This window comes from Bufo bufo, chromosome 2, assembly GCF_905171765.1.
Source record: "Bufo bufo chromosome 2, aBufBuf1.1, whole genome shotgun sequence".
NCBI classification, from domain to species: domain Eukaryota; kingdom Metazoa; phylum Chordata; class Amphibia; order Anura; family Bufonidae; genus Bufo; species Bufo bufo.
In genome coordinates, this window is record NC_053390.1 from 111,847,134 (window position 1) to 111,991,312 (window position 144,179).

General features: G+C 45.0%; 1 protein-coding gene across 2 annotated transcripts; it reads left to right on the top strand.

The window, feature by feature from the left end:
* The first annotated feature begins 1,509 nt into the window (after positions 1 to 1,509).
* CERT1 (ceramide transporter 1) lies at positions 1,510 to 75,267 on the top strand. Of its 2 annotated transcripts, XM_040421426.1 has the most exons (18): positions 1,510 to 1,781; positions 10,042 to 10,176; positions 20,456 to 20,572; positions 48,787 to 48,894; positions 49,029 to 49,167; positions 51,822 to 51,911; positions 52,231 to 52,388; positions 62,298 to 62,390; positions 63,916 to 63,999; positions 66,746 to 66,838; positions 67,152 to 67,211; positions 68,197 to 68,292; positions 68,404 to 68,536; positions 68,633 to 68,703; positions 69,840 to 69,968; positions 70,710 to 70,836; positions 70,979 to 71,117; positions 73,134 to 75,267. In XM_040421426.1, the coding sequence occupies exons 1-17, from the start codon at positions 1,686 to 1,688 to the stop codon at positions 71,104 to 71,106; spliced, it is 1,857 nt and encodes a 618-aa protein (XP_040277360.1). In that variant the 5' UTR covers positions 1,510 to 1,685; the 3' UTR covers positions 71,107 to 71,117; positions 73,134 to 75,267. The 2 variants fall into 2 exon arrangements, with proteins under 2 accessions (XP_040277360.1, XP_040277361.1); XM_040421427.1 differs by lacking the exon at positions 67,152 to 67,211.
* The last annotated feature ends 68,912 nt before the right edge of the window (positions 75,268 to 144,179 follow it).

Genomic DNA, 144,179 nt, shown 5'->3' on the forward strand with positions numbered 1-144,179 from the left:
ACTCTGTATGCCTTCCGTTTCCGTATTTCTGTTCAAAGATAGAACATGTCCTATTATTGTCCTCATAACGGACAAGGATAGTACTGTTCAGGGGCCAGCTGTTCCGTAAAAAACGGAACGCACACGGAAGTCACATGGTCGTGTGCAAGAGGCCTTAATGACATGAAGGGGAGGACCATTTAAAAATAAAAAAAGAAATTGAGGATAACCCCTTTAAGCCCTAGCAGTGCAAGGGATATCAAAGACCAGCATAAAGCCTCATTCACATTTCTGTGTCAGTGTCACGTCTGTGATAAAAAGCATACGTGTTTCATCCGTGAAGCTGTCTGTGAAGGATCCATGGTTGGTCCGCAGCACCTGGGGGGGCAGCAGAAGGGCCATGGGGAATGAGCACTTTCATTGTGGCAAAGGGGTTCGGTTAAAGGGAGTCTGTCATCAAAGTTTCACCTTTTTAACCCTTCCCATAGCTTTCTAGCAGCCTTACAGTTAATAAAAACATTACCTTCAGCATCAATCCTGGACTTATAAAACCGGCAAAAAACAACTTAGTAGCATATGGAAATGAGGGCTCGCAAGTGCCCAGGGGCGGCGTTACCCTCGTAGGTGCCCAGCTAGCTCAGCCTTATCATCGCTTCCCCCCGCCCATTCTTTTCCTCTGACCGCCTATCTACTTACTTCTTGTTTCGCGAGATCCCGCGCCTGCGCACTCAGTCCGTTGGCCGGCGCATGTGCACTGCGATGCCCATTCCTTGTACGGCGTCACAGTAATTAATGCGCATGCGCCGATGGACCGCCTCCTTTGTGGTGTTTTAGCGCCGTTAGCCGGCGCATGCGCATTAATTACTGTGATGCGCCGGCCGACGGACTGAGTGCGCAGGCGCGGGATCTCAGCGAAACAAGAAGTAAGTAGATGGGCGGTCAGAGGGAAAGAATGGGCGGGGGGAAGCGACGATAAGGCTGAGCTAGCTGGGCACCTACGAGGGTAACGCCGCCCCTGGGCACTTGCGAGCCCTCATTTGCATATGCTACTAAGTTGTTTTTTGCCGGTTTTATAAGTCCAGGATTGCTCATAAAGGTAACGTTTTTATTAACTGTAAGGCTGCTAGAAAGCCATGGGAAGGGTTAAAAAGGTGAAACTTTGATGACAGACTCCCTTTAAGAAATTGGCATGGACTGGGTCCCCCTTTCAGTTTTCACCTCAGGCAGCAGAAAGACTAGGTGCACCACTGTCAGCATGTACACTTTATTATAACTTATAAAGTCTAACTTATTCCAATCCTAAACAAGACCAGCGTCGTAACGATGACGTCACAGAGTCATGGTCGGGCTACAACGTTCTTCCTAGAACGCGGCTTCTCTGACGTCACACTGAGGGGGCGGGCTCTTGCAGACGGGGCTGTTAGGCTGTCACTCGAGCAGCGTTTGGTTGGAGCGAAGTTTAGAAAAAAAAAAAAGGGGGAGGGGTTGAGTCGGAACCTGTGTGTTCCCCGGCCACGCCTTTCCACAGAGGCGTGACGTCAGCTGGAGAATATGGCGGCGCTTGGATGTCGGTAGTTTGCTGCTCGAATCTGTCGCATGTTTATTTACGTCCGGATCTGTTCAGAGAAGGCTCGCCCCGGAGCGGCTGACAGGAAGCTCCGTGCAGCGTCGTCACCAGGGAAGTACGAAGGTTTGAGCGGCCGCTCATGTCGGATAATCAGAGCTGGAACTCCTCAGGATCCGAGGAAGACCTGGAGACCGAGTCCGGGCCGCCGGTGGAGCTGTGTGGGGTCCTCTCTAAGGTGGGTGCTCCGCTCCTGTAGGTCTGTGCTGGGATTTCCTCTCTTGTCGGTTCGATCGTATCCCACCGATCTTGATCGCATGACCTTTAACAAGGCGGATCCGTGCTCTCAGTGAACTGTCCCTTTAAGTACCATCAGTGTTATCCACCCACCCCTCCATCATCCTGGGGTAGGTCCCATCAGGGTGGCAGTACTTACCTCTCCCACCCATGTAGAGGGATTTATTACCCCTGTGACACTGGCTGACCCCCACTTTCCGGTATCCTCCCAGTCTCCCTCTACTTACCTATAGCTTTTAGTGGTAAGTGCCCGTCTGTCTCCAGAACTACAGCCCCCATCACGCCTGTGGCCGCTGCACCCCCCTGACTTATAGGGCGAGATGCTGACCATGGAGATCCATTCTTATAGGGTGGGTCATACCATGATTCCTGTTGATGTTCAGGACATGTTGGGAGTTGTAGTTTTTGAAAGAGCTACAGGTTAGAAAATTTCGGAAAGCTGGGATGTAGTCCTGTGTTGACGTCTTAACCCCGTTTCTCTTGGTTGCTAGGGGCAGCCATGGTGATGTGGTTGTTAGGCAGTGCATCCCTAGCAACCAAACGGAGAAGTAGTGCTGATGTTACACATCTATGTGGCTCTTAGTAAGGGTCCCCCGCCCCTCCTCCGGTGTCGGCCACTTTCCACATTCTCCAATGATTTGTGGCTTATTGATTGACATTCTTGTGTGTTTGCTTCATTCCGGTTTCCTTCTGTGTACGTGTACTGGAATTTGCACTTGCTAGTTTATCGGGAGGGGGGAGGGGGCAGGATCAGTCGTGTCCCTTTAAACCTCCACGGCAGATCAATGACACGTGACACTATGGTGGGTGTATACGATATATATTCGCGGTTGCTTCTTGTGGATCCGCGGGGAGTGAAGCAGCTCTTGTGTTCTCTCTCCAGTCGCCTGACGGTGCTCTCTCCCCATGACTTGCATTGAGCCAAAGTAGCTGCTGTCAGACGCTTCTCATCTCCCCAAAAACAAGAGGGTCGCGCATGTTGAAATCAAACCTGCCTGATCCTAATCTCCACTGCCACCCGCCTTCGGGAGACCACCGTACACATTGGATGGTCGGTCAGAACTGTTGCAAATCCGGCAGGTTCAGTCAATACTTGTACATCCAGTAATGTCTTGCCGGCTTAAAGGGGTTACTCACCGTCTACCGTTGAGTTAAAGGGGTTGTCCGAGATTATTAAAATCCTGCAAAAAAAAAAAACATACTCCTCTTTCTCCTGCACCATCTACTGCTGAGGGCAGTGATTGGCTGCAGCAGTGACATTTCATACTCTTGTCCGGCACATCGCCAATCGCAGACGGTGCTGCAGAAAGGGGTGAGGTTTAGGCTATTTTGTTTGTCCAAGGATTTTAAGTATCAACCCCTTTAAAAGCTGAAGTGTGCTGCCTCGGCATCGGCTGTGTCCAGGAAACCCCTTAGGCCAGGTTCTCGCATTGAGTATTTATTCCGGAATTTCAGCAGAAATTCTACCTGAAAGTGGAATAAATGGTTAAGTGAATTAATGGGGATTTTTAATTAATTCCGTTCAAACACAACTTTAAAAATCCCCTGCGGATGCTAGGAGTGCTGCCGGGGTACAGATCCACAGCTTACACTGTCGGTTGCAGCAGTGATGCAGATTTTCAGTGCGGATGCAGTTCCTTGCCACGCGTGAAATCCACGGATCATTTGGTAATGAAATCCACAGGGTGATTTTAACACTTTTTGTGACCTCCCCCTTTAATGGGTTGTTCGATGCCAGAAAAACGTACTAATATTTTTTAATTCTTTGAACTGTACGGACGGTCTGATGTCAGGGGGGAGGGGCGTTCTCTTCTGTGTAGTAAGGTCACAGCTTATAGAAGAAGCTCCACTTCTGCGACCACATGGACGTGGACCTTCTGTGCAGTTTTTAACATGCAAGTATATTAGTGACTTCATTTATTTTACATTTGAAAAAAATGGTAGCAAGCTTTTAGCTAGTGTCAGAGCACCCCTTTAATGTACAGCGGTCTGAGTTCTGTGCAGAGGAGGGTATTAGTGTCGAGACACCATGCATTCGGATCAGGCATTGAGGTCATTTTCTATGGCTATTAAAACATAGACCTTTGGTGTTCTAATGTTCCTCTGTTATTCCTGCTACGACTTTATGAAAGAATCACCAGCTGGGTGTTACCAGGGGGGGGCATGTCAGTGGTGCCAGTGTCGGACTGTGTTGGGACATACCTCTTTATCATGGGAATGGTAACACCCAGTTGGCCATTTATTCATAAGTTTCTTGGAGGAATAATAGAGGGACGGCATGGTACAGAATTATACAAAATTCTCTCCAGAATTGTCGTTTTAGTGGGAATACAAGTATTCACTAAAACAGATGTGACTCTTTAAATTTCACATGGATTTTAGTGTGTACTTCACGTCAAAATCTCTGCAAATCCACGTTCTGTTGTTTCCAATGGGAAGCTGTGCTGTCATTCAAGGGTGTGTCCGCAGGATGTCAGTTTGACCACTCACTTCTGTCGGGCCGTGCACACATTTTGTTTGGATCCGTAAACTGCAGAACATTGCAGATGACGAGTCCGTTTCTTTGATGGGAATGAGAAAAATGTTGGTGCCCACGGAAGGTGCCCGTGTTCTGCAGATCTGTGGTTTGTGGACCAAAAGCTGGACGCGGACTCGTGCACACAGTGGTGTCGTTTATGCAGATTTTTGTGCCGTACTTGCTGCGTTTCTGCACGGAATTGCATGTGTTACTTGCGGCTTTTGAAGTGTGTTTGCGCCAGATCTCGCCTGACAATCCGCGCAGACTATGGACATGCCGCAGATTTCAAAATCCGCACCTGCAGGTGAAAAATGTTTTACACCGTGTACATGCGATTTTGAAATTCTCATCTGCTGTATTACGCAGCTGGAAAATCCGTGCATCGGATATACCCCTCTCAGATACATTCACACGACCGTATCTGTTTTGTAGTCGGCTCGCACTTTTTACGGGCCACATTATCAAAATGGCTATTCTTGTCCGCAGAACGGACGGGAATAGGACATCTCCTGTAATTTGCAACACAAATGAGATCCGTGTGCCGTCTGCCTATTTTGCGTCTCTATAAAGAGTGCGGATCGGACGCGGACCTAAAATACGGTAGTGTGAATGAGGCCTAATGCTGCAGGTTTCACCCAGTACAATAACCACGGCAAAGCCGCGCGTCCTGCCTCATTTTCCGCACCGTCTCCAGTGGACGGAGCAGCAGATGTCTGCAGCTCCTCTCCCCGCGCGCCCTGCCCTGTGATAGTAAGAGGATGTTGTGGTGCCGCCCTCCTCCTCCTACATTTGGAAATAATCAGATGTCCTAATAGAAGTGTTTGGAATTTCTCAAGTCCCCTTGGGTGTGTCTGTAATGTAAGGAGGATCGCAGCTCTGAGGTTATGTGCAGGCCGGGGACGGTGACTATCAGGAGCCTCGTGTTTGGATCTGCAGCTGGCGCTGTGAGGGGCACAGACAATGTTTGTGAATGGAGGCAGTGCCCGGATTATGCCAGGCTGTTTCTGTGACCTTTGCACAGCGGGTGGAATAAATAATTGACGGCGTTAATTCTCCTTTTGGCTTGGGGTGGTGTGAGAGTTGGATTACAGGGAGTGATATCCAGCGGAGCGTCTGACGTGAGGACCACCAGGATGTGGTCACTTCCTTCCTTGCTGCTGTCAGCTAATGCCTTTTACCCGGTCACTCAGGCCATCGCAGCGTAAATGTTGATGGCGCCTCTTCTCAGTTAAGGTGCACATTGAGGTCCTCGCAGCCATAGCATAGTTCAGGTTTTTCTACTTTAAGGTCCCTAAGGGCTCATGCACACGACCTTATGGTCCGAGACATATTGCTCGCTCGCGGACCATATATGTCCCGGAGCGGCATACATCGTGCGCAAGGGAGCGCACAGCATCATAGGTTACTACTATGATACTGTGCGCATCGGGCCGCCCGCCGGACCATTGTCCCGCACTCATATGATATTATGGGTGCGGGACAATAGCTCCGCAGGCAGACCGATGCGCACAGCATCATAGTAGTAACCTATGATGCTGCGCGCTCCTGTGGCTAACCTCCGGCACTCCAGCTACGGTAAAAACTACTACTCCCCAGATGTACACTTGCTTGTCTGTTTTCAGAACTCCATAGAAATGAATGGAGCATGCTGGGAGTTGTAGTTTCACCACGGCTGGAATGCCAGAGGTTAGCCATCACTGCCCTAAGGTCTTGTGCACACGACCATATGTATCTTGCGGTCCTCAAATTGTGGATGCCGTCCGTGTTGCCTCCACTTTTTTCAGTGGATCCGTGGTCTACATTTTGCGACCAAGTGAAGGACATGTTTTATCTGTTTGCAGAAGGGGCGTACGGAGGCAGGTCCTCCATGTGCTTTCTGCAAAATGGTAGAACATTTTTGCAGAATCCAGACCACCGACCCATTGACTTACAGACTGTGTCCATATTGTGGAGGCCTTAAAAGGGCATCTGTCAGCAGATTTGTACCTATGCCACTGGTTGACATGTGCACTTGGCAGCTGAAGGCATCTGTGTTGGTCCCGTCTTCATATGTGTCAACATTGCTGAGAAAAATTATAATATATGCAAATGAGCCTCTAGGAGCAACGGGGGCGTTCCCATTACACCTAGAGGCTCTGACAGGACCAGGTGTGCTGATGATATCCTACGTAGTCCTGTCAATCAAAGTGCAGGGGGCGCGGCAGTTGCAGAGAGAGCAGAGCCCCTAGGTGTAACGGCAACGCCCCCGTTGATCCTAGAGGCTCATTTGCATATATTAAAACCATTGTTTCTCTGAGCAATGCGGGCACATAGAAACATAGGAGCAACACGGATGCCTTCGGTCTCGGACCACATGTAACAGGTCAGCCAGTTTCTTAGGTACAGATCTGCTGACAGATGTCCTTTAGGCTTATTTCTACCGCAGTTCAGTTTACTGTCGCGATCCTCATGACAGGACTCCTTGCTGATCAGTACCGTCCTAAGGACATCTTTTGAAGTTTCTTGAGCTTTCGTGTGTGTGCGCAGGAGGCCACGTTCATGAGATTTGTCTGCATATCTTGTTCGTCCATGGGGACAGCCCGCGGAAATGGTTTTCAGACAGGTTGCCTTATAATCCGCCCAGTCCTGTTTCCATGAAATCATTACCCATTTCCTTCTCCCTAGAAACCTACTCAGCCGGTGGACGTGGTTGTAGGAAGACATCTGGCAGCCAGAAGTGTGTGTGTGCAATATGCCATTCCTTAATTATTCCTCCTGGAAATGTATAAATGGACATCTGGTGTTAGGAGGGCTGACAGGTCCTCTGTGGGGTACCGTCTCACCTGTACGGTGCGGATTTTTGAAGCAGCAGTTCTTTGTGTGGATTTTTATTTGGGTTTCCTACTTTGCAGTGCGGAGCGTAACATCTAGTGGAAATCCGCATACAGCTTTAAATGCAGATTCTGCACGGAAGTAGATTTTTTTTCCCCCAGCGGATTTAACCCCTTCAGTGTGTTTGATGCTATTTCTTCAGCTATGTCTGGAAGTAGCCTGGCGATTGTTCTCTGATGTCAGGCGTCTGAAGGGTTGGATTACAACTTGCCTGATCCTATGGTATCCTCTTAGGCTGATTAGACAGCCCCGATCCTGCTTGTTCATCAGGTGATTGGCGACAGTATTACACGGCAAGATCATCGCTATCATTTCCGCATGCTGCACGAGGGGCGGAGCTGTTCAGTGCCAGTGCTACTGCAGAACAGCTGATTGGCTGAGCTGCGGGTGTCCGACCCCGCCCCCACCCAAATCAGATAGTGATTGCCTATTCTGAGGATCGGCCATTGCTTTTAAAGGAGTGGGAAACCCCTTTTAATGGTGTATTCGGGTTAGATGAAGTTATCCCCGATGTGCTAAATAGGGAATAGCTTACTAATCAGTGGGGCACGGTCTGCAGGGACCTCCAACAAAGCTGGGAATAGGAGTCCCCCGCCCTGATGGACGGGCAGGTTGACTGTGCGCCCTGTCACTCCATTCATTCCCTGGGGGATAGCAGAGTGGGGAGAGGAAGGTTGTGAGCCTTAAGTATCAGTACCTGGTCCTTCGGCCGACGGGCACCGGTATATGGGCACCTTTCCTGTATGTCTCTCCCTCACCTGAGTGAAGTAACGGGCATACTCAGCAGTGCGGACATGTATGCTTGTCAGCCATAGAACCGCATGTCTGGGCGTACATTGGTCATATAGTGGCTCTGTGGAAGGAGATGCCTCCTTTCTGGCTCCACGTGCCTAGTGTGTTTAGGCCAGGAGCCAACTATCAGCGAATAACTCATAGACTGGCATCCCCTGCACGTCCTGGCCGAGCGCTAATGCCAAGTTAATTTAGAAACAAGAAAAACCTGTTAGAGGTGTTTTCCGAGATTTTGATAACCTGTCGTCAGGATAGGTCTTCAGTATCAAATCAGTGGGGGTCTGACACCCACAGCCGCAGCCTCCTCGCAGTTTACTTAGCTCAGCGGACATCTATTGTATAGCAGCTCAGCCCCATTGACTGAATGAGACTGAGCTTCGTTCTGGTCCCTGTGATTGATGACCGTGACGTCACTGGCCTAGAAAGAGGCAGAGCACCACGGCCTAGAAAGAGGCAGAGCACCACAGCCTCTTCACTGCTGACCTTCTTAGAGGGTGCCCGGGAATTGGTCCCCCACCAATCCGATATTGATGACCTATCCTGAGGGATATCTATTCAGTATCCAAATCTAGCTAAACCCCTTTAATTCCCTTGTGCCCATGTAAGCTATTGTAACTATTATTCCATGCCCTTCCTGCCCACATGGTCATGGAATGGGCAGGAGGGAATAAGCCGCTGTGAGACACCTGGCGATCGGACATGTTGAGATTAAACCTGTCCCACTAAAGGCCGTCCACAGCTCCTATTGGGAGTTGTCGCGAGATGTTTCGGGGCAGCAGTAATGGTGGTCATACCTCTTTCTGACTCTTTCCTCTCTGCACCCTCACTTTTGGAAGATATCAGTAGACTTGGTCCAGGAATTGCTCGTCTGGTCCCTGTCTGCACATTTGCCCCCTTCCTGTGTACCGCGTCCTAGCCCTCACGTGGTGGTCTGTACATGATAGCTTGCTGAATAGCATAGAAGTATGACTGGATCTCTTGGGTAATTCTCCTCTAGTGTCCCTCCCTGACCTGTCAGGAAGTGGATTGTTCGTAGAAATTTGTCTACGTGTCACCAGCGGTGTGAACATGTCTTCATTGGAGGGTAATCCTCAGGAGAAGCCACCATTTTTGAATGGGGATTCACTGGGACTTGGGCCTCTTTCACACGTGCGTGTCTGTGATGACATCTATGACCAGATGGTCAGTGGTTCATCCGTGAAGGATCCGTGTTTTGTCCGTGTGTCCATTGTTTTTTTTTTTTTTTTTTTATTATTCTACCCTCCCTCTGTGTGTTATCCATGTTCCACATTGGCTGCTAGGCCAAAGCATCTCCTACCAATGGTTTGTGAACATCACTGACAGAACATGAATGCCATCTGTGTTGTGTCACTGGTTTTCACAGACCCATAGGCTTCAACGAGCGCCACGGACCTGATTAGTGCAATTCTCCGTCGTTTTCCACTGATCCATTAAAATCAGTGGAGGACACGCACAGCACGCATCCGTGATTCACTGACGTGTGACGGAAACCTTACATGTTTCTGCACTTATACTGGGCAATATCGAGTGCCTGGTGGCAGAGCAAACTAGCTATATTCTTTATGACCCTTTTCCTTCCATAGCGTGGTGGACAGCATCTTATAGCCTCCACTGCCATCTTGACGTTGGTCAAGAAGCATTAGTCTGAGACCCTTCCTACACGGGTATGCACAGGGGCAGCGGATACAACCGGAGGAACCGGGAATGGAGAGGAGTGGAGCATCGAAATTGATCTTTAACATGCCTAGGAGTTTCCAATATGGTCATGATACCAGTTTAATGCAATGTCACGCCATCCTATGAAAAAGTATATATTTTTTGTAAAATGGGAACCTACAGAGGAATAGCCAACGAATTTCATCCATCGGAGGCATACATCCTGGTCTACTAGTAAAAAAATAAATAGATCCATGTGTTATATATAATTTATGAGCATGGTTATTGGCTTTGGGGTCTTGGTCCTGAAATATTTAACATTTTTGTCATTTTATTTTTCTAGTGGACCAACTACATACACGGCTGGCAGGATCGATGGGTGATCCTGAAAAATAACACCCTGAGCTACTACAAGTCGGAGGATGAGACGGAGTATGGATGCAGGGGCTCCATCTGCCTCAGCAAGGCGGTCATCACGGTAAGCCTTACGTCCAGTCTCTGTGTGTAGATCTTCTGAGGATCAGCCATGGACTGTAGGAAGCCCTGTCCTTTGTTCTCAAGGGACATAAGGTGCTGCCCGAGGTGTCTGCCGCCAGTGACTCCAGGGTGTGGAGTCGGTCAGGCAGAGCTCCCACTCCTTCAGTAAATGGCGCATAGGTTACTGTAGTAAAGGGATCAGTATGGAAGTCCCAGACGCCATTTCGTCTCTTTCCATAGGGGTCATGGGGACATGGTAAGAACCTCTGGAGTAACCTTTTTTCCCAGGTCCGTTTCATTGATATATTAAATGGAAGAGAAGTAAATCTCTGCCTTTATAAAAGGAGTTAATAACGCGGTCTGTTTGTTCTAGAGTTTTGTCTTTGTCTCTTTGTTCTTTTTCAAGACCATTTCAGTAAAGCAAATAATGTCCTCCCCCTTGAGCCGCCTCGGCACCATTCTCAAGGTCTGGGTTTTTCATTCACCATTGTATTCCCTGCTATCTCCTCATCAGCGCCTTGTCTGACTGCTGACATCCAGTGATGTCTCTGTGGAGGCAGACGACCCGCCCGCAGCGGCTCAGCTCCTCCGCCCTCAGGACAACGGTGCTGTTCACACTAATGCAGGGGCGTTATGTGCACCCAAATTGCCATTCACAAATCTACACTCATTGAGGCTATTTAAGGGATTGACTGACTTCAGCAAATGGCATTTATCATGCAGACAAAGTTAAAGGGGTTTTCCGGGAGTATTTTACTTTTTGACCTATCCTCGTGATCATGATGGGTCATCAGTATCTGATCGGTGGAGACCCAACACCCCGGACCCCTTTGAGCGTCACGGCTTTCTCCATGCTCATGAAGTGCTGCACCATACGAAGTGTCGCAGCTGCACTTGGTATTGCGCTCAGCCTCATTCACTTCTATGAGGCTGAGCTGTGCTTAGGCCACGTGGCAGATGAACGTGACGTCACTGGCCTAGGAAAAGCTGAGAGAAGGCTGTGGCACTCGCAGGAACTCCGGTGCCTTCACTTCAGCTGATTGGCGGGGCTCCGCCACCCCACCATCACCACCACCACCACCATAGGATAGGTCGTCAGTTAAAAACACTTGGGAAAACCCCTTTAATACCAGGCACTTTCTGATGTATTGTGATTGTCCCTCTTGCCACCTTTGCTGGCTGGATTTATTTTTTTCATCACATCATACGTTGCTTGTATCCAGGGGTTACGTCCACCCTGTAATCCAGCAGCGGTGGTCGTGCTTACGCACTATAGGAAAAAGCATTGGCCTCCCTTGTGGCTGGGACCGTGGGACTGTGCATAGACCAGGACTTTTTCCTATAGTGTGCAAGCATGGCCACCACAGCTGGGTCTACAGCGAGGGCAAGGGGGACAGTGGGGAAAATATAGTTACCTGGACCTCTTATCTCCAGTACTACACTTGTATTACTGCAGGTAAGTCTGATTGTTTTGACAGCAGATTTGTACCTAAGAAACTGGCTGACCTCTTACATGTGCGCTTGGCAGCTGAAGGCATCTGTGTTGGTCCCATGTTCATATGTGCCCGCATTGCTGAGGAAAATGATGTTTTAATATATGCAAATGAGTCTCTAGGAGCAATGGGGGCGTTGCCATTACACCTAGTCTGTGAATCACCCCAAGAATGAGCAAACTCTTATTTATAAAGTCTCCTAAATCATCATTTCTGGGCAACAGCTGCTTCTGTGCAGAAACAATGAATCTCTATGGGGATGCGCGATTACTCGTCGCCTCCTGTGGTGAGCAGGCAATTATCGGGAACTAACCGCTTGTTCGTTGTTCCTGATCTTTGCCTGCTCGGTCAGCCTCTGTAAAGGGGCCTTTAGACACCTCTATACATTTTTCTAGGCTCAAATAGAACCTGATATAGAACCTTGCAAAAATAATAGAACATGCTTTATCCTTGTCCTTTTTGCGGGCAAGAATAGTCATTTGTAACATAGGGCGGAATGTGCCGTATTGCAAAACTTGGGATGCACACGGGCGGTATCCATGTTTTGCAGACTGAAAAACTGATACGTTCGTGTGACTGGACTAGTGTTGAGCGAACTTGTGTTTTAAGTTCGGCATCTAAAGTTCTGGATTCCGCTACCATGGACCATAACGGAATTTAGAATCCAGAACGGGATACTTCGATAACCCGAACTTTAGATGCCGAACTTAAATCACAAGTTCGCTCAACACTAGACTGGACTCTTGCACTGTAGATGGCTGTCGGACAAACACTAGTTCAGCTGACTTCTATTCCTCCACACACATGCATGCTCGGCTACATATGGGTTCTCAATATGGCTATAATCCGCTGTGATACTCTTTTGGCTGCAACATATCTTCCTTGAAAACAAAGGACATGTTGAAATCCAACTGCCCCACCCTTCATTCCCTCAACATCTGTTTCCAGAGGAGCGTGAACACCCCCTGACCGACTAGATGGTTAACCTGGCCCACCAAAATCAACATTTGGCCGTTTATCTAATGTGTCCGGCCACTTGGGCTGCTGTGTTTATTAGCAGATTGGGGTAGGGCGGAGCGCTCGCCCAGGGGACTGTCCTCATGCAGGAGAACACTCGGCTGTTTAGAAGGCCATGCGAAAAGAATTATTTGGATTGTGGAGCGCGTGTCACATGAGGAGCAGCTGACTTTAATCACAACTGGATTTCCTCTTGCATAATGTAGATAAGACATGTACGGCTTCTCATTCACTTGTGAAATTCTTTGCATTTCTAGAGTAGTTCAGTGTTTTGGCTCGGCATTGTCTTCGGGCTTTGGGTAATGCTACAATGGAGCACTTGTGTTACTATTGTATGGCTTCCTGCATGTTCTGGACCAGCTGTCAACCTGTACGCCATACAGATATGCACCGCACTGGGCACAGACCATGTCTACACAGGGAATGCTATCAATCACTGATACCTCCCCCGTATACAACTATGAGTGACTGACAGGTATCTCTGATAGTATTCTCTCTGTGTAAGTGTGTATACAGAGATACCTGTACACAGGGAGGTGTTATCAGTGATAGTATTCTCTGTGTAAGTGTGTATACAGAGATACCTGTCAGTCACTGATAGCTGTACACAGGGAGGTGTTATCAGTGATAGTATTCTCTGTGTAAGTGTGTATACAGAGATACCTGTCAGTCACTGATAGCTGTACACAGGGAGGTGTTATCAGTGATAGTATTCTCTGTGTAAGTGTGTATACAGAGATACCTGTCAGTCACTGATAGCTGTACACTGGGGAGGTTCTATCAGTGATAGTATTCTCTGTGTAAGTGTGTATACAGAGATACCTGTCAGTCACTGATAGCTGTACACAGGGGAGGTGCCCCCATCTAATCGGCATGGAAACCTCTGCAGAAGGGTCATGCCGCTTTTATTTTTCTATGCCAAGGATCTGACAACATTGGGAGACCAACGGAAAAAGGAAACCCACCATTTGCCCTAATTGGGGGGTCATACATTAATTTCTGTTGATACATGAGGCCCATGGTGGAGCTGCGGAGAACTGTGTACATCTCTGTGCTTGTAAATGAGTCCTTTATAGAAAGGTTCAGTTGCATGATTGTCATGTGGTGGAGACAGTCAGCAAGTACATTACATCGAAGTGTAGTAGATGAGATGCCCCCCCCCCCCCCCTTCCATTTCAATGTTCAACGGACAACCTCTGTTTTCCCCCCCCCCCCCCACAGTTTCATAAAATCCCCTCCCCCAAAAAAAAAATCCCACACAACTGACACTGACCTAATAGACCTCAAGGGTGCTAGTTTTTACATTTTTGCTAATAGTTGCTGGTGTTTTGCTTGAAAAATAAGATTTTGGTGGCTTTGTATTCTGCAGCACATAATGTTGGCTCCTCATGACGTTTTCTTGGCTGAGGTAAAACGAAACCTGAAGATATTTCACTAGTTCTTCTGAGCCTACGTGGGTGTAATGGAGGAACGTTTGACTGTATGGTACATGATGCCGTAATATACCAGACCCATAGGGGGCGATTTATCAAAACTGGTGTACAGGAAAACGGACTCGGATTCCACCTTTCATTTTCCAAAGGAGCTGTGAAAAATGAAAGGAGGAATCTGATTGGTTGCTATGGGCAACACAGCCAGTTGTCCTTTACACCAGTTTTAATGTAGTCTTTTACCTGTGTGTAGATTTTATTGATGTTGATGAGGGCGCTCATTCCTTCCTAAGATCCGCGGTGTCGCATCCATGGACGGGGGGAGAGCCACAGGCGTCTGGAGGCAGTAAGGCACAGAATGGCCGCCTGACCAACCATTGAGACGATTTTATCAAACGCCGGATGTTCCTGCATCCAGTTTCTTCTAATCTCTTCTCCTCAGCTTTAGTCGCTGCATAAATTAGGCCATGCATGACATTGGTGCATTCTCCATGGTCGTCTCCTTCCCTTTATGTCTTTTTTCTTCAGGAAATGTTTGCCATTTTACAGCGTGAAGCAGGTTTTAATGCCCAGTGTCAGATCCCTGTCCTAAGAGATATATATATCTGATAGCTTTATTCCAAAACTATATAATACTAAATTTATATTACGGTCTCTGCGGTCAAACCTACGACATGAAGGCCGACCACTATGAACTTCTGCTTAAAGGGGTTGTCTGCGTTAAGACAAGCACCTAGTTGATGAGCTTTTTGACGTCTGCATCTTTTGAGGGCTTAAAGGGGTCGTCTCACTTCAGCAAGTGGCATTTGTCATGTAGAGGCACTTACTAATGTATTGTGACTGTCCATATTGCTTCCTTCGCTGGCTAGATTCGTTTTTCCATCAAATTATACACTGCTCGTTTCCATGGTTACGTCTAGAGATGAGCAAAGCGACTTCGGATGCCACATCCGAAGTCTCTTTGCTAAAAAAAATTGTTATAATACTGTACGGAGATTGCAGGGTGGTCGTAACTGGAGATGAGCGCTAAATTTTTTTTATACTGTACAGAGATTGGTCTCCGTTAGAATGTATGGGCTCAGATGAGCCAAAGTAAGTTGAAGTCACGTGCGACTTCGTTGAATAACGTCTGTAATTGATTATTACAGTGAAAAACCTTGGAGCCGAACTTTTCATTTGGTTCCAAGGTACCACTCAGAACCGAAGCCGAGTTCTGTTCTAAGCTTTGAAGTGGTTTTTAGCTTTAATAATTAATTACTGAAGTTATTCAACGAAGTCGCACGCGATTTCGTGAATAACTTACTTTGGCTCATCGGAGCCCATACAGTCTAATACTGAACGGAGACGAATCTCTGTACAGTATTAGAACACACATTTTAGAGCTCATCTCTAGATACGACCACCCTGCAATCCAGCAGCGGTGGTCGTGCTTGCACACTATGGTGGCCGGGACCTGTGATGGCTCAAATAGGCTAGTGTTTTTTTTTGTTTTTTTTTCCTATAGTGTGCAAATACGGCCACCACTGCTGGTTTGCAGAGTGGTTGTTACCATGGAAACGAGCAGCATATAATTTGATGGAAAAATGTATCCAGCCAGAAAAGGAGACAATATGGACAATCACAATAAATTAGTAACTGCCTTGTATTAACTTCATCTACATAATAAATGCCATTTACTGAAGTGAGACAACCCCTTTAAGTGCGCTGTTTTAGGTGGCACATTCCCTCATGTAAACGGGCATTTTGGTGCCCACTGCGTCACATACAGTGACGTCGGGCGCCAGTCAGCTTGATATTGTTGATGGCTGGAGATGGACCCGGGGATGTGTGTGTAGTAAAGCCCCATCCATTAGCATTGGACCAGAATCCATCTGGTCATGGTGGCTCACTGTAACTTGTACTCTTCCCAGGACATTGATTTTGTGGACTGTGGTGGCCGGGGCTGGTACCGTACATCTATATACCCTTATACTATCCTGTTACTCTCTGCCGTACACTATCTGAGCCCCTCCATGCCCCTGGCAGCCGCAGTGCTTGAGGGTGGACACCCTTAGGAACTGAGGGAATGGATCTCCGCACGTGTTCTTAGTTTTGGGATATTCCTGCTCCTCTACAATATCTGTCTACAGCGGGTAAGTTCTTCATCTGTCAAGACCTCGTTGCTGACATGGCAGCCTGGAAAATTCCATGCACGGCGTGTACGTGGCACGGCTAAATATTAAACAGGTTTTTGAATAGGTGACACATGGCTGATGTTTGCTGGATGTCTCGGCTCGTCTTTTTGCTTGAAGATGGCGATCTTGTAGTGAAGGGCCTCCTATAGCGTGTCCAGATAGAAGCCACATTGCTGAGAGATCCCAGAAGAATAAAAGCTGTTAACCAGTCATGTGAGGAGCTGCTGACAGTAGAAAGTCCTTCCTTCTTCTCTCACTGACTCCTTAAGAAGGGCACTTAGTTTAAAGAGGAGCTGTCACATCTCCCGACATCTCGGTTTTAGTAACTGCTTGCATCCCCTATGTACTAACAATTTCCTATAACTGTGATGTGCCATACCTTTATTATTCCTGCTAGAAGTTATGAATGAAATGCTAGCAGTTTGCAATCAGGGTCCAGATTGGGGTATGGCTACTTTTACACCTGCGTTAGGTGCGGATCCGTCTGGTATCTGCACAGACGGATCCGCACCTATAATGCAAACGATTGTATCCGTTCAGAACGGATCCGTTTGCATTACCATGATAATGCAAACTGATCCGTTTTGACTTACATTGAAAGTCAATGGGAGGCAGATCCGTTTTCAATTGCACCATATTGTGTCAGTGAAAACGGATCCGTCCCCATTGACTCACATTGTAAGTCAGGACGGATCCGTTTGGTGTCCGCCTCCAGAGCGGAATGGAGCCTGAACGGAGGCAAACTGATGCATTCTGAACGGATCCTTATTTATTTAGAATGCATTGGGGCTAAACTGATCCGTTTTGGGCCGCTTGGGAGAGCCCTGAACGGATCTCGCAAACGGAAAGCCAAAACGCCAGTGTGAAAGTAGCCTAACTTCTAGTAGGAATAATAGAGGATTGACACCACATAGTGTCATAAGAATAGATGCTCCAGAATTATTACATGGCGAATGCAGTAGTTACTAAGAAGCCAAGATTAGAGCAGGTTCTGTTCCTCTGCCCCGAGCACTAGAGCGTATTCTTCAGTATTGATCTGCGGTCCTGTCGAGCGGAGCCATGGATAATGAAAGAAAATGTACTCGCAGATCGCTGACAACCGGAAAATGTTGTTAGGGCCGGAGAGGAGAGGTGTCACCGTGTAATACATCAGCTGTTTGCTATTTCCTATCATTTTCCTTTAAATTTTTTATTTTTTTTTCTTATGACCTCAGCTATTTCCACCCCAGTGAAGGAGCTATGTGATATGGTAGGGCACCGCTGTTAGCGTAAAAGTGTGCGTCGTACCGGTATCTATCCGTAGAAATTCTCCTGCATTGCTAATTGACAGCAGTTTTAATGTTGTGGCGTTCCTCTTCATATAACGCTGCAACTACCGATGTCGGGCCTCCAAAAGCTTGTCACCATGCCCAGGTTAGGACTTCAAAGAAAGGCTCCATGTCGGCTTTGTCAACAGCGCAGCCCTGCCAGCCGGGCCCTTCTGCATAGCGCTGATTGAATTTTTAGGTAAGGGCAGAATAAACCACACTCCTTTACTGATCAATTTTCTTGGTCTTCTTCAAATGTGGTTTTGTTAAGAGTTAATTTACACGGTGCAAGCAAATTGTGGTCTATCGTTGCGAATGCTGTGGGATTTTTGCAGACCCGAATTAAACGGCAGCATTTTGCCAGGATTTTTTGACTGCAGTGTATGAATAGACCCCAGCAGTCTATAAGAATTGTTTTAAAGGGTATCCACACGTTCAGGATTCATGTGCGGAGAATCCACACTGAAATCTGCATGTGTTCGCAGGCAAACCTGTGCGGAAAATCCGGTCAGGAAAAATAAAATAAATTAAATTGACATGCTGCGAATCTTTAAATCCGCACCGCAGGTCAAAATCCGCGCTGAAAAAATCCACATCGAGTGCATTGAGAATTTCAAATTCTCATAGAATACAGTGTACATGACCTACGGTGTGGATTTTCCGCACGCAAATCCGCGTGGAAAATTTGCACGCAATCCTGATCGTGTGCATTTAGCCTTAGGGTGCATGCACACGGTGCTTATTATGCGCAGATTTTCATGTGGCAGCATAATACAGCACCAGCTAAGTAGATAAGATGTTTAAAATTTCATCTACACGGTGCAGAACTTTTCCTTCCGGAAATCGACCCGCTATGCGGATTTTGACATCTGGAGAACAGTTAGATCTGGAGAAAATCCACGCCAAAATCTGCAACACATATATTTTGTGGAAATGCAGCTGTTCCATGTGTCCGTACCCGTAGGACAGGCCATTAATGTGTGGTCGGTGGGACTCTCTCCATCAGACGGGAAGGGCCATGTTGGGTATTACATACCTCCCAACTCTGTAAACGAACAAAGAGGGACACATTGTGCGCCGCGCTTCGCGGTGAATTTTTTCAGTACTAGGCCAAGCCTCTAACTCTGCCCAAAACATAACTATACATATGCCCACGTTGTACCTCCTTCACAGGATTATGCCTGGCTGTGCCCCCAGTAATATGCCCAGTTATGTGCCCCCCCCCCCCCCCCCCCCACAGAATGTAAACACATAAACACCAGACCACATACTGACCTGGTTCCTAGCGCTAGTCTGTGAAGGAGGCGGAGCTAAGGCTAACTGAGGCTGCCGGCTCTCCACAGACCAGAGGTGTGGAGAGCCGGCAGGGGGGAGGAATGATGAAGCAGGGAGCCGATGCCGGCGACAGCTCTCTGCTTCCTATGGATGCAGTGACAGCTGCCAGAAAGCGGGACATACCCCCCCCCCTACCAGGACAGCCACTGAAATCTGGGACTGTCCCGCCGGATCCAGGACGGTTGGGAGGTATAGCTCAGTAGGTGCCGCGTCCTCTTCACCAGTGTAACAGACAGCACTATGTTCTTCGGTACGAGCGACTAGCCAGGGTTGTTACTACATTGTGGGAAATGTTTTTGAGCTGTAATGTGTAATTTTGCTGCCTTACTATCCCACATATAAAACTGAATAATGCTGGTTGTGGTGAGTGAGATCTTGTATGTAATCATTTACATGTCTCAGCCGACGGCAGCAGGGCCCCCTGCGCTATTGGAATAAAGTACAGCTGTCTTCAGTGGAAGCCCTGTCTAAGGAAATGATTAGGGCATATAAACACCCCGCAGTTAAAGGGGTTCTACGGGAATGATTTAAAATGGCCGCCAGCAACCTGCCCTAGAAAGTGAGCATGTCTGGTTGCCTAGGGAGGTGAGTGTCCGGAGCCTCACTACACACTGCTCTTCTGTACAGTAGATGGTATTGATGTGATCCTGCCTATGATATGCCATCATGGCTGAGCAGCCTGACAGGAGAACTCGCCAATGTATAGTATATGCAAGCGCCAGAGCGTAGGGTGTAGTGAGGCCCCACATCCGCACCTCCGGGCAGCACTGCAAGTGAAGGCAACCGGTTCTGTTCACATTTTAGGATATGTTGCCGCAGGAAATTTTTCAATTATTACAGGAGAACCCCCTTAAGGTGTAGTTAAAAGTAATTACATTGGGGAATAAAAACTTTGGTGGTTTTTACAGGTGGAATATTTTTAAAGGGATATTCTAGTTCTAAGAAGTTAACCCCTATCTACACGATAGTGTCAACACTATTGGATTGGTGGGGATCTGATTGCTAGGACCCCCTCCTATCACAGGAATGGGGGCCCCATACCCTGAAATGAATGGGGTGGTAGGTCAAGCATGCATGGTGCCACTCCTCTGGAGATAGCAGAGTACTAGCACTTGTTTCCGGCAGTCCCACAGATAATGGAGTGGCTTGGTGCATGCTTGGCCTGCCGTTCTATTCATTCATATATAGGACCCTCATTCTTGTGATCAGGTGAAGGAGTCATTGAAGGGGCACCAAAATCATCCAAAAGGGGTTTGCCATCCAGAAATAATTTATCTGTATGGGGACGAGTGGCTGCTGCAGCGGCATAGGCGATTACTGCATGTAAATGAACCTCTCGCCTCCACTCTCCATCAGGGAATTATTGGGATTGAATGGTTGGTTGCTGATTAGTAGTCGGGTCAGTCGGCCTGTGTAAAGAGGCCTTAACTGTGGTACAGAACCCTTCCATTGTTAACAGATCAGTTGCTGATGAAGGTGAATTCTGCCTTATTTACAGCTTTTTCTTCACATTTTGTTTTCCAGCCCCATGAATTTGACGAGTGCCGATTTGATATCAGTGTTAATGACAGTGTGTGGTACCTGCGCGCCCAGGATCCGGACCACAGACAGCGCTGGATAGACTCCATTGAGCTGCACAAGGTAAATCTAATACATTACAGAGAATTGGTCACCTCAGAGTTTGGACTAGTCCAGATCATTATTTTTTATTTTCCTACTGCCCCCCATTCCCCTGCTGTCTTCGCTCAGAGCTGCACTGAAATACATTGTCAGGACTGCTGTGCATGCGCACATGAGTCCTCTCCATTATGTTAGAACTGCACAGCAGTCCTGACTGTGTATTTCAGTACAGATTTGGCAGTAGGAAAATTAAAATCTGGACTCCTAATCTGCGGTTCTATGTATTATTGTAAGTAAAAGTCGGGGTGACAGATTCGTTTTAAAGGGGTTTTGCCATCTCAGACAATGGGGGCATATCGCTAGGATATGCCCCCATTGTCTGATTGGTGCGGGTCCCACCTCTGGAACCCGCACCTACAATGAGAACTGAGCGGGGAAATAAACGGAGGGCGCATGCGCAGCCTCCCTCCATTCATTTCTATGGGGCCACCGAAAATAGCCGAGCTCAGCTGTTTCCGTCTGCCCCATAGAAATGAATAAGAGCAGGGGCCACGTGTGCATGGTGCGCTCCCATTCACTTCTATGGGAGCAGCGCTTGGTGTTGGACGGACCCCAGGAAATCCAGGCTCTTCCAGCCACAGCTCTCCCCGCTCCGTTCTTGCTGTAGGTGCAGGTCCCAGAGGGGGACCCAATTGTATGTCCCCATTGTATGTGATGGGAATACCCCTTTTAAGTGTATATTACACATGAAATTTTAGAGCCTTCCTGATGTGCCAAAGTAGACTTTATACATTCCTACTTTATTACCAATGCTCTTATCTACTTTTTAATGATTGCCAGAATCACCTGTAGTTGGCCAACATGAAAGGTAGGCCGGTCAGTATAGACAACCAGTTATCATTTCTAGCTTACAGGTGAGGACAGGAGGGTGTCTTCTGCGCTCTTGGGCACAGCCAGGGTCTGTGCCAAGATGGAAATTTAAAAACGGTTCTTCTAAGCTGAGCTTTAATGTTATCTAAATCATTCTCATATTTCAGAATCTAAATCAGGACGTGGACCCTCCTTTTTAACAAATTTTGGCTAGCTCAAAAAGCTGCTCATGTAAAGCTGGTAACAGACACAAGTGGCTGCTCATTGGACACATGTTCTGGCTGTGACGGGGGCGAGCCTCCTTAGCGTCATCTGCGATACTAGGGAGGCTTGTGCCCGTCACAGCCTGCTATTGTCAAGGCTGAGAAAGGCTGAACGGGCCGAAACACGTCCTGGAAAACTATGATTTATTGGCTGTAATAAAGAACACACCGCGTTGAATGATATACGCCTGCTGGGATTACTTGCACACTTAGTATTTATAATACAGCCCCATTAATGGCCAGTGATCAGGGGGATTAATGGTGAATATGGCCATGTACATCTATGGTCAACTTAAAGGGGTTTACCCAACTCAACACTTGTAGCCTATCTTTGGGATCTACCACAAATCTCAAATAGGACCCCCAAGGTGAAGGAGAGCACAAATTGCGGATGTACGGAACTTGGCTATCTTAAGAGGTCCCATGTTCGTGAGTGATGAGAAAGCAGGACAAGCTCCGCTCGGCTATTTCCGGTGGTCCCCCAGCTGTGAATGGAGAGGTGACCATGCTTGTGCTGCTTACTCACCGCTCGCTCCTCTCATGTGCTCTCCTTCAGTCTAGTTCTAGAGATAGGTCTTGGCCTGCTCCTGTTTGATATTTGTGGCATATCCTAGCAATATGCCACAAATGTTGTGGTGGAAAAGCCCCTTTTAATGTTTTCAAACCTCCGACCCCCTATTAAAAACAGTTTATAACATAAAAGTAGAATCCCTGGTATTGTCTACAGGACCTGCACGCTCCCCTGTGTTTTACGTCATAGCGGAAATCTTGTTGGCGGCTCCTCTACATGGGGCCGTATTTGTGTGTCTGGTTTTCTGTGTAGAATTGCTATGAAAGCAAGCATGGGCCCTGAAAGGCTTGACCTGTTGACTACAGAAACATAGGATCGACACATGGTTTTTGTCCAGTATTGTACGTGACGGCATAGTAAACTCTACAGAAGATGAATAGGATTTTGGTGTTCGCTAATGACGGCCGTTGTCAGGCATGAAGAAGAGCGGCCGCGGTCTCCTGCGAATGGCTGGCGCCGCCGTGAATGGTCACGTAGTAGATGCAAGATGTTTGACAAGACAATCCCTGATTTCTTCTCCTCTGAAGACAACATGGGATCGTGTAAACCGGTGTCTAAAAGAGCAGTCTTGGGCTCTGTGCCCAAGGCTCTGCAAACTGGATGAGCAGGATAGTCTGGTGGGGAATAGATAGATGAGAAGAAACTCGTGTTGTAAGGAAAGAAGTTGCTTCTTCCGAGAATGCGACTGCCATTTAGAAGGGTTCGGCGCTTGTCATTCAACTATCCCAGAAAGCATACTTGTTGCCCACAGAGACCAGGACACAGTCGTATCGAGGATGCAAATTCTGGGTCCTAAGGGTAACCCTGCTTTGCGGATTTAGGACACGAGTTTGTTTGAAGTGTTAAGAAGGATATGTTCACATATCCGGGCAAAAAAAACGTTGTGTGCAATGGGTTTTTGTCCGGCCTAAACCCGGCATTTGTGCCGGAAAGCTGCTGGATCAGCGCCGGACCTTATGGCGATCCGACAGTGAAGTAGAGGATCCTGAGAGATCCGGCAGGCAGAGATGTGATCGAGGCCTTGGGTACTTTCTAGCACAGGTTGGCAATAAAACTCTGATTGGCACTTGTTGGAAAGGCCTTTACACAGGTGTTACTGCGATCACTCATCTCCCATACTTTGTCTTTCTGTGTACATGGAGAGATGTGGTGCGAATTTTCAGTTGCTCACTTGTCGAGCTATTAAGGCTACTTTCACACTAGCGTTGTTTTAATCCGGCGTTCAATTCCGACACCGGAACTGCCCGCCGGATCCGGAAAAACGTGTGAAAACGGATTACATTTGAATCCTGATCAGGATTTTGATCACAATGAAAAAATGCATTGGAAAAAACGGATCCGCCATTTATGGACTTTAACTTTTTTTTCACATTTTTCGGGCTTAACATGCAAAAGCCGGATCCGTTTTGACTGAACACACAGTGCCAGATCCGGCGTTAATGCAAGTCAATGGGAAAAAGGCCTGATCCGGCGTTCAGGCTTTTTGGCCGGAGGTAAAAATACTGCATGCTACGTTTTTCTGAAAAGCCTGATCAGTCAAAAAGACTGAACTGAAGACATCCTGATGCATCCTGAAGGACTGACTCTCCATTCAGAATGCATGGGGATAAAACTGATCAGTTCTTTTCCGGATTTGAGCCCCTAGGACGGAACTCAGCGCCGGAAAAGAAAAACGCTAGTGTGAAAGTAGCCTTAAATGGTTATCCAAGATCATTAAAAATGAATGTTCTCTGCGGCGCTGGTCCGCTTCTCCTGCCGTGGTTTGTTTATAAGCAGCAGTGGTGACCTGCCAGGATACAGCGTGTGACCACTGCAGCCAATCGCTGTTCCCAGAGGTTGGCTGCAGCAGTGACATGTCATATACCTCCACATCACCGACACAAGACTGGCAGGTATACTGGACCAGCGCCGCAGAGAACTTTTTTATTATATTTTAACGCATTCTTGCAACAACCCCCTTTACCAATAGACAGTGAAAAACCAATAGGTTTGTAATGAATGACTTGAATATAAGGTGCGACTTTCAGGGCCCCACGGTTCTAGCTGTTACCACAGGCAACTTCTCAACCACATCGTGGCTGCATCAACGTGGCAGTAAGCTAGCGTTGGGCAACCCTTTATTCTTACTCTGTATGAAAGGTTTGAAGACTTCAGTGATTGATATATTACTGCTGGGACCCCCCCCCCCCCAACTCCTTCTTTCCCCATCAACATAGAATTGGTAGAAACTTTAAATGTTATTGGGAAAGCCCTTTTGTCTCCTATAGGATAAAGGGGGTCTGACCACTGGACATTCCTCCCTCCCCCTTAATCGTTGTAAACGGAAGGTCCCGGAGTGGCTCTATGGAACGGAGATGGAGCAGCCCTGAGCATGTGTGACCACCAAACGGCAATGCTCAGCCCCCCTCTCAGGCAGTTCCATAGAAGTGAATGGAGCGGGGATCACACATGCACCCCCTACCTCTGTTCTCATAGGGGTGTGGTTAATGGGAAAACTCTTAATGGAAAACCAAATATATCCACATCCCCTCATAGAAAAGGAGGACGTAATGCAGTTATGAGTGTCTAGAAAATGCTCTCCATATGGAATCTGATAGGAGTGCCCCAAAATTGTATTTGTCTTTCTTTGTGAATCCAACAGAAAAAAACACGTCCTTAGGCCTCATTCACACACCGTATGTATTCTGCAGTCTTCAAAATGCGGTTGATGTCTTGTGTTGCATCATTTATTATTATTTTTATTTTTAAATTTTTTTGTGTACCCACCTACCCATTGACTTCAATCGCTCCATGGTATAGGACAATGTTCTATATTTTTTGCGGAACGGGCACGTGGAAAGAACGCAGATGTTCTGTGTGCATTCTGTCATCGTCTGTCCATTTTGCCAAAAAAAGAGTATAATGTCCGTAAAATGAGGACCAGAAAATAAATTGCGGACGGCACGTGGACGGCCCCTGCATTTTGAGGATCTGTGATTTGTCGTATGGTCATGTGCATGAGGCCTTATGGTTGCTGAAGTCTGAGGCTGTAAACAGCTTGTAGCAGGGCTGTAGTATGCCTGTGTGCAGTGAGACCTCAAGCTGTACGCTGCATGTGTGTGTAGTCGCGTAGCACGGGCCGACCTGCCCATCCGAAGTGATACACGAGGCTCTGTGCCGTCCCTGTGGCTTGTCCTATCGCTTACAGGAAGTCCTTCTCTGTGTCCCGCCATGTCCTTCATTGGTCTTTTATTCCAAACAAACACACAGGAATTATCGATCTGCAATCTGCAGCGTCCTCCTGCGTCGCACACAAGCAGATTTCTGTAATGGAACAAATGCTTTCTAAAATGTCAGCAATCAATACACCTCAGATCTGTGATGGCACAGAGTCGCCGGCGATAACTACAAGTGTCGTGTTAGACCGTTCATTACAAGCATACACCGCACGTTCCGTTGTACCAGAAGCGCAGTGCACTGAGCCCAGCCATTATTTTCTTGGGGTTTCCTGCCGTGTCAGTATGATGAGGGCAGAGTACACCGGGCAGGCTGCAGCTTGTCCACCATCTAACCACAGGCAGATTTACATCCAACGTCAAAATCTTGATGGACAAAGTGCGATGTCTGTGTGCGCGGCTGACCTTTGGTATTGTGCAGCGGTGTTATATTGCTGCTGCTGCTATATTACTAATATGCTTGGTTCAATTTTTGTAGATGGCACACTGACCGTTCATCTCAATGGGGCCAAGCGCACATCAGTATTTTTGGCGGATCCGTGTGGTCGTTTTTTAACTATGAGAGCAGGTCCTATTCTTGTCTGTATTTCAGATAGAATATTCCTTTCTATTGGGAGGAGTGAGAAAAATACAGATGCATCGGGGAAGGTAACCATTTTTGTGGACCAATATATGACCCTGAACTTGTGCATGAGGCCTTAGTCGCTGACCTATCCCACTGTAGTAGGCATATTGTGGGATAGGTCGCCCATAAGCTCCCATTGTAATAAGAAAAAAATGAATACTGTTCATTTTCCTTTATTCTAGAATTATCATTATATAGATAAGGCACAGTACGCTTTTTTTTTTTTTTGTTTGTGTGCGGTTATACCAGTCTGATGGAGTCCGACATGCTAAGTGTGCTTCGAACCAACGTGATGGCGACTGGACCTATAGTTATTCTGTTCAGAAATTAAAAAATGATTGTCTGGATGAGTTGGTATGCCACAGTGCCCTGACTGGTTAGACACGAACAGTGTGAAAGTTGTAAAATTGATGTAAATGACTTTTTTTTAAGGCAATTTGCTTTACTGTTAAATAATGTGCTTTTGTTTATTTTGTACCCTTGTTGTTTCAGGTTGTGAGTGCATTTACAGGAGTAGTCTTATCGATTTAACATTCTGCTAATCTCTCTAATCTGTATAATCCGCTACAGACACTAAATCCCCACCAGCCAGTTCTGCTGAGGATAGCTATTTACAGGTTTAGTGAGATTCAACAGTACGAGCCTAGTTGTAACGGCCAGAACACATCAGCAGAACGTTTACATGCAAACAAATAAGATGGAAACCTCCTATAAGGGTCCGACCACGCAGCGCAGACAACGTGTACTAAGAACCATGCACAGGGTTATAAGGCTACGAGAACATGGCGCACACGACGGTGTACTGTAAACCATGCACCGGGTTTATAAGGCTACGAGAACATGGCGCACACGACGTGTACTGAGAACCATGCACAGGGTTATAAGGCTACGAGAACATGGCGCACACGACGTGGTTACTGAGAACCATGCACAGGGTTATGAGGCTACGAGAACATGGCGCACACGACGTGTACTGTAAACCATGCACAGGGTTATGAGGCTACGAGAACATGGCACAGACGACGTGTACTGTAAACCATGCAGCGGGTTATAAGGCTACGAGAACATGCGCACACGACGTGTACTGAGAACCATGCACAGGGTTATAAGGCTACTGAGAACATGGCACAGACGACGTGTACTGTAAACCAGTGCAGCGGGTTATAAGGCTACGAGAACATGGCGCACACGACGTGTACTGTAAACCATGCACAGGGTTATGAGGCTACGAGATCATGGCACAGACGACGTGGTACTGTAAACCATGCAGCGGTATAAGGCTACGAGAACATGGCGCACACGACGTGTACTGTAAACCATGCACAGGGTTATGAGGCTACGAGAACATGGCACAGAGCGACTGTACTGGTAAACCATGCACCGGGTTATAAGGGACCCAACCACGGCGGTGCAGTTTAACGTGTTGAGAACCATGCAGCATCATTCTGTTACCTCGTTAGACAGTGTGATTATATAATTGCCACAGGGTAACCAGCACAACAGCATGGCTATTATCAATGTGCACTAAACAATCTTGTGTTTAATGAGTTACAAGGACCCGTCACCTCTCCTGACATGTCTGGTTTTAGTAACTATGTGCGCTCCCCATGTAATAACAATCCTGGAGCATCTGTTCCCCCTTTATTTTGGGTTCTGCAGTAGGTTATATGGGTCACATTAATACTGGGTGGCATCTCCTGTTGCTCTGATACAGGCTGCCACTCTTGGTGGGGGGTAATTGTCATACAGATGCTGAGATATCCCTACTGTGATGTGTCCTTCTAAGCTCTATCATCTTGGACCCGTAGTTCAACCAAGGTGGTTGTAGGCTGTTGTACATGGGAGATCCATTGCCCCCTGAAGTCCATGACATTCTTGATGGGGGAGAGATGTGGAGATCTAGCTGGCCATGGGACTGTTAATACCCTGAAGAGCATGTTGTGTAGACGGGCAGTGTGTGGTGGACATTACCTTGTTTGAACATCGATGGGCTTCTGATTCCAAGAAAAGCCAGTAGGACAGGTTCCACAATGTCCTAGACATACTGAAGTCTGGTCAGTGGTTACCCCCATCAATACCAGACAGAAATGGTTGCTTGTGACACCTGGGGTTTGGTCCTCTGTTTCTCTGCCCTATACATGATGGCAGTAGGCCCCATTTCTACCAAGGCAGAACTTACTACCTGGCAATGATGAGTGGTCAGTGGCAAGTGAGGAAATGGACCGAATCATTCTAGTACCTGCTTAAGTAGGTGTTTGCAGAACGGGCTACTGCAGAACCAATTTGTGATGCCAATGGCGGTCCTTTGAGATGCAGCATCCCTTCTTAAATGGCTATCTGGTGTGCATCCTGTCTTAGAGGACCTTTCACCGGTCTGGACGTTCTCATATAAATAGCTGGATGTGTATGGGCATACTGAAGTCATGTTACAGCACTTATTTATTTTTTCTATGTGCCGCTCTGTTAGCCTGCTAGGCCCTTTTCACTGGCCAAGAATCCTCCAGATAATCGCTCACAAGCGTTCATAGGAAATGCCGTCAGGGATTATCTGCCAGAGTAAAGGTGGTGCTGATTATCAGTGAACAGTGCGGAAGCTTGTTCATCGGGTAATCACATCTTTTGTGGCGATCACCTAAATTGTTTGCTGGCAGGAGGTCGTTCCTTCTAAATTAGCGCTGCTGCAGGGCAACAATTCTGTATGGGGACGAGCAACGGCATTAGTGATCCCTCCTCCCCCTACTGAGGAGGAGATCCCTGCATGCGTAATGCAGCAGTCTCCTCTCACTGACTAGCAGGGAACGCCTGCTTCCCGACTATCGTCTGCTAAGTTGTCCTGTGTAAAGGGACCTTAAATGGAACCTGTCATCAACTTTATGCTGTCCATACTAACGGCAGAATAAAGTAGAGACAGGTGAGTGGATTTCAGCGGTCTGTCATTTATAAGTTACAAGAAAGTGGTTGCCGAGAACCAACATCACAATCCTTGCAGACTGGTCCTGGAAAAGAGTCCCGGCCACCTGAGAAGAGTCCTGGTTATTCATGAATTCCTGCTCTCCTGCCCACCTGCTGATGACTGACAGGCTTCTACCTAGTTTTCTCCCTTTCTCTCTAGGAGAGAACTGCCGATCATCAGCAGATGGGTGAGAGAGCAGGAGATTAGGAATAACCAGGACTCTTCTCAGGTAGATGTGACTCTTCTCAAGGTCTGGGCTGCAATGATTATGATGCTGGTTCTCGGTAACCACTTACTTTTAGCTCATGACTGACAGTCTTCTACCTAGTTGTCTCTCTTTCTCTCTAGGAGAGAACTGCCAATCATCAGCGGATGGGTGAGAGAGCAGGAGATTAGGAATAATCATGACTCTTCTCAAGTAGATGTGACTCTTTTCCAGGTCCGGGCTGCAATGATTATGATGCTGGTTCTCGGTAACCACTTACTTTTAGCTCATGACTGACACACCGCTGAAATCAGCATTTCTGTCACTATTTAATGCTGCCCTCAGTGAGGTCAGTGAAAAGTTTGACAGGTTCCCTTTAAAGGGTTTCTGTCATCAGAAAAATTATGTAGCTGGCCGATATTAGCGATGTGCTAATGACAGCATTACATAACTGTGTGACTTATATCTGCCTGCCTGCCTGCCGCCGTTCTCTGAAAATAAAGACTTTTATAATATGCAAATGAGCCTCTAGGTGCTAGTGGGGCGTTGTTGCAGCGCCTAGAGGCTCCTCTCACCCTTGTAAAGGTGATTGACATCCTCGGTCTCCTCCGTGCCCCGCAAATCCCGCGCCTGCTGCCGTCTTTCACTCACTGCGCCTAATACTAAAATCGACGGCACAGGCGCGGGATTTGTGGGGCACGGAGGAGACCGAGGATGTCAATCACTGGTACAAGGGCGTGCCAAACGGTGAGAGGATGGAGCCTCTAGGTGCTGCAGCATCGCCCCACTAGCACCTAGAGGCTCATTTGCATATGATAAGTCATTATTTAGTGCGAACGGCGGCAGGCAGGGAGATATAAGTCACACAGTTATGTAATGCTGTCATTAGCACATTGCTAATGTCAGCCAGCTACATAAGGATTTTTCTGATGACAGAAACCCTTTTAAGGTTTTGGTCATTTGTAGTCCTTATCCGGCTGCTGTCGGTGCATTTGACAACAGGACAATGTTATGTCAGTGATACGATAGGACTGAGAGTCTGATATATATGACAGCGCAAGGTCTCCCCATCTATAATGGTGCTCACCCCAAAACACTCAGTGTAATCCCAGCGCACCCACTGGTGTGTAATTGAGTCAAGCACAATACTATGCTGAGGGGGAGACCTAGGCCCCCCCCCCCCCCCTCCTTTCTCCCACGAAGTTGCTGTAGGATTCCCCATGCTGATGAGTTAACCACATTCCTGTGTCACTAGTCAGATCTTTCCTCGTCCTCCATTCATTGTTCTTGGTCTTTATTCCGCGTGTGACTAATGCAGGGTGTAAAGAAGGAGCAGCGGCTTCCTGTAATCCGGCCAGGACACCATTTCTGCTGAACATGTGCCTCTGAGTCAGAGGTTACTCAATGTACACATGCTGCAGTAATTGTGCAAGTGACACCAGGCCAGCGTTCAGTGGCGTAATGAGAAGCTCTAGTGCCCGTTTGAGCAGTGTTTTAAAAATAAAAAAAATAGAAATAAAGATGCATACATTTTTATACCACCCATATACACACCCAGTGGGACCTGTGAACGGGGCTGTACTTAACAGTCACCTATAATTGGTTCCGGGTCCATGTTTTTACGTCTGGTCCCCACATGTAAGCTTTGAGCCTGGACAGGGACACGTGTGCCGCTGTAGCCAATGGCTACCCTCAGTGACATCCCCCTAAGCAGCACGTGACCCAGCAGTGATGTGCGGCTTGGGGACAAGTCGCTGCCGATTCCAGACACTGGCTGCAGCAGCGCAAGTAGCCCTGTCTGTGCCAGGACTTTACATGTAGGGACCGGAAGACCGCCAGGGAACCAGAGCTGAGTGGTGGGGAGCAGATCAGCCTGGTACCTTTCACAGGTCCCACTGGGTGGGGCAAATAAAAAAGTGGACAACCCCTTAAAGACAGAGTGACTGTGTTGCATTCACTCAGCATTTGCATCGGGAAGCTTTTGGCATATATGTTACACAGGCCCCCATCACCTGACCCAATGTATGCTGCCTGTGGGTGCCACGTGCCACGATATGCTTATACAGTGGCATCTGTCTGAAGTCTAGATCCAGAAATCTGCACCCTAAGGTCACGTGCACACATGCACAATAGGTGTGGTTTTTATATGCGGATTCCCATGTGGAAAAACCACAGCGCAGTATAGTACCAGCAACGTGCGGGAGATTACACAAATCTTATGTACGCTTAGCGGATTGTTTCCTGCATTGCGGTTTTCAAATTTAATAGTATGTCAATTATGTTTGCGGTTTTAGCTGCGGATTTCACCCTTTTTCAATGTACGGTATCAAATCCACACCAAAAACTTCTGTTAGACATTACGGATTTTGGTGCGGATACGGTGCAGAAACGCACAGAAAGTCATGCAGACCTTATCTGCGTTCACCCGCACTCAAGTGCAGGGACCTAATACTAAGGACCATTCTAGAACGGGTATGTGCTCCAATCCGCCGTACATGTAACCTACTTTTATAATCTAAAATTCTACGACTATTGAGCCACCATCCTGCTTATCAAGGTTCAAAGCCATCTATATCTACAGCATTTGGCGCAGTAGATGCCAGGAGAGGAGACGCTGATTCACACGTTATCTGGGTCAGACGCAAGCATTAGTGAGAAACCCCAGGCGTTAGTTTCTGTACCACATATATTACCAGTCTCCAGCTCGTGCGTCATCCTTCCATCTGACTGTAGTTCTAAATCCGCTTTCCTCCTGAACGTCTTATCCTGACTGACTTCCTTCTCCAAGATAGACGCTATAATACCCGAGCGCTAATGACCAGACCTGCTAACATGTCATTTCCCAGATGAGTCATACGTGACGGAAAGTCAGCAGGTGACTGCACGGCATACAGTAAAATTAATTTAACATTTTGACAGTCTGCCACTTGTGTCCAAGCACAGGGCTGATTTGATGGAGCACCCACTGATATTGGAAGCATCCCCTGATCCTAGTTGTCTAAGGCTAATTCCACACGAGCATGTTCAGACTGTGAGGCCCCTGTGACACGAACAAACAGCATTCTAATGATTTATAATGCTGTGTGTTCCTGCTAGGTCTCGGATCTGATGAACTGTACTCTCGTAATGCAGTCAGCGTAGTTCACAGACTATATATACTCCTGTTAAATTAGCCTAAGGGTACGGCCAACATGGGGAGAATTTAAATACTATTGCAGGTTTTCTGCTTTGGAATCCACCGCAAAATCTACAGATTCCTTGTGGATTTCTGCCATGAAATGGACGTCCTGCATTGCAAAGGGTGAAAATTTGCAGCCTAAGGCCTCCTGCACACGAACGTATTTTTTTGCGGTCCGCAAAAACGGGTCCCGTTTTTCCGTGATCCGTGACCGTTTTTTCGTCCGTGGGTCTTCCTTGATTTTTGGAGGATCCACGGACATGAAAAAAAAGTCGTTTTGGTGTCCGTCTGGCCGTGCGGAGCCAAACGGATCCGTCCTGAATTACAATGCAAGTCAATGGGGACGGATCCGTTTGACGTTGACACAATATGGTGCCATTTCAAACGGATCCGTCCCCCATTGACTTTCAATGTAAAGTCAGGAGTCCCTTTTATACCATCGGATCGGAGTTTTCTCCAATCCGATGGTATATTTTAACTTGAAGCGTCCCCATCACCATGGGAACGCCCCTATGTTAGAATATACTGTCGGATATGAGTTAGATCGTGAAACCTCATTTCCGACAGTATATTCTAACACAGAGGCGTTCCCATGGTGATGGGACGCTTCTAGTTTAGTATATACTACAAACTGTGTACATGACTGCCCCCTGCTGCTAGCAGCATCCGATCTCTCACAGGGGGCCGTGATCAGCACAATTAACCCCGCAAGTGCCGCACCTGAAGGGGTTAATTGTACTATCATATCCCCCTGCTAAGAGATCAGGGCTGCCAGGCAGCAGGGGCAGAACCCCCCCCCCCCCCCCCCCCCCTCCCCAGTTTTGAATATCTATTGTATAAATCGTTGGTGGCACAGTGTGCGCCCCCCACGCCCCCCCCCCCCCCTCTATAGCATTAACAACATTGGTGGCCAGTGTGCGGCCTCCCATCTCCCCCCCCCCCCCCCGATCATTGGTGGCAGCGGGTCACTAGCAAAGATTCATACTTACCTGGGATCTGCGATGTTCGTGTCCGGCCGGGAGCTCCTCTACTGGTAAGTGACAGTTCATTTAGCAATGCGCCGCACAGACCTGAGGCTGTCACTTACCAGTAGGTGGAGCTCCCGGCCGGACACGAACATCGCAGCAGCAGCCAGCAGCAGGTAAGTATGAATCTTCTACTATTGTACTATTGCTAAGTAACCATGGCAATCAGGACTGTAGTAGCGTCCCGGTTGCCATGGTTACCGATCGGAGCCCCAGCGATTAAACTGGGACTCCGATCGGAACTCCGCTGCCACCAATGATGATGGGGGGGGGGGGGGGGGGAGATGGGAGGCCGCACACTGGCCACCAATGTTGTTAATGCTATAGAGGGAGGGGGGGGCCGATGGGGGGCGCACACTGTGCCACCAACGAATTATTACAATAGAGGGAGGGAGGTAGGGGCGCACACTGTGCCACCAACGAATAATTACAATAGAGGGGGGGGGGCCGCACTGGCTGCCTGGCAGCCCTGATCTCTTACAGGGGGGTATGATAGTACAATTAACCCTTTCAGGTGCCGCACCATGGGAACGCTTCTGTGTTAGAATATACTGTCGGTTCTGAGTTTTCACGAAGTGAAAACTCGCTTTGAAAAAGCGTATGCAGACGGATCTCGGATCCGTCTGTATAAAAGTAACCTACGGATCACGGACACGGATGCCAATCTTGTGTCATCCGTGTTCTTTCACGACCCATTGACTTGATGGGTCTGTGAACCGTTGGCGTGAAAAAAATAGGACAGGTCTTATTTTTTTCACGGCCATGAAACACGGATCACGGATGCGGCTGCAAAACGGTGCATTTTCCGTTTTTTCCACGGACCCATTGAAAGTCAATGGGTCCGCGAAAAAACGGAAAACGGCACAACGGCCACGGGTGCACACAACGGTCGTGTGCAGGAGGCCTAAATCGGCATGCTGTGGATTTATAATCTGTACCCCTCGTCAATTTAAATCGTGATTTTTATTTTATTATTTTGCAGTATGTGGATGAGACTTGAAAAACAGACTTTCTGCATGTGATTTTGCGGGGCTAAATGCTCAGCATGTCTGCCACATGTGAACATACCCTACTTTTTCAATGATGAGTGTAGTGTTGGCAAAGTGAAGGGACCTGCCTTTCTTCTAGAGTTGACCACCTTACAGACATGCTTCGTTCTTGAAGGAACAGTTTGGCTGCTATAGCACTAGTTAGGCCCCCTTCACACGACTGTATGTTTGCTCCGCAGCTGATCCGCATATTTTGTGGAACAGATGCGGACCCATTCATTTCAATGGGTCCACCAAAAATGTGGAAAGCCCACTGTGTGCCGTCCTCATCCATATGTCCGTTCTGCAAAACACATACTGTCGTGTGAGTGCGCCCTTAGGCGTAGAATATGTACTCTCTGAGAAATAGGAGTCTCCCAAAAAGAGAGAGAGACCTTCTGGAAGATCCTGGGTTTCTTCTGGGTTCATTGGTGGTGCCTGCACAAGGAGGGGTGCGGCGCATGCAGGCACCAGTACACACCTCCTCTTGTGCACGTCTGCAGTCCCTTTGCCAATTGCTTGACAACCTCCCTAGGTTGGGACAATGTGGTATGTACTGGTGTGTTCAAGTGACCTGACCAAAATTTTAAGAGGCATGGACATATGTTTGAAATTTTTCTGTGGTACGTAAACTAGATCAAGTGTTAAAAATGCCACTCTTGATCTAGTGTCCGGTGGCGTGCCCCAGAATCCGAACTCTACACCAGCATAGCTTTCTGGTAGTAATAGCGTAAGTAATGTTTAATATAATACTACAGGTTATAGTTACTAGAGAGGGGTCGTTGATCCAGGGAGTTATCTGATTGTCTGATTGGAGTCGGGAAGGAATTATTTTTTTTTCCCTTAAAGGGAGGAAAATTGGTTTCTACCTCACAGGGGTATTTTTGCCTTCCTCTGGATCAGCTTGCAGGATAACAGGCTGAACTGGATGGACAGCCTTATAAACTATGTTAATGGGTTGGGTTGCGTATGGCCTTGATAGGTCTCCTCCATTGTCCTCCTGAAGCTATGCATGTTGGTTCTCTACCCTGAGGCCACTTTCACACACTCAGTAATTTGTCCTTTGGTCCATATTCTTCATTAGTATTTATAACCCAAAAGCAGGAGAAGGGTCTGAAGCACAGTAAAGGCCCAAATCTCTCCACTATACTTTTCTCTGTAGGCTCAGCAGCTGGTTTTGGCTTATAAATACTGACCGTGTAAACGGGGCCTAAGTGACATTTTACTTTTCACATCAGATCTGACCTATCTGATCCCAGCAGATGTTTTAAGATAAGCCGCTAATGAAAATCATGAGATGTTAGAGAGCATTTACAAAGTGCTATAGAAAAAGTAAGCGAGCCTTGTACATGTCTGTGCGGCGATGATGCAAGTCACGGGGAAACGGGTGTGTAACAGCTGGTCTCCGGCAGTCACCTGGGAGCCGATACTAGAGCCGCCTGTTTGTGCCGCTGCCGTGCATCTGTCTTCAGCACGTGCCGTGCTAAGGTACAAGCACACAGCAGTGTAGTTGACGCAGATTTTCTTTGGGTTTCCACACAAAACCACTCCAAAATCCGCGAGCGTTACATGCAGAATTTGTTGTTGCGTTTTTTTTTTTTGTTTTTTTTTAAATAATTGCTCCAGATTTTGCCCTGGCGAAAGCTGGACTGAAAGTCTGCACCGTTGACATTCTGCGGATTTCAAAGTCCACCACAAATCCATTTTTGCACAAAAAATGTTCACACAAAGAAATTATAATTTGAAATGATCATTGTCTTATGCTGCGGGTTTTCTGCGTGTAACGTGCACCGTGAGCGTATAGACAGGAATCGAGGTGGAAGGAAAAAAGCGACAACAAATGGGATGGAAGTTTACATGGGAATGCTCCATCTTGGCTGCTGCAGGCAGATGTAACTTTGTAGGGGGAAAAATGCAGTTTGGACACTTGTGTTTACGAGTCAACTTTTTTGTCGATAGAGAAGTGGCATAATACACATAATCCAGTCCATTAAAAGGGTTAGCTCATGACAATAACCCCTGTCCATAAATACTATTAGAGCACATGGACATCATAGAGGGGTCCTGATCGAGATGCAGCCCTCTACATGCCAGGGCTGAGAGCCATCTCATCATTTCCATGCGTTACATGGATGACCATTTAAAGGGCATCTGTCAGCAGATTTGTACCTATGGCACTGTCTGACCTGTTACATGTGTGCTTCGTAGCTGAAGGCATCTGTGTTGGTCCCATGTTCCTATGTCTCCGCATTGTTGAGAAAAATGATGTTCTAATATATGCAAATGAGCCTCTAGGAGCAACGGGGGCGTTGCTATTACACCTAGAGGCTCTGCTCTTTCTGCAATTGCCGCACCCTTTGCACTTTGAGTCATAGGGAGTGGAAATGTCATCCCATTTGGCCCTGTCAATCAAAGTGGAGAGGGTGCGGCAGTTAGAGAGATCAGAGCCTCTAGGTGTAACGGCAACGCCCCCGTTGCTCCTAGAGGCTCATTTGCATAGATTAAAACATCATTTTTCTCAGTAATGCGGGCACATATGAACATGGGACCAACACAGATGCCTTCAGCTGCCAAGCGCACATGTAACAGGTCAGACAGTGTCATAGGTACAGATCTGCTGACACGGCCCCTCTTAGTAATACCAGCAAATATAGAGGTTTGCTTTTAGGCTTCCCTTCATCTTAAAAGGGTTAAATCGGCGGTTTGCTCTGTGCACTGCTGTGAGATCGCACATTTGCAGTGGTTCCCTCTCCGCATTGACTTGAATGACAGCCGTAGCATTAGGAAGAGAAATGGTTGCAGAACATTTTCAAGAACTGCTGTGAATTTGTAATTGGACATTGTGCTGTACTGCACATAACATAGTATACTGTACTTTTATTTATTTTACACACTTGTATAGCGCTGACATATTCCGCAGCGCTTTATAGACATTAGCATCAGGCTGTGCCCAATGGGGCTCACAATCTAAGGTCCCTATCAGTATGTCTTTGAGGAATCCGGAGGAAACCCATACAAACTCCCAGCAGATGTTATCCTTGGTCGGATTAGAGCCCAGCACTTCCAGCCACCGTGTTGCCCTACTACAGATGTTGTACACTCTGCTGCACAGTACATGAGGCCTTGTGATGTACAGTGCTGTCATCTTAAAGGTAATCTCCCGTAGAAGGAACGTTTTAGGGTCGAAGACTTGGCATACGACGGAACGTAGCGCAGCTTTTCTGACCGATTCTGTATGACAGAAAACCTCCACCCACTTCTATGGCTACCTTACAAATGAGCCCCCAAATTACTGTGAAACCTTTTGACAGCCGAGTTGCTTTTCTCTCGACCTCATCATTCATAGACCATTACGAACGATCATTTGTGCATTTGATTCTTCATCGTCTCCCCCCCATTTTTCTCATACATGTTTATGAGGGGGATGTGTTGCTGACATGCCAATTTGTTCCGCACACATAAAGGATGTGAGGTACAACAAACAAGCGCTCTGGTCACCTTTACAGTCAGCGGTGATCATGACCGATCGCTCTGCCGATCATCATCCAGGGCTCACGGCCCGTTGCCCATCCTAATGAGATAACTATGTACAGGTCTTGGGGCTGCGCCTTTAGTAGTATTTTCGTGGAGATTGCAACTTAAGCCTCATGCACACAACCGTATTTTGCATCCACTGATAGCACACGGGCCCCTCCAATTCCGAGGGCCCACAATAGAAATAAAATGCTGTCTCGTCCATATGTCCCTTCTGCAAATTATACATGTCCTATTGTCCGTATTGCTGACGAGGCTAGTGACTTCTAGTATTGGAAGTGATTGGAGTCCCTGTGGAAGGTATTAGTATTTTACGGATTTGCGGTTTGTAGACTGCAATACGGACACGGTCGTGTGCTTGAGACCTTAGGCCATTTGGATCTCCAAGCCGGTGGTAGTCTTATCAGCATTTCCAAGTGACCACTACAGTAAAGAAACTTATTCTCGACTTTTCACCCTTGGGCATTTATTCAGTGGCAAGATATACGTGGCATTGTTCCCTGGGTAACCATGGCATCAGATCTGGTTGGCAGCGTTGTTTGGGCTATGGCAGCGTCTGCGGACTTGTCAGTTGCTCATAGCAGCATTTTCCAGTTCCGCTCTGATATCCGATTACAGGATCCGTGGCGTATTGTTGTACGCAGCATGTGTAGTTATCATCTACCTGGCGGCAACAGTAACCACAAGCTGTCGCGTCTCCATCACTTGTTTGTGTCTTCAGTTTTCATCGGTTGGAAACAAGAAGGGGCACTTGTACTGGGAGTGAAGTTTTATTATACTGCTCCTTGTATCGGAGGAAGTCGCTAATGTTTGCGCGGTGTCAGGTGTTACCTTTGGGCTTTGACCGCTAGTAACCTTCACTGTATGTCTTTTGGGTTTGTCAGCAGCGCCCTCTAGTGTTGCACGGTGTGTACTGCTGCTCGTTTTATGTTTCTAGGAATCGTACATAATTAATCTGCTCTTAGTTGATTTACTAGGCTCTTCCATAAAAATGAGGCTGCCTGCTGCACTGGAGACCACAGCTGACAAGGGGTAGATGGCGGCTGCGTTCTTATTGTTGGTCATTATTTGAATATTTTGATGCAATCTGTTTGGTGAGGAGGCTTGTGTATGGCGGTTTCCACTGTCTGCACCCGTGTAATGTGCTTCCCCCACAGAATGTAGCTGATCACCGGGGATCTCTTTCCATTTAAAGGGTTTTTACCACCAGAAATACTGTTATGTAGCTGACTGATATAGCCATGCGCTAATGTCAGCACTACATAAGTGTTTTTTTTACCTTTCTCCCTGCAGCAGTTTTTGTAAAAAAAAAAAAAAAAAAGCACTTTTACAGTATGCTAATGAGCCTCTAGGTGCTATGTGGGCGTAAAATCAGCACCTAGAGGCTCCGTCCACTCACCCTTTATCCCGCCCAGGTCCCCTGTTCTGCCCGCCCAGCTCCTCTTGATTGATGCCACGGTCCACCGCATCGTTGACGAAATCCTGCGCCGTTCACTTCTGTCTTCGGCGCAGTGAGTGAAGGCCGCTCTCCTGATGCCGGCTTCCTCACTGTGACGTAGTCGGCGCAGGCGCAGTGAGGAATCCGGCACCAGGAGCGCATCATTCACTCACTGCGCCGAATACAGAAGTGAACGGCGCAGGCGCGGGATTTCGTCAACGATGCGGTGGACCGTGGCATCAATCAAGCGGGGCGGGCAGAACAGGGGACCGGGGTGGGATAAAGGGTGAGTGGAGCCTCTAGGTGCTGATTTTACGCCCACATAGCACCTAGAGGCTCATTAGCATATTGTAAAAGTGCTTTTTTTTTTACAAAAACGGCTGCAGGGAGAAAGGTTAGAAACATGCTGTTATGTAGTGCTGACATTAGCGCATCGCTAGATCAGTCAGCTACATAACAGTATTTCTGGTGGTAGAAGCCCTTTAAAATCTGAGGCACACGGAAGTACAGTTCACGTGGTCACCCAAGTTATAATATGAATAGCTTCTGTGACGACCACTATGGAAAACTGTTAGAGTCCCAAAATGTCATCCCCCAAAAATAAAAGCAAAAAAAATGTGTTTTTTAACTACTACTCCCACCCTGCCGAACGCGTGAAGAACTCCTATTTACCTGCTCCCCTCCGCTCAGTTCCGTCTTTGTGGGTCCCTGGCCGTGTTCTGCAGTCTTCTGGTCCCTGCATGTAAACTTATGGCATGGACGGGGGTCATGTGCGCCGCTGCCGTCAATGATTGTCCTCAGCACTGACATGTCCCCAAGCAGCAGGGGATGCAAGACCACCGAAGGGAGATCAACTGAGAGCCAGAATGGAGTAGTGGGGAGCAAGTAATCCCCTTCACAGGTCCAGCATGAGAACGGAATGCATTTCGGAGCTTTCCGTTCTGTTCAGTTACGTTTTGTTCCCATTGATAATGAATGGGGACAAAACAGAAGTGTTTGTTTCCGGTATTGAGGCCCGAAGACGGATCTCAATACCGGAAAGTATTAACGCTAGTGTGAAAGTAGCCTTAATGAGGCTTTCCCGTAATACAGACTGATCCCCTATCCTGTGGACAAGGAATAAGTGTCCCTGGGGCCACCACCAATCACAGGAATGTGGGTCCGATGTCGCCATATCAAGCATGCGAGTCGGCCGCCCCACCCTCTGTTCATTTGGGGCACCTGGGACCCCCGTTCTCAGGATTGCTGGGCGTCCATGTGGTTGGACCCCCACAGATCAGATACTTATTCCTTCTCCTGTTTACAGGGGATACATTTGAATTGTAGGAAAACCCCTTTTAATCCATAGGAGTGGTAAGTCACAATTACTCCAAAATGCCAGTCCTTTCTTCCTCGGGCAATCATTGAGACAAAGACTATATACATTGCAGATGATAAATCCGCATTCCATATGTATATTCTGTGCGGAAGGTCTAATAATATTTGTCATATGGCTTTACATATTGCATAGCTATGTCAGCAGGTTCTGGGTGTAGACTGACCTGAGAATGTGTGGTGTGGTGGGCCGCTTCTCCACATCTGTTATTCCTGGGTGGGTTTTATGCACTGACTGCCAAGAACAGCACAGATGCTGCAGCATATTGCTTTCAGTAGCATGCAGAGCGTCGCTGACTGTGCCGAGGGTGTCCAGCCACAAATCCCGAATCTTCACATTGCAAGCAGCTGCTCAAGCGTCTGGTCACAGACGTCGAGGGGAATGTCTGTCCAATGACCTGTTCTAATACACAGTCCCGTTCTCTACTTGTTGAAGGGGATGTCCTAGATTTTGACATGGATGGCTTAGTCTAGTTTCACACCTGCGGCTTTCCTCCCCAGCAGGCTGTTCCGAAATAAAATGCAGGTAATCGGCTGGACAAAAACCTTTGCGTGCAGCGTTTTTTGCCCAGCCAATTTGTGACCTATTTTCCAGGTAATGGCTGGATCCCGTTATAGTCAATGGGAGCCGGTGGGCAGACAGCAGTAGTATCCAACAATGCCGGATCCAGAGAACACTGCCAAAACAGCCTGCCGGAGCCTCTGCCGCAGGTGTCAAACTAGCCGAATCCTCAGGATAGGTCATCAGTATCGGATCAGCGGAAGTCCGACTCCTGGCACCCGCTGCCTGTTTGTAGGCCTGTGACCTCTCGTTCGTTGGTCACATTCAAGTGAATAGGGTTGAGCTGCAATGCCAAGCACAGCCACTATCCAGTGTCTGGCGCTGTGCATATTCAGCTGCGACTTGATATTTTAGGGCACTGTGATTGGTAGCTGCCGATCTAAAATTGATGAGCTGTCCTGAGAATAGGTCATCGGTGTTAAACACCCGGAAAACCCATTCTATAAAATATTCAAGCTGACCCGCAATAGCTGCAGGATCGATTTTAAATAGAATTCAAGTGCCCGGCTACTACACAAATTTATTTAAATTTATTTTTTGTTTTCTTCCATAAAAGGCGCCCATGTCCACTTTTTTTTGTTTGTTTGCTTTTGCATTTTTTTTACACATGAAGTTGCCATACATTTTTCAATATCCCCCTAATAACCTCAATTTTGAAGGAGGATCTCCACAGAAACGTCAAATACTTTATATTGCTCTGTCCTGCCATGGGGGGATCCTATCTGGTCTTATGGCTTCCTCTGACCGTTCTGTCTATACCTCATGTGTTCCCTGTAGAAGCTGCTTGCACTAACGGTCCATATTCTGTCTGTACCTATTGACCTGAAGCCATCTATAAGCCATCAGTCCATTAGTGGAGGCCTCAGCGCAGTAATGTGAAGAAGCACAGGCAGCCACACAAGCAATGTTACTTTTTTCATGCAGCCCTTTTGCAAAATGGTGGCCTGAAATTGTTTCTGGAAATAGAAAATAGTCATATGCTTCATTTAAAGGGGTTTCTCAGTGGAATACTTAGTTTTGTTTTCTAAAAATTATCGTTACTCACCGAAACCTGACTTTTTGCTTCAAGCTTGGCACAGACCATGGCTTGGGTTGCCCTCGCAGCCAATTACTTGTCGGCAGCACAAGCCATATCTTTTGTCTCGAAATGTATAAATAAATTGCAATAGATTGCCAAAATCAATGTAAATAAATCGGAGACAATGTCAGTCCCGCTTACTGAAGCAGTTTTTTGACTGTGTGACTTGCCCCTCCTCGATGTCCTATTTAGGGTTCTTTTTGACACCACAAATACAGGGCCTATATGGGGCAAATTTTCCCTCCTGCTCTCCTTCAGAGCTGACCTCAAAAATGGGACTCTCCAGTGCTGTCCTGGATTGGTAGGATCCTAATGATTAGGATGATGGTATTACCGCGGCTGATCTACCTATTCTGTTCCTTGCCGGTACCAGTCCCCATAATGGAATTCCACAAATTACACCAAAACGTCTCCCATTTAACTATCCAGGTAAACGCCCCAGAATTAAACTAGCAGTGATGTTTTTGAACAGGCAATAGGGAGGCGTCTGGGTTACCCAACTTTATTACTACAACTCCTACTGTTTAAAGTGATGCCTGGGATCCCGCTGTAGGTCAGGCTAGAGTCAACTGGGTGGCGCTGGTGTTGTCTACGGACCGCGTTCCTGAAGATCTTAAGTCCAGATCCCGTCTAACCTTCTACTCCATCCAAGTTCGCTTTAAGCATAAATTGCAGTCGAGTTGTTCATTCCCCCTCCCCGACTCCCTTGCTAGAAAATCCCTCCTTCCCTCCAGGTGTACAGCCCATATCCTCTTCCTGGTGGATAACTCGTAAAATGTCCGGCTTACACGACTTCTTACATGATGGTAGACTTGTGACCGCAGCCCAGATTAAGGAAAAACTTTCACCGCTATTGAAGAACAGTTTTAGATTGGCTCAGATACTCTCCTTCTGGACAGCTAAGTTAACAGGGATTTCGGATCTTTCTTAAGGGGATATTAGACAGGCAGATTTTATGCCCACCGGTCACTAACTAGCGATCATCTGGCAGTCTAATACTACCGCCAAAAGATCAGGATTTGCCGGCAGCAGATCGTGATGTCTAATGACTATCTGCCGCCGGCAAACCACTGTAGGCAAGAGAGCCGTTTGCTCCGGCCAGTGAGTAAGAGAGCCGTTTGCTCCGGCCAGTGGGTAAGAGAGCCGTCTGCTCCTGCCAGTGGGTAAGAGAGCCGTCTGCTCCTGCCAGTGGGTAAGAGAGCCGTCTGCTCCGGCCAGTGGGTAAGAGAGCCGTCTGCTCCGGCCAGTGGGTAAGAGAGCCGTCTGCTCCGGCCAGTGGGTAAGAGAGCCGTCTGCTCCGGCCAGTGGGTAAGAGAGCCGTCTGCTCCGGCCAGTGGGTAAGAGAGCCGTCTGCTCCGGCCAGTGGGTAAGAGAGCCGTCTGCTCCGGCCAGTGGGTAAGAGAGCCGTCTGCTCCGGCCAGTGGGTAAGAGAGCCGTCTGCTCCGGCCAGTGGGTAAGAGAGCCGTCTGCTCCGGCCAGTGGGTAAGAGAGCCGTCTGCTCCGGCCAGTGGGTAAGAGAGCCGTCTGCTCCGGCCAGTGGGTGAGCTAGAGCTCATTTTTGTATCGGACATCTTGTAGTGTCATGTATTTTTTTACATGCATTTACCAGTGTTTTTAGAGTTGTTTTAGAGAAGCCAAAAATCGACATATTCAGAACAGCCAAAACATCATAAAACAAAACTCCTACAGCCCTCATTACCTACAGCTGATCTGTCTGAATTCTGGCATAATTTGCTCCATTTTGCCGTTGTTTGGCACATCTCACTTTAGACCTATTTACGAAGATGTGCCATTTTGCCCATTATTCTGTTGGAAAGTAAGCCAAACAATAATGGGTACAAAGTTAGTCAGAAGTGTCTGCACCAAATGTATCATCCAGCCTGAGCCTCTGTGGTATATCCGGTGCCTCCATTGCATAGGTGATAGATATTGGGCCGTAGGGGGTTGTGACCGCAACAATTCTAGAGCATCTCTTCTTATGTAGTCATTCCTTTATTATTCCCACTAGAAGGGAGGAATGCAGTGCAATAAAGGTCACCTGTTACCAGTAGGGTGTGTTTCTGACAGTGGGAGCACTGATTGGATAGTGTCACACTGTGCTGGGACACCACCTCAACTGGAAACGCCCATCTGGACCTTTTATTGCTGACTGCTGCCAATTCATTCATCACCTCTAGTAGGAATAATAGAGGAATGGCACGACATAGTCATAAGAATAGAGGCTGCAGAATCGTTGTTCCATGGGGAATGCGAGTAGTTACCAAAACAGACATGTCACGATCCCTTTTCTTCCCATGCTAATTATACAGCTTAAAATGCATTTCCCGTTAGTTACGTAGGGCTGTCATATTCCGTGGCGGTGTATAGACTCCTCATCATCCGTGGCGTAAATAAATATCGATTGGGTTGATGTCCCACGCGATGACGCTGGAGAAAATGCAGTTCAAGTTTGAGTGGATTTTCCCATGAGCCTCCCCAGTCATTAGCACCATTAACCCTTTCAGCTCGCTGAGTAAGCAAACCCTGCGTGTGTCGCTGGTGTCCTCTGACTGCACGCCGGTAAAGCCCAGACCTCCTTCCTTGGCCGGCATCATAAGAGGTTGGGTGGGGCCTAAGCGCATCCTCTCCTCTTCCTCCTCTGTCTGGAGACACTATTGGGGAAAAAGCAGCAATCACATGGAACCTGCGCGGAGGTGGAAGGAGCTGGAGAAGGTGACGCAGCGCGGCAGGGTTTAGGCCGGTAACCAGAATTGCAGGACTGTGTTGACATTAGGCAGTGGCCAGGTAACTGCTGGCAGCACTCCAGCTCTGTCACACACCAGTAGTTCTGACCTTCCGTACGTCTTGGCTCTGATGGGGTTAATGTGCTGGGCGGTTGGGTCGGCCATTGCTCTGATGCTTTCTATCGATCCTCTCATTTATCAGAGTGCTTTTCTAAAAGGCATAGAGAATGGTCGGCTTGCTAACCGTCAGTGTAGATGGCGTGCTGCTGCGGCTAGGCGGCTGCTCTCCTCCTTTTATTCATTTTATAAGATTCTTTTTTTACTTTTTACTATTTTGTGTGTTATGTCTTTGTGCTGCTGCTACTGGTCCCAGAACCCTGTATGTGTAATTGTGGTTGTGCTGGTTGATGGCCACCTTTGCTTGCCGTGGTTTCTTGTTCTTTTCTAGTCTCCTAGCTTTGTCATTACTATTACATGCAACATGGCAAATTTTAGTTCATGCGTTACAAAATGAATCTTATAGATCATACATGGAAGGTGGTTATAGAGAGACCGTGGAAAAGGTCACTAGTATTTTCGGAGGAATTAATTATCAATCTAATTTCACTATGGGATCTGTCAAAGAAACCACCTTTCTTTATACTGAAGGTCTTCTCTGTGGTAATATTAGGCATCTTACCAGAATAATAATTATTATTATTTAAGGGGTTGTCTCCGGTCTTGTAGAGTTAGTTCATACGAGGCACTTACTAATGTATTGTGATTGTCCATGTTGCCCCCTTTGCTGACTGGATTCATTTTTCCATCACATTATACACTGCTCATATCCAGGGTTTATGACCACCCTGTAATCCAGCCGCAGTGGACGTGCTTGCACAATATAGAAAAAGGCTCCGGCCTCTCTAATGGCTGGCACCCCGAGAGTGCTCCTACTCTGGCGCATTTTCCTCTAGTGTGCAAGTACGACCACCAGGGCGGTCGCAACCATGGGATCGAGCGGCGTATAATGCAATGGAAAAATGAATCAAACCAGCAAAGGAGGCAATATGGACAATACATTAGTAAGTGCCTTGTAGTAACTTCCTCTACATGATAAATGCCATTTGCTTATATAGCGCTGACATATTCCACAGCCTTTTACAGACACTATCCTCATTCACTGTCCCCAGTGGAGCTCACAATCTAGATTCCATGTCTTTGGAGTTTGGTAGGAATCGGAAATACCCAGAGGAAACGCACGCAAACACGAGGAGAACATACGAACTCAGTGCCCATGTTTAAGGATTTGAACCCAGGCCCCTTAACAAGTCCACAGAGCTAACCACGTGCTGCCAGCTGAAAATCTGGAGTCTCTCTTCCCTTTGGCTAAAGGCCCCTTTACACTGCCCGATAATTGATGAATGAGCGAAACGCTCTTTGCTGGTGCTGTCACGTAAAGTAACATTATTGTACAGCGATCATTGTTTGTGGCTGATTAGGTGGCACGCTCTGCTGCCATCAAGTAATGATTCTGTATGGGGGACGAGCTATGTCACTAGCCACTGCTCCTCCCCATACTGTGGAGGAGATCCCTTCATGTAGTTGCAGCGGTCTCCTTCACTAACAGGCAAGCGATTGCCAGGATGGAACGCTTTCTTCCCGACAATCGCCTGCTCCATCGGGCAATATAAAGGGGCGCCTAGTCCATAGAAGTGACAGGGAAACTGATGATAAAACCAGTCCTATCTGTGGGGTCAGTTTTGTGTCCCGCGTGTCCCCAGGCCAGGCTGGATAAAATATCTTTCTGTAGATTTCGGGTTATTGGTCACTGGATGGTAATGGCTCCTCACTGCTTAGCCTCAGGTGTCACACGAATGCTGTAAGATTGTAAAGAATGCAGACCTGAGACCGTCCGCAAATGGTGAGGACAGAAGAGGTGACCTCTGCGGTACTTACCTCCGCTTCCTATAATAGAAGTGACATCAGCCGCATGCAGATGACGGCTCTGTCCTCTCCTCAGTACTATTTTATGACTGACTGCGTCTCTCAGGTTTCAGTCTAGTTGCCATTATGTGGCTTTTATGTCTTTGCCTCTCTTCTATAAAGAGCTTATATTGTTACATCGGGCTTTATTTAAAGGGGTTATCCCAAGAATAATGTATAAAGGGATAATCGGACTAATGAAGCTTGAACACATGGATCCAGAGTTCTCCCCATGTATTTCTCTGCTAGGTTGTCTTCAGGCTGACGGCTCAGGAGGAGTGGGGGGCATGTTCCTTATGGGGCGTGCCCCTTCTACTGCAGCTTTCTCCTGTAACTGTCACAGCTTCTAACTAGTTAAGACTGGTGACAATTGAAGGATGGAGCCGAGCATGTGCGACAACCTCAGCTTAGATAGAGAAATAAGGAAATGGGTGGCGCTATACAGATACATTTTATTGAATAATTCAATAGTTATAATTTTTTCTACTCCTGACATTCCTGTTTTAATAGCTTCATGCATTCCCCATGTAATAACAATTCTGGAACATCTATTATGTCTGTATGTTGTGCCATTGATTTATTATTTCTACTAGAAGTTATGAATGAATTGCTAGCAGTCTGTAGTAAGGGTACAGAGGGGAGGTAACCAGGTGGGGGTGTGTACCTGACAATGGCAGCACTGATTGGATTTGGATAGAGTGAGTCCCTGCAGGTAACCCCCCCCCCCCAACTGGTTACCTCCCCTCTGTACCCTTACTACAGACTGCTAGCCATTCATTCATAACTTCTAGCAGGGATAATAAAGGAATGGCACAACATACAGACATGAGAATAGATGCTCCAGAATTGTTACTACATGGGGAATGCATGTAGCAATTAAAACGGACATGTCAGAAGCGGTGACAGGTCCTCTTTAAATACATGCAGTTACAAAAGTATGCAGATCCAAGTTGGCAAAATTAAAAATTATTAGGGGTTAAACTAATTCTCATGCAGTTGGGGTTATTTCTTGCGTTTTCCAACTGAAATGAGGGAAAGACTATCGGGGAGATTTATCAAACTGATGTAAAGTAGAACTGGCTTAGGCTACTTTCACACTAGCGTTAATATTTTCTGATATTGAGATCTGTCATAGGGTCTCGATACCGGAAAAAAAAAAACGCTTCAGTTTTGTCCCCATTCATTGTCAATGGGAACAAAATGCATTCTGTTCCGTTCTCATACCGGAGAGCATGCTGATATGACTAGTGTTGAGCGAACTGTTTTCAAGTTCGGCGTACAAGGTTCGGGTTATCTTAGAATTCCATTATGGATTCCGCCATAACTTATGGCCCGTGGTAGCGGAATCCATAACAGAATTCTAAGATAATCCAAACCTTGTGCGCTGAACTTGAAAACACAAGTTCGCTCAACACTGTATATGACCCCAGGGAGGCCTGGTTTGGTGATCATTTTCTGTACTGTCTGTTGCAAAGGTTGGAAGAATTTGTGCAAGTCCACCATTATTGAAGGAGCCCTTCAGTAGGCCCTCATCTCTGAGGTTCAGTCCACCATTGCTGTGCTTCACTCTGGTTTTGGCACCTGGAGGTTCTGTGCATCCATTAAACCATCTTTGTTTTTCTGTTTTTCAGTCTGAATCCGGCTATGGATCTGAATCTAGCTTACGAAGGCATGGCTCAATGGTGTCCCTGGTTTCTGGAGCGAGCAGTTATTCTGCTACTTCGACCTCGTCGTTTAAGGTTCGCTCTTCCAGCTTATGAATTTTAATGACTCCCTTTCATCGTGACAGTATTGGCATTAAGATCTTCTCTTTCTATCCATACTTTTTTTTTATATGTGCCACCGTTAACACTTTGCTTTCCTTCTTCAATAGAAAGGACACAGCCTTCGAGAAAAACTTGCCGAAATGGAGACTTTCCGTGACATCTTGTGTCGACAGGTTGACACGCTTCAAAAATACTTTGATGCCTGTGCTGATGCGGTCTGCAAAGACGACCTTGATCGGGACAGAGGTATGGTTAAGGCCAGTTGCACACAGTCGTTTACCGATACGACCGGCTGTTTCGGCCGGGAACAGTCTGCCGGATCCAGCATTGCTGAATTATAGATAGTGGGGCCCGGAAGTGATCGAGCCGCCATCCAGCAACTATGCTGAGAGATGGCCAGACAAATACCGCTGCGTGGGTTTTTGTCCTGCCGATTCCCGGCTTCTATGCCAGAAGGCTGTGCTGGCAGTGTGAAAGAGGCCTAATTCTGAATATTTCCTTGTAATTCCACCTGGTCACACACTGACATGTGGCAGCCATTGATTGTTCTTATTGAGCAGGTCAGTACTTCCATGTAAGCTGCAGCAGTGTGTCCACACCTTGAAAATATAGAGGGCAAGCAACAAGGTTGTTCTACAGCAGAGAGAAAATCTGACCTCTTCTGAAAAATCTGTGAAAGCCGAGGCTGATCTTCAAGTTTCTGCTACGGGTCTGAACACTGGGGAGACCTATTGATCAGTGTGTGGCCACCTGCCGCGGTGTCTTCTCTGGCTCCACCATGGAAGCCAAGATAAGGTTGGAAGCTTCTTATTTCAGCACGCTGAGAAAAGAAGCTCCAATCACTGCTTCCCACTGAAAGCAGAGGAGGCAGATTTGAGATGCTCATCCATGCCGATTCCAACACCGTTTTCACTTCGGAATCATCACCGAAAACCCAGCGTGAACGATCCCTTAATTAATTTTTGATGTTATTGATGCTTTCCACTCGGCGCTAGCTGTAGGTTGATGGATGTCCTGTAAGATATCTCCTGTTGCTGAAGACCCCCTCCCCGCCCATAACAATGTATTCATGCTGTGTGTGAATAATCATACCATACAATGACTAATTCGAAGCACCAAGTAACAATCCTATACAGAGATCTGAGCACCACCTAGTGCTGGAGGCCACACTACTAAATACCACCTTACAACGCTTAAAGGGGTTATCCAAGACTAAGCTGTTTTAACATTTCAAAAGAATGAGATCTGCACACCCCCTAATGGTGGGTGCTCATAGAGGACACGAGTCAATCCGTTAGAGAGGAAGATCTATGGCACACCAAAGGATTCTTTTTCAAACTATGCTTTTAATACATATTTGTGCAATTACATCATTTTGTGTTTAATTTCCATCCAGAACATGTAACAATATATGGGGCCATCAAAAGAAGTCCCAACGTTTCGGTCAATAATGACCCTTGCCAATGGCCCATGTCAGGAGCGGGCTTGTCTGGATGAGGCATCCCGCATCCCGAGCCCTCTCCTGACACGGGCCATTGGCAAGGGTCATTATTGACCGAAACGTTGGGACTTCTTTTGATGGCCCCATATATTGTTACATGTTCTGGATGGAAATTAAACACAAAATGATGTAATTGCACAAATATGTATTAAAGCATCGTTTGAAAAAGAATCCTTTGGTGTGCCATAGATCTTCCTCTCTATAAGCTGTTTTAACACACGGTGGGGTTCATAATAAATTGGTCCGCGTCACTGTATTCTGGCTGAATCACTCAATGGCCACCTTGGCGTCAGGTGACCGCTTTGGCCAGTGACCTGTCACCTGTACGGCATGTGACCCAGTGATGTACTGCCTGGGTGATGTTGATTACCAGAGAAACAGGACCTGCAGATGTGCCATGGAGCGGTGCAGCAAGATTCCCACAGCGGGCCGAGGTCTGTTAAAGTGTAGATTTGGATAACCCCTTTAATACAGTGAGCAAACAGTACATGACGTAATCCAATAACACTACTGTAAAATGACTTAAAGGGAGACTGTCCCCATGAAAATACAATGCCGTATAACATGCAGGCAGCACTGATATATAGTTTTTTTTGGAGGAAAAAAAATTCTTAACTTGTGTCTAGTTTAAATCCTGGCTCATTCTGGGCTTTGAAGTCAAGGAGTCGGTCCGATCAGTGATTGACAGCCCTCTTTATTCACAGTTATGGAGGTAGCTGTCAATCACTGATAGGACCGCCTCCCTGACATCAAGGCCCAGAATGAGCAGGGATTTAAACAAACTAAATCCATAATTTTATGGGATGAAATTCAGAAAAACTTGTATCCGTCTGCTCAGCACCTCCTGCTCTATAACATGCATGTTATACTGCATTGTATTTTCATAGGGACAGTTTCCCTTTAATACGGCTGATACGTAATATTGGTAATGTCCGCGGGCCATGGGTGCCTGGTCTTCAGCACGTGTGGCACACGGCGCAGGTTGTACACCCTGTAGGCCGGACTCTTTATCCCCATATCATGCTCAATAAAACCTACATTGCATACAGAAGACCAGATCACATCCAGAGGTTTCTGTTGGGATCTACGATATCCTCTGACTATGAGACGGTGTCCGTTACATCTTCTAGTACGATATATATGGTACATTTCCTTCCATCACGGCCTGGGAGGGACGGCGCTGTCTATCCTCCTGGCAGTGCTAGTCTCGTAGAGCACAAGGGCTGCCTGTGACGGTCAGTAAGCTGAGCAGAATGACATGCCTGTTTGCTGGTGTTTTCTCTCCTATTGTCTTGCATACAGTGTTCCCTGCTGTTCCCCAGCAGTTTTCGTCACCTGTGTGCCAGTATCAACCTGACGGCCTGCAGATCCTTAACATCATTTGTTTCTTCTGGTTTAGTTGTTGAAGACGAAGACGACGATTTCCTTCCAAACCACGCGGATGGAGAGTACAATCACAATCACAGCAGCAATGGCACCAAGGAGAAATGTAAGCGTTTTGCTTGTTTTTACAGTTGCGGCTTCTCCTCTCCGTACTTGTATATGTAATAATGGGTACTGGAAGGAGACGTGACGTTGTGGTCTCTTGTAATCTACGCCTCCTCTGTTAATGTGTCCTCCAGTTACTAAAAGCACCACCACTACTACTCCCATCCCATATAGTCAATTATCAGAACAGGAAGCAATTTCTCGAGGCAGAATCCTCCAATATATATGTGAAGCTCCACCTGATACGCATCTAGCGTTTATCATTTTCAGACTTTGCTCGTCTTCCCGAGTGATATGTAACTGTTTGCCTTCCATTTTAGTGTTTCCACATGTAGCCACAAAAGGCATAAACGGCATCGATTTTAAAGGGGAAGCAATTACTTTCAAGGCAACGACGGCAGGAATCCTGGCCACCCTGTCACACTGCATTGACCTGATGGTAAAGAGGGAGGACAGCTGGCAGAAGAGGCTTGATAAGGTAATGGTGATCTGTATTGCTGTGATGTCTGGACATCAGGATTATGTAGTGTAGGGTCTGTTCATCATGGTCAAATGGCAGTTTTTGCTGTGATTTGCACAAGGCTTTGCTTGTTTTCCTCAGTTTGTGGCAAAAGACCACAATGTTACCCCAGAAGTGAGTAGACCTTTAAAGTTATCCCCTATCCACAAGTAACTGGTGTGCTGATCTGACCACAGGCTAAACGTGCCTTGATGCTCCATTCATTCTCTATGGGACTTTCAGAAACCGCTGAGCGCTGTACTCTATGTCCAGCAGTTGCAACTTTCATATTTGGCAAAACCCCTTTAAGTGAAGAGCATAAAATTAAGGGTGTTTTCTAACGCTTAAATATTGATTATCTATCCTCCGGATAGAACATCAGTATCAGATCGGTGGGGATGTGACTCCTGGCAACCCCACTAATCAGCTGTTTTAAGGGGCTGTGGCGCTTGGACAAGCAGTGCGACTTCTTCCTCATAATGTATTGAGCTCTGCACCATGCACAGCATAGTGGCTGTGCTTGGCATTGCAGCCCGGTCTCATTCATTTCAATTGGACAGCTGCAGAAAGGTCTTGGGAACATAACGTGATACTAAATGCTGAGGAAGAGACTGCAGCCTTCGCTCAAGTACCAGGCCCCTTCAAACAGCGTGTGGGTGCTGGGAATCAGGTCACCTCTAATCTGATATTGATGAATAGGTCATCAATATTTGAAACGGGTTGTCCGTGTGTTTAATACTGAGGACCGATCCTGAAGTTAGGATAGGTTATTAGTATGTGATTGGTGAGGTGCAACTCCTGGCACCTCCTCCAATCAGATGTTAGTAATGGCTGCAGCACTCTGACGAGCACCATGGCCTACTCGCAGCTTACCAGGCACAGCTCCATCCATTGGACAGTAACTGTGCTTGGTGTTTTAGCTCAGCCCCATTCGTTTGAATGGGACTGAGCTGTGCCTAGGCCATGTGGCCAAAGAATGTGCCGTCGCTGGCCAAGGAAGAGGCTGCAGCGCACATCGGAGCACCACGGTCTCCTCAAACATCTGATCAGTGGGGGTGTCGGGAGTTGTGCCCTCGCTGATTAGATATTGATGACTTATACTGATGACCTATCCTCAGGATAGAACACTCGGGACAACCCCATTAAAGGGGTTTTCTGGAAATCCTATTGACGTCCTGTCTTCTGGATCTAAATATTAGGTTGTTAAGCCTCATTCACACGTCAGTGATTTGGTCAGTGATTTCCATCAGTGATTGTGAGCCAAAACCAGGACTGGAGCCTCCACAGACATAAGGTATAAGGGAAATATCTGCACCTGTTCTGCGTTTAGAGACGCACCTGGTTTTGGCTCAAAACACTGATGGAAATCACTGACCGAACACTGACGTGTGAATAAGGCCTTAAACTGAATTTACAGTAATGGAAAGTTGTATATTTTGACTTGTGTAATTAGTATTTTCATGACACTGCAGTATGGATCCATTGCATCATGGAGTCATTTGCTTTTAAGCAACCACAATTTCAGAAAAACGCGTTAATATACGAGGCTTTGCATTTTTTTTTGTTCACATATCCAGTAAAAAGGTTCTTGCTATAATATCTTTGTGAAGACAATAATGGGAGGCCATTAACTTAATTGGTAAATGTACAGACGTTCTATATGAACATGGCAATAATTGCAAGTAATCCGCAGTGCGGATTACTGAACCCGGTGGGATTTTTACGTTTAGCGGTAGCACTAGTACAGCTTGCCGTAGTTTTTAGCTGTTGCTCAGTGTGCGTCTCCTCACTTCTGGATGAGCATGAGGAAGGAAACCATTATATAATATATAGACCTCCTCTTTGAGAAGAGCCCTCATAATCTTTACCAGATACTCAATTCCTTTTCACTCTGTGTTTGGCCTTAGTCATTGAGAGCACCACGCCCTTAAAGGGAATCTGTCATCACAATCTTCGACTATTCTTTGCTGGGATACTTGAGTACTGTACAAAAGGAGTCCAGATATGAATTTTTAGCTTCTTACCTCTCACTTTTCCCCATGCGATCAGCACTCAAAGCTGCAATGAAATACATTGTCAGGACTCCCGTGCATGCACACAGGACTACTCTCCATTACATTGGCGCAGCAGCAGTCCTGACAATATATTTCAGCAAAGCTTTGAATGCTGACCGTGTGGAAACTGGTGGCAGAAGGAAAATAAAAAATGGTGATCTGGACTCATTATCTGAAGCCTTACTCCCGTATTACTGCATAGTCCAGAATCGTGTTGACAGATTCCCTTTACGAAAACGGCATTCATTTAGAATAGTTATTGCAAAGGTCTCACTTTAAGGGGTTGTCCAAGATAATTAAAAATCTCGGAGAAACCTACAACAGCTTAAAGTAATGTTAAAAAATTGTATATTGGGCGGCAGGGCCAGCAGCCGTGGCTCATTATGGCCACCTGAAGAACAGTAGACCACTGGCCAAACCCCACTGCCCACAAGAAGTGTGCCCTCATCACATTTACGCCGTGGGCGGGTAGGGATTCGCGCTGGGAGTTGATGAGAAGGAGGAACTTGTGTGCCACAAGAGAAGCACGAGCGTCGGCCAGACAACGCGCCCACAGGCACTGCAAGGTACAGGGAAGAAACGAGAGTCGGAGGGCAAACTATCCGGTGGGTAGAGAAGAACCCGAACATACTCGCGAGCCATGGCAATTTCCCACCAGTTGGCCATTTCGGCGGCTCCCCTGCAGAAAAAGGAGGAGGGGGTAGGGAGCTCTGCTGGCTGCAAGAGTCTATAACAGAGATTCCAACAAAACCTCCCTGCACAGCACAATTCGGCCATAAGTTCCAGACCTCAGCCACTGGAGGCACTAATTCATACTATATTTTTGCAGTTTGCCTATATGTGCAAACCACTGGGGCATATAAGAGAGATAAAGTAGCATCTCGGACTGTACACTAGATTATCAGCTGCAGTCTCACTACAAGAGGATTCAAATAGTACGACGCAGAGCACTTAAATTAACCCCATGCACTGTATTTTGATCAACACCCTGATACGACAATGGGGCCACAAAAAGCACAAAGCACCGCAGAAAAACTGCGAGAATATGCTAGACAGCCAGAGGAAGCTACGCAGCTCACCTTTGCTTCAGCGTAATATTAATACCAGAGCAAGTACTGTATCCGACATTCTACCTAATACAACATCTTTAGAGGGGAATACTGAAGAACTCACTCTCAAGCAAGTATCCACCCAAGTATCCACCCAAGTTTTAGAAGCCATCACTGCATGTAAGACATCCCTTACAGGGAAATTAGAGGAGGTCAAGATTGATTTGGGACTACTGCACCAAGACCGGCATAATCTGCGAGAGAGGGTTCAACATGCTGAAGAACGTATCTCCCGTATAGAAGATACCACTGCCACTGTTCCTAGAGCGGAGACCTGGAAGCAGAAAGAAGATGACCTAGAAAACAGGCTCTGCAAAAATAACATCAGAATCATTGGCTTTCCTGAACGAGCAGAGTCGCTCACCGGACGAATTCATTGAAAAATGTATGAACAAACTTTTCCTGGATGCAAACTTCTCCCAGGCATATGCGGTGGAACGGGCCCACATAGTCCCTGCAAGACCACCCCCGGCGGGGGCTCCACCTCGCCCCATGCTGGCAAGATTCCTCAACTGCAAAGACAGGGACAAGATTCTGGCTCTAGCTAGAAGGCGGCAAGAAATCAAATTCGACAATACTAGAGTCTACATATTTCCGCATTTCTCCAAAGAACTGCAGAAACTATGCACCACTTTTATGGATGTCAAGAGACGACAGAGAGGCCAACATCCCTTACTCTATGGGCTATCCTGCAAGACTCAGAGTAGTGGACTGAGACAGAGCGGTCTTCTTAACTTCCCCTGGAGAGGCCGCTGAATGGCTGAACCTACGACGCAGATCTCCAAGACGCTGAACAGACCAGCAAATTTCAGGGACTGATTACATGAGGATTCTACTAGACTGGTTTGGCTTAGTTGAAATGTGATAGAATTATCCAGTTGCAGCTTCTTGTTAATGCATAGATTCCATTTAGAGGACGATAAAGGGGGTTTTAATATAGACCTGCATGTACTAAAATGACTACATCATAACTGTGGTCACGGCCTACATGCTTCTGCCAACCTTCATCGCAGGGAGAGGCATCCCAGTACAACTAGCCTTCAGTCTGGATTAAGACACAGGTCCAGACATATTTCTAGTTGCCAACACACAAAGTTAAGAAAGTTCTATAGGTTTACTAGGTTGGAAAACTATTATGGTAGCGCCGTTAGCTACAGTTTTTATGTTGCAATACTGTTCTAATATACACTCACTGCATCCTTCTTCACTCCCGAGTCTATATTTACACCGGGATTCCGTGGCTGAACTAAAAATCTTATCATGGAATGTTAGGTTACACCTCAAAAAAGATCCATGGTTCTAGCTTTTATTAGGAATCACAGCCGACAAATCTTGTGCCTCCAAGAGACCCATCTTACAGCCAGCACCTCCTTGAGTTCAATGGGCCGCACATTCCCACCACACCTTCATCTAGAGGAGTGTCTCTCCTGGTGCACAAACAACTTTGCTGGGAGGTAAAAGACCTAGTCACAGATTCAGAAGGCAGATATGTCTTTGATCACTCTTATTGACAATGTACAGTACACGTTATTAGGCTTTTATAATCTTCCCCCTGGCTCTGTGCAAGTGCTACACCTAGCAGCAACCTTTGCAGCTATGTACCCACATGCCAGGATAATTTGCATGGGAGACTTAAATATGATGTTGGACCCCTCTTGGGATCAATTTTCAGGGGTAGCAGACCCGAGGAGTGTGGGGAGTCCCTCGAAACTTAGTCGATTCCTGACTGAATTTAGATGGGCAGACCTTTGGAGAGTTCAGCATCCCAGAGACAGGGAATACTCCTGTCATAGCAGGAGCCACAACTCCCTAACTCGAATTGACTACTTATTGGGCAACGGGTTAGTAATACTAAACCTGCGATCCATAATATATCTTCCTAGGGGAATATTTGATCGCTCGCCGATATTGGGTACTCTGATTCGTAGCTGTTCTGGCTGAATCTTATGGCCTCGGCAGACGGGACTGTTTCTCATCTGACTGAGTTTCTGGAAATACATGGAGATGAACCTAACTTGATTCTAGTGTGGCATCTCCTATATTAAAAAAGATACTAAACGCTCGGAGTCAGTTTGAATTGCAGTGCACCACTCTGGAGCAGCAATATATTAGACACCTGACCGATTCCAACAGGACTGCTTGGCTACAGGCGGGTAGACAATACTTAGCTATCCTTAAAGATAAAGCGGATAGGAAACTGTTCTTCATGAAACAGACAGCGTTTGAGTTGGGAAATCAGTCAGCCAAACTACTAGAGCAATTAATTAAGCATGACTTGCCTTCTTCAACAATTTTGACAATCTGAGACTATTATTAATACCTTTACACAATTCTACGGGATCTATATAGATCCAGCATAACAGTATCTGAATCAGAGATAGGTACAACCCTCCCTACACTCGCCACACTGCAAAGTGCTCAGTCAGACCAGCCAATTTCCTTGGGAGAAGTAAAACAGGCCATGGCAGATTTTAATAATGGGAAGTCTCCAGTACCAGACGGGCTCCACAAAGAAGTATATGCTAAATATGCAGAGATGTTGGCTCCACAACTGCTAACCACCCTTCACTCGGCATTGGAGCTGAAACGTCTGTCAGACTCCTTTTATGGAAGCCACCATAATACTGTTACTTAAGCCTGATAAAGAACTCCTAGAATGCAGTTCCTGTAGGCCTATAGCCCTATTAAACGTGGATTACAAAATCTTAACCAGAATCTTGGCCAGTCGCCTTAATTGGGTGATCCTTTCTCGGATTCACCAGGATCAGACGGGCTTTATGCCCGGAAAGTCCACTACGGAGAATATCAGACGGGTGCAGGTGGTTACACAGGTGGGCTATTCCTCAAATGCAGATTGGACCCTAGCTGTGCTGGATGCCGCCAAGGCATTAGATTCCATCGAATGGGCTTATCTGATTAGCTGTTTGCGGGGATTTGGGTTTGGCCCAAAGTTCCTCAGATGGATTGGTATGCTATACAGTAGTCCGGTAAGCAGACTACTGATAAATGGGGAGTTATCAGAAAACTACCCTCCATAAAGGGACAAGACAAGGCTGCCCTTTGTCACCGCTTGAGGTGTAGCACGAACATAACAGGGGTGAGTCTGGGAGAAAGAGAGGTCCGTATAGGATTATACGCGGACGATATGGTTTTATATCTGTCCTCGCCTGACACATCCATCCACAACGCGATGGCTTTGATAGATGAATTCGGAGAGTTCTCAGGCTTAAGAATAAACTGGGAGAAATCGGTATACATGCCACTGGGTAGGGCAGATTGGACTGGTTCCTCCCACGTAGAACGGCTAAAAGTGGTAGACACATTTAAATATCTGGGAATAAATATTAGTAAAAGACACACCCAGGCCATGTCACTTAATATCTCCCCTCTTACTAACCATATAAGAAACAAGTTTCAAAGTTGGAAGAGTCTGCCTATTAAGGTGGCAGGGCGTATTAACCTCATCAAAATGATTATACTTCCGAAAGGTCCTTTATGCCTTTCAACACTCGGAGGTGCAGGTACCCAAATCAGTATTTAAAGAAATAGACTCCTTGTCTAGGGTTTTTATTTGGGGCAGATCTCAAGCCTAACTTATATATACTATTTAGCAGGTCAACTAAGACTCATTAAATCCTGGTATATGAACGAGGAGCTTCCCACTTCAGAATACTTTTTAAAGAGGCATCTGCAATGCTACACATTATGGTCGATTCTGGAGATGCCTCCCAAGTTCCAGAAACCATTACTTCCATTGCACAAATTGGCTCAAACGACATGGAAGGAGGCTAAATCAGTATCACAATTTACAGAGGTTGTCTTGGACGCCCCTCTATGGGCCAACCAATCATTACCGCAGGTGGTCATGGGGGCGGACGGGTGGCAGTTGGCAGGATTCAGAACTCTGGGAGACATATATGATCAAGGGATGTTGATGTCCTTCGAGGCACTCTCTCAGAAATACAATATTCCCCGCACGCTTTTCTTCTCATACTTACAACTTAGATCGGCCATACAGAGTACATTCTCGACTGGCAACTATACGATCTCTACGTTTCCCCTCATAGGGGTCGTAAGAACCCAAGGACCCAGAAGACTAGTGTCAGTAATTTTACTCGCATTTAGTACAATCAAAGGTCAGTGCCAATCCCCTTACTGTAATAGACAAATGGAAAAGATTGATACCCACACTTACAGAAGAATCAGCTACAGATTTATTAGAATCCCATTTACCAGTATCACCAGCAATCAACAAAATAATTCAATTATATATTATTCATCAGACATATCTTACACCGACTAGATTATATAGAATGGGAAGGGCATCATCCACAGCATGTCCACGGTGTGGGGACCTGGAGGTGGACTTTTGGCACTTTATGTGGAGATGCAGCCCGATAGATTCTGGAAGGAGGTGACCACTTTCTTATCTGATCTGTTGCCGGTTCTGGTGGCCTGTACTCCTGAGGTTTGCCTGTTGGGAATTCTGGGTGAGGATAACTGGGGTCATTATATTACAACATTCTTAAGGGAATCGCTCTTTATGGCATGTAAATGTATCGCGCTGAGATGGTATACACCGAGCTAACACAAATAAATCAGATGTTACCGTATATGGTGCTGGTATACAAACATCGCAATAAACCTCAAAAATTTGACAAGGTCTGGGCAGTGTGGTGTGATTCACCTCATACTCCTATACTCTGTCCCGAGACTAAGGCAGGCTTTATTAACTGCCCGAGGAACCACGGCTCAACCGGTGTAGTGGGGTACCTAAGAAAAGTACAACACAAACTCAGCTTGGACAAAGAGAAATGGCCATTGTTATATAGATTGTTTGAAAGTCTTGATGACAATGGAAAATAATTCATTATTGGTATTTTGAATTGTATCAGAAATGTATGTAATGGATGTCAATTTACATAGGTCAATAAAAGAGTTAAAAAAAAAATATATATATATATATTCATATATTCACCCCTTACTTCAGCTACGTCCTCTGCGTTGCTCCTCCAGTACTCCTGCTATTTACAAGCAGCAGCGATATGCCAGGATATGTCTCCACTTATGATCTCCTGCCCTAGTTGGCGTGGAGAGATGCTGCGGCACGCTGTGATGCACTGAGAGGTTTGTACACTTTCATGGGCATGAGGTTTTAAGTGGAAGTACACTTTATTTGTTCTATATTGGTCTTCATTTGTCCTATACATGGGCACGGTACTCTGCAGTAGTGTTGAGCGTGAGTATTCTAATCTCAAATTTTAATTGTGAATATCGCCACTTTGAGAATTCGCGAATATTTAGAATATAGTGCTATATTCTAATCGCAAATTTATCACGAATATCGACACTTGGCAACATCCCTAGCAACCAATAGTAAAGTTGCCTATAGGAGTAGTGTTGATCGCAAATTTTCGTATGGCAAATTTTCCAATTGCTGATTTTCGCAATCAAGAAAATAATGACTGGAGATCTCAAATTCGCGAATATATGACGAATATTCACCCAAATATTAGCGGAATATCGTGAATTTAAATATTGCCCCTGCCGCTCATTGCTGAATTTTTATCGCGAATACTGGCACTTCGAAAATTGGCGAATATCTAGAATATAGTGCTATATATTCGTAATCGCAAATATTATAGATTTTTTTTTCATCAGTACCCATGATCCATCACTGCTTCTTACTTGTGGGCCAATGAGAAGGCTGCAATATCTTTGAATTTAGGAGTAGTGTTGAATGCGACTTTTCGTATTGCAATTTCTTGATTTTATTTTTTTAATCGCAAATTTTTATCACGAATTTTCTGATTGCCGATTTTCACAATCAAGAAAATAATGACTGGAGATCTCGAATTTGCAAATTTATGGCGAATATTCGCCCAAGAATTCGCGAAATATCGCAAATTTTAATATTGCCCATGCCGCTCATCACTACCCTGCAGTATAGGGGATGAAGACTGATGCAGGCGAGGCACCATGGACTCCTATGCTCACACGTTCTTCATGTCCTGTAGAAATGCCCAATCCTTTGCAAAACGGACAAGAATAGGACACGTTCTGTCTTTTTTGCAAGACTGCAGAACACATACATTGAAAAGAATGGGTCCGCATCCAATCTACAGACCAAATATATTGTCGTATAGGGCCTTAATCATAGAAACTGACATCTGTCAGTAGATTTGTACCTATGAAAATGACTGGCTTGTTGCATGTGCTTTTGGCAGCTGAGGGCATCTGTGTTGGTCCCATATTCATATGTACCCACATTGCTGAGAAAAATGATGTTTTGAGATATATATATATATATATATATATATATATATATATATATATATATATATATATATATATACACAAATGAACCTCTAGGAGAAACAGGGGTGTTGCCGTTGCAGAGAGAGCAGAGCCTCTAGGTGTAACTGCTGTTCTGTTGGTGCTTTGACAGGGCCAGGCGTTATAATGTTATCACAGCCTGTTCCTGTTAATCAAAGTGCAGAGCCTCTAGGTGTAACGGTAACTTCCCCCGTTGCTCCTAGAGGCTCATTTGCATATATTAAAATGTCATTTTTATCGGAAATGCGGGCACATATGAGCATAGGACCAACATGTGCAGCAGATCAGCCAGTTTTCAGTTTCAGAAGTACAAATCTGCTGACGGATGCCCTTTAAGCTGAATAGAAAACAAGATTGTTAATATGCAACTCTAAATCTGCTTATTTTAGGAGGTCGAGAAGAGGAGACGAGTAGAAGAAGCCTATAAGAATGCGATGACGGAGTTAAAGAAAAAATCCCACTTTGGTGGACCTGACTATGAAGTATGTTTACTGCACTCTTCCCCAGTCTGCTTGTACTAATCATAGTGACTGGTGGCAGAAGACGACCACATGGTCCCTCTAGTCTGCCCTTATATTATTGCCTTAATGTATTATCATCTTAGACAGGTTTACAGTCACTGACTGTAGATTTCCCAACCACATCTGCTGGAAGCTTTTTCCAAGCATCTATTACACTTCCAGGGAAATATTTCTGAGCTGTCCCCCAGCTAATTTCTCATTGTTCCCCCTTGTTCTCATCTACGGAAACACTTTGCTCCTCCCCTTTATTTAAACATTTGACATACTAAAGAGAGCTGTGGGTCCTCTAAGCCACCAACATGCATATATCAAAACTGACCGTTGTTGCGTTAATTTAAAGAACATCTAAATTTACCATAAATGAGTCCAGGACTCCTCTCCTATAACTCCGGTCACATGTGTGTTGCACCATGGAGGGTACACCTTGCTTTACTGGGCATGTACTGCACGTTGGTACGTGTGAAGTGAAGCAAGAAGTACTGCCCTCAGCTTCACCAGTGCAATGCAAATGTACTTGGAGCTGCTGGAAACGAGTCCAGGACTCCTCTGCTGATCTGTATGTTCTTTAACAACTCATCAGTGATTTATTATACGCAGCTTTGAAACACTAAACCGGACACGCCGGTGGTCTAGTGGCCCCCAAACCTACTGACATGTTCCCTTTAAAGATTTTGATCATGTCCCTTCATCTTCTTTCCTTAAAAGACTTATTTAGCAAGTTCTCGGCACATATATTTTATTTTATTATTTTTGTCAGCAGAAATTTTCCTTATTTCACTAAATTGCCACTTACTGAAGTAAAGACTTGGGATAGGAGGAGATAGAAAGCTTTAGTCTATTGCTCTCTCCTGGACACGCATGGTGCATCTCCTCTCCCATGTCAACATTGCGTCAGACTGTTTGAGGGGTCTTTCAGTGGGTGCAGTCTAAAGGCACGGCCACGCAGATTTTTGGACGAGGATTTGAGGCAGACCTGCCTGCAGGATTTTGTACCACAGCCAGAAGTGGATTTGAAAGGAATTGGAGATATAAAGTAAGGGCATACCCTTCTCCTTCCTGGTGGATACACTTCTGGCTTAGCTAAAACTCCTGCCAGCAAAACCTCAAAACCCAAATAATTCTGTGTGGCCGTACCCCAAGACGGAGGGGCTGTACAAATCTGTAATATGAGTTGTGTAGTGTGTACACCTGTATTCGTATGTGACGGATTTGCTGCAGAAACTTTAACATTTGACTATCAAGACTTGCAAAAATGTTTTTGCTTACCATCAAAAAAAACAAACATTCTGATGAATAGGATTGATTTTCAGAGTAGTCTGCGAGAAAACTGCTGCATGTGAATATACCCTTACAACAATCAATTGAATTGCAAGGTTATGATGCATGTGAAATATGTTGTGAAACAATCCTATAGCATCGGTGGGATTTCTGGAAAATACATGTACAGTTTGTGCTCAGAAGATAATAATCTCTTATACCATGACAGGAGGGACCGAACAGCTTGATTAACGAAGAAGAATTCTTTGATGCAGTTGAAGCTGCTTTGGACCGACAGGACAAAATTGAACAGGTACCTCTAATGCTGAGTGTCTCACCTAAGAAGCCATGTGGTATGGGAAGGGGATCAGGAAATTAGCCAAGAGTAAGATTATTATTAATAATAATAATAATAATAATAATACAGGGCTCCAGATGGCGACCAAAATGGTCCCCAATGCGACTTAGAATTGCAAAATGGCGACAAGACTTTGTAGTCTTGTCGCCATTTGCGCCTAGAGCCTCCGCTGCTCTGCCGCTTTAAGAAGAACGGCATTTCATACAGAAGGCAGGCGGCAATCCAATAACAGAGCTCCGCACAGTATAGAGCTCTGTTATTAGAGAGGAGGCTGCTGATTGGTCAGGATCAGTGTGCTGCTGTACCATTGGATGCTCCTCTCACACCCCCATTCTCCCGCGCTGAACACAGCAGCAGCTTCAGAGTCATGAAGACAGGGAGCCGCTCCATAGAACAGAGGTTAGCTTGAGAAGCGGTCACAGTCACCCCTGCTCTGCCGCTGATAAAGGCTAATCCTTATCGTCTTTACAACCCTGATAACACTCAGTGCTCCGTGTGAGCTCCCTGCCTGGGCTCACAAACATTCTTAATAAGGGAATAAAAGGGTTAATAGGAGCCGCTGGTCAAGACACTAAAAAGCCAGTGAACCATATCTCTTTCAATAGTCCTTGCTTAGTAGGAGGAGAGGTTATCTCCTGGAGGTTATCTCCTCCTCCTAAGACTTTTGAAAGACATATGGTTCACTGGCTTTTTAGTGTCTTGACCAGCGCGGGGCTCCTATTAACCCTTTACATACTTAACATTAGCAAGTGGTGAGATGACTGATGATCACCTCACCACTTGCTAATGGCTGCTGCTGCCCAGTATTCCCCCCGCCTACCTACCTACCTACCTTTCTCTGCACATCTCCTATTTTATGCTAAAGTGGGGGGGAACCTTTTCTGGTGTGAGCCTGATAAGTGTGATTGTGACCAGTTCCATCAGTTGGCGCACGTGCAGCGGTATGAGGGAGCACTCTGCCATTTGTACAGCCTACGATGCGGAGATGCCACCACGCTGGGGAGGCTCAGGTGTGGCTGGCAGTGAAGGTGTTAAGGCTGCCGGTCGTTAAAGTAACGTTAGGCTGATATAAGGGGCAGCCGCGCAGCCCACCTGCTCCTTGCAGGACTCTGATCATGCACCCTCCCTATCCGCCCTTCCCAAACTATGGGCCCACTTACCGGCTACAGCCCCCCTACTACAAACCCAAGGGGCCCTACTGGAAGCCTCCCTACAAGGGGGCCCATGAAGTCTGCCCTTCTCTTTAACTGCCTGGATAACTACCGGATATGGGCTCAGCTGTAGGCCTTGCTCAGCCAGCTGGGGCCGGAGCTGGGGCTGAGCCGCTCTTACACAAAAGTAGGGGTTCAGGTGAACCCCAGAGTGGACGCGTCTGTTCAGTGTTCACTGGGGCCCCGTACGCTGAAGAGCCGCAAGGGATGGGCCCTACTGTGCCATGCCACACCTGGGCAGCATGCCGGACTGCGTAACGTCACCCCAGTCCGCTTTCCCCGCACTGTAGCCAGACAAGTCTTTTATTTTTTATTATAATTATATGTATTTTACATTTGGCGACTAAAAAATTCATTTGGCTCCTAAATTTTTCAGATTAGGAGCCAATGGCTGCTTGAGATTTTTTTTTTGTCTGGAGCCCTGTAATAATTAATAATATTTTTATTTTTTTAACATTGCTAAAGAAATGTTTTCACACAAAGCATTAGAATAGGAGACGAGCGAATTTCATATTTTGAAATTCGTTCACGCTTCGTTTACTGGTAAAATGTGAATTGCATTATGGATTCCGTTACCACGGACCATAATGCAATTCTATGACGGAATACCTTTTAGAGGCATTCCGTTATAATAAAGTCTATGGCCTGCATAACGGATCCGTCCCATTTCCTTTATGCAGGAGAGGACTCCTCTGCATAACGGAAACGGGACGGATCTGTTTTGCAGCCCATAGACTTCTATTATAACGGAATGCCTCTAAAGACATTCCGTCATAGAATTGCATTATGGTCCATAACGCAATTCTTCTTTTACCACCAAACGAAGCGTGAACGAATTTCATAACCTGCAATTCACTCATCTCTAATTAGAACCCATAAACTATACTATATGTTCTCTAGGGGGAAAAGAGTCGTTTTCTAAATGGAGACGGATGTAAGTGGCTACCTGAGATTGAATATAAGGATTAGGTGCTGGAGTAGAGACGAGGGGCAGACACACGACTAAGTGTTTTGCAGTCCGAAAACTCTGGATCTGCAAAACACGGATATAGGCAGTGTGCACGGCGGATCACGATGCAGACACATTGACTTCAGTGGGTCTGTAGTCATCATGCTGCGGCAAAGTATAGGTTTATGTCTCATCTTTTCTACAGCAGTCTCGTGGATGCAGAGGCACATGGAAGCTATTCTGTGTGCTTCTGCATCCATGTGGCCACGCCTCAAACGATGGGACATGTCCTATACTTTGCCGCAACATGAGGGCTACAGACCCATTGAAGTCAGTGGGTCTGCGGTGGGCACACAGCTGGGATCTGTGGTTTGCGGACTTCAAAACACGGTCATGTGAATGTACCCTAAATTACACCATAGTGAGACACAGATCGCTTTTTTTTTTTTGCCTTTGAGCCAACCACAAAGATCAAAAAGTTCTAACATAAATGCGGTCGTTTATCAAGTGCAAATGTCAATCATAACGCTTTCCCTTCTAGTGTCAGACAGAAAAGACGAGATCTCACTTATCTTCATCTTTACCAACCAGTGATGCATTAATTGCTGTGGAAAATCACAGATTTGTTCGAGCGGTAAGTCCTATAAAAGTGCCCGTTATTTTCTGTACTGACTGCGTATGTACATGTAGAGGTGACTTATCTAGGTTCTGTTGGATTTACATTGGGTAAACTATTGTGGCCTGCTGCACTATTTTAATGAAATAAAAAAAAATAAACTGATTAATTAGAACCGGTAACAGATTAGGGGATCTGTTGCCGATTGGATCAGACGTGTCCGCCTAGTGCATCCATTTTGACAATTTGTACAGTTGATATAATGTATTAGTTATATTCTGTTGGACCCAACCTCACTTTTTATCACCTATTTTATTTTTATCTGTAATAGTCCCCCAGCCGTTCAAATGACCCAGTCAGTGCTTCTGATGAGCACAGATTTGGCAGCCAGGTACTGTATGCTTGCACAAGCGGACCATATGTTGCATGTGCGGTTTTTTTTTTTGTTTTTTTTTTAACCCCTTTAAGTTTCCATACACTATACTATGCAGGATCTACTAACATTGAAATCCTATGCGGTTTTCTAGACCTATGGCCAGAGTTGTCAGACAGAAGCTTACTCCACTCACCCTTTTGAGAACACATGCACACGTTGCGGAGCCAAACATGCTTGTGTATTGTGGTTTGGGACGGATGAGCCAAATGAATGTTTGAACAAGAGCTTTAATGTGTTATGACTACTTTTTCTTAGGCATCATGCACACAATGTATTTTGGATCTGTGTCCGATCCTCATTTTTTGACCCATTCGTCTTTGTGAACCCACAAAAAAAAAAAACGTACACGGATGTCAAAATGCGGACCACAGACCCATGGGTCTTCAAAAAAAAAAAAAAAGACGCACTGACCTCATCCTTGTATTGCGGACCACAAAATGGATATTGTTGTGTGCATGAGGCCTTATGCACAGATGATGTTTCTAAAGCTTAAAGGGGTTGTACCACTAATAATGTATCTCACCCAACCGATATCGTTGTTATATCACTTTCCCCAAATACCACCATTGAACGAAAAGTTATTCACCTGCCATTGCACCCTGTGGCAAATCCGTTTTGATATTCAGTTGCTGAAGGTTACGTCCTGCATTGAAGCCTTGTCATTGTTAAGAATAAGGGGAGTGTTTAATGTCACATGATCTGCTGATGTCAGGACACAGGATGGCACAGCAGACACAAGGCAAACCAGGAAGTAGGATTCAAGCATGGGGGATAAGAGAGAGCTGCAAATGAGGTCAATTAAAATAAATAAATAATCAAGAAGGAATGGGAGCTAGACTAATTGATACAACCCCTTTAAATGCACAGTGTTGTTAGTTTCTTGTGGAAGCATAGCAATGTTCTAAAATCTGACCGCAGTGCTTTCTGTTTTTTATTGTAGGTGGATGAGATGGTAGATAACCATATGACCTACTCACTCCAAGATGTGGGTGGAGATGCCAACTGGCAGCTTGTAGTAGAAGAAGGAGAAATGAAGGTAAAGGAATAATTTGCCCTTTGCTTGTCTCTTCAGTATATCGAGACCGGCATAAGATAAATGCCTATACTGCCTCCACATGCTGGTGTATGACACATATGATCTTTTCAGGTTTATAGAAGGGAAGTGGAAGAAAACGGCATCGTTCTTGACCCCCTGAAGGCTACTCATTCTGTGAAAGGAGTCACGGGACATGAGGTGTGCCAGCACTTTTGGAATGTTGACGTACGCAACGACTGGGAGAGTAAGCTTTTTCTAGTGCCCAATTATGCGAGTATGATGTTTGCATTTTTTTTTCCTTTTGATTTTGCTCACTTGTGTTTTTCTTATGTCTCAACAGCAACTATTGAAAACTTCCACGTTGTTGAAAAACTATCTCCAAGTTCAATCATTGTATACCAGACGCACAAGGTATGTCCTTCCATTTCTGTGCAAGTGAGGGTCTGTTCACATAATGTTTAGAGCCTAGGATATGCTGAAGTATACATCTGAAGGAAGGCAGCACTGCATCCCACTGTGTAAGCACACAATGGGATGTAGTCCATAAGCTCCCTTTGTAAAAAAAAAAAAAGTGTACATCACCTTCTAGAGTGGTTTAAAAAAAATATATATACTGGCCCAAAGGGACACTCTGGATCTAAATGTGATGTGAACAAAGCCTTAAAGGGGTTATCCGAGTTATATAAATGTATGCTAAGAGCTATTTTATTATACTATATTAAACACTTTTCTAAATCACTTACTTTATTGATTTTGCCCTGTTTCGCCGCTGACGATTTGGGTCATGTGACCCCCGACGTCATCAACTCTGCTCAGGCGCTGACGTCTCGTTTACAAGCTTCTCCCTGCTTGAGGGAGTGGCCCGGCTCGGTAATCGAGACGTCAGAGCCTTCGGTGCCCGCCCCTCTCTCGCTCTCCTCACACAGCCTCGGCAATCGTAAGCGATCACGCATGCGCGATCCTTACCAGAGCCGTGGTGATTGCTTCGGAAGCAGCGTATGTGTCTGGCTCCTTCCCTCACTTCCTTGGGCCAGTTTACCCGTTCCCCTCCCACATCTGGGGATCGTTATTAGAGCCCAGGCCCCCTCAACAAGTCCACATTACACTCCTAATACCACCCCCAGGACACAAAAAGTAAATAATTGTCCATCATATAGATATAGCTATATCTGTATCTAAGCTATATCTGTATCTATATATAATATAGCTTAGATACACATAATTTAAAAAAAATTGTTATAAAAATGTGACCGGAGGATCTGTCTGTGTGAGCTAGGAGATGATCATGTGACTGTTTTTTCAATGCAATGTATAAGTAAGTCCTGATGAGTTTTGAGGTTTTAATTTTTTCCCCATAACTTAGATAACCCCTTTAAAGGGGTTTCCAAGGGTACTATATTAATGGCCTATCCTCTGAAGGTTTACTTGTCCCTTTAAGAGCCTGCTTAACCCACAGTCCGATGAGCGGGCTAATGATGCTTGGGCCATAGCCTCTGTTCGTTACTTGGGGTTTCTGCGTTGTTTGACTGTTTTGTGGTTGGTTACAGAGAGTGTGGCCAGCTTCTCAGCGCGACGTCTTGTATTTATCTGCAATCCGTGTGATACCAGCTGCTAGTGAGAATGAAACGGACACTTGGATTGTGTGCAACTTTTCAGTGGACCATGACAATGCTCCTGTAAGTATATTATTTCTCTGGATGTAGTTTATACTAAGCCTATAGCATTTAGGCTCTGTTCACACTAGCTTTAGGGTTTACTGTCATAAAGGCGCTCTAAATCTGAAATACTCATGAGCAATGGACTGTTTTTCCAGAAGAACTGTAATTACTTACATTACACACAGAGGAAATCTGTCACCAGGGGTTGTCCAAATTAAATAAAAACTCAGGGAGCCTCTGTAAGTGGTGCAAAATAACATCCAGCCCTGCGTTCCGATTCTCCCGTCCGCTGATGGCATCTTCCTGGTTGCAGCAGTGATGTTCAGTGTACACAGGTCACTGTGCAGCCATCACTGGCCTCAGCAGTATACCGGATGTCACAGCTGCAGAGAAAGGGTTTTGCTTCTTTTGTTATTTTAGACTGTTTATATGAAAACTCAGGCAGCCACTGAAAAGTGTTTGGGGCTCTCAATTATCTCGTAAATTGAGCCGGCAAAGTGAAGGAGGGTACACCGCGCATACGCTGCCACTCTCCAGCGTTGGCTCGGCTATTTCCATTGGCCTGCTAGAAATATATGGGAGCCCACCTTGCTTTCGCAGCCATCAGTTCCATTCACTTCAGTTTACAAAGTGAATCAGACAGTGGTGGCATTTTCTAGCGACATGCCCCCATTGTCTGAGATGGGAATTTCCCTTTTAAGTGTAGATATATTATTTCATACACGACATTTAAACTTGTATGTTTCTTTTGTGTGTTAGCTTAACCGGTGTGTTCGTGCCAAAATCAATATCGCCATGATCTGTCAGACACTATTTAGTCCACCAGAGGGCAACAAAGAAATCAGCAGAGACAACATTCAATGCAAAATTACATATGTCGCTAATGGTGAGATCCAAATTTATTTATTTATTTTTTATTTTTTTGCTCGAGTATATATTCTGTAAAATGTCTGCTGTCATGGTAACTGATGAGTAATGTACATGGACTTTTTGAAAATGTTTTTTTTATTATTATTTTTTTTATTTAGTGAATCCTGGAGGGTGGGCTCCTGCCTCTGTTCTCCGAGCAGTGGCCAAACGGGAGTACCCCAAATTTCTTAAAAGGTTTACTACATATGTGCAGGAGAAGACCTCAGGCAAGCCTATACTTTTCTAACAATTTGCCAGGTAAGAGGAGAGTTACATTAATTTCGCTGTTGTAGTTAAAGGGATAGTCATGTCCTCTGTTTGGATTTATACATTGCAAGAAACTATCTGGTAGGTATAAAAGCTTGACTATGGGACTTCTCTGTAGTATATAGTACAAGGTCCCCCACAGGAAAAGACTCTTTCTAACCACTTCTTTACTCTGGCCATGAGAAGAAGGTTCTGAACCAGTACACCTCTGTTAATGGGGTATTTCGGGACTCTGCAGGTCCCACAAACCCACCTTAATTACACTAAACTCGCTTGTTGAAGAAAGTTTGTAATAGACTTATTATCACAAAGTTGCATGGCTCAGCTACTCAGCTTTTTTTGTCAAGATATGCAGTGGAGGCCCCTAATGGATCCTCGGTCACAGATGTGGATGTCATCTTAAAGGAAAATAGAGATTTATCGGAACTGGCTTAGTTGCCCATAGCAACCAATCAGATTCCACCTTTTATTTTTCAGAGCCCCTTTGGTTTGGTGCTATGGGCAAGTAAGCCATTTTTGATAATTCTGCCCCTATGTGTTTTGGAAGTTGAAGTAGTGATGTCTCATGAGTTCATAGCAGTGAGATTCATGTACATGCAACTTCCAGGAGATTGAGTGCAGGTAGACGGAGCGAGGTAAACAACGAGGCGAGCTCTTTAAACTTCTCTGCAAGGGTGCAGAGAGTCAGACCTACACTGAGCAGGGGGGATGTGTCATCAGAAAATGACCTATTAAGGCTACTTTTACACCTGCGCTTTCCCTTTCCACTATTGATCAGTCATAGGATCTCAATAGAGGGGAAAACACTTCCGTTTTGTCTCCATTCATTGTCAATGGGGACAGAACTGAACGGAATGCACCAGGATACATTCCATTCCATTTGGTTGTGTCCCCATTTTGGATAAGAGGTGCTCACCTCTAGAGGCCTCACCCCAGGCCTATATATAAAGAGAGAATATTTGTATGAAATAAGAGGGGCACTCTCTACATACGGGATCACACACAATATGGATATGATAAGATTCGATATTTATTGACCTCACTGTAACAATAATATTGCCCTAAAATAAATAATTGAAATGGTAAGATATTACCCAATCATAAAACACTTCAATTAATCATAAAATACAATGCTAAAATAGAAAATAATCCACTATATACAATCCACTATATTTTTAATTTTCCATGTCAATGCCTATATTTAAACAAAACCCATAAAACCCTGCAATTTTCACATTGGCCACTAGGCCTAATAATAGGTGCCACTTCTTGGTGCGTGCAGATCACTTTACTGCAGTTAACTCATCCTGCCTGTAATGATACCACCTCTTTGTATAGGTAAGACAGGATCCTCCATTCACAATAGGCGATTATCAGAACTTCTCTATTCTTCCTTATGCAATGACCTCTGCACAGAGCATGCCTAGAAAACCCTCCCATAGAAATCACTGAGGTCCCCTCCTGACCACTGTGACTATGGCCCATGTGGCTGCCGTAAAGAAAGTTTTTAAATGCTGTTAATACTGACAGATTGGCTTCAGCACTGCTCTAGTTATTTATGGCATACGTTGCAGGATGCTTTATAATTTCTCTTCATACTCGGGGTACTTTCACACTAGCGGCAAGGAACTCCGGCAGGTAAACAGCCTGTCTGATCCGTGCTGTCGCTAGTGCACGCATACCCCTGGACTGCCGCTCCGGCCAAAATTGACTCTAATGGGGCAGGCCGGAGTTCCGGGGGCAGCGCGGCAAACATCCGAGAGGCAGCCGGAATAAAACTACGACAGGTCTTAGTTTTATTCCAACCGCCTCTCGGCATGTTTGCCGTGCTGCCCCCGGAACTCCGGCCCGCCCCATTAGAGTCAATGGGGCCGGAGCAGCAGTCCAGTGGCACACGTGCACTAGCGGCAGCACGGATCAGACAGGCTGTTCACCCGCCAGAGCAGCCTGCTGGAGTTCCTTGCCGCTATTGTGAAACTAGCCTAATGGTCCTGTCTTCTCCCGCAGTGAAATGAAGATGCGGTATGAACATTCCACGTTGGATCAAGCCTTGATTTTACACCTTCAAGATGGGGTTCATGATCCAAAGCCTTTTTATGTATTGGAGGCGTTACCTTGAGGAGACTGAACATCAAACACTATTGGACTTCTACTACTTTCTGGATTCATGTACAAATTGTATTCACATACTAAAGAACATGGTTATGTTTTCTTTCCGTTCTTTTCGATTTGCTTGCTTTGAAGGGCCACAGGAAAGGAATTCCCTAAGGATGGAGGCTTTCATTTTCTACAACCAGAAAACGACATACCTACCGTAGGCCTGAAAAAATAATGAAGCCATAACGGTCTTGTGTTTCTGGCCATGGAGAGGGTTATGCACAGAAACATGTGGCATTTTCAAGGTTGTTAGAGAGTTGTTGGGTGGGTGGATGAGTATGGGGGAGGGTTGGTTTGTTTTTTGCTTTCAGAACTTTATTTTTTTTCCTTTTTATCCTTTTTGTGCTAGCTTGTGGCTAGCTGTTGTGATGGTAATAACTGAGGGCTGTTTTAAGCTATGGCTTTGCCTTTCTGTTTGCAACTCCAATGAAGACTTGAAGTCTGATGGAGCTTTGCAAAACAAACAAAAAACAAAAAATTCTAAGAAAGCTTTATTTTTTTCCAGAAATCTCTATATTTCTATTTGTTTTTTAAGTTGTGTTCATAACTTCGAGCAAAGAAAAAAAAAAAAAAAAAAAAGTGTTCTGTAACTTGATCCAGAAATTTCACAATCGCTCTTAGACAAGATCTATGGATCTAGTCAACATAAATGGTGTCCTCTCCAGATGTCTTGTTGTCTTTTTTGGGGGTGTGCAGGCTGTCCATTTTTTTTTTTTTTGGGATGCTGTGTTTTGCTGAAGCTTCGATCTCTGATGTGACTTTGTACTGTCTTACATCATACTTCTAGCGGTAGAACAGCTCTGAATGTATCTATCTTAGACACATTGGAGGCCGCCATTTTGGTGGAGGGAAACATTAGTGCTTCATGCCTCCCAATGAATGGCTTGGCTCGGATCACGATATACGTGCCTCCATCCGTGTATAGGCAATAGGTACATTTGAATGGCTGCCACCTACAGGCCGGGGGTTATTAATTCCAATAATGAACGGCACTTCAGTTGTTTTTTTGTTTTTTTAATACCCAGAGACTTCGTATTACAGCATTGTTCTATGTAAACTGTTCCTGAGTATTTCATAGCGTGTGGCATATTTTATCATATTTTTTATGAACCTCTTCAGACCTTCAGGCCAATTGGGCTGTATATAACACAATGCCACCCTCTACTGAGTGCAATATCCACAGTCCTATTTTCGTTCACTGCACAGTTAAAGGGGAAAGCTGTGAATTTTGCACAAGATCTCTAGTTCGTTTTTTGACTCCCTCTTCAGTGACAATCTTCAGTGGGATTTGATTAGGGGCCTGGTTACACAAGTCTGGTGGCTGTTTTGTTTTAGTTTTTTTAAAGATTGGAGGAGACTTAAACGGTCTGAAAGAAAAACTGTCCATAGCAAGCAATCATGTGACGGCTTTCATTTCTTGCAGTGCTTTTGAAAAGTGAAAGCTGCTCTGTCAATGGTTGGCATGACCAGTTTTTCTTATGGACTTTTTCATAAATCTGTGGACCGTGGCTCCTATTCAAATACGTTATCCAAAAAGTTTTGTCACATAGTGAGCTGCTTCCTGAGCCTTGCTGCAGACAGTCTTCAAAAATCATATAGTTGGGAATGTGTGATTCCAATCTCAAGATGCGAGATCCTGATTCTGATGTGAGATCCTGATTTCAAAAAGTTGGCAAATCAGACATGTGATCATTGAAAATCGTTACAATCAATTATATAGTTATAGCCCACAATTTCACACACTGTTTTTTCATTTTGATCACTGTCGCCGTCCACCATATATTTACCCCCCTGCCCCGGTTTTCGCAAGTATGGTTGGGAATCTCAGCTGACTCCTATGTTCCATTGATTCATATCTGTCTTGTGCATCTGTTATAATAGATTTATAGTATATAGATTGGTGTCACTTGCCGAATGATTAACATTTTTATAAGCTACAATGAGTATATGGAAAAAGATGTATATAATTGGAGCAGTGTAAAAAACAAAAACAAAAAAAACCTTTATAAACAACGACCCGCAGGCTTTTTGTGCTGTGGAGGGACTGTCCCCGGAAGCTTAGTGTGGGATAGTTTGTTAATTGCTTTTAATTGTATACAACGCACATAACAATATATATAAATATATATCTATATTGCCTTACCACTAAAAAGCTCTGTTCAAGGAATGATCCAGAAGAAGTGCCTACGTGGTAATGAGCAGATGACCAGAAACTAGAAATCTAGACAAATATTTTAAAGGAGTCTTGTGTTTTTGTATTAAATAAATTTTTTTGGAAAGGCTACTTATCTTGGTATGAAAACAATGTTCTAAGTCTAAATAATGGATGATGAACATGCAAGTTGTATTTGGTTGTATCATGGACATTGGCACTTTCAGTGATGAAAAAGCCTGCAGTGCGTTCAACCATAATACATTGCAAACCTGTCCAGCGTTTAAAGTGCTGAATTTAAAAGCTTTATTTTACAAAGGCTTATGGGACGTTTACAAAATAATATATAAATCTTAATATCATTAGTTGCATTTGCACTAAATGTGATGTTCTTTTGCTATTCTGTAAATAAATGTATTACACTAAGTTATAAGCGTCTTGTTCTTCTATACGTCCTGCATGTACATACGCTCCTCAAAATCGAAATTCCAAGACAGTGCAGAGATCTCATCATCTATTTATCCCCAGGACGGTGACTGTGACGAGGGGACATCCTCTGCGTCTGGAGGAAAGAAGGTTTGTACACAAACATAGAAAAGGATTCTTTACGGTAAGAGCAGTGAGACTATGGAACTCTCTGCCTGAGGAGGTGGTGATGGTGAGTTCACTAAAAGAGTTCAAGAGGGGCCTGGACGTATTTCTGGAGAGTAATAATATTACAGGTTTATAGTTATTAGTTTTCTACAGAAGAGTTGTTGATCCAGGGAGTATTCTGACTGCTTGATGAGAGTTGGGAAGGAATTTTCCCCTAAAATTAGGAAACTTTGCTTCTACCCTACAGGGTTTTTTTTTTTTTGCCTTCCTCTGAATCAACTTGCAACAAGCTAATCGGAACCTGGCAATATACCAACTGAATAGATGTGAAACATGCCAAACGCCTTTATATTCCACGGCTACCTTGAAAGGCCTACCATTAAAACTATACAGCTGATTTCATATATAAATATAGATCTACACTGTACACCCCTACCAGAAAATAAATGCCTAAAAACCTAATGTAAATGAGCAGAGATTGCGAAAGTATAAACTCCTAGTTGTATTTGATCATGGATAAAACAACCAGGGTGGTGATCCAGGTGGTATTCAACAGCTCCCCTTGGCCAGCTTGATCTCCAGATCTCTCCCCCATCAAGACAGTTTGGGATTGGATGGGGTGATTGATGTCCCATGCACAACAACAATTGCATTGGCTGAAGCACCACTAAGTCTATGCTTGAATTTCAACTCGGTAACATTAAGTCTAACAGGTTTGTACAGTAAAATATCAATTTTTGCAGGTGACACTAAACTGTGTAAAGTAATAGACACGGAAGAGGACAGTATACTACTACAGAGGGATCTGGATAAATTGGAGGCTTGGCCAGAGAAGTGGCAGATGAGGTTTAACACTGACAAATGTAAGGTTATGCACATGGGAAGGAATAATGCAAGTCACCGGTACATACTAAATGGTAAAACACTGGGTAACATTGACCTGGAAAAGGACCTAGGAAATTTTAATAAACCGCAATCTAAGCAGTAAAAACCAATGTCAGGCAGCTGCTGCCAAGGCCAATAAGATAATGGGTTGCATCAAAAAGGGGCATAGATGCCCGTGATAAGAACATAGTCCTACCACTTTACAAATCACTAGTCAGACCACACATGGAGTACTGTGTACAGTTCTGGGCTCCTGTGAACAAGGCAGACATAGCAGAGCTGGAGAGGGTTCAGAGGAGGGCAACTAAAGTAATAACTGGAATGGGGCAACTACAGTACCCTAAAAGATTATCAACATTAGGGTTATTCACTTTAGAAAAAAAGACGACTGAGGGGAGATCTAATTACTATGTATAAATATATCAGGGGACAGTACAGAGATCTCTCCCATCATCTATTTATCCCCAGTACTGTGACGAGAGGACATCCTCTGTGTCTGGAGGAAATAAGGTTTGTACACAAACATAAAAGAGAATTCTTTACGGTAAGAGCAGTGAGGCTATGGAACTCTCTGCCTGAGGAGGTGGTGATGGTGAGTACAATAAAGGAATTCAAGAGGGGCCTGGATGTATTTCTGGAGTGTAATAATATTATAGTATATAGCTACTAGAGAGAGGTCATTGATCCGGGGAGTTATTCTGATTGCCCGATTGGAGTCGGGAAGAAATTTTTTATTCCCCTTAAAGAGTACCTTTCACTAGTTTAAAAAATGAACTATATCAGTGGGCAGAGCGGCGCCCAGGGGTCCCCCTGCACTTACTAGTATGTCTGGGTGCAGCTCCGTTCGCCCGGTATAGGCTCCGGTGTATGCAGCTCCCTCTGTTGTACGGGGCAGAGTTTTTGTATTAGGGTTGTCCCTTGCTGCAGCACTGGCCAATCGTAGCGCACAGCTCATAGCCTTGGACGTCAAGTTAGTTCAGTTCTGTATTGACTAGACACACGACCCAAGGCTCATCTGGTGGCAAAAAGTGGCTGATGAATAGCACCATCATTGACGTCTCCAACACCGTTGGCGGCCATCATTTCTGTTCAGCATGAATTGTCTTTCCTCAGTGTCCCTTAAATCCCGTGCCTGCGCTGCCCCGTTTAGTATTCGGCGCAGTGAGTGACAGATGCGCTCCTGCTGCCGGCTTCCTCATTGCGCCTGCGCCAAAGGAAGGAAGCCAGCAGCAGGAGCGCGTCCTTCACTCACAGTGCCTGCGCCGAATTCTAAACGAACGGCGCAGGCGTGGGATTTACGGGACACTGAGAACTCGGATGTCAATCAACTGTACATGCCGTGCCAAAGGGTGAGAAGACGAAGCCTCTAGGTGCTGCAGCAATGCCCCACTAGCACCTAGAGGCTCATTAGCATATTATAAAAGTCTTTATTTTAAGAGACCAGCGGCAGGCAGGGAGTTATAAGTCATACTGTTATGTTCTGCTGACAGCGCATCGCTAATGTCACTCAGCTACATAACGTTATTTCTCATGACAGAAACCCTTTAAATAAAATCAATAATCCAGTCATTGTGCCTCTGCATGAACAACACAGATCTAATTTCATCTTCATGGACGACTGCGCCAGCTCATCGAGGTTGCATCATTAGGGAACGGCTGCTGGAGACTGGGGTACCTCAAATGGAGTGGCCTGCACTTTCTCCAGATCTGAATCCCCTTGAAAACCTATGGGATCAGCTGACTAGCCATATAGAGGCTTGTTTCTCTGTACTCCAGGACCTCAATGACTTGAGGGCCGCCCTTCAAGAATAGTGGGATGCTATGCCTCAGCAGACAATAAGTCGATTTCTGAACAGCATGAGCCGTCGTTGTCAAGCTGTAATTGATGCTTAAGGCCACTTGACAAGTTAGGCTACTTTCACACTTGCGTTCGGTGTGGATCCGTCTGGTATCTGAACAGACAGATCCGCACCTATAATGCAAACGCTTGTATCCGTTCAGAACGGATCCGTCTGCATAACAGCTTTTTCAGATCTGAGTTTTCACATTGTGAAAACTCAGATCCGACAGTATATTCTAACACAGAGGTGTTCCCATGGTGATGGGGACGCTTCAAGTTAGAATATACTAAGAACTGTGTACATAACTGCCCCCTGCTGCCTGGCAGCACCTGATCTCTTACAGGGGACTGTGATCCGCACAATTAACCCCTCAGGTGCCGCACCTGAGGGGTTAATTGTGCGTATCATAGCACCCTGTAAGAGATCAGGTGCTGCCAGGCAGTAGGGGCCAGACCCCCCTCCCTCCCCAGTTTTAAATTCATTGGTGGCCAGTGCGGCCCCCCTCCCTCCCCTGTATTAAATTCATTGGTGGCCAGTGCGGCCCCCCCAACCTCCCTTCCTCCCTCCCCAGTATTAAATTCATTGGTGGCCAGTGCGGCCTCCCCTCTCCCCCCCCCTAATTAAAATCCCCCCCCCCATCATTGGTGGCAGTTTAATCGCTGGGGCTCCGATCGGTTACCATGGCAGCCAAGACGCTACTTAGCAATTTTAGAAGCATTATACTTACCTGCGCTGTCCTCTTAATGGTAAGTGAAAGGTCTGTGCTATAAGCAATGCGCCGCACAGACCTTTCACTTACCAGTAGGAGGAGCGCCCGGCCGGCCACAGACAGCGCAGGTAAGTATAATGCTTCTAAAATTGCTAAGTAACCATGGCAGCCAGGACTGCAGTAGCATTTTGGCTGCCATGGTAACCGATCGGAGCCCTAGCGATTAAACTGGGGAGGGAGGGGGGCCGCACTGGCCACCAATGAATTTAATACTGGGGAGGGAGGCGGCACTGGCCACTAATGAATTTAATACTGGGGAGGGGGGCCGCACTGGCCACCAATGAATTTAATACTGGGGAGGGAGGGGGGCCGCACTGGCCACCAATGAATTTAATACTGGGGAGGGAGGCGGCACTGGCCACTAATGAATTTAATACTGGGGAGGGGGGGCCGCACTGGCCACCAATGAATTTAATACTGGGGAGGGTGGGGGGCCGCACTGGCCACCAATGAATTTAAAACTGGGGAGGGAGGGGGGTCTGGCCCCTGCTGCCTGGCAGCACCTGATCTCCTACAGGGGGCTATGATACGCACAATTAACCCCTCAGGTGCGGCACCTGAGGGGTTAATTGTGCGGATCACAGCCCCCTGTAAGAGATCAGTGCTGCCAGGCAGCAGGGGGCCGTTATGTCCAATCTTAGTATATTCTAACTTGAAGCGTCCCCATCACTATGGGAACGCCTCTGTGTTAGAATATACTGTCGGATCTGAGTTTTCACGATCTAACTCAAATCCGATGGTATATTCTAACATAGAGGCGTTCCCATGGTGATGGGGACGCTTCAAGTTAAAATATACCATAGGATTGGAGAAAACTCCGATCCAATGGTATATTAATAGGGACTCCTGACTTTACATTGAAAGTCAATGGGGGACGGATCCGTTTGCAATTGCACCATATTGTGTCAACGTCAAATGGATCCGTCCCCATTGACTTGCATTGCAAGTCAGGACGGATCCGTTTGGCTCCGCGCGGCCAGGCGGACACCAAAACACTGCAAGCTGCGTTTTGGTGTCCGCCTCCAGAGCGGAATGGAGGCGGAACGGAGCCAAACTGATGCATTCTGAACGGATCCTTATCCATTCAGAATGCATTGGGGATGAACGGATCAGTTCGGGGCCACTTGTGAGAGCCCTCAAACGGATCTCACAAGCGGAACCCCAAACGCAAGTCTGAAAGTAGTCTTATTGAGACACTGACATTTTTTGTGGGGGGGGTATACCCACCACTGTTGGCTTTTGTTACAATTTCTCTGCTTTTAAAACAGATAGTGATGCCTATATTTATTACTTAACATTCCCCATATGTCTACATTATGTTGCCATTATTTTGTAAATCTCATTTTATTTTTTAAGACATTAGAAGTCTTAGAATTTTAGAAGCAATTCTTAAAATTTTTAAGAAAATTTCTAAAACCCACTTTTTTAAGGAACTGTTTAGTTATGAAGTCACTTTGTGGGGCTTACATAATAGAAACCACCCATAAATGTCCACATTTTACAAACTACACCCCTCAAGTTATTTAAAACTGATTTTACAAACTTTGTTAACCCTTTAGGTGTTCCACAAGAATTAAAGGAAAATGGAGATTACATTTTGGCAGATTTTCCATTTTAATAAAACATTTTTCTGTAATACAGCAAGGGTTAACAAACAAAATTTTAAATCTATTTGCAAAAAAAGAAACAGTGCAACAGCGCTCTGCAAACACAAATAATAAAGTAAATACAATAGTGCCATACTCACTGGCACTATTGTAGAAAATCTGCTAATACTACATTATAAATGTGAGATTCTTGGCAAATACATTTTGTACAAATTTATTTGTGCCTGCCTGCCAGCGTCAAGGCGATCTCTTTAGGACAGGAACCTACACTAAATACTGGTGCTATATTGGCCATTAAATTATGGGAATGCAGGTTCCACATGCATGCTGAGCCCACACCATATCAAACCTCTTAGGCCTCTTTCACATGAGCGAGTTTTCCGCGCGGGTGAAATGCGTGATGTGAACACATTGCACCCGCACTGAATCCGGACCCATTCATTTCTATGGGGCTGTGCACATGAGCGGCGATTTTCACGCATCACTTGTGCGTTGCGTGAAAATCGCAGCATGATCTATTTTGTGCGTTTTTGACGCAACGCAGGCCCCATACAAGTAAATGGGGCTGCGTGAAAATCGCAAGCATCCGCAAGCAAGTGCAGATGCGGTGCGATTTTCACACATAGTTGCTAGGAGATGATCGGGATGGGGACCCGATCATTATTATTTTCCTTTATAACATGGTTATAAGGGAAAATAATAGCATTTTTAATACAGAATGCATAGTACAATAGGGCTGGAGGGGTTAAAAAAAAATAAAAATAATATAACTCACCTTTATCCACTTGATCGCGCAGCCCGGCTTCTCTTCTGTCTTCTTCTTTGCTGTGCACAGGAAAAGGACCTTTAATGACGTCACTGCGCTCATCACATGGTCCGTCACATGATACATCACCATGGTAAAAGATCATGTGATGGACCATGTGATGAGCGCAGTGACGTCATCAAAGGTCCTATTCCTCAAAGAAGAAGACAGAAGAGATGCCGGCTGCGCGAACAAGTGGATTAAGGTGAGTTAAATTATTTTTTGTTTTTTTTTAACCCCTCCAGCCCTATTGTACTATGCATTCTGTATTCAGAATGCTATTATTTTCCCTTATAACCATGTTATAAGGGGAAATAATACAATCCACACAACCTTGAACCGAAACCTGAACTTCTGTGAAGAAGTTCGGGTCTGGGTACCACATTCAGTTTTTTATCACGCGCGTGCAAAACACATTGCACCCACGAGATAAAAACTGAACAACGGAACGCAATCGCAGTCAAAACTGACTGCAATTGCGTACCTACTCACGCGGGTTTGCCGCAATGCATCCGGACCTTATCCGGACACGCTAGTCTGCAAGGTGCCTTAGGGTGCCACAATGCCCTCCATTAAATTCAGGGAATGCAGGTTCCACATGCATGGTGTCCTAAAGAGATCAAAAAATTCACTGCTCTAAAAAATTATGATCAGTAAACGTCTCCACTATAACTAATATCACAGAAAGGTCAGGTGCTAAAACTAATATATTTTATTGAAGCTATTAAAAACAGGGGATTGTGTCAACACACATACATACAAACAAGGAACAATTGTTGCCTAATGTGTTGACTAGATTTGTTATTGCCAGGTCGAATACACAGTGCAACAATTAAATAGATTGTTACAGGGTAGGAGGTAACAATGTCCTGGGTTAGTTAGGTGTGAGAGACCGTTTGGTCAGTATATCATTAATGCTGGATATCTGCCAGCTTAGGCTACTTTCACACTCGCGTTTTATGCAGATCCATCATGGACGGATCCGTTCAGATAATACAACCGTTTGCATCCTTTCAGAACGGATCAGTTTGTATTATCTTTAACATATAGAGTTGAGCGAACACCTGGATGTTCGGGTTCGAGAAATTCGCCCGAACTTCCCGGAAATGTTCGGGTGCGGGATCCGAACCCGACCCGAACTTCGTCCCGAACCCGAACCCCATTGAAGTCAATGGGGACCCAAACTTTTCGGCACTAAAAAGGCTGTAAAACAGCCCAGGGAAGGGCTAGAGGGCTGCAAAATGCAGCAAAACGTAGTTAAATCCCCTGCAAACAAATGTGGATAGGGAAATGAATAAAAATAAAATAAATAAAAATTAACCAATATCAATTGGAGAGAGGTCCCATAGCAGAGAATCAGGCTTCATGTCAGCCAAAACTGGTACAGTCCATTGTCAGATATTTAGGCTCAGACAGAGGAGAGAGGTCCCTTAGCAGAGATTCAGGCTTCATGTCATAGCAGAGAATCATTGAAAAAAAAATTTGGAAGGCACTCCGTTATTATAGGTGGAGTATAAGACCCCGAAGGAGGTGCTCAATGGAGGGACAGTCACGTCACTATATCAAATAAAATATAAATCCACGGCACACTCATATGACGTTCAGTAGAATAGAATTTATTATGTTGTAAACACCAACTTAGTATTTGTATAACAGAAGAGTAGGGCCAACGTTTCGGTCCAACCTGGACCTTGATCACGGCCTATAGACAAAAAATATATATATATATTTTATTTTACAACAGTCAAATGTTAGTTAACGTTAAATATAGGAATGATTCAAGAAGAATAGTCTACATTTGTATACAAATGTTATAAAGTAATACGCCACAGGGGTGGGTTAGTCTGCCAAGGAACAGAAGAAAGAAAATAGAAGTAATAATAAGAAAAAGAAAAAATAAATAAAAGAAAATATGAGCAGGAGGAGGAGTCTAATCAAATCTATATCATATATCATATATCATGGAAACTAATCGAAAGACCCAATCAAAGACCCAATCAAAATCAAAACAGCCACCTGGTCGAGCAATTGTGGCCTCTACCAATTCATTACTATCCCCTTTATCTATCTATCTTGAGAAAATTTTAACCCCATTGATCAAAAAAACGGATTCCTTCTTGTTAGATACAAGTCATTTTCTAAACATTGTTTCTAAAATTGGCCCACTGCCAGATGAGGCTCTACTTGTTACATTGGATGTGAGCAGCCTGTACACCTCCATACCTCATGATGGGGGAGTACAGGCTGTATCCAATTTACTTCAATCTTCGCAATTATCTCTCGACCAACAGAATTTCTGTATTGAATTATTACAGTTGGTGTTACGACGTAATTATTTTATGTTTGGCGACAATTACTATATTCAGCGGAAAGGGCACAGCAATGGGGGCTAACGTAGCCCCCCCATATGCAAATGCCTATATGGCAAATTTTGAGACACTATATGTATACTCCCATTCAACTTTCAAACAACATTGTAAAATTTGGCGTCGTTATATTGACGATATCTTCCTGGTGTGGGAAGGCACTCACGATTCGTTCGATCAATTTTTTCATTTTTTGAACAATATCATACCTGACCTAAAATTCACTACTACTATTAGTGAACATACGGTCCATTTTTTGGATACGGCAATAACAAAAAATTCGGATGGCAGATTTACTGTAGATCTTTATAAAAAGCCAACCGATAGAAATACTCTTCTTCTTTTTTCGAGCAACCATCCTCGTAATACAAAAATATCGTTGCCTAAATCCCAATTTATGAGGGTCGAGCGAATCGTGAGTGAGCCCCACACTAGGGAGACTCGTCTACAAGAAATGTCTCAAAGATTTCTCGCACGCGGTTATCCACAATCACTCCTAGACACTGAGCTTAAAAAAGTAACTACTAGTACAGATATATCGATTAAACCTGTTTCTTCCCCACGTCTACCATTTATTACTACGTATCATTCATTTGTACCCAAGATACACCAAATTATTCGTAAACACTGGCCCCTTCTCAATAAATTTTATCCAGACATTTCGGAATTCTCCTATCCTATGAGAATGTGCTACAAGCGACCACGAAATCTAAAAGATTCTTTAGTACATGCCGATGTAGGCTCATTTAAACCTAAATTTGAAAAATGGTACATTTCCATGTTTGAATTGTGCCCAATGTACTAATGTTAAAAAAGGCAACACCTTTTCTCATCCTCATTCTGGCAAAATCTACAATATTAAAGGATACTATACTTGTGCAACATCATACGTCGTCTATATGATTAAATGCCCCTGTGGCCAGGCCTACATTGGCGAAACTTCTCAATCTATCCGTGATAGGATAAGTAAGCATAAGTCCGATATTAGATGTAAAAAATCAGAACTTCCTATTCCCCATCATTTTTTGCAAATGCATCATACCGTCAGCCAGTTACAATTTCAAATTATAGATCATGTACCTATGCCAAGACGTGGTGGCAACCGTAAGCTTCTATTACAAAAAAGAGAGTCCTTCTGGATCTATGAGCTCAAAACGATTTCACCATATGGACTGAACCGTGACTTTGATTTATTATTATGAATACAGTATGTTTATGCAAGGTCTTTTCGAATAATGCTTGCTACGACTATCCTTATGTTATTATCAATCAAAAAAAAATTCGCAAAAAGTTTTAATCCTTAATTTCTTTATTTTTATTTCTTTCCTCATCTAGACACGTTGAAGCGTAGGTTTAGGTATGCTTATTACTTTATTATCTTTTGTTCTAACACGTACTAATCTTGTCTATATCCAACTCTGCAACTAATCATGATTGTCTAATATGACGGATGATGACTGCTATTCTGAAATGCCAAGCAATAGAGGATTGACAGTATTTAACTCAAGAAATATATATTATATATACTATTTAAAATATCTATGAAGATTGGTAGTGGAATATCGGATATCTGTGAAGACCTACTGTATATAGAGCGACATACCATCATACGTTTCTGTTCATATTACTCGATTAATCTTTATCTTAATTGTTATTGTCCTAGATGAGATGTTATAATTTGAAACTTTGTTACTGTTATAACTCCATTTATTGATGAACATGATGGTTCGTTGGTGATCTAGAGGTTAATTCTGGCAAATAGAGCGTTTTGCGTTCCACTTGGCTCCAGACGCACGAGAGTGACGTCATATGTATGCGCGCGGTCTGTTCTGCGTTCCACTTGCGTTCCAAATACATTGCATTCCAAATACAAGGCGCTTTACAGTGACGTCAGACGCCAACCAGTGCGCGATAAATATTCACTATAACTAGCGCCTCAAAGCCAGTCTCCCCTGTACCACCAACGACTATACATCGCTTTTGAGACATAAGGTAATACTTCTGATACAATATGCCTCTTGTTTTACTCTTTTCTTGTTTGCTTTGAGATTTTGATTTAGCCTCCTGTACTTTATAATACTAACATAACACTGTTGGATTTTCGCTATGTTTATATGTTGTATTGGTGATATACCATTGGAGCAGCAAATTGTTTGTTCTTTTTTTTGGAGTCTATGTGATAAAAAGAAAAAGAAAACAAAACGAGCGGCACTCACCGTTGATAGGCAGGTTACTTTATTCCATGGCAGGAGGGGGGTGCAAGGGTTGCAGATACAGCAGCAAATAAGCAACAGCCGTTTCGCGCGTGTATGCGCTTCTTCTGGCTTTCTTTTTATCACATATGCTCACTGCAGCTACAAGCTGAGCACCTCCGTGAGGCACCACTCCTCGGCAGTCGCATCCTGACAATTTTAGGTTTGGTGTAGTGCCACTGGTTATCTGCTCTACATTTTACATGAACTTTTTTTTGGAGTCAGTCCGCCTATTGGTGTATACTATAATTAGAATTGCTATATATATTTCCCCACTTTTGATTGGGTCTTTCGATTAGTTTCCATGATATATGATATATGATATAGATTTGATTAGACTCCTCCTCCTGCTCATATTTTCTTTTATTTATTTTTTCTTTTTCTTATTATTACTTCTATTTTCTTTCTTCTGTTCCTTGGCAGACTAACCCACCCCTGTGGCGTATTACTTTATAACATTTGTATACAAATGTAGACTATTCTTCTTGAATCATTCCTATATTTAACGTTAACTAACATTTGACTGTTGTAAAATAAAATATATATATATATTTTTTGTCTATAGGCCGTGATCAAGGTCCAGGTTGGACCGAAACGTTGGCCCTACTCTTCTGTTATACAAATACTAAGTTGGTGTTTACAACATAATAAATTCTATTCTACTGAACGTCATATGAGTGTGCCGTGGATTTATATTTTATTTGATAGCAGAGAATCAGGCTTCATGTCAGCCAAAACTGGAACAGTCCATTGTCAGATATTTAGGCCCTGGCGCCCAGAAAAAGGAGAGAGGTCCCATAGCAGAGAATCAGGCTTCATGTCATAGCAGAGAATCAGGCTTCATGTCACCCACCACTGGAACAGGCCACTGTCAGATATTTTTAGGCCCCGGCACACAGACAGAGGAGAGGTTCATTCAACTTTGGGTTGCCCCGCAATATAATGGTAAAATGAAAATAAAAATAGAATTGAATGAGGAAGTGCCCTGGAGTACAATAATATATGGTTAAGGGGAGGTAGTTAATGTCTAATCTGCACAAGGGATGGACAGGTCCTGTGGGATCCATGCCTGGTTCATTTTTATGAACGTCAGCTTGTCCACATTGGCTGTAGACAGGCGGCTGCGTTTGTCTGTAATGACGCCCCCTGCCGTGCTGAATACACGTTCAGACAAAACGCTGGGCGCCGGGCAGGCCAGCACCTCCAAGGCATAAAAGGCTAGCTCTGGCCACGTGGACAATTTGGAGACCCAGAAGTTGAATGGGGCCGAACCATCAGTCAGTACGTGGAGGGGTGTGCACACGTACTGTTCCACCATGTTAGTGAAATGTTGCCTCCTGCTAACACGTTCCGTATCAGGTGGTGGTGCAGTTAGCTGTGGCGTGGTGACAAAACTTTTCCACATCTCGGCCATGCTAACCCTGCCCTCAGAGGAGCTGGCCGTGACACAGCTGCGTTGGCGACCTCTTGCTCCTCCTCTGCCTTCGCCTTGGGCTTCCACTTGTTCCCCTGTGACATTCCTATCACGCTCCAGTGCAGGAAGTAAGGTGGGCACATTGTCTTTGTACCATGGATCCAGCAGGGTGGCAACCCAGTAGTCCGCACACGTTAAAATGTGGGCAACTCTGCTGTCGTTGCGCAGGCACTGCAGCATGTAGTCGCTCATGTGTGCCAGGCTGCCCAGAGGTAAGGACAAGCTGTCCTCTGTGGGAGGCGTATCGTCATCGTCCTGCGTTTCCCCCAGCCACGCACCAGTGATGGGCCCGAGCTGCGTTGGGTGCCACCCCGCTGTGAACATGCTTCATCCTCATCCTCCTCCACCTCCTCCTCATCCTCGTCCTCCAGTAGTGGGCCCTGGCTGGCCACATTTGTACCTGGCCTCTGCTGTTGCAACAAACCTCCCTCTGAGTCACTTCTAAGAGACTGGCCTGAAAGTGCTAAAAATGACCCCTCTTCCTCCTCCTCCTCCACCTCCTCTGCCATCATCGCCCTAAGTGTTTTCTCAAGGAGACATAGAAGTGGTAATGTAACGCTGATAACAGCGTCATCGCCACTGGCCATGTTGGTGGAGTACTCGAAACAGCGCAACAGGGCACACAGGTCTCGCATGGAGGCCCAGTCATTGGTGGTGAAGTGGTGCTGTTCCGCAGTGCGACTGACCCGTGCGTGCTACAGCTGAAACTCCACTATGGCCTGCTGCTGCTCGCACAGTCTGTCCAGCATGTGCAAGGTGGAGTTCCACCTGATGGGCATGTCGCATATGAGGCGGTGAGCGGGAAGGCCGAAGTTACGCTGTAGCGCAGACAGGCGAGCAGCGGCAGGATGTGAACGCCGGAAGCGCGCACAGACGGCCCGCACTTTATGCAGCAGCTCTGACATGTCGGGGTAGTTGTGAATGAACTTCTGCACCACCAAATTCAGCACATGCGCCAGGCAAGGGATGTGCGTCAAACCGGCTAGTCTCAGAGCTGCAATGAGATTTCGCCCATTATCGCACACCACCAGGCCGGGCTTGAGGCTCACCGGCAGCAACCACTCGTTGGTCTGTTGTTCTATACCCCGCCACAACTCCTGTGCGGTGTGGGGCCTGTCCCCCCAAACATATGAGTTTCAGAATGGCCTTCTGACGTTTACCCCGGGCTGTGCTGAAGTTGGTGGTGAAGGTGTGTGGCTGACTGGATGAGCAGGTGGAAGAAGAGGAGGAGGAAGCCGAGTAGGAGGAGGAGGAGGCAACAGGAGGCAAAGAATGTTGCCCTGCGATCCTTGGCGGCGGAAGGACGTGAGCCAAACAGCTCTCCGCCTGGGGCCCAGCCGCCACTACATTTACCCAGTGTGCAGTTAGGGAGATATAGCGTCCCTGGCCGTGCTTACTGGTCCACGTATCTGTGGTTAGGTGGACCTTGCCACAGATGGCGTTGCGCAGTGCACACTTGATTTTATCGGATACTTGGTTGTGCAGGGAAGGCACGGCTCTCTTGGAGAAGTAGTGGCGGCTGGGAACAACATACTGTGGGACAGCAAGCGACATGAGCTGTTTGAAGCTGTCTGTGTCCACCAGCCTGAATGACAGCATTTCATAGGCCAGTAGTTTAGAAATGCTGGCATTCAGGGCCAGTGATCGAGGGTGGCTAGGTGGGAATTTACGCTTTCTCTCAAAGGTTTGTGAGATGGAGAGCTGAACGCTGCCGTGTGACATGGTTGAGATGCTTGGTGACGGAGGTGGTGGTGTTGGTGGTACATCCCCTGTTTGCTGGGCGGCAGGTGCCAACGTTCCTCCAGAGGCGGAGGAAGAGGCCGAGGCGGCAGCAGCAGAAGAGGTAGCAGGGGGAGCCTGAGTGAGTTCCTTGTTTTTAAGGTGTTTACTCCACTGCAGTTCATGCTTTGCATGCAGGTGCCTGGTCATGCAGGTTGTGCTAAGGTTCAGAACGTTAATGCCTCGCTTCAGGCTCTGATGGCACAGCGTGCAAACCACTCGGGTCTTGTCGTCAGCACATTGTTTGAAGAAGTGCCATGCCAGGGAACTCCTTGAAGCTGCCTTTGGGGTGCTCGGTCCCAGATGGCGGTGGTCAGTAGCAGGCGGAGTCTCTTGGCGGCGAGTGTTCTGCTTTTGCCCATTGCTCCCTCTTTTGCTACGCTGTTGGCTCGGTCTCACCACTGCCTCTTCCTCCGAACTGTGAAAGTCAGTGGCACGACCTTCATTCCATGTGGGGTCTAGGACCTCATCGTCCCCTGCATCGTCTTCCACCCATTCTTCCTCCCTGACCTCCTGTTCAGTCTGCACACTGCAGAAAGATGCAGCAGTTGGCACCTGTGTTTCGTCATCATCAGAGACGTGCTGAGGTGGTATTCCCATGTCCTCATCATCAGGAAACATAAGTGGTTGTGCGTCAGTGCATTCTATGTCTTCCACCGCTGGGGAAGGGCTAGGTGGATGCCCTTGGGAAACCCTGCCAGCAGAGTCTTCAAACAGCATAAGAGACTGCTGCATAACTTGAGGCTCAGACAGTTTCCCTGATATGCATGGGGGTGATGTGACAGACTGATGGGCTTGGTTTTCAGGCGCCATCTGTGCACTTTCTGCAGAAGACTGGGTGGGAGATAATGTGAACGTGCTGGATCCACTGTCGGCCACCCAATTGACTAATGCCTGTACCTGCTCAGGCCTTACCATCCTTAGAACGGCATTGGGCCCCACCAAATATCGCTGTAAATTCTGGCGGCTACTGGGACCTGAGGTAGTTGGTTCACTACGACATGTGGCTGTGGCAGAACGGCCACGTCCTCTCCCAGCACCAGAGGGTCCACTAACACCACCACGACCATGTCCGCGGCTCTTACTAGATGTTTTCCTCATTGTTACTGTTCACCACAATAAGAAAAAAATTATTTGGCCCAATGTATTGAATTCAAATTCAGGTCTTTTTTTACAGACACCTAACACTATCTGGCTATCTATTTAGGTACCGTATTACACTAATACAGGCACAGCAGTAACGACAGATTTAGCTGAATATAAATTGTAGGCCTAGTATTTAGGCCCTGGATGACAGGTATACGTTTACGGACAGAATTAGACTTGGAAATGCACGGTATCGTGTGAAGTTATTGAGAATGACCCTATCCGCACCCTCAATCTAATATACCCTTTTATGGATAGATTTAAAGTAGGCCTGATACAGCAGAAACCACTGATTTAGGGAATTGCTAAGTTGGGAATTGTATTTCAACCCAGAAGAAAAACTGTGCTTTGGCGGACACTAAATGAATTGACCAGCCTCAGCAATAAACACAGATTTTGCTGAATATAAACTTTAGGCTTATTATTTAGGCGCTGGATGACAGGTATACGTTTACGGACAGAATTAGACTTGGAAATGCACGGTAGCGTGTGAAGTTATTGAGGATGACCCTATCTGCACCTTCAATCTAATATACCCTTTTATGGATAGATTTAAAGTTGGCCTGATACAGCAGAAACCACTGATTTAGGGAATTGCTAAGTTGGGAATTGTATTTCAACCCAGAAGAAAAACTGTGCTTTGGCGGACACTAAATGAATTGACCAGCCTCAGCAATAAACACAGATTTTGCTGAATATAAATTTTAAGCCTATTATTTAGGCGCTGGATGACAGGTATACGTTTACGGACAGAATTAGACTTGGAAATGCACGGTAGCATGTGAAGTTATTGAGAATGACCCTATCCGCACCTTCAATCTAATATACCCTTTTATGGATAGATTTAAAGTAGGCCTGATACAGCAGAAACCACTGATTTAGGGAATTGCTAAGTTGGGAATTGTATTTCAACCCAGAAGAAAAACTGTGCTTTGGCGGACACTAAATGAATTGACCAGCCTCAGCAATAAACACAGATTTAGCTGAATATAAATTTTAGGCCTATTATTTAGGCGCTGGGTGACAGGTATACGTTTACGGACAGAATTAAACTTGGAAATGCACGGTAGCGTGTGAAGTTATTGAGGATGACACTATCCGCACCTTCAATCTAATATACCCTTTTATGGATCGATTTAAACTTGGCCTGATACAGCAGAAACCACTGATTTAGGGAATTGCTAACTTGGGAATTGTATTTCAACCCAGAACAAAAATATATCCTTTGCCAGACAGCAGACAGTATTACAATTGGCTAGCCACAGCTGAAACACCAGATTTAGGGTACTGCTATTTTGGCAATTGTATTTCACCCCTCAATAAAAAAGCAAGCACAGCCAAGCCCCTGATGTAGGATATAGCAAAAAAATAACCACACTATTGATGGTTAAATGGACTTGTGGCAGCTTGTGCTGGCGCACCACAAGCCACAAAATGGCCGCCCATCACCCAAGAAAACAGTGACATAAAAACGCTCTGGGCAGCCTAAAAACAGTGAGCAATTAAATAGTAGCAGTTCAATGATCCACAGCTGTAGATCGATCACTGAATTAAGTGTTTTTGCTGAGTTAATCACTGCCTAATCTCGCCCTAACAGCAGCTGCAACCTCTCCCTACACTGATCAGAGCAGAGTGACGTGCGGCGCTACGTGACTCCAGCTTAAATAGAGGCTGGGTCACATGCTGCACTGGCCAATCACAGCCATGCCAATAGTAGCCATGGCTGTGATGGCCTCTTTGGGCAAGTAGTATGACGCTTGTTGACTGGCTGCTTTGCAGCCTTTCAAAAAGCGCCAAGAAAGCGACGAACACCGAACCTGAACCCGGAATTTTACGAAAATGTTCGGGTTCGGGTCCGTGTCACGGACACCCCAAAATTCGGTATGAACCCGAACTATACAGTTCGGGTTCGCTCATCCCTATTAACATAGCCAAACGGATCCGTCTTTAACACCACTGAAAGTCAATCAGGGGCGGATAAAGTGCATGATGGGCCTAGGGCTGTCTACCCAACTCGGGCCCCTCCCTCCATTTTAGTTTAGTTTTTTTTTCTATATTTAGAGGCTGTGGTGCTTCATGAGCGCCACAGTCTCTTCCTAGGCCATATGACATCACATTCATCATTCACATAGCCTAGGTGCAGCTCAGTTCCATCCGAGTGATTGGGGCTGAGCTGCAATACCAAGCACAGTGCTATCAAATGACAGCGCTGAGCAAAGAGGCTGCGGCGCTTACTGGAACATCGCGGTCTCCTCAAACAGCTTATTGGAGAGGGTGCCAGGAGTCGGCTCTCCACCAATCTCATATCGATGACCTATCCTGAGGATAGGCCATCAATATATAAATCCCAGAGAACCCTTTTACCTTATGCTATCTGTAGTGTTACATAGGACTGCAAAAATACCCAGGAGCCATTGGTTCCTAAACTGAAAAATTTAGGAGCCAAATTAAATATTTTGGTGCCAAATTTTAAAATACATACCGTATTTTTTGCTTTATAAGACGCACCTGAATGTAAGACGCACCCCAGGTTTAGAGGAGGAAAATAATAAAAAAAATATTTTCAATCTAAAGGTGGGCTAAAACATGTGCAGTACATGGGTGCATACCTATGGATGAAGGGGCTTACAGTTGCAAGAAAAAGTATGTGAACCCTTTGGAATAATATGGATTTCTGCACAAATTGGTCATAAAATGTGATCTGATCTTCATCTAAGTCACAACAATAGACAATCACAGTCTGCTTAAACTAATAACACACATAGAATTAAATGTTACCATGTTTTTATTGAACACACCATGTAAACATTCACCGTGCAGGTGGAAAAAGTATGTGAACCCTTGGATTTAATAACTGGTTGATACTCCTTTGGCAGCAATAACTTCAACCAAACGTTTCCTGTAGTTGCAGATCAGACGTGCACAACGGTCAGAAGTAATTCTTGACCATTCCTCTTTACAGAACTTTTTCAGTTCAGCAATATTCTTGGGATGTCTGGTGTGAATCGCTTTCTTGAGGTCATGCCACAGCATCTCAATCGGGTTGAGGTCAGGACTCTGACTGGGCCACTCCAGAAGGTGTATTTTCTTCTGCTTAAACCATTCTGTTGTTGATTTACTTGTATGCTTTGGGTCGTTGTCCTGCTGCAACACCCATCTTCTGTTCAGCTTCAGCTGGTGGACAGATGGCCTTAAGTTCTCCTGCAAAATGTCTTGATAAACTTGGGAATTCATTTTTCCTTCGATGATAGCAATCCGTCCAGGCCCTGACGCAGCAAAGCAGCCCCAAACCATGATGCCCCCACCACCATACTTCATAGTTGGGATGAGGTTTTGATGTTGGTGTGCTGTGCCTCTTTTTCTCCACACATAGTGTTGTGTGTTTCTTCCAAACAACTCAACTTTGGTTTCATCTGTTCACAGAATACTTTGCCAGTACTGCTGTGGAACATCCAGGTGCTCTTGTGCAAACTGTAAACGTGCAGCAATGTTTTTTTTGGACAGCAGTGGCTTCTTCTGTGGTATCCTCCCATGAAAGCCATTCTTGTTTAGTGTTTTACGTATCGTAGATTCGCTTACAGGGATGTTAGCATATGCCAGAGACTTTTGTAAGTCTTTAGCTGACACTCTAGGATTCTTCCTCACCTCTCCGAGCAGTCTGCGCTGTGCTCTTGCAGTCATCTTTACAGGACGGCCACTCCTAGGGAGAGTAGCAGCAGTGCTGAACTTTCTCCATTTATAGACAATTTGTCTTACCGTGGACTGATGAACAGCAAGGCTTTTGGAGATACTTTTATAACCCTTTCCAGCTTTATGCAAGTCAACAATTCTTAATCGTAGGTCTTCTGAGAGCTCTTTTGTGCGAGGCATCATTCACATCAGGCAATGCTTCTTGTGAAAAGCAAACCCAGAACTGGTGTGTGTTTTTTATAGGGCAGGGCAGCTGTAACCAACACCTCCAATCTCATCTCATTGATTTGACTCCAGTTGGCTCACACTTCACTCCAATTAGCTCTTGGAGATGTCATTAGTCTAGGGGTTCACATACTTTTTCCACCTGCACTGTGAATGTTTACATGGTGTGTTCAGTAAAAACATGGTAACATTTAATTCTTTGTGTGTTATTAGTTTAAGCAGACTGTGATTGTCTATTGTTGTGACTTAGATGAAGATCAGATCCCATTTTATGACCAATTTGTGCATAAATCCATATCATTCCAAAGGGTTCACATACTTTTTCTTGCAACTGTATAGTCATATAATATAAACACTGTCCAGTGTACCGTAATTCACCTGTGTTATAACCACCCTCATCCATAGGAATGCACCCATGTACTGCAGCATATGGGTGTGTTCCTATAGATGAGGGGGCTTATGGTGACATTTAATATACACAGGTCAATTATGGTACAATCCCTGGACAGTGTTTATATTAAATGTGACCATAACCCCCCTCATCCATAGAAATTCACCCCTGCACTGCTGCACATGGGAGTATTCCTTTAGATGAAGAGAGGTTATAGCCATATGTAATACGTATTTGTGTTAGTGGCGAGCGGTCGGGCCGCCTCACATTATTAACACTGGAGGTGCGTCTCTAGATAACAGCCTGCAATGTGACGGCCTATTTTTCGGGGCGCGTTTGCTTTATAAGACGCACTGTGTCTTATAAAGCGAAAAATACGGTAAATTTTAATAAAAAAAGACTTGGAGAAGAAGATGAGACGCAGCTCACAGTAGCGAGCCAGCTCTACATATAATAGAATACAGCACCACATACCTCTTACTTCCAGTGACATCTCCTGTCATGTAGATCTTCTCTTTCTTCTTCTCCTCCGTTTGCTCCAGAACGCCATGACTAATTCTTTCAGCCGCATCTCGTCTCTACAGAGTTTGTTACACAGACATGTTAGATTTCTCACAATTGGGATCATTTATCAAACTGGTGTAAAGTACAACTGGCTTAGTTGCCCGTAGCAACTAATCAGATTCCACCTTTCATTTTCAAAAGGAGCTGTCTAAAATTAAAAGTGGAATCTGCCGGCCAGGATACACACCCCAGGTTTTCTTTCGTCTACATTTGCTATTGGCAAGGGGACTAGGCAGGGGTGCCCACTTTCACCGTTACTCTTTAATATTGCCTTGGAACCTTTATCCCGTTTTCTTAGCATCACCGGGGAGATAGAAGGAATCAAAATAGGCTCCAAAGAAATAAAACACGCCTTATACGCGGATGATCTCTTAGTTTTCTTGGCGAAACCTCAGAGAGATTTGCTGCCCTTGATTAAAAGACTTTCAGATTTTGGTAGTGCGTCAGGCTTTAAAGTTAACGCCGACAAAAGTGAACTCCTGCTTCTCTCCCAGACACGTCAGATCAAAGATTTTGATCATCGCAATTGTCCGGTTAAAATTGCCCAACATACGGTCCAATATTTGGGAATCAATTTAGGGAAGACACCGAAATTGATTTACTCATTGAATTACCCTCCTATGGTACAGAAGATTCAGGGAGACATTGATAGGTGGATGCATCTTCCACTTTCTCTAATGGGCAGATGCTATTTATTGAAAATGGTCAGTTTTGCGCGCTTATTATATCCTATGCAAACGATACCGCTGTTAATTAGGCATGCAGACATACAGACTTTAGAATCGGCGTTCCGTTACTTTATATGGAAAGGCAAGCGTCCGAGGATATCACTACGGAAACTCCAGCTTCCAAGGGAAAGGGGAGGTGTGAATTTCCCTGACATCAGGAGGTATAACCTCGCCAGCAATCTCAGGCATGCCCTAGACTGGTTATCAGGAAGAAATAATTACTCTAATTATAAACTAGAATCGGAACTGGCTGCTCCTTGGTCTTTAATAGCACTCCTCCACACTAAGTTTGCTAACTTACCCCCTTGTCTGAGAAAGAGTCTTATAATAAAAGACACGGTAGCAACGTGGAAGGCGGTGCGTAAAGAGTATGGGTTGCCTTTTACCTTATCAAAATATATGACTATAGGGGACCACCCCGAATTTGTGGAAGGCATACATAATAAGCAGTTTCGTGAATGGAGAATACAGGGAATACGTTCAGTTAATGATATATGGCATAGCACTGATCACCGAAACCTTAGCTTTAAAGAATTATGTAACAAGTTCACGCTGAGTTCTGGCCACTATTTGGCATATCTCCAGGTCTACAATTTTCTAAAACATAGGATAGTCGACATTAAAAAAGAATTCCCCACAAGTAGATTTGACCTACTAAGAGGCACAGCTTCTACCCCATTGTCTTTATCAGACTTACAAGGTAGACTACATGGGGCTCGTCAGGAAAGTTCCCCTTTATCCCACGCCCTAAATGGTTGTAAAGAGCTCGATGGGCAAGGGACACATGAAGATATATTGAAGGGTTGGCTATACCTAAGAAGAGTGATCCCTAGTGAAGTTTGGAGGGAAACTCAGTTTAGAATAGCACACAGAGCCATATATGGGTTCTATAAGACACAATCGACCATCCAGGCAAAAAAAATAACGCAATGCCCAAAATGTGACCTGGAGAATTCCAACTTATTACATGGATTGTGGACCTGTCCTAAAATAGTGGAGTTCTGGACGGCCTTCTCAGAATGGCTTAAAAATATTTTGCATATCGAGATTGCATTAGCTCCAGGGCTAATTTTATACCACTACTACCCTGAAGGCACGAGATTAGCGCAGATTGCACATGTATGTATTCTGGCGGCAAAAAGGTGTATACTTAAGAACTGGTTACAACAGGCTACTCCCTCAATTGGAGAGGTTATCATACAGGTAAAATGGTGCTTACATAGAGAGCTCTATTCGGCAGAACAAAATACAGATAAAGCTCTGCAAAGATTGATGGCCAGGTGGAAAGGCTTTATTATTAATGTTCTAGAACCCACTGAGATTAAAGCGCTAATGAATCCTTTAAAACAAACATCCTGGTACTTACTGGAGCAATTGAAAGGTACTTTAGGTAAATTGGAACAGTAGGACCTCTATTAGCCTCAATAGGAAGTCGATTATCAAGGAATCTAGGGGAGTTAAAGACATGCTGATGCGAGTGGGGACCTGATCTTCTTGAAGCTAGGGTGGGTGGGGGGGGGGGGGGGGGGAGTTTGAACTGTGATGTAACAGGCTCAGTTTATTAATCCTTTGTAAAATTACCAATGGATCTATGCAATATGATTTTGTAAACATTGGATTATGTACAATGTAACTGATTGATAAATCAAAATGAATACAATTTGGTTTATAAAAAAAAAAGTGGAATCTGGTTGCAACTAAGCCAGTTCTACTTTACGCCAGTCTGATAAATGATCCCCAAATGTCCCTAGAGTGCCCCCAGTAATAATAACATCCTATATTGTGCTCCAGGTAATAATGCCTGTATAGTGTCCCTGAAAAACAGTGTCCCCTAATATGTCCTAGAAATGCCCCTATAGTTCCTACCCAATAGCAACATCCCCCACACTACCCCCATATAGTAGTTTGCCCCCCACACTGCCCCCACAGTATTCATTTCTTCACACTACCCCCACAGTATTAATTCCCCCCACGGTAGTAATTTTCCCCCACACTGCCCCCACAGTATTAATTCCCCCCACGGTAGTAATTTTCCCCCACACTGCCCCCACAGTATTAATTGTCCCCACACTGCCCCCACAGTATTAATTTTCCCCACACTAGTAATTTGCCCCCACGTAGTAGTTTCCTCCCCATGTAGTAGTTTGCCCCCCACTGTCCCTTCAGTAATATTCTCCTGTGCCCCCAGTAATGTCCCCCAAAGTTGGCACACAAAAAATAAAAAAACAAAAGCTAATACTTACCTGTGTCCCCAGTCGGCGCTCACTCGTAGACGGTAGGCAGGCGCGCTGCGCACATACATCTGTGTGCTGTGTCCGGGCACAGGCGCGCGATGACGTCTTCATGCCCGACTGCGCTGGGATTTTACTACCGCATAGGCTTCAGGCCTACTAGGCCTGAAGCCTATAGTGGTAATCGGGGGCAGGGAACTATGCGCTCCCGTGCTCTGCCGTAGTTTGTGGGCGTTTTGGTCGGCGTCGGGCCCCCCAGAGATGCCGGGCCGTGGGCTACAGACCCAAACGCCCCAATTATAATCCGCCCCAATTATAATCCACCTTCTGATCGAGGCCCACCTTCTGATTGAGGCACTGAAGTCAATGGAGGACGGATCAGTTTTCTATTGTGCCAGATTGTGTCAGCGGAAACGGATCCGTCCCCATTGACTTACATTGTGTGCCAGGACGGATCCGTTTGGCTCCATTTCATCAGGCAGCGTTTTGGTGTCCATCTCCAAAGCGGAATGGAGACAGAACGGAGGCAAACTGATGCATTCTGAGCGGATCCTTTTCCATTCAGAATGCATTAGGGCAAAAACTGATCCGTTTTGGACCAATTGTGTGAACGGATCTCACAAATGGAAAGCCAAAACACCGGTGTGAAAGTAGACTAAGTAATTTGAACCTTATAATATGATATAGTGAGTGGTGATTGTTTATTACTAGAGTTGAGCGAACACCTGGATGTTCGGGTTCGAGAAGTTCGGCTGAACTTCCCGGAAATGTTCGGGTTCGGGATCCGAACCCGATCCGAACTTCGTCCCGAACCCCATTGAAGTCAATGGGGACCCGAACTTTTCGGCACTCAAAAGGCTGTAAAACAGCCCAGGAAAGAGCTAGAGGGCTGCAAAAGGCAGCAACATGTAGGTAAATCCCCTGCAAACAAATGTGGATAGGGAAATGAATTAAAATAAAAATAAAAAATAAAAAAATGACCCAATATCAATTGGACAGAGGTCCCATAGCAGAGAATCTGGTTTCACGTCAGCAGAGAATCAGTCTCTTCATGCCATAGCAAAGAATCTGGCTTCATGTCAGCACAGAATCAGTCTCTTCATGCCATAGCAGAGAATCTGGCTTCATGTCAGCACAGAATCTGTCTTCATGTCATAGCAGAGAATCAGGCTTCACGTCACCCACCACTGGAACAGGCCACTGTCACACATTTAGGCCCCGGCACCCAGACAGAGGAGAGCGGTCCCGTAACAGAGAATCTGGCCTTATGTCAGCGCAGAATCTGTCTTCATGTCATAGCAGAGAATCAAGCTTCACGTCACCCACCACTGGAACAGGCCACTGTCACACATTTAGGCCCAGGCACCCAGTCAGAGGAGAGAGGTCCCGTAACAGAGAATCTGGCTTGATGTCAGCACAGAATCTGTCTTCATGTCATAGCAGAGAATCAGGCTTCACGTCACCCACCACTGGAACAGGCCACTGTCACACATTTAGGCCCAGGCACCCAGTCAGAGGAGAGAGGTCCCGTAACAGAGAATCTGGCCTTATGTCAACACAGAATCTGTCTTCATGTCATAGCAGAGAATCAGGCTTCACGTCACCCACCACTGGAACAGGCCACTGTCACACATTTAGGCCCAGGCACCCAGGCAGAGGAGAGAGGTCCCGTAACAGAGAATCTGGCCTTATGTCAGCACAGAATCTGTCTTCATGTCATAGCAGAGAATCAGGCTTCACGTCACCCACCACTGGAACAAGCCACTGTCACATATTTAGGCCCCGGCACCCAGACAGAGGAGAGAGGTCCCGTAACAGAGAATCTGGCCTTATGTCAGCGCAGAATCTGTATTCATGTCATAGCAGAGAATCAGGCTTCACGTCACCCACCACTGGAACAGGCCACTGTCACATATTTAGGCCCAGGCACCCAGGCAGAGGAGAGAGGTCCCGTAACAGAGAATCTGGCCATATGTCAGCGCAGAATCTGTATTCATGTCATAGCAGAGAATCAGGCTTCACGTCACCCACCACTGGAACAGGCCACTGTCACACATTTAGGCCCAGGTACCCAGGCAGAGGAGAGAGGTCCCCGTAACAGAGAATCTGGCCTTATGTCAGCGCAGAATCTGTCTTCATGTCATAGCAGATAATCAGGCTTCACGTCACCCACCACTGGAACAGGCCACTGTCACACATTTAGGCCCCGGCACCCAGACAGAGGAGAGCGGTCCCGTAACAGAGAATCTGGCCTTATGTCAGCGCAGAATCTGTATTCATGTCATAGCAGAGAATCAGGCTTCACGTCACCCACCACTGGAACAGGCCACTGTCACACATTTAGGCCCAGGTACCCAGGCAGAGGAGAGAGGTCCCGTAACAGAGAATCTGGCCTGATGTCAGCGCAGAATCTGTCTTCATGTCATAGCAGAGAATCAGGCTTCACGTCACCCACCACTGGAACAGGCCACTGTCACACATTTAGGCCCAGGCACCCAGGCAGAGGAGAGAGGTCCCGTAACAGAGAATCTGGCCTGATGTCAGCACAGAATCTGTCTTCATGTCATAGCAGAGAATCAGGCTTCACGTCACCCACCACTGGAACAGGCCACTGTCACATATTTAGGCCCAGGCACCCAGGCAGAGGAGAGAGGTCGCGTAACAGAGAATCTGGCTTCATGTTAGCACAGAATAAGTCTTCATGTCATAGCAGAGAATCAGGCTTCACGTCACCCACCACTGGAACAGGCCACTGTCACACATTTAGGCCCCGGCACCCAGACAGAGGAGAGGTTCATTCAACTTTGGGTTGCCTCGCAATATAATGGTAAAATGAAATTAAAAATAGTATTGAATGAGGAAGTGCCCTGGAGTAGAATAATATATTGTTAAGGGGAGGTAGTTAATATCTAATCTGCACAAGGGATGGACAGGTCCTGTGGGATCCATGCCTGGTTCATTTTTATGAACGTCAGCTTGTCCACATTGGCTGTAGACAGGCGGCTGCGTTTGTCTGTAATGACGCCCCCTGCCGTGCTGAATACACGTTCAGACAAAACGCTGGCCGCCGGGCAGGCCAGCACCTCCAAGGCATAAAAGGCTAGCTCTGGCCACGTGGACAATTTGGAGACCCAGAAGTTGAATGGGGCCGAACCATCAGTCAGTACGTGGAGGGGTGTGCACAGGTACTAATCCACCATGTTAGTGAAATGTTGCCTCCTGCTAACACGTTCCGTATCAGGTGGTGGTGCACTTAGCTGTGGCGTGGTGACAAAACTTTTCCACATCTCTGCCATGCTAACCCTGCCCTCAGAGGAGCTGGCCGTGACACAGCTGCGTTGGCGACCTCTTGCTCCTCCTCTGCCTTCCCTTGGGCTTCCACTTGTTCCCCTGTGACATTTGGGAATGCTCTCAGTAGCGCGTCTACCAACGTGCGTTTGTACTCGCGCATCTTCCTATCACGCTCCAGTGTAGGAAGTAAGGTGGGCACATTGTCTTTGTACCTGGGGATCCAGCAAGGTGGCAACCCAGTAGTCCGCACACGTTAAAATGTGGGCAACTCTGCTGTCGTTGCGCAGGCACTGCAGCATGTAGTCGCTCATGTGTGCCAGGCTGCCCAGAGGTAAGGACAAGCTGTCCTCTGTGGGAGGCGTATCGTCATCGTCCTGTGTTTCCCCCCAGCCACGCACCAGTGATGGGCCTGAGCTGCTTTGGGTGCCACCCCGCTGTGAACATGCTTCATCCTCATCCTCCTCCACCTCCTCCTCATCCTCGTCCTCCTCGTCCTCCAGTAGTGGGCCCTGTCTGGCCACATTTGTACCTGGCCTCTGGTGTTGCAAAAAACCTCCCTCTGAGTCACTTTGAAGAGACTGGCCTGAAAGTGCTAAAAATGACCCCTCTTCCTCCTCTTCCTCCTGGGCCACCTCCTCTTCCATCATCGCCCTAAGTGTTTTCTCAAGGAGACATAGAAGTGGTATTGTAACGCTGATAACGGCGTCATCACCACTGTCCATGTTGGTGGAGTACTCGAAACAGCGCAACAGGGCACACAGGTCTCGCATGGAGGCCCAGTCATTGGTGGTGAAGTGTGTCTGATCCGCAGTGCGACTGACCCGTGCGTGCTGCAGCTGAAACTCCACTATGGCCTGCTGCTGCTCGCACAGTCTGTCCAGCATATGCAAGGTGGAGTTCCACCTGGTGGGTACGTCGCATATGAGGCGGTGAGCGGGAAGGCCGAAGTTACGCTGTAGCGCAGACAGGCGAGCAGCGGCAGGGTGTGAACGCCGGAAGCGCGAACAGACGGCCCGCACTTTATGCAGCAGCTCTGACATGTCGGGGTAGTTGCGAATGAACTTCTGCACCACCAAATTCAGCACATGCGCCAGGCAAGGGATGTGCGTCAAACCGGCTAGTCCCAGAGCTGCAACGAGATTTCGCCCATTATCGCATACCACCAGGCCGGGCTTGAGGCTCACCGGCAGCAACCACTCATCGGTCTGTTGTTCTATACCCCGCCACAACTCCTGTGCGGTGTGGGGCCTGTCCCCCAAACATATGAGTTTCAGAATGGCCTGCTGACGTTTACCCTGGGCTGTGCTGAAGTTGGTGGTGAAGGTGTGTGGCTGACTGGATGAGCAGGTGGAAGAAGAGGAGGAGGAAGCTGAGTAGGAGGAGACAGGAGGCAAAGAATGTTGCCCTGCGATCCTTGGCGGCGGAAGGACGTGCGCCAAACAGCTCTCCGCCTGGGGCCCAGCCGCCACTACATTTACCCAGTGTGCAGTTAGGGAGATATAGCGTCCCTGGCCGTGCTTACTGGTCCACGTATCTGTGGTTAGGTGGACCTTGCCACAGATGGCGTTGCGCAGTGCACACTTGATTTTATCGGACACTTGGTTGTGCAGGGAAGGCACGGCTCTCTTGGAGAAGTAGTGGCGGCTGGGAACAACATACTGTGGGACAGCAAGTGACATGAGCTGTTTGAAGCTGTGTGTGTCCACCAGCCTAAATGACAGCATTTCATAGGCCAGTAGTTTAGAAATGCTGGCATTCAGGGCCAGGGATCGAGGGTGGCTAGGTGGGAATTTACGCTTTCTCTCAAATGTTTGTGAGATGGAGAGCTGAACGCTGCCGTGTGACATGGTTGAGATGCTTGGTGACGCAGGTGGTGGTGTTGGTGGTACATCCCATGTTTGCTGGGCGGCAGGTGCCAACGTTCCTCCAGAGGCAGAGGAAGAGGCCGAGGCGGCGGCAGCAGCAGCAGAAGAGGCCGAGGGCAGCAGCAGAAGAGGCCGAGGCGGCAGCAGCAGAAGAGGCAGCAGGGGGAGCCTGAGTGACTTCCTTGTTTTTAAGGTGTTTACTCCACTGCAGTTCATGCTTTGCATGCAGGTGCCTGGTCATGCAGGTTGTGCTAAGGTTCAGAACGTTAATGCCTCGCTTCAGGCTCTGATGGCACAGCGTGCAAACCACTCGGGTCTTGTCGTCAGCACATTGTTTGAAGAAGTGCCATGCCAGGGAACACCTTGAAGCTGCCTTTGGGGTGCTCGGTCCCAGATGGCGGCGGTCAGTAGCAGGCGAAGTCTCTTGGCGGCGGGTGTTCTGATTTTGCCCACTGCTCCCTCTTTTGCTACGCTGTTGGCTCGGTCTCACCACTGCCTCTTCCTCCGAACTGTGAAAGTCAGTGGCACGACCTTCATTCAATGTGGGGTCTAGGACCTCATCGTCCCCTGCATCGTCTTCCACCCAGTCTTGACCCCTGACCTCCTGTTCAGTCTGCACACTGCAGAAAGACGCAGCAGTTGGCACCTGTGTTTCGTCATCATCAGAGACGTGCTGAGGTGGTATTCCCATGTCCTCATCATCAGGAAAAATAAGTGGTTGTGCGTTAGTGCATTCTATCTCTTCCACCCCTGGGGAAGGGCTAGGTGGATGCCCTTGGGAAACCCTGGCAGCAGAGTCTTCAAACAGCATAAGAGACTGCTGCATAACTTGAGGCTCAGACAGTTTCCCTGATATGCATGGGGGTGATGTGACAGACCGATGGGCTTGGTTTTCATGCGCCATCTGTGCGCTTTCTGCAGAAGACTGGGTGGGAGATAATGTGAACGTGCTGGATCCACTGTCGGCCACCCAATTGACTAATGCCTGCACCTGCTCAGGCCTTACCATCCTTAGAACGGCATTGGGCCCCACCAAATATCGCTGTAAATGCTGCTGGCTACTGGGACCTGAGGTAGTTGGTTCACTAGGACGTGTGGCTGTGGCAGAACGGCCACGTCCTCTCCCAGCACCAGAGGGTACACTAACACCACCACGACCATGTCCACGTCCGCGTCCCTTATTAGATGTTTTCCTCATTGTTCCCGTTCACAACAATTTTGAGAATGGCAAATTTGGGAATGCTTTTTCAACCCAGAACAAAAAGTCTGCTTTTACGGTCACTACAAATAACTTGACCAGCTAAAACTGTGCAGATTTGGTTGAATAGAGATGTGAGACCTGTTTTTTTTTGCGCTGTGTGACAGTTATAGGTTTAATCACAGAATGACACTTCTATCAGCACGCTAGCGTGTGTCTTAGGTTTTTCTGAATCACACTATCAATACCTTCAATGTAAGATTTTCTTTTTGGGATAGATTTCAAGTAGGCCTCAAATACCACAAACTAATTATTTTCAGAATGGCAAATTTGGGAATGCTTTTTCAACCCAGAACAAAAAGTCTGCTTTTACGGTCACTACAAATAACTTGACCAGCTAAAACTGTGCAGATTTGGTTGAATAGAGACGTGAGACCTGTTTTTTTTTGCGCTGTGTGACAGATATAGGTTTAATCACAGAATGACACTTCTATCAGCACGCTAGCGTGTGTCTTAGGTTTTTCTGAATCACACTATCAATACCTTCAATGTAAGATTTTCTTTTTGGGATAGATTTCAAGTAGGCCTCAAATACCACAAACTAGTAATTTTGAGAATGGCAAATTTGGGAATGCTTTTTCAACCCAGAACAAAAAGTCTGCTTTTACGGTCACTACAAATAACTTGACCAGCTAAAACTGTGCAGATTTGGTAGAATAGAGATGTGAGACCTGTTTTTTTTTTTGCGCTGTGTGACAGTTATAGGTTTAATCACAGAATGACACTTCTATCAGCACGCTAGCGTGTGTCTTAGGTTTTTCTGAATCACACTATCAATACCTTCAATGTAAGATTTTCTTTTTGGGATAGATTTCAAGTAGGCCTCAAATACCACAAACTAGTTATTTTCAGAATGGCAAATTTGGGAATGCTTTTTCAACCCAGAACAAAAAGTCTGCTTTTACGGTCACTACAAATAACTTGACCAGCTAAAACTGTGCAGATTTGGTTGAATAGAGATGTGAGACCTGTTTTTTTTTTGCGCTGTGTGACAGTTATAGCTTTAATCACAGAATGACACTTCTATCAGCACGCTAGCGTGTGTCTTAGGTTTTTCTGAATCACACTATCAATACCTTCAATGTAAGATTTTCTTTTTGGGATAGATTTCAAGTAGGCCTCAAATACCACAAACTAGTAATTTTGAGAATGGCAAATTTGGGAATGCTTTTTCAACCCAGAACAAAAAGTCTTCTTTTACGGTCACTACAAATAACTTGACCAGCTAAAACTGTGCAGATTTGGTTGAATAGAGATGTGAGACCTGTTTTTTTTTTGCGCTGTGTGACAGTTATAGGTTTAATCACAGAATGACACTTCTATCAGCACGCTAGCGTGTGTCTTAGGTTTTTCTGAATCACACTATCAATACCTTCAATGTAAGATTTTCTTTTTGGGATAGATTTCAAGTAGGCCTCAAATACCACAAACTAGTAATTTTGAGAATGGCAAATTTGGGAATGCTTTTTCAACCCAGAACAAAAAGTCTGCTTTTACGGTCACTACAAATAACTTGACCAGCTAAAACTGTGCAGATTTGGTTGAATAGAAATGTCAGGTCTATTTTTTAGGCGCTGGGTGACAGGCTCAACTTGCCCCTGATGTAATATTTGGCCAAAAAATAACCACACTGTTGATGGTTAAATGCACTTGGGTGACACAGGCTCAGCCTGCAGCTGATGTAGTATATGGCCAAAAAATAATCAGACTGTTGATGGTTAAATGCACTTGGGTGACACAGGCTCAGCCTGCAGCTGATGTAGGATATAGCACAAAATAACCACACTATCGATGGTTAAATACACTTGGTGATAGCTCGTGCTGGCGCACCACAAGTCACAAAATGGCCGCCGATCACCCCAGAAAAAAAGTGATCTAAAAACGCTCTGGGCAGCCTCAAAAAAGTGAGCAAGTCAATAATAGCACTTCAATGATCCACAGCTGCAGATCGATCACAGAATCAAGTCTTTTGGAGGAGTTAATCTGCCTAATCTCGCCCTAACGTCGCAGCTGCAACCTCTCCCTATACTGATCATAGCAGAGTGACGTGCGGCGCTACGTGACTCCAGCTTAAATAGAGGCTGGGTCACATGGTGCACTGGCCAATCACAGCCATGCCAATAGTAGGCATGGCTGTGATGGCCTCTTGGGCCAAGTAGTATGACGCTTGTTGATTGGCTGCTTTGCAGCCTTTCAAAAAGCGCCAAGAAAGCGCTGAACACCGAACCCGAACACGGACTTTTACGAAAATGTTCGGGTCCGTGTCACGGACACCCCAAAATTCGGTACGAACCCGAACTATACAGTTCGGGTTCGCTCATCCCTATTTATTACCACTTCAAATACTCTCAGACCTCCTAAACCTCCTGCCCTCCACTAACTACCGCTCCCATGTGCTGCATCTAGCGCTCAATGCGTTTCATCATAACAGAATCATCAGGAGCAAATTTTTAAAGCAAACAAAAAGAGCTTGTAGTGGATAAACATCAACAAACACCGTCACACTGGTGAGTGGTGATAAACCATCACCACTCACTATCACATTATAAGGGTCAAATTACTTAGCTGGCAGATATCCAGCATTAATGATATACTGACCAAATGGTCTCTCACACCTAACTAACCCAGGACATTTTATTTATGTGTTATGGTTAATGCATCATGTATAAGAGTACTACTATCAGGATCATTCTCACTATATAATGGTCCAAAGTCTTGATAGCACGATAGGATTGAGAAATGCAGCATGTAGTGATAAGATTAGTAGAGGATCAAAATGACAGATGATGTACCTGAATGTAAGAATATGAACACATTATAAGGAAATGTGTACAAAAATATTGAATTGTAATACCAGCAATGATAATGCCCTGATAATTTGACCAGGTGTATGTAAAATGCATAAACGGTGATATACCTCCCTTAACCAAATAACAGATATTCTACACCATTGCGATTTATATAACCAGCAACTGAATAATCAAAGGACGGCGAAACTTTTATTTACTTTTAATTTTAACCTTTATCTTTTGCTTTTTGATATACATATGTATATTATGAATATGTTCCCATAATCAATGATGTAAATTGATGTAAATTGACTGGAAACGAAATGTTACTGAAATTGCCTTATTGTATTCTCCATAGTGCCTGACGAAGGCCAGATACGGCCGAAAACGTTTGCACAATAAAATCTCCTGCCGCATATCAATTGAAAAATAAATATCCTTGAAAGAAACCATTGCTGTGATTTATGTTTTTGATGACTACGGGGTTGGGAACCCTATCTACAGCAGCAATAAGCAGAATAGCCACAAAGTTTGGTACAAAACGTATGATTCCCTAATTTGGAAAAGGCTTCTGCTACTAAATACAATGGCAGATAACACCCTGTCATACACCGAGGAAGAAGTATCCACGGTTCTATCACAGGTAACCCTGTCGAACGAATTTCTCCAGACTCCCGTGACAGACCTCAAGGCGAGAGATCTTGAAAGGGAAGCAAGAAGACTCCAAAACTATGAGCTACACAGCATAACCTTTGCTGAATACATAAAGACACAACGTATACCAAGAGGATTACGTATGAGAATCCGTCCGACTTTCTTCAAAGATAACGCAGAATTCTGCCCACAGTTCGAACATATCTTAAACAAATGTTCATTCGATCTTATGACACTACCTCTTAAATATCTACAGACAACAATCACGGAAACCAAGACGAAAATCCGCTCCATTGAAGTACAACTCCAGGACATCATCTCCACAGATGAATATAAGAAACTACAGGACAAGCTCTCCACTACTTTGACCATGGCTAGAAAAGACATAGAAATCACCAAAAGGAAAAAGTACCTAAGAGACTGTGATGATTACAGGAACAATAACGTATATAACTGGACAGAGAGAAACCAACCGACAAGGAGATCCTCATCAATTGATTCCCAGCGATCCACGTCTAGTGGAGAACACCGTCAACACCAAAACCGTAACCAACGCAGGGCCCGAGGCATCAACCAAGGACATCGAGGCGGGGAGGCTGCTGGTCATCAGACGTCTACTATGACAACTCGCTCCCAGGTAGATATATCCAGCACAACCACACACTCACTTGTGATTAACATTTCCTCAGAATCATTAAGCCCAGCTGAAATGAAACTATTACAGAAAGGGCTATCCTTCTGTCCTTCATACCACTTGGACACCTTTCAGCTGGACTTAGACTTACAACGATTCTTTAGAAACATCCGCCTGAGAGCACATTTCTCTAAAGATACCCTCAGAACCACACAAACAACACCATCCAAAATATCAATCACTGAGCTAGGCCTGAGCTAGGCCTACGTAATAAAAGCACTTTCTCTCCACCCAAAACGCACCCAGCCATAGAAACGTTCATAGAACTAATTCAGCGAGACATTGAGCGATTCAGACAGGAGACACGTAGAGGCAAATATAAATACAAGAACAACCTTACCAACACTGAAAGACAGGCACTTCAAACTTTAAAAGAATGCAAACACCTTATACTGAAACCAGCCGACAAAGGAGGAGCACTAGTGGTGATGGACAAGTCCAGATATATAGCTGAGATCCAAAGACAGCTACAGGACATATCAGTCTACAAAGAACTCAAAAGCAACCCCTCCCCATCCATCACCAAAACCATACAGGAAATCCTCCTACATTACCAAACTCATAGCATCATAGACACCAAAACCGCTGACTTCCTTATGAAGTCACATCCAATCACGCCAGTATTCTATATCCTGCCCAAAATTCACAAAAATCTGACCAACCCTCCGGGACGCCCCATAGTAGCCTCTACAGACTCACTACTATCACCACTTGCCATATTTGTAGAAAAAGTTTTAACCCCACTGGTTAAACAGACCAGATCCTTTCTACTAGACACTGGGTCCTTCCTCAAAATCATTCAGAATTTCAAACCACTCTCTACAGAAATCTTTCTAGTCACATGGGACGTCACGAGCCTCTATACTTCCATCGAACATCAAAAAGGTATCACAGCAGTACATAAGCTACTACTCCGGCATAAACAAGACAACGAGATCATCTCCCTCTGTATCGACTTACTTAAAATCATCCTACAGAACAATTTTTTCCTATTCCAAGACACATTCTACATGCAGATACAGGGGACAGCGATGGGGTCCAATGTGGCCCCTCCCTACGCTAATTGCTATATGTCAGACATCGAGGAAACATACATCTACAACAACTTTTTTTACAGTACAGTCGCCTATGGAAACGATACAAAGACGACATATTTTGCATCTGGCAGGGCCCCCTCGAAACACTCACTCAGTTTCATGAATACCTCAGCAACATCTACCCGGAATTAGACTTCACCATACATTATGACAAAAAATCAATTAGTTTTCTGGACACTATGGTACATGTAGATCCCTTGGGACATCTTACCACTGATCTCTTCCGCAAGTCAACTGACCGTAACAACCTATTACATTTCACTAGTTTCCATCCTTCCACCACCATGAAAGCACTTCCAGGCTCCCAACTTAGACGGGTACAATCCATAGTGACAGACCCTACCATAAGAAACGAACGAGAATCAGAAATGAAAAATAGGTTCCGGGAAAGAGGTTACCCACAAAAATTACTTAAAATACCAGACTCCAAAGACAAACGTGCCCCAAAGACGAAGGCCAGATACGGCCGAAAACGTTTGCACAATAAAATCTCCTGCCGCATATCAATTGAAAAATAAATATCCTTGAAAGAAACCATTGCTGTGATTTATGTTTTTGATAACCCAGGACATTGTTACCTCCTACCCTGTAACAATCAATTTAATTGTTGCACTGTGTATTCGACCTGGCAATAACAAATCTAGTCAACACATTAGGCAACAATTGTTTTTTGTTTGTATGTATGTGTGTTGATACAAAATCCTGCTTTTAATAGCTTCAATAAAGTATATTAGTTTTAGCGCCTCACCTTTCCGTGATATTAGTCCTAAAGAGATCGCCTTGAAGCTGGATGACAGGCACAAATAATTTTGTACAAATTAGAATCTCACATTTATAACTTAGCATTAGTACATGTTCTATAGTGAGTATGGCACTATTATATTTACTTTATTATTTTTGTTTGCAGAGTGCTGTTGCATTATTTGTTTTTTTGCTCTTGTGCTTTCAGCCATGGTGACGCGCACCTGTGCACTGGGATGTGCCGACTAGTCCCCAACAGCAGTCTGCTTTGGAGGTGTGGCTGTCTACGTTGGTCTTGCACTCCTGACTAACCTGTCTGTCGCATAAGCTGACTTTAATTAGCGCAAGTATAAGGGTATATAAGACCGTATATATTTTGTGGCCCGCAAAACAAAAAACAGGAGACATCCGTATTGCAGATCCATTTTTTTTTTTTGCAGATCTATTGTAACAATGCCTGTCCTTGTCTGCAAAACACACAAGAATAGGACATGTTCTATTTTTTTGGGAATGGACATACAAAAACGGAATGCTCACGGAGTCATTTCTGTTTTTTATGCGGACCCATTGACGTAAATGGTTCCGCATACGGACCTGTAAAAAAATGGAACAGAAAAGGAAATAAAATATGTTCGTGTTCACAAGCCCTAAAGCTGAAGCCTGCTCTTCCTGCATTTTTTGGAGACCAGTGTGACACTATAAGAGGTAATGGAGGCCGGTATGGCACCAGTGGAGGTAGTATTTAGTGTTAGGTTCCTGTCCTAAAGAGATGCTTTTGTGCTTCCAGCCATGGACTTTAAGGACTATTTGACCACGAAGAAGAGTAATGGAGCGCTGCATCAGATGACCTGGCGCTTACAGTCACCTGCCCTTATCCCAATTGAGATGAGTTGGACCACAGAGTGAAGAAAAAGCAGCCAAAACGTGGGATGAGTTGGACCCTCCCATTCTCCTCCTTTGCAGCTTGTTACATAGTGCTTGTGGAACCAGTTTGCCACCTGAACAGATTTCACTTGGGGCTACTCCTTAGGGCATTATCCTGTCAGTCCCCTGGTTTTCACCCTTTAACTCCTATAAAGGGATATGAACTTCACTGCAGGGCAAACAACAGGCTGCTGACTCCTGGAGTAGTAGTCTGATTAACCGATGACCCATGGGTGTCTAGAGACACTGATGCAGAGCACTGAGGGATAAGATAAAACTAGGGTCAGGCCTAGGTAAGGGTAGGCAACGTATGTGCAATCTCAGAAACAGTCTAAGGACGGATCAGTGTCAGTACAGAAATCAGGGAGAAATCTCAGGTCAGGGAGCAAAGGGTCAAATATGGAAAACAAACAAAACTACACAGGCGAAAGACTGGACTATGGCGCATCTTTGCAAGGAACTAGAAAGCTAGGCAACCTGTTTCTCAGACACCCTTTCATAGCGGATAGTGCCTTAAGTACTCCTAGTTGATCGGTCATTTGCTGGTGTGAATTAGGGTGTATGCGTACTAGCCCTTTAAGAGCCAGAGGAAGTGTGCACGCTTTACAGGCAGAGTAGGAATGATCTTGCTGGAAAGAAGCAGGTGACAGCCTGGCTGGAGTGGCAGAGCAACTTCAGCAGCAATGGTGTTGGACAATAGGGCCTGGCTCGCAGTCTGTGTTCTAGTTCCTCCCAAAAGTGTTTAGTAAGGCTGAATTCAGCACTCTGTGTGGGCCAGTCAAGTTTTTCTACACCAGGGACGTCAGCTGCTGTCAAACTACAACTCCCAGCATGCAAGCATATGCTCAGCTCTTCTTCTAACTCTCATATAAGTGAAGTAAATGGAGCATTCTGGGAGCTGTAGTTTCTGAGCAACTGGAGTGCTGGAGGTTGCTGATCCCTGTTCTTCACCAAACTCATCCAATAGTGTTGAGCAAAGTGTTGAGCATAGTTTGCGCTGAAGTCACTTCAGCAAAACATTGTTTGAGTTTTCATACAGCCTTCAAATGTATGGGCTTTGTGGAGGTGAAATTCATTATGTCCAAAGTCCTGCGAGACTTTGTTAATTAACTTCAGATTTCAGTTATTCAACTCCTCAAGCCATATAACACCATGCGCAAAACCCAGGCATGGTACAAAAAAGTTGCGGTCTACTTGGTACAGGTTGCCTTGTACAACTCTTTTGTGCTGTCCAAGAGAGCTGGCAACACAGAGAAATTCCTCCAGTTCTATGAGGCAATCCTCAAGGCCCTGATCTTTTCTGACCGGGAAAGAGCAGGCCGGAGTACCTCGGGAACTGTAGGCGCCTGGATCGTCCCTGGCCGACACTTTCCAGGTGTGGTCCCCCATACTGGAAAGAAGGGACGATCCCAAAAAAGGTGCAGAGTGTGTCACAGGAGGGGGATACGGAAGGAAACCACCACTCAGTGTGACACGTGCCCCGATCTTCTGAGCCTCTGCATTATTGGTTGCTTCAGGGAGTACCACAATTCCATGGAGTACTAAATTTATAATCCCCTTCCCCAATTTTAATTCCATTTAGCCACTGACAATCGAAAAAAAACTGATACTTTGTGAAACTAAAATAAATTAAAAAAAAGTTGACATATTAGGTATTGCCGCGTCTGTAAGAATCTGCTCTATAAAAATACCCCATGACCTAACCCCTCAGATGAACACGGTCAAAAAAATTAAATAAAAACGGTGCAAAAAAAGGTATTTTTTGTCACCTTACATCACAAAAAGTGTAATAGCAAGCGATCAAAAAGTCATATGCCCCTCAAAATAGTGCCAATAAAACCGTCCTCTCATCCCGCAAAAAATGAGCCCCTACCTAAGACAATCAGCTAAAAAAAAAATTCTTAGACTATGGAGATACTAAAATGTTTTTTTTTGTTTAAAAAAGGATAATATAGTGTAAAACCTAAATACATTTTAAAAAAAGTAGACATATTAGGTATTGCCGCGTCCGTAATAATCTGCTCTATAAAAACACTCCATGACCTATCGCCTCAGATGAACACGGTAAAAAAATTAAAATAAAAATGGTGCCAAAGCTATTTTTGGGCAAATTTTCAATTTTAATCCATTTTTTTTCAGTAACAAAGCAAGGGTTAACAGCCAAATTAAACTTAATATTTATTACCCTGATTCTGCAGTTTACAGAAACACCTCATATGTGGTCGTAAACTGCTGTATGACCAAACGGCAGGGTGCAGAAGGAAAGGAACGCCGTATTGTTTCTGGAAGGCAGATTTTGATGGACTTTTTTTTTGGTACCATGTCCCATTTGAAGAACCCTGATGCACCCCTAGAGTAGAAACTCCATAAAAGTGACCCCATCTAAGAAACTACACCCCTCAAGGTATTCAAAACTGATTTTACAAACTTTATTAACCCTTTAGGTGTTCCTCAACAGTTTATGGCAAATGGAGATGAAATTTCAGAATTTCTATTTTTGGTAACCTTGCCTCACAAAAATGTAATATAGAGCAACCAAAAATCATATGTATGTTGTCACAGCCTGATGAACGTCTTAAAAGAAAAAAACTAAAACTTTATTGTAGTCTGTTTAAAAAGAGGGCAGAAACCTATATGTCACAATCTGTGACCATCAGGCAACCAGACTTGAAGAGTGCAGAAAGGGACTAGAGAATAACCCTCTGCACAGTTGCAAGTTTGGACTAGATTCCTGGCTTGCTAGCAAGGTGCTGCTAATAGACTGCAAGCAGGACAACAGGACACGGTCCAATCTACTTATAGACTCAGGTGTGCCGCGAGTGAATCTCTGAGATAATTACTGACATGTGCAGCTGCGTCAACTGACTGTTAGCTGGAAGGGCTATATTGTATCAGCCACACTGACTGTACTGGGCAATAGGTGTCTGGTCTATGATTCAACCAGTACTCCACACTGAAGACTGTGCTCGAGTCGTCCTATTTTTAATAGACAGCACTCACACACACCACACGACTATGTCTGGAACGGTTTGATTGTAACACCACTCATCCAGGATACAATGCACTGTGTAATTCACGTTCAATGTATGTGGAAACATGCATACCCTCATACACGTCAGTGTTTATAGGCCAGCCTCTCAGACAGCCACTATCTTACGGTCAGTATCACCTAGCTAAGAGGTAAACTCTCACAGCTAATGCACACTCTGCCTAGAGAACCGTGTTTCAACGTGACATGTGTTCGCCACGTATCTTCAGGAGCTAATTAAGAGATGCCTGTATCAAGACAAGTGCCCCGCACTTTTGTGTGCTAGGGCTCCGGCACTATGGTGGCCGTACGCTGCCGAAAAGACGCCGAATACATATAGCAAAAGCCCCAACTCCCGGGGAAGGGTGTGCCAGTATCCGCACCAATCAGACCTAGGGGCGTGTTCCAACTCACGCCCTCTGTCCGGCGAGTACAATGATAAGCCATAACGTTCCCGGGAGCTAGCGCATGCGTGCATATTTCTGGGGGAATCCAAGTTGCAACCCATATCCATCGCCTAACTCAAAGTGATTATATTGGTAAGGACCCACCAGGGGTCTCATCTCGAGGGCAGACCCCGGTGCATCCATCTCCATCTTAATATAAATCGCAGGCGGAGAGGGCCATCACTATTAACACAACCATGTAGATATTAATGCAGATCGCAGATGTACAAGGATCGGGATATACTATATATATATATATATATATATATGTATGGAGCCAATATACAGTAAACTCCTTAAAGAGAGAGCCACATATACAAAGACAGGAGACCGACTAGTACATAATGTATGAGATAATCAGCTGTGCTATGTGTGATAAATGGCCTGCAGATACATCAGATAAAGCTGGCATACGAAATAGGCTCATTTAACCCTTTAGGATGAATTGTCTGTAACTTAAAGGTCCACATTGCTTCCTTGCGGAGCAGGGGTATGTCAATGTCGCCCCCACGGATCGATATCTTGACCTGTTCAATCCCCTGCACTCTCAACACATCAGGGTTACCGTCATGCATGTCACATACATGGCGTGCCACAGATGTGTCCCACTGGTTGCGAATATCAGACAGATGTTCGCCAAATCTTCTCCTCAGTTCACGTTTCGTTTTGCCGACATATTGTAACCCACATCGGCAACTGATAAGGTACACAATACCTATGGATGTACATCTGATGAATGAGCGTATACTGTATCTCTTCCCTGTTGTATGGCTGACGTGTATGAGGGTATGCATGTTTCCATATACATTGAACGTGAATTGTATCCTGGATGAGTGGTGTTACAATAAAACCGTTCCAGACATAGCCGTGTGGTGTGTGTGTGTGAGTGCTGTCTATTAAAAATAAGATGACTCAAGCACAGTCTTTAGTGTGAAGTACTGGTTGAATCATAGACCAGACACCTATTGCCCAGTACAGTCAGTGTGGCTGATACAATATAGCCCTTCCAGCTAACAGTCAGTTTTAGCTACAATAAAGTTTTTGTTTTTTTCTTTTAAGACGTTCATCAGGCTGTGACAACATAATTATTCAAGAACGTTCACCAGATTATTTGAAAAGTGTGAGACAAAAATCATATGTACCCTAAAAATAGTCCCAACAAAACTGCCACCTTATCCCGTAGTTTCCAAAATGGGGTCACTTTTATGGAGTTTCTACTCTAGGGGTGCATCAAGGGGGCTTCAAATGGGACATGGTGTAAATAAACCAATCCAGCAAAATCTGCCTTCCAAAAACCACACGGCGCTCCTTTCCCTCTACGCCCTGCCGTGTGCCCGTACAGTAGTTTACGACCACATATGGGGTGTTTCTGCAAACTACAGAAACAGGGCAATAAATATTGAGTTTTGTTTGGCTGTTAACCCTTGCTTTGTTACTGGAAAAAATTGATAAAAATGGAAAATTTGGCAAAAAATTTAAATTCTTGAATTTCATCTTCATTTGCCAATAACTCTTGTGGAACACCTAAAGGGTTAACAAAGTTTGTAAAATCAGTTTTGAATACCTTGAGGGGTGTAGTTTCTTAGATGGGGTCACTTTTATGGAGTTTCTACTCTATAGGTGCATCATGGGGGCTTCAAATGGGACATGGTGTAAATAAACCAGTCCAGCAAAATCTGCCTTCCAAAAACCACATGTCGCTCCTTTCCCTCTACGCCCTGCCGTGTGCCCATACAGTAGTTTACAACCACATATGGGGTGTTTCTGCAAACTACAGAATCAGGGCAATAAATATTGAGTTTTGTTTGGCTGCTAACCCTTGCTTTGTTACTGTAAAAAATGGAAAATTTGCCAAAAAATCGAAATTCTGAAATTTTATCTCCATTTGCTATTAACTCTTGTGGAACACCTAAAGGATTAACAATGTTTGTACAATCAGTTTTGAATACCTTGAGGGGTGTAGTTTCTAGAATGGGGTCATTTTTGGGTGGTTTCTATTATGTAAGCCTCACAAAGTGACTTCAGACCTGAACTGGTCCTTAAAAAGTGGGTTTTTAAAAATGTCTGAAAAATTTCAAGATTTGCTTCTAAACTTCTAAGCCTTGTAACATCCCCAAAAAATAAAATTGCATTCCCAAAATGATCCAAACATGAAGTAGACATATGGGGAATGTAAAGTAATAACTATTTTTAGAGGTATTACTATGTATTATAGAAGTAGAGAAATTGAAACTTGTAAATTTGCTAATTTTTTTTTCTAATTTTTGCTAAATTTGCTATTTTTTTTATAAATAAAAAAGATTTTTTTTTACTCTATTTTACCAGTGTCATGAAGTACAATATGTGATGAAAAAACAATCTCAGAATGCCCTGGATAAGTAAAAGCGTTTTAAAGTTATTCACACATAAAGTGACACTGGTCAGATTTGCAAAAAATGGCATGGTCCTTAAGGTGTAATATGGCCGTGTCCTTAAGGGGTTAAAGCTGACAGTCTGCAGTTAAAGCACATCTTGTTCGTTTCATTTCAAATCCATTGTGGTGGTGTATACAGCCAAAAATTTTAGAATTGTGTCGATGTCCCAATATTTATGGCTCTGACTGTATATGCTCAGGGGTCTCTAATTAATTAGTGATTAATTAATTTGATTAAATTAAAAATTCCATCTGTCCTGCTAGTACCCAGGGGCAGAAATATCTGTAGTGTCCCACTAGGTAAAGGTGGGTACTACACTAGAGCTAATATGACCATTGTAATGTATATGATGTTTTATGTGTATTTTCCTGTTTATCTTTGTATCAGGCCTCTTAGGGTGTAATTCCTCCTCCAAGACAGTAGAGGGAGCTAGGGAACCCCTAATATATATAGGAAACAAAGGTACGACCCAAGGGGTGCCACAAGGAAGAAAGGGGAAGAGGCAAGGGGCGATGCCCAGCCTAATATACCCACAATCACACCCCTATAGAGTAACTCGGCAACAGCTCCCGAGTGCATATATCAGAAAAAACAGAGAAAAGGAGCCAAAGCGCCAGGTACTAAATGTAAGAAATCCTTTATTGGAATAAGACAAATATAAAATACATATAAAAATGCGGGGAAACAAAAAGAGGGGGAAGCAGGGAGGAGAAAAAGAGCGTCACCCTGGGAGGACCACTCCGGTCTGGATAGTAAAGTATATGAGAGGTCAGCGGGAAAACAGTGTGAATAAAATAAGTAAACTGCCCGCAGACAACTCTAATATATAATAAATAGGTGGGTCAGAAAAAATGATGACAGAGTCCAACATGAAGCTGGATCTAGGTAGCGCCATCCTGGTCGGTCCACTCCTGGTCTGTTTGAGGTGAGGTCTTGTCTTATTGCCACTCCCGGTCTTTATCCATTTACTCATTTATCTGTACATTTGATTTTTGTATGGCCGGACGTCTAGATGGCAAGAACATTGTGCCTGCCATATATTTATAAAGCCTGCTTATTACTGCTGCTGTACCTGGAACTTACAAAAGACTGTATAAAGTTAACTGTTTCCAGTAAAGGAAGTTTTGGTTCACCACACGTGTTCCTCACTTATTACCACTATCATCAACCGGTGTGCCACCGTTACAGGCACTGGCGTCACGAACCTTAACCCCTTAGGGACGCATGATGTACCGGTACGGCTTGTTTCCCGAGTCCTTAAGGACCCATGACGTACCGGTACATCATGGCTTTAAATCGCGATTCCGGCGCCGCGGGGGTTAATCGGAATGGGATGCCGGCTGAAATCATTCAGCCGGCATCCTGTAACAACGCCGGGGGGGGGGGGTCATTTGACCCCTCCGTATCGTCGATCGCAGAAAACCGCAGGTCAATTCAGACCTGCGGTTTGCTGCGTTTCCGGTCCATTCGGGTCTCCGGTGACCCGATGAACCGGAAAAAGACTGCGATCGGTGGCGTGATTATACACCACCAATCGCAGTACGAAGATTTGAAGAGGCGGTGCTGGCCCTGGTGCTGAATGCTGCTGTCCAGGGTGCTGATTGGTGCAGGGGAGAGAGGCGCGAGATTCAAACTTCCTGCGCTCCTCTCTCCCCTCCTCTTCCTGTTCTGTACGAGCTCCCTGCAGCACCGTCCAGCACCAGCTCCTGAATCCCCCTAATCGTCATCCATCACCCTCCTGCACCCATCGCCCACCAGGTAGGTTAGGGTCAGTGAGGGAGAGGCACCGTTAGGCAGGGATAGAAGGGAAAAGTTAGAAAATAAATAAATAAAATAGCACTTTTATCTAAACTTTTTTGCTTCAGCTTTCAGACCCTAGACCCCCCCTGCCACTTGCCCCCCCCACCCCCCCACCACCTCTCTCGTTGCGTTCAAGGGGAGACTCAGTTTCCGCCAATACATTCCCACAAAGCGGGCGAGGTATGGCGTGAAGCTATACAAAATTTGTGAGAGTACCTCAGGGTACACTTACAAATTTTGTGTGTACGAGGGGCGAGATTCCCGTATTCAACCCCCAGAATGTCCCCCCACTCTGGGTGTTAGCGGGAAACTCGTGTGGGACCTTATGTACCTATTGCTAGATAAGGGTTACCACATTTACGTGGTTAACTTTTATACTAGCATTGCCTTGTTCAGGTCCCTTGCCGCCAGATCCACGTTCGCTTGTGGGACCGTGCGGAAAAATCAACGCGGCCTCCCTGCCCACCCCCTCCAGGTACCTATCCCCAGGGGTGAGACCCGTGCCCTTACCAGTGGAAACCTGTTGCTGGTCAGGTATAAGGACAAGAGGGATGTCCTTATGCTGTCCACAATCCACGGTAACAGCACCACCCCCGTCTCTGTGCGAGGTACCGTGGCAACGGTCCTCAAGCCCGATTGTATCGTCGACTACAATCGGTATATGGGAGGAGTTGATCTCTCTGATCAAGTCCTCAAGCCATATAATGCCATGCGCAAAACCCAGGCATGGTACAAAAAAGTTGCGGTCTACTTGGTACAGGTTGCCTTGTACAACTCTTTTGTACTATCCCGAAGCGCTGGCAGCACAGGGACATTCCTCCAGTTCTATGAGGCAGTCCTCAAAGACCTGATCTTTTCGGACCGGGAAAGAGCAGGCCGGAGTACCTCGGGAATTGGAGGCGCCCGGATCGTCCCTGGCCAACATTTTCTAGGTGTGGTCCCCCATACTGGAAAAAAGGGACAAACCCAAAAAATATGCAGAGTGTGTCACAAGAGGGGGATACGGAAGGACACCACCACTCAGTGTGACACTTGCCCCGATCATCTGGGCCTCTGCGTTATCGATTGCTTCAGGGACTATCACTCTTCCATGGAGTACAACATTTTTATAATCCCCAACAGTCCCCTAAAAAACTATGGCTCTCAGACTTTGGAGACACGGAAACAATTTTTTTTTCCCCAAAAAAAATTAGTTTTAGTGCAGGCATCCTCAAACTGCGGCCCTCCAGATGTTGTAAAACTATAACTCCCAGCATACCCAGACAACCTACAGCCATCAGCAGGGCATGGTGGGAATTGTAGTTTTACAACATCTGGAGGGCTGCAGTTTTAGGATGCCTGCTTAGTGTCTCCAAAGTCTGAGAGCCATACATATTGGGCATCGTCGCGTCCGTAAAAATCGTCTCTATAAAAATAACATTTAACCCAACCCCCCCCCCCGATGAACAGCGTTAAAAAAAATAAAAAAAACGTGTAAAAAAAGCCATTTTTTTTATCACCTAACATCAGAAAAAGTGTAATAGCGAGCGATCAAAATGTGATATGCACCCCCAATTAGTGCCTATAAAACCGCCATCTCATCCCGCAAAAAATGAGCCCCTACATTAGATAGTCGCCCAACCAAAAAATAAAAACTGTAGCTCCCAGGCTATGGAGATACTAAAATATTTTTTTTGGTTCCTAAAATGATAATATAGTGTAAAATCTAAATAAATTTTAAAATGTAGACATATTAGGTATCGCCGCGTCTGTAAGAATCTGCCCTATAAAAATAACATTTGACCAAACCCCTCGGATGAACAGCATTAAAAATATAAAATAAAAACGGTGCCAAAACACCCATTTTTGGGCAAAATTTCAATTTCCAATCCTGTTTTCCGGTAATAAAGCAAGGGTTAACAGCCAAACAAAACTAAATATTTATTGCCCTGATTCTGTAGTTTGCAGAAACACCCCATATGTGGTCGTAAATGGCTATATAGCAACACGGCAGGGCATAGAACGAAGGGAACTCCATATGGTTTCTGGAAGGCAGATTTTGATGGACTGGTTTATTTACACCATGTCCCATTAGAAAAAGTGATCCCATCTAAGAAACTACACCCCTCAAGGTATTCAAAAGTTACTTTACAAACTTTGTTAACCCTTTAGGTGTTCAACAAAACTAAATAGCGAATGTAGAAACAATTTTAGAATTTAATTTTTTTGTTACCTTGCCTCAAAAAAGTGTAATAAAGAGCAACCAAAAATCATATTTACCCTAAAATAGTCCCAAAACAACAACCACCGTATCCTGTAGTTTTCTAGATGGGGTCACTTTTATGGAGTTTCTACTCTAGGGGTGCATCAGGGGGCTTGAAAGGGTACATGGTGTAAATAAACTAGTCCAGCAAAATCTGCCTTCCAAAAACCAAATGGCGTTCCCCTTCTTCTATGTCCTGCCGTTTAGCCAAATAGTAGTTTACGACCACATTTGGGGTGTTTCTGCAAACTACAGAATCAGGGCAACCCATTTTGAGTTTTGTTTGGCTGTTAACCCATTTTTTCCAGTAATAAAGTAAGGGTTAAAATGGTAAATTTTCCAAAAAATAGAAATTTCTAAATTGTTTCTCCATCTGCCATTAACTCTTGTGGAACACCAAAAGGGTTAACAAAGTTTGTAAACCCAGTTTTGAATACCTTGAGGGGTGTACTTTCTTAGATGGAGTCACTTTTTTGGAATTTCTATTCTAGGGGTGCAAGGGGGGGCTTGAAATGGGACATGGTATAAACAAAACCAGTCCTGCAAAATCTGCCTTCCAAAACCCATATGGCGTGTTTTTGCAAACTACAGAATCAGGGAAACCCATATTGAGTTTTGTTTGGCAGTTAACCCTTACTTTACTACTGGAAAAAATGGGTTAAAATGGAAAATTGTTTCTCCATCTGCCATTAACTCTTGTGGAACACCTAAAGGGTTAACAAGGTTTGTAAACCCAGTTTTGAATACCTTGAGGGGTGTTCTTTCTTAGATGGAGTCACTTTTTTAAAATTTATATTCTAGGGGTGCAACGGGGGGCTTCAAATGGGACATGGTATAAGCAAAACCAGTCCTGCAAAATCTGCCTTCCAAAACCCATATGGCGTTCCCCTCTTTCTATGTCCTCCCGTTTGGCCAAACAGTAGTTTACGACCACATATGGGGTGTTTTTGCAAACTACAGAATCAGGGCAACCCATATTGAGTTTTGTTTGGCAGTTAACCCTTACTTTATTACTGAAAAAAAATGATTGTATTGAAAATTTTTCCAAAAAATATACATTTCTAAATTGTTTCTCCATCTGCCATTAACTCTTGTGGAACACCTAAAGGGTTAACAAAGTTTGTAAACCCAGTTTTGAATACCTTGAGGGGTGTACTTTCTTAGATGGAGTCACTTTTTTAAAATTTCTATTCTAGGGGTGCAACGGGGGGCTTCAAATGGGACATGGTATAAGCAAAACCAGTCCTGCAAAATCTGCCTTCCAAAACCCATATGGCGTTCCCCTCTTTCTATGTCCTCCCGTTTGGCCAAACAGTAGTTTACGACCACATATGGGGTGTTTCTGCAAACTACAGAATCAGGGCAACCCATATTGAGTTTTGTTTGGCAGTCAACCCTTGTTTTTTTCCTGGAAAAAATTGATTATATTGGAAAATTTCCCAAAAATCTAAATTCTTTAATTTTATGTCCATTTGCCATGAAGTCTTATGGAAGACCTAAAGGGTTAACAAAGTTTGTAAAAACAGTTTTGAATACCTTGAGGGGTGTAGTTTCTAGAATGTGGTAATTTTTTGATGATTTCTATTATGTAAGCCTCACAAAGTGACTTCAAACCTGAACTGGTCCATAAAAAGTGGGATTTGGAAAATTTCAGAAAAATTACAAAATTTGCTTCTAAACTTCAAAGCTATGTAACATCCCCAAAAAATAAAATATCATTCCCAAAATGCTATAAACATGAAGTAGACATATGGGGAATGTAAAGTCATCACAATTTTGGGGGGTATTACTATGTATTACAGAAGTAGAGAAACTGAAACTTTGAAATTTGCGGAAAAAAACTTTGGATTTGGAAAATTTCAGAAAAAATTACAAAATTTGCTTCTAAACTTCAAAGCTATGTAACATCCCCAAAAAATAAAATATCATTCCCAAAATGCTATAAACATGAAGTAGATATATGGGGAATGTAAAGTCATCACAATTTTGGGGGGTATTACTATGTATTACAGAAGTAGAGAAACTGAAACTTTGAAATTTGCGAATTTTTCAAAATTTTTGGTAAATTTGGTATTTTTTTATGCAAAAAAATTAACTTTTTTGACCCAATTTTAGCAGTGTCATGAAGTACAATATGTGACGAAAAAACAATCTCAGAACGGCCTGGGTAAGTCAAAGCGTTTTAAAGTTATCAGCACTTAAAGTGACACTGGTCAGATTTGCAAAAAATGGCCAAGTGCTTAAGGTGAAATAGGGCTGAGTCCTTAAGGGGTTAAAGGGACCTTGCCCCCGGCACATTAAATATCTGCAACATCCAGGGCACCTCACCCACCATCGGGCCTGGTCCCTATATACAGGGGTGGGATTCAAATTTTTAACAACAGGTTCCCTACTCAGCGGTGGATACGCAGCGCGTCACGAGTCACGACACATATTTAGATACACCATATATATGCAACACAGTCACGACATATTTACATACACCATATATATGCTACACACAAATACACTATATATACACTACACACATACCACTCAACTTTTAAAAAGCCTTAGGAGCTAAACTCTGGAATTGAAGCGCTCATCTCCTGCTGCCGCTGTAATTTTAACAACCGAATCTGGAGCACCTGAGGGAACTGGCTGAATCCCATGTCGGATTCTTGTTCGATAGAATTTATGAAATTAGTGTAAAAACAATACAAATGCAACTTATTTTCAAGGTAAAAAAATATCCACATACCAGCATACCACATACCAGCAATCAGACCCCTATTGTTAATCAGACCTCAGATCAGACCCCCATGTCAGCCATCACCCCTCAATGTCACATTTCTCCCCACATGGCCCCTCCATGTTCTCACATTGTTTCTCCCCAGATGGCCCCTCTGTGTTCTCACATTGCTTCTCCCCACAGATTCATGGCCCCCTCCATGTTCTCACATTGCTTCTCCCCACATGGCCCCCTCCATATTCTCACATTGCTTCTCCCCACAGATTCATGGCCCCTCCATGTTCTCACATTGCTTCTCCCCACATGGCCCCCTCCATGTTCTCACATTGCTTCTCCCCACATGGCCCCCTCCATGTTCTCACATTGCTTCTCCCCACATGGCCCCCTCCATGTTCTCACATTGCTTCTCCCCACAGATTCATGGCCCCCTCCATGTTCTCACATTGCTTCTCCCCACATGGCCCCCTCCATGTTCTCACATTGTTTCTCCCCACATGGCCCCCTCCATGTTCTCACATTGCTTCTCCCCACAGAATCATGGCCCCCTCCATGTTCTCACATTGCTTCTCCCCACATGGCCCCCTCCATGTTCTCACATTGTTTCTCCCCACATGGCCCCCTCCATGTTCTCACATTGCTTCTCCCCACATGGCCCCCTCCATGTTCTCACATTGCTTCTCCCCACATGGCCCCCTCCATGTTCTCACATTGCTTCTCCCCACAGATTCATGGCCCCCTCCATGTTCTCACATTGCTTCTCCCCACATGGCCCCCTCCATGTTCTCACATTGTTTCTCCCCACATGGCCCCCTCCATGTTCTCACATTGCTTCTCCCCACATGGCCCCCTCCATATTCTCACATAGCTTCTCCCCACAGATTCATGGCCCCCTCCATGTTCTCAAACTTCTCATATAGCTTCTCCCCACAGATTCATGGCCCCCTCCATTTTTGTTATGTTGTCACATTTCAATTTCAGCCCCTGGTCGGTGGTCCCCTCCTCAATGCCAACTTGTCAGTGTCACACAAATCACACTCAACCAACCAGGCTGTCCTGAGTCCTGACCTGTCCAGACTCCTTTCTGTTAGGCTAGGGGCCGGCTCTTCAATCTTTCATGGCTGTGTGTGGGGTGTGGACTGTCAGCAACTAGGGCACTCTGCAGACAGTGAGAGGACTCCTCTCTCCTTCTCTGTTCTGGGCTGGCAGCTTCGCGACGCTGCTCACTCTCAAGACACTCCCCTTTGTTGCCATGACTGCGAGGCTGGGGGCGGGGGGAGGGCGGCAGCACTGTGGAAGACTGGCTGACACACACACAGCCACGCTCACGCTGACTGACTGTAAGTAACGGCCGCAGGCTGAAAAATACAGGGGTGCAGGCGCAGCTGCAGGACCGGGTCGGGATCCCTGCTTCTCACCGGTCCTGCGAACCGCCTGTAATTTTAACAAACGGTTCGGCAGAACCGGAGAGAACCGGCTGGATCCCATGCCTGCCTATATACAGAGAGTGCCACAGAGGACCCCTGTGCCAGCCTCTCTATCACTGCTGTACACCTGCCCAGGGTTCCCCTACAAACTGTGAGTAACCCATAGCAACCCTCGTTTGCCTAAGTAACCGTGACCTCCCAATCGCAATACCCTGCAGGGCTGCGTACCGCATATCCCATTATTAGGCTTCCAGTTAGGACATAAGGGAAACAAGACAATGACCCTAGGCGCACAGCCAAGACAACACAGGAGTGGCTTAGGGACAACTTTGAATGTCCTTGAGTAGCCCAGCCAAAGTCCTGACTTGAACCCAAGTCAGGGTACTTTCACACTTGCTGCAGAGGATTCCAGCAGGCAGTTCCATCGCCGGAACTGCCTGCCGGATCCGTCAAAACGTATGCAAACTGATGGCATTTGTCATACGGATCAGGATCCGTCTCTCTGGTGTCATCCGGAAAAAACGGATCCAGCATTTATTTTTTTCTATTTTTTTTTGCGGTCTGAGCATGCACAGACCGCAATGCCGGATCTATTTTGATGGAACACTCAGGGCTGGATCCGGCATTAATGCATGTCAATGGGAAAAAATGCTGGATCGGGCATTCCGGCAAGTGTTCCGGAATTTTGGACGGAGATAAAACCGCAGCATGAAAAGACTGAACTGAAGACATCCTGATTAGAGTTGAGCGGACACCTGGATGTTTGGGTTCGGCAGGTTCGGCCGAACTTGAAAAAGAAGTTCGAGTTCGGGAGCCAAACTTGACCCCGAACCCCATTTAAGTCAATGGGGACCCGAACTTTTGGGCACTAAAATGGCTCTAAAATAGTCCTGGAAAGGGCTAGAGGGCTGCAAAAGGCATCAAAATGTGCTTCATCGTCCCCTGCATCGTCTTCCACCCAGTCTTCCTCCCTGACTTCCTTTTTGGTCTGCACACTGCAGAAAGACGCAGCAGTTGGCACCTGTGTTTCGTCATCATCAGAGACGTGCTGAGGTGGTATTCCCATGTCCTCATCAGGAAACATAAGTGGTTGTGCGTCAGTGCATTCTATGTCTTCCACCCCAGGGGAAGGGCTAGGTGGATGCCCTTGGCAAACCCTGCCAGCAGAGTCTTCAAACAGCATAAGAGACTGCTGCATGACTTGAGGCTCAGACAGGTTCCCCGATATGCACGGGGGTGATGTGACAGACTGATGGGCATGAGTTTCAGGCGCCACCTGTGCGCTTTCTGCAGAAGACTGGGTGAGAGATAATGTGAACGTGCTGGATCCACTGTCGGCCACCCAATTGACTAGCGCCTGTACTTGCTCAGGCCTTACCATCCTTAGAACGGCATTAGGCCCGACCAAATATCGCTGTCGAATCTGGCAGCTACTGGGACCTGAGGTAGTAGGTTCAGTAGGACGTGTAGCTGTGGCAGAACGGCCACGTCCTCTCCCTGCACCAGAGGCTCCACCAACACCACCACCACGACCATGACCGCGTCCCTTATTAGATGTTTGCCTCATAGTTAGCGTTCGCAAAGCAAAGTAAAAAGTGGTTAAGTATGTTAAAAATAATTAACCGCCAATATAAACCCTGATGTAGGGTATTGCACTCTATTTTTTTTTTTTACTCTATATGACAGCGGTATTTGTGGCCTAAATGTGACACTCACATGCACGTCTTATCCCAGATGTGCAGTATATCAGAGGGTTTTTTCACCCCAGTACCAAAAAAGCCGTATTTCTGGCCTAAATGTGACAGTCACTGATGCTTGTCTAATCCCAGATGTGCAGTATATCAGAGGTTTTTTTCACCCCAGTATGCCAAAGCCGTATTTATGGCCTAAATGTGACAGTCACTTATGCGCGTGTAATCCCAGATGTGCAGTATATTAGAGGGTTTTTTCACCCTAACCAAAAAGCTGTATTTCTGTCCTAAATGTGACAGTGACTTATGCACGTGTAATCCCAGATGTGCAGTATATTAGAGGGTTTTTTCACCCTAACCAAAAAGCTGTATTTCTGTCCTAAATGTGACAGTGACTTATGCACGTGTAATCCCAGATGTGCAGTATATTAGAGGGTTTTTTTTACCCCAGTATGCCGAAGCCGTATTTATTTTTTGGTATGGAGAAACCAGCACTCACTCAGATGCACGCTGCACGGGAGAGGACGTCAATCCACAGCAATATGTACAAAGGATCCCAGCAGTCGTGTCTTGATGCAAATCAGGTATCTTTTATTCCATAAATGAAAATAGTCCTATGACCAGGACGCGTTTCGGCAATGTGCCTTCATCAACAGGTATATCCAAATACAATCTTAACAAACTATATATACTCTACAGTCACCTCCCACAGGGGCTAAAGTCCATCCCATAAGGGGAATGGCTACAAAGATACAGGTGTAATCAATTTAATAATGAACAAGCCAAAAAGAAAAAAGCATCTAGATGGATATTTCATCTTACATTTGTAGATAATTCTCTTGTATAATGTTCAGATTTTCAATATCACCCTAACCAAAAAGCTGTATTTCTGTCCTAAATGTGACAGTGACTTATGCACGTGTAATCCCAGATGTGCAGTATATTAGAGGGTTTTTTCACCCTAACCAAAAAGCTGTATTTCTGTCCTAAATGTGACAGTCACTTATGCTTGTCTAATCCCAGATGTGCAGTATATTAGAGGGTTTTTTCACCCCAGTATGCCAAAGCTTTATTTCTGGACTTGCAGACATGCAGATAGCCTGTGCTGGTGCACTATCGTTGCATAAAATGGCTGCCGATCATGTATTGATATTGACTAACTGAAGAAAAAAAAGTTAGTTTTCAGCAGTAGTTGGCTCAGGGCAGGCTTAAAAAAATGGTGCACTGCACCCACAAAACACTTTTTCTGCAGATCGCCGAGTACATTAACCAGTTCTTGATAAGATTTCTCCCTGATCTCTTCCTCACAGCAGCTGCAGCCTCTCCCTACACTAATCCGAGCAGAGTGACGGGCGGCGCTACGTGACTCCAGCTTAAATAGAGGCTAGGTCACATGCTGCAGTTGGCCAATCACAGCCATGCCAATAGTAGGCATGGCTGTGATGGCCTTTTGGGGCAAGTAGTACGACGCTTGTTGATTGGCTGCTTTGCAGCCTTTCAAAAAGCGCCACAAAAATCGCCGAACACATTCGGGTTCGGGTCCGGGTGCCGAAAACCCTAAAGTTCAGTACGAACCCGAACTTTACAGTTCGGGTTCGCTCAACTCTAATCCTGATGCATCCTGAACGGATTTCTCTCCATTCAGAATGCATTAGGATAAAACTGATCAGTTCTTTTCCGGTATTAAGCCCCTAGGACGGAACTCAATGTCGGAAAAGAATAACGCTAGTGTGAAAGTACCCTTAGGCCCCTTGCAGACGAGCGTGTCCGGATGCATTGCGTCTGCTATCAGGGAAAATCGTGCGAGTAGGTACGCAATTGCAGTCAGTTTTGACTGCGATTGCGTTCCGATGTTCAGTTTTTATCGCGCGGGTGCAAAGCGTTTTGCACGTGCGTGATAAAAAACTGATTGTGGTACCCAGACCCGAACCTGGACTTCTTCACTGAAGTTCGGGTTTGGGTTAGGTGTTCTGTATATTTTATTATTTTCCCTTATAACATGGTTATAAGGGGAAATTATAGCATTCTTAATACAGAATGCTTACTAAAATGTGGCTTTAGGGGTTAAAAAAAATAAACTAAATTAACTCACCTCATCGTGTTGTTCACGCAGCCGGCATCTTCTTCTTTCTTCTTCTTTCAGGACCTGCCAAAGGACCTTTGATGACGTAATCGCGCTCACCACGTGGTGAGCGCGGTGATGTCAGCGCAGGTCCTGCTGAATGAAGATAGCAATGTCATCAAAGGTCTTTTAGCAGGTCCTGAAAGAAGAAGAAGATGCCGGCTGCATGAACAACAGGATGAGGTGAGTTAATTTAGTTACATTTTTTAACCCCTAAAGCCACATTTTAGTAAGCATTCTGTATTAAGAATGCTATTATTTTCCCTTATAACCATGTTATAAGGGAAAATAATACAGTAAATTGACTTTTATCAATTTACTTACATCATCTCCTAGCAACCATGTGTGAAAATCACACTGCATCCACACTTGCTTGCGATTTTCACGCAGACCCATTCATTTCAGAATATAGAACATGCTGCGATTTTCACGCAACGCAGAAGTGATGCGTGAAAATCACTGCTCATCTGAACAGCCCCATTGAAGTGAATGGGTCCGTAATAAGTGAGGGTGCAATGCGTTCACCTCACGCATTGCACCCGCAAGGAATTCTCACCCGTGTGAAAGGTGCCTTAATATCTCTGTCCTGAAAATGGCTGTGCACCAATGGTCTCCATCCAACTTGACAGAGCTTGGGAAGATCTACAGAGAACAATGGCAGAAAATCCCCAAAGGGTTTGAATACTCAATTAGCAAAAGCATTCTTTTTCCCTCTCCTATTATGGGGTATTTAGTGCAGAAATTATAGGGGGAAAAAACAACAAAATGTAAAAGAATCTCAAGTGAAGGGGTCTCAAGATTTTCTGAATGCAATGTAATTTATTTCTGCTGGCTGTTAAGAAGAGTATTGCTAATGGCAAGAAAACACTATCTTTATTATAAGCTTCTTACCAATAATCCCTGGTTGCATTGTTCCTTATTTAAATAATACGCTGCCTTCTACTTTTGTACTATATAGCTGTATGTGGATTTTATGTTAATTAACCACCTCCGGACCGCCTAACGCAGGATCGCGTTCCGGAGGTGGCAGCCCTGCGCAGAGTCACGCATATATGCGTCATCTCGCGAGACGCGAGATTTCCTGTGAACGCGCGCACACAGGAACGGAAGGTAAGAGAGTTGATCTCCAGCCTGCCAGCGGCGATCGTTCGCTGGCAGGCTGGAGATGTGTTTTTTTTTTAACCCCTAACAGGTATATTAGACGCTGTTTTGATAACAGCGTCTAATATACCTGCTACCTGGTCCTCTGGTGGTCCCCTTTGTTTGGATCGACCACCAGAGGACACAGGTAGCTCAGTAAAGTAGCACCAAGCACCACTACACTACACTACACCCCCCCCCCCGTCACTTATTAACCCCTTATTAGCCCCTGATCACCCCTGATCACCCCATATAGACTCCCTGATCACCCCCCTGTCATTGATTACCCCCCTGTCATTGATTACCCCCCTGTCATTGATCAACCCCCTGTAAAGCTCCATTCAGACGTCCGCATGATTTTTACGGATCCACTGATAGATGGATCGGATCCGCAAAACGCATCCGGACGTCTGAATGAAGCCTTACACGGGCGTGATCAATAACTGTGGTGATCACCCCATATAGACTCCCTGATCACCCCCCTGTCATTGATTACCCCCCTGTCATTGATTACCCCCCTGTAAAGCTCCATTCAGACGTCCGCATGATTTTTACGGATCCACTGATAGATGGATCGGATCCGCAAAACGCATCCGGACGTCTGAATGAAGCCTTACACGGGCGTGATCAATGACTGTGGTGATCACCCCATATAGACTCCCTGATCATCCCCCTGTCATTGATTACCCCCCTGTAAAGCTCCATTCAGATGTCCGCATGATTTTTACGGATGCACTGATAGATGGATCGGATCCGCAAAACGCATCCGGACGTCTGAATGAAGCCTTACAGGGGCATGATCAATGACTGTGGTTATCACCCCATATAGACTCCCTGATCACCCCCCTGTCATTAATTACCCCCCTGTAAAGCTCCATTCAGATGTCCGCATGATTTTTACGGATCCACTGATAGATGGATCGGATCCGCAAAACGCATCCGGACGTCTGAATGAAGCCTTACAGGGGCATGATCAATGACTGTGGTTATCACCCCATATAGACTCCCTGATCACCCCCCTGTCATTGATTACCCCCCTGTAAAGCTCCATTCAGATGTCCGCATGATTTTTACGGATGCACTGATAGATGGATCGGATCCGCAAAACGCATACGGACGTCTGAATGAAGCCTTACACGGGCGTGATCAATGACTGTGGTTATCACCCCATATAGACTCCCTGATCACCCCCCTGTCATTGATCACCCCCCTGTCATTGATCACCCCCATGTCATTGATCACCCCCCCTGTCATTGATCACCCTCTGTAAGGCTCCATTCAGACATTTTTTTGCCCCAAGTTAGCGGAATTATTATTTTTTTTTCTTACAAAGTCTCATATTCCACTAACTTGTGTCAAAAAATAAAATCTCACATGAACTCACCATACCCCTCACGGAATCTAAATGCGTAAAATTTTTTAGACATTTATATTCCAGACTTCTTCTCACGCTTTAGGGCCCCTAGAATGCCATGGCAGTATAAATACCCCACATGTGACCCCATTTCGGAAAGAAGACACCCCCAGGTATTCCGTGAGGGGCATATTGAGTCCATGAAAGATTGAAATTTTTGTCCCAAGTTAGCGGAACGGGAGACTTTGTGAGAAAAAAATTTAAAATATTTTTTTCCGCTAACTTGTGCCAAAAAAAAAAAATTTCTATGAACTCTCCATGCCCCTCATTGAATACCTTGGGGTGTCTTCTTTCCAAAATGGGGTCACATGTGGGGTATTTATACTGCCCTGGCATTCTAGGGGCCCCAAAGCGTGAGAAGAAGTCTGGTATCCAAATGTCTAAAAATGCCCTCCTAAAAGGAATTTGGGCACCTTTGCGCATCTAGGCTGCAAAAAAGTGTCACACATCTGGTATCGCCGTACTCAGGAGAAGTTGGGGAATGTGTTTTGGGGTGTCATTTTACATATACCCATGCTGGGTGAGATAAATATCTTGGTCAAATGCCAACTTTGTATAAAAAAATGGGAAAAGTTGTCTTTTGCCAAGATATTTCTCTCACCCAGCAAGGGTATATGTAAAATGAAACCCCAAAACACATTCCCCAACTTCTCCTGAATACGGCGATACCACATGTGTGAAACTTTTTTGCAGCCTAGGTGGGCAAAGGGTCCCATATCCCAAAGAGCACCTTTAGGATTTCACAGGTCATTTACCTACTTACCACACATTAGGGCCCCTGGAAAATGCCAGGGCAGTATAACTACCCCACAAGTGACCCCATTTTGGAAAGAAGACACCCCAAGGTATTCCGTGAGGGGCATGGCGAGTTCCTAGAATTTTTTATTTTTTGTCACAAGTTAGTGGAAAATGCTGATTTTTTTTTTTTCATACAAAGTCTCATATTCCACTAACTTGTGACAAAAAATAAAAACTTCCATGAACTCACTATGCCCATCAGCGAATACCTTGGGGTCTCTTCTTTCCAAAATGGGGTCACTTGTGGGGTAGTTATACTGCCCTGGCATTCTAGGGGCCCAAATGTGTGGTAAGGAGTTTGAAATCAAATTCTGTAAAAAATGACCTGTGAAATCCGAAAGGTGCTCTTTGGAATATGGGCCCCTTTGCCCACCTAGGCTGCAAAAAAGTGTCACACATCTGGTATCTCCGTACTCAGGAGAAGTTGGGGAATGTGTTTTGGGGTGTCATTTTACATATACCCATGCTGGGTGAGAGAAATATCTTGGCAAAAGACAACTTTTCCCATTTTTTTATACAAAGTTGGCATTTGACCAAGATATTTATCTCACCCAGCATGGGTATATGTAAAAAGACACCCCAAAACACATTCCTCAACTTCTCCTGAATACAGAGATACCAGATGTGTGACACTTTTTTGCAGCCTAGGTGGGCAAAGGGGCCCATATTCCAAAGAGCACCTTTCAGATTTCACAGGTCATTTTTTACAGAATTTGATTTCAAACTCCTTACCACACATTTGGGCCCCTAGAATGCCAGGGCAGTATAACTACCCCACAAGTGACCCCATTTTGGAAAGAAGAGACCCCAAGGTATTCGCTGATGGGCATAGTGAGTTCATGGAAGTTTTTATTTTTTGTCACAAGTTAGTGGAATATGAGACTTTGTATGAAAAAAAAAAAAAAAAATCATCATTTTCCACTAACTTGTGACAAAAAATAAAAAATTCTAGGAACTTGCCATGCCCCTCACGGAATACCTTGGGGTGTCTTCTTTCCAAAATGGGGTCACTTGTGGGGTAGTTATACTGCCCTGGCATTCTAGGGGCCCAAATGTGTGGTAAGGAGTTTGAAATCAAATTCTGTAAAAAATGACCTGTGAAATCCGAAAGGTGCTCTTTGGAATATGGGCCCCTTTGCCCACCTAGGCTGCAAAAAAGTGTCACACATCTGGTATCTCCGTACTCAGGAGAAGTTGTGGAATGTGTTTTGGGGTGTCATTTTACATATACCCATGCTGGGTGAGAGAAATATCTTGGCAAAAGACAACTTTTCCCATTTTTTTATACAAAGTTGGCATTTGACCAAGATATTTATCTCACCCAGCATGGGTATATGTAAAAAGACACCCCAAAACACATTCCTCAACTTCTCCTGAATACAGAGATACCAGATGTGTGACACTTTTTTGCAGCCTAGGTGGGCAAAGGGGCCCATATTCCAAAGAGCACCTTTCGGATTTCACTCGTCATTTTTTACAGAATTTGATTTCAAACTCCTTACCACACATTTGGGCCCCTAGAATGCCAGGGCAGTATAACTACCCCACAAGTGACCCCATTTTGGAAAGAAGAGACCCCAAGGTATTCGCTGATGGGCATAGTGAGTTCATGGAAGTTTTTATTTTTTGTCACAAGTTAGTGGAATATGAGACTTTGTATGAAAAAAAAAAAAAAAAATCATCATTTTCCACTAACTTGTGACAAAAAATAAAAAATTCTAGGAACTTGCCATGCCCCTCACGGAATACCTTGGGGTGTCTTCTTTCCAAAATGGGGTCACTTGTGGGGTAGTTATACTGCCCTGGCATTCTAGGGGCCCAAATGTGTGGTAAGGAGTTTGAAATCAAATTCTGTAAAAAATGACCTGTGAAATCCGAAAGGTGCTCTTTGGAATATGGGCCCCTTTGCCCACCTAGGCTGCAAAAAAGTGTCACACATCTGGTATCTCCGTACTCAGGAGAAGTTGTGGAATGTGTTTTGGGGTGTCATTTTACATATACCCATGCTGGGTGAGAGAAATATCTTGGCAAAAGACAACTTTTCCCATTTTTTTATACAAAGTTGGCATTTGACCAAGATATTTATCTCACCCAGCATGGGTATATGTAAAAAGACACCCCAAAACACATTCCTCAACTTCTCCTGAATACAGAGATACCAGATGTGTGACACTTTTTTGCAGCCTAGGTGGGCAAAGGGGCCCATATTCCAAAGAGCACCTTTCGGATTTCACTCGTCATTTTTTACAGAATTTGATTTCAAACTCCTTACCACACATTTGGGCCCCTAGAATGCCAGGGCAGTATAACTACCCCACAAGTGACCCCATTTTGGAAAGAAGAGACCCCAAGGTATTCGCTGATGGGCATAGTGAGTTCATAGAACTTTTTATTTTTTGTCACAAGTTAGTGGAATATGAGACTTTGTGAGAAAAAAAAAAAGAAAAAAAAATCATCATTTTCCGCTAACTTGTGACAAAAAATAAAAAGTTCTATGAACTCACTATGCCCATCAGCGAATACCTTAGGGTGTGTACTTTCCGAAATGGGGTCATTTGTGGGGTATTTGTACTGTCTGGGCATTGTAGAACCTCAGGAAACATGACAGGTGCTCAGAAAGTCAGAGCTGCTTCAAAAAGCGGAAATTCACATTTTTGTACCATAGTTTGTAAACGCTATAACTTTTACCCAAACCATTTTTTTTTTACCCAAACATTTTTTTTTTATCAAAGACATGTAGAACAATAAATTTAGAGCAAAATTTATATATGGATGTATTTTTTTTTGCAAAATTTTACAACTGAAAGTGAAAAATGTCATTTTTTTGCAAAAAAATCGTTAAATTTCGATTAATAACAAAAAAAGTAAAAATGTCAGCAGCAATGAAATACCACCAAATGAAAGCTCTATTAGTGAGAAGAAAAGGAGGTAAAATTCATTTGGGTGGTAAGTTGCATGACCGAGCAATAAATGGTGAAAGTAGTGTAGGTCAGAAGTGTAAAAAGTGGCCTGGTCTTTCAGGGTGTTTAAGCACTTGGGGCTGAAGTGGTTAATGTGCGTCTGGTTAGTAGATAATATCATTCTTGGAATGCAATTAGACATAAATCCATATAAATGACTTAATTACTTCTTGTGAAGAAGTTTGCCAATGGTGTCTTTTTTACTTATCCAGTTTATCTGAAAAACAAAATTAAATAAATTGCATCCTTTATAGCTGATGAAACACAAAATTCTAAATATAAGACTGAAAGCCCTTAACTTTATGTGTATACAGATAAATCAATTGGGGCTCGTCCACATGGCTGTATTATGGCACCCACAGAAGCCTATGGAGCCTACTGTAACTGTTTTTGTGTATGAATCCAACAGAGTTTTTGCATGTTCTATCAAATACTTTGTTACAGAGCTATTCATCACTAGAAGTATTGCATCCAGGGGTAAGTACTGGGACTTGGTCCTACCTCAAGAACAGGGCCCTATCATAAATGGAAGAAACACCACAGATGCCAGGATCCAATTCCCCATACCTGTAAAAGAATGGGGGATTTTGCTACCCTTGGTGATGGAAAATATGGATTTTATTAAAGACAGGAGACGAACATTATGCTATTCTTTCTTTACTGATTTGATAGCAGCAAACAAAAGGTTAATCAACAGTTAATAAGAAAAAAAATTATTTTAGTCATGTATGGTTCAGTAATTGGACAATAATGGTACAGTCCGGGTAACTATATAATGACCCCTCAGGCAAAACACCTCCTCTTTCTTTGGAGGAGTAGTAGAGGATAATGACACGAAATTGAAGAAACACGTGTGGAATCGGGATGAACGAAACTGGAAACAGTTGAGTATGAAAAACTGAGTGGAGATCAACTTTAAGGATGGATGATCCATTTCAAGATTAGGAATAACACATTAATGGTACGATAAGCCTTACCTGCGTCAAAGGAATCAGAGAGAAAATTAATAACTTGGGTTATAGATACATGTATGGGATCCAAATCCCATTGTATGCACCAACCAGACCAAATTTTTCAGGCTGATCTGTAAGCTGATCTGGTACTTGGAGCCCATGCGCCCGAGAGGATATCTCAAGCTGATTGTGAAAGTTCACTATTAGGTTCTGTTGACCTCAGATGAACCAAGCTACTAGAGATAGTAGGCCTGATAAGACTAGGGGATGATGATTCCCTGATGGATCCACTAGAATCGAATGATGAGTTGGAAGGATGCATGGAAAATCTATGGACATCCCTAGAATTTGAGGGAACCAAGATTGAGTCGGCCATTGTGGGGTTATCAGGACCATTGTCGATTTCTGTGATCTGGTCAAGAGAAGAATTCTTGGAATTAAAGCGAACCTTTCACCAGGATTTCACTTAATAAACTATTACCAGTACCTTATAGATTATCCTCATTGTGTTTCAATGCATTCTTGTCCCGCTTTCCTGGGATGTATATTCATGAAGAAAACGACTTATAAAGTCCTCGTCTCCAGCTCCTGCAGTCACGCTAGAAGTCAAGGGGGTAGCCCTTCCCTCACTCCGGGCTGTAACTCCCCTGCCCTAACCCCTCCTCTAAGTAGTGTAACTGACACCCGGCTCAGTCGCCGGGACCGCGCTTGTACTTGCGGCGCATGCTCCGTCGGTCTCAGTAGCAGCGCGCCTGAAGAACAGAAGACAGGCAGGCATCGGGGACGGACGGCGCATGCGCGATTCAGTTACAGGATCGCGCTTCAGCCCGCGCGATAGACGGGATCGCGCTGCTACTGAGACCGACGGCGCATGCGCCGCCAGTACAAGCGCGGTCCCGGCGACTGAACCGGGTGTCAGTTACACTACATAGAGGAGGGGTTAGGGCAGGGGAGTTACAGCCCGGAGTGAGGGAAGGGCTACCCCCTTGACTTCTAGCATGACTGCAGGAGCTGGAGACGAGGACTTTATAAGTCGTTTTTTTCATGAATATACATCCCAGGAAAGCGGGACAAGAATGCATTGAAACACAATGAGGATAATCTATAAGGTACTGGTAATAGTTTATTAAGTGAAATCCTGGTGAAAGGTTCGCTTTAAGGCAAACGGTGGAAGCGCATAAAGGGTTTTCATTGGCCAAATTTGAAGAAATGCATCCGTGCCCAGAGATTCCGGATTGTGACGCCAACTGAAGAACCAAGGAAGTTGACGGCTCAGATTGGATGCGAATAAGTCCAGATGGAGAGGGCCCCAGAGAGAGTCGATATGATTGAAAACTAGAGGATCTAATTTCTAATCGCTGTTGTCGATCAGGAAACAAGAATTCCAGTCCGCTATGGAATTAGACAATCCTGGGAGATATACTGTCTTCAATATGATATCTTGATTGAGGCAAAAATGCCAGAAATCTTTTGCGATATTGGCTAACATTTTTGATTTGGTACCTCCTAGTCGATTGACATATTGTACTGCTGGGATGTTGTCCATCCGCAATAGAATACAGCAATGAGACTTGTCTTTGGCAAAACTCTTGAGGGCAAAAGAACCCGCCAAAAGTTCTAAGCAATTGATATGAAGAAGCGTTTCTTCTTATGACCATTTCCCTCCTGCGGAAAGGGGACCGCACTGAGCACCCCAACCGAGACGACTGGCATCCGATTCTATGATGAGATCTGGAACAGAACTGAAAATAGTTTTTCCATTCCATGATTGAATATGATGAAGCCACCATAGAAGTTCTACTTTGGTGTCCGAAGTAAGCGATATGTCGTGCAATGAACCCACGCCATCTCTCAAGTGTTGGGCTTTGAGGGGTTGAAGTGCCCTGTAATGAAGAGGTGCGGGAAATATTGCTTGAATGGAAGCAGAAAGTAATCCCACAATACGAGCGATGGCTCGTAGGGATATTAATTGTTTGTTCAAGACGGAGCGAATTTCCCTCTGAATTATTTTCAGTTTCCTGGAAGGAAGACTCAATATGGCTGATTGAGTGTTGACTAGGAAGCCTAAAAATTCTACTTCCTTTGAAGGGGGGAGAATTGACTTCTCGGAGTTGATTAAAAATACGAGATTGGAGAGTAATTTTAGGGTCCAATGAGTGTGCAGGTGAATGAGATCTAACGAATCGGCCATGATGAGGATATCTTCAATGTACATTATAAGGCAAATTCCTTGAGCGCTCAGAATAGCTATTATTGGTTTCAGTAATTTTGTGAAGCACCAAGGGTCTGAAGACAGACCGAATAGCAAACTGGTAATTGCCATTTTTGACCTTCCCATAAAAATTGGAGGTATGGTTTAGATATAGGGTGCATAGGCACCGTGAGATAGGCGTCTTTGAGTTCTATCTTGACCAACCAATCATTCTGTAACAATAGATCTCAAGAGATGTATGCCCTCGATTTTGAAATGATGATAAAGTACAAAATTGTTGAAGGTTTTCAAATTTATGACGGGTCTGTCTTTCTTTTTTTTACTAAGAATAGATTTCTCAGGAAACCTGCATTGATAGGGACTTGATTGATTGTGCCTTTGGAACATAGTTCCTTGATTTCTAGATGAATGAGATTGCAGTCTGAATTGGCAAAGACTAACAGTTGAGGTTCCTATATTTGAACAGGTAGACATATAAATTCTATTTGATAACCTTGAATTGTGTTTAGGATCCACGCATCTGAGGTTATCATAGACCAGATGTGGAAAAATGTGTTATCCTCCCTCCAAGGGGAATGTGAGAAAAATATGGTTAGAAGAACTTTTACCTGTAAAGGGTCTTGAGCGTGGAAAACCTCTATGGCCTCTAGCCCTCCATGGGCGTCCTCTGATAGGAAAGAAGGGTGATGCTTGATATGAGGTTTGTGGCAGTGAAAAATTGTCCGGTCTGGGTGGTGGAAGGCCTCTGTATGATTGTCTCTCTTGATGATGCTGTCGGCTGGGAAACCGACCTCTTCGTTTCCCAGCCGTTCCAAAACCACGTCCCTGAAAAACTATTTTCAGAGAAGACTGGGCTTTGTCCAGGGATGAGAACAAGCCTACATATTTATTGATTTATTTGATATATGATTCCCCAATAAGGTAATTATCAGATGATGTGGTAGAATCGGACGATGCCAAGTGAATGAGTTGTGGATACAATTTTCGTTCCAAATATAAGGAGGCCAAATAAACATAGGGCTCGTTGTGCCCATCCTCTGAGAGTAGGCAAGTCTATGGGATCTCCAGACATGGTTGCCTCATTCATTAAATCCAGAATTCTGGTTAAGGGTCCTAGTAGGTCTAGGAATTTGTCTTGGACTGATCTGAATGAACGTTCCACGCCCTTTTTTGGGTTCTTACCCGACTTGGCCAGATATTTGACCAATGTTGGGTCCTAATCCGGAGTAGTGGCTAATTTATAGGGAAAGGTAGGCCTGGGGCACTCGGATTTTATTTTACTTCTCACATTTTTGTCTAGGGATTTTTTCACCCATAGGCTAACAAATTTAGAAACTTGGGGATGAGAAATCCACTCCCCTGATCGTGGATGTTTGATCTGACCCGGATCAAAGTATGGATTCCCCACGCTATCCAGAATAATATGTTCAGAGGGTTTATCACATAACATATCATTTCCTTCTTCAGATATATCCTCATATTCGGATTTGTCATCAGGATCTGAAATATCAGCTTTAATAGAGGAGGATTGACTTGGTGATATAGGGAAGGAGTTTGGTTTTCTGTTAGAAGAGGCCTTAATCGCCTGCTTTTGGTATACTTCATCAGGGGCCGAGGGTTTCTGAGGAAACTTAGAGACCTCTTCTTGACTAGTGCTTTTTGATAAAGCTTCCAAATGAACCTGATCCTCTGATTGTGACTCCATTCTTTGGTGTTTGGTTACAGGAGGACTGGTAATTAAATGCCGTCTTTTTTGGCTAGCTTTGCCTTGTTTTAAACCTCCCGCCATATGCGAGGTTGAGTCTTCTGCAAATCAAAAATCTGAGGGTGTGGATCGACCCAAAGGTGATTCAATGGAGGTAGAGCGGTTCATTGTTGATGTAACTGATTTTGCAATTACTTCATGAATAGAAGACATTGCTGAGAGAACCGCAGTCTGCACGGATTTAGAGACCGATTGGTCTACCATGGATTGCAGTAGATTTTCATCAATAAGTTAAAAATTTTGTTTAGTTTCAGACATTATGGTAACTTCTTCGTTCTTCATGTATGAGAGAAGTATATATAAAAGTATATATGTATATATATATATATATATATATATATATATATAGGAAAATAAAGATATGTATATGAAATTATTTATTTAATATTTATCAATTAATTGTTATTACCATATGGATTAATGAAATTGATATGGAGGCAAGGAGAGAGGTTAACCAATAGAGGATTAATAAAGGATACTGTAGCAGGACAGTTAGTAATTATTACTAGCTGAAGGTGGCGCCAGTGCACCACAGATAAATCTGATGCCGGATAGTTAGCTGAGTCACAGCTGAGGAAAATGTCGGCTGACAGGAGCAGAGTGATGCGATGCAGAGAGAGAGGGCTGATGCGTCTGAGGTGAGGTGAAAGTGCGGGACCAGCTGAGGACGGGAAAAAAAACAGACACAGGGCAAACTGTGACTGAGATGGAAAAAACAGGACAGTCACTGACATCAAGCAGTAACTAGGAATATGGAATCATTAAGGGAATGAAAATGAATAGGGAATAAGGGGGAGGAATAAGGGGGAATAGGTTATGAACTAGTATATATATATATATATATATATATATATATATATATATAGAATTGCAAAAAAGGGCAGCACTCCAGAAAGTAAAAGAAGAAAAAACTTTAATTACCCATATGGGACAGGCGACGTTTCGGCTCAATGTGCTCAAGGCTTGAGAAAGGCTCACACATTGAGCCGAAACGTCGCCTGTCCCATATGGGTAATTAAAGTTTTTTCTTCTTTTACTTTCTGGAGTGCTGCCCTTTTTTGCAATTCTATCTACTTGGATTGGCTTTATCCACACTGGGCCAGCTGCACCGTATTTTTTCCTCTGACGGTGCTGCCACTGAACTTTTTTTTTTTGTTTGTTTTTTTTATATATATATATATATATATATATATATATACACAGTACAGACCAAAAGTTTGGACACACCTTCTCATTCAAAGAGTTTTCTTTATTTTCATGACTATGAAAATTGTAGATTCACACTGAAGGCATCAAAACTATGAATTAACACATGTGGAATTATATACACTAACAAACAAGTGTGAAACAACTGAAAATATGTCATATTCTAGGTTCTTCAAAGTAGCCACCTTTTGCTTAGATTACACTCTTGGCATTCTCTTGATGAGCTTCAAGAGGTAGTCACCTGAAATGGTTTTCACTTCATAGGTGTGCCCTGTCAGGTTTAATAAGTGGGATTTCTTGCCTTATAAATGGGGTTGGGACCATCAGTTGCGTTGAGGAGAAGTCAGGTGGATACACAGCTGATAGTCCTACTGAATAGACTGTTAGAATTTGTATTATGGCAAGATAAAAGCAGCTAAGTAAAGAAAAACGAGTGGCCATCAGCCGAAAAATTGGGAAAACTTTGAAAGTAAGGGCTATTTGACCATGAAGGAGAGTGACCTGGCCTCCACAGTCACCGTACCTGAACCCAATCGAGATGGTTTGGGGTGAGCTGGACCGCAGAGTGAAGGCAAAAGGACCAACAAGTGCTAAGCATCTCTGGGAACTCCTTCAAGACTGTTGGAAGACCATTTCAGGGGACTACCTCTTGAAGCTCATCAAGAGAATGCCAAGAGTGTGCAAAGCAGTAATCAAAGCAAAGGGTGGCTACTTTGAAGAACCTAGAATATGACATATTTTCAGTTGTTTCACACTTGTTTGTTATGTATATAATTCCACATGTGTTAATTCATAGTTTTGATGCCTTCATAGTCATGAAAATAAAGAAAACTCTTTGAATGAGAAGGTGTGTCCAAACTTTTGGTCTGTACTCTATATATATATATATATATATATATATATATATAAAAGGGAATAGATGGCGGCACTGGAAAAACAAATACTAGCGGGTGCTAAGTCCATGGATATAGCTGCTTACCCCATATGGATAAAGATGAAAATCGGACAGCACTCCAAGTAAAAAAGCAATTGGTGTTTATTCACCCATGTGGAAGGCAACGTTTTAGCTCATATAAGAGCCTTTCTCAAGCAATGAACACAGTGCATCATGGGGTATATATAGTCCAACCCCTATTACATCACAATAAAAATCAATCAACATTTCATGCAGAAATAAAGTGCAAATAGTGCATAAACAATTCATAATTACATACAAGATGTGCACAGCTCATATGCGATCAATCCGCTTAAACATTAGATCATGTGTATAATAAGAGGCATACAAAATATACCATAAAGTACAAAAGATAATCAACAAATACATGTGTGCATCATTATCAATGTGGGAGGAGAGATGTGATGCAGTGATACAGAGAGGGAGTGGGGACATACCCCATACGATCCCCTGTGTCGCACAGGCCGGTAACCGCCGAGTCCGGCGTTCGGATGTGGGTACTGCGCAAGCGCCAAGTTGCGTCAAAGGCTCACGGCATGACGTCACCACGTGCCGTTACGGGAGCATGCGCACCAATGCTCGGCCATTCTATTGGCCATTTTACAATAGGTAAAGGCCTCCTAATAGTGTGTGCGCATGTCCATGTAAATAATCAACAGGGCAGCGCATCGCAGAGAATATTCTGCGTTCTGTGGCGTGGATATATTGGAGACAGGGGGGAGGCTGCATCTCGTTAGAGACACAGACCCTCAACCCATATGGGCATGATGTGTCGGCGATCGC

Excerpts from the sequence above, each read along its gene's own strand:
- CERT1 (XM_040421426.1), top strand. The coding sequence starts at position 1,686 with ATGTCGGATAATCAGAGCTGGAACTCCTCAGGATCCGAGGAAGACCTG. Across the intron at positions 49,168-51,821 it reads CGACCTTGATCGGGACAGAG|TTGTTGAAGACGAAGACGAC; the intron begins GTATGGTTAAGG and ends CTTCTGGTTTAG. Across the intron at positions 64,000-66,745 it reads GACAGGACAAAATTGAACAG|TGTCAGACAGAAAAGACGAG; the intron begins GTACCTCTAATG and ends TTTCCCTTCTAG.